Raw genomic sequence first — 144,179 nt, forward strand, 5'->3', positions numbered from 1 at the left:
GATTTCAATAAAAAATAAACAAAAATGTGTTTCATGAACCAATCGTTTTTTTTTTTTTACGCAATTATGCGAAAATATCTAAATCACCAAGTGTACAATAAGAAGATATAATAGGATGCATTTTTAAGTTAATGTTTAATTATTGTTTAAAAAAAATTTAAAGTTGCTCAAATATCAAATCATTATGTATGTCCAAGGTAATAACTAAAATAATATGAATTACCTAATTTATTTTTAATTGAGTGAAATTAATACTTTTCCCCACATTTACTTTAAAATTTTTAAATTGATTATAATGTTTGTTAGGTAACTATTAACTTATAATTTATAACTTAGCTAACTCAATTTAATAATTATTTTCTAAAAATTACAAGTCTTTACAAAATTGTAAATGTGACATTGAATGGTATATTGTCTATGATAACTATTGATTGGTAGGTATTTAATATAAATTTTATATATAATGTAGGTACATGTGATGTAATTAGTTTCACGTAGATTTATACACAAACACGGTCATTTATCATGTTCCTTAAAATATACGTTCTGTCATACTATTCAAACAGCTGTTCTATTCAAAATATACCTTTTACTAATGCCTTTGATGCTAACAAATTTCAAGATTCACAAAGATTTTGTCATGTACATATATATATTTATATACCTCATAGCTATATTATATTCTGTGTACGTTTTCAAAAGATTGACCGACCACATGTTATTAAATATTTATTTTCTACCTTCAATGTATTCGTAGGTTGTGTACTGTTGGCAAGAATAATCCGAATAAATATAATACCTACGCTTATACATTCAATATTTGATTTCAAGTACACAAAGTAATGCTTTTTAGACGTCTATTATTATTAGTGTATGATTATGTATGCATTATAAATAAAATAAACATGTGTGTATATATATATCATAGCCTAAAAGACTTATAATAGTAATATAAGTTTATTTATACTACGTGTTTTAAATATTTTATAATCAGACCGTTACATTTTTATTCATTATTATTAACGTTGTTTTATAGACTGGATATCCTGACGCACATCAAACGTCCAGGCCATCAACTTCCGGAAACGTCAGAAGAGAAGGATTATGTAACGGACAGGTTCACAGTAGCAGAGAGTATGAATCTTCCGAAAGTTCAGTTGCGTCAGATAGAGACCGACAAAGAAGTAAGATAATTTTGATGTTAAAATATTTTAAGTTTCTAATCTGATAGTAAGTCTACATTTTAAATAATTAAACACGTGTATTTTATGTTATTCAATGCAAATAATACAGGTAGGTATTATAAGTTTCTTACCATTCTCAATTCAAAGTTATTCTTGAGTGTATGCCACGAAATTAAGAATTTCGAAGTTCATAAGCACAAAAGACAAAACTCATTTATTATAATATGCAGATAAATGTATTTTCTACTAAACGAAAAAGTTTTTATGCCACGTACGTGTCTTACGCTATAATAGTTATGTATTGAAAATTCAATATTACTCTTAAAATTACAATATATAATGATCAAATAATATTTTTTGGAGATAAGACTTGGAATAAATATTAATATTTAAGTTATTAAAAATGGTTAGGTGATTACAAATTATTTGATATTTATATAACTATGCTTACCTAGTAAATTGTATTGGTAGGTAGATAATCCTAATTTATATCGAGTTATCAAAACATTTTGTACATATTAAAACTTACCAAAGTTTAATTTTTTTTTAACATTAAAATAATTTGTTCTTTGTGCACCATCAATATTATTATCAGATACCAAGTATTGTATATGTATCTAATTTTGAATAATTTATAAGTTTAATTTTTTTTTTTTTTTACTTGTTATTTTTTTATTGTTAATTACAATTTAAATTGGATTTGATTTTTGTATTCGTGACCTAGAGTATTTATTTCGATTAAAACTTGGTTATTCATCTGATATAATATATATTTTAGCAAACATACTCCTAGTTATATACTTGTTAGCTTCAATATAAATACGAAGGAAATATTTAAATCCAAAAACCTATATAATTGAGATCAATAGTCAGCATTAATCAAAATATTTGAATGATTATAAAATTAATTTATAAATCAAAAATAATTTTTTGTTAAATAATGTTTATTTAGGTACTTGTTTGTTTTTTGTGAGTATGACCTTTTATCCTGAAGTCTGATTAATTTAATATTCAAAGTGTAGCTCGAAAATATTAGTTTGTGAAAAAAGTTAAATTGTTTTTATAGTCTTATAATACATAACTTTTTTTTGGAAGGAGTGTATCAAAAATTTAATATCGACTTAATATACTGGTAAACCGATCAAAATTTAATATTTATTTATTTTGAGTTTTATTTAATATTGTATAATTTATGTACAATGTACAGTCTATAAAGATGTCACATAAAACTATTTAAACATTTTAAGCACTGATTTAACCTAGAATTGAGTACAAATGAAATTAAAAATCTGTAGAAGTCTTTGAAATTATGTTACCAATATTAACTATCCATTTTTTTTAAATTGTATTTATTTCAAATCGTTAAATATTTTGATGAAGTTTTATTTATTAATTATATATTTCTATTAAAGCTTGATGAACATTTTTTCTTTGTTTGTAAGTTACCTATACGATTTAATAAAAAAATATAATTCTAAAAGTAATAAAAAAGAGCTAAGTAACACGTTTTAATTTCAAAGGGTTATACTCATAATATGTTACAAGGTGTAAAAGCTTTAAAACCAAGATATTATTTGTTGATTTTATAGCAAATTTTGTTCTAAATCATCCTGTATGAAATACAGAGATAATGTAAAATAAAATAGGAAGAAAAATAATAAAAACAAAATTAATCAACTAAATCCTAAACAAAAACTTAAAATCATTTTGTTTTTATTTTCTAATAAATTGATTAATAATTGAAAGTAAAGCTTAAAAATGATTATTTTAGTATAATATATTGTATCTATATAGAGTAATAACATTTATGCTATATTTATATATAAACGATTATAAAACAACATATTTCTAAGTTTTTGAGTTAAGATTATAATAATAATGTAACTAATAAAAAAATTATCATTATTGAGTTACAAATGATTAATGTTTATAATCATAATAAGTAAATTTTTATTTTATAAACATGACGCGAGCCGCAAGTTTGTCACCCTTAATTTATATTGTGTTAAAAAAACTACTGTTTAAAATATTGTACGCATTCATTGCCTAGAATTTACAGATAACATACAATCGATTTGACTATTTAAGTTATAAAATATTTTACAACAGCTATTTTTTTTTTTTACTTGTAATCTGTAGTATCTACTTAGTAATACATTTTTAAAACTATAGATCGTAGATTTTATACTATTATTCTTATTCAACATTCCCTTTATTTCCCCGGCGAATTGATTATTTCAATATTCTACAATACCAACTAGAGTTGTCACTGTCAGTCGTACTAGAATGTCATTGAATAATTTAAGAATAGAACTGTACAATATTCTTAAATTAAATAACAATACCTAAACAACGTTTAAACTTTAAACTTTCTTATAATAGTAAATAGGTAACAGCGTTTATACTGTAGCTACATATTAAGAGATTTATTTATAGTTCATTAAGAATCTAAAATTAATACTCATTTTTAGACTCATGTTTTGCTTCAAACTATCATCATACAGTATTTATTTTTTAATGACCACAAAAAACGTGTTACAATTATTATATATTTGTTGCTCATTTTTGGTTTGTATATTCTGTATTAGGGATTTTTCTTTAGCTTGGACTTATTGGTATTAAATAATATTTTTAATTTTATGTTGTAATTATGTGAGTATACATATATTGCAAGAAATACCTATGTATAATTTTTCATATCCTTTCGTTGCATTTTCTTGATAAACCGATACTATTTCTTCAATAAAATACTAAGGAAGTTATATATATTATGCTTTATGTGTTTTAGATCCATTTGATCTAAAGTTATTTATATAATTGTACGTAGAAGTACGGTCAATAATTGAGTGTGTGCTTATAATATGGAACCAAAATCAAAAGGTCCTTGGTCTACGACCTGGAAACTATTTGTGGATATTTTTATACATTGTACACCAGCGTTTACGTCTTGTAAAAGAAAATATAATGTGAGATAATTGTTTAAACTACCATATATTTTTAACAAATTGAAATTTGAATCGTTTTAATCGTGATAATATTTAATATTCAAAGTTGAATACTACTTAGTCTTGCTTAAAAAACTGGTATTGTACTATATATTTTAAGTATATAATGGCTCTGCCACTTTGGTAAAGAACAATTAATAATGTTTTTTTGTTAAATTACTGTTAATATGCTATAACTTAAAATAGTGTGTCTATTAGATCAGATTTAACCAAAGTTCACACCAAAAATAGACAAAGAACTATTCAAGCTTATATTATACCATTTGTCGTACTAATTATTACAAAGAATTAAACCTTGTCTTTCTTTAATTTAAAGCAGCACTCTAATATAAGATTGCATAGTTCAATGTTAATTTTAACAATTAATAAGTAAAATAATTCAAGCTTTGTTAAGATGGTATTTGAAAAATAATAAATTAATATTGAAATACGCATATCTATATTTTTAAATTGTTAACAAATTTAGCTGACTGAGTGTAATTACCAATTATTATATAGGCATTACATAGGTATTTATTTTAACATCTTTAAGTTAATGTTATGATAAACTCTTTTAATTTTTAAAGTTTTAAAAATCTATGTATAATTTTTTACAATATTAACTAACTTTAAAGTAAAAATAGTAAAAGAAATTCATTAAATTGACTAGCTTATAAAAATTTACCATTAAATTTTTGTTCAGCCAATCGAAAAGTCATAGATACTTTTTATTATTTAATTATTATCTGCATTTTATATCAAATTCTTAACTAAAATGATTTAGATGTTGATCGCGTTATGGTAAAAGATTTATTATGGCAAAACAACAAACTGTATTATTATAACTTTTATTTAGTTATATATATAATGTGTGCATGTATGTGTATTATTTTTATTTACAGCTGTATATGAAATACAAGTTCGACCGTGTGCTGGCATTGTATTGGTAATAATTGGTTTTGTCGTGTTACTCATATGGATTGCTTTGCCGAGCTCGTCCGAGGCGCCTGGTAGTTTTTCATCTCACCGAGAAGAAACTTTTGAAGTGGTCCGGCGAATTCTTGAAGAAGTTCCATTAATAGATGGGTAAGTTTTGAATACCTACTACATATCTATTAAAATAAACTATAGTTCTATTCAATAAAACTGCTATCGTTACAATTCTTTAAAAACAAAAGCGTAGTATTTCAAAAAAAATATTTTTTATACAATAATTATTTTTAATTTCAACTAAAAAAAAAAAATAAAATATTTGGAATTTTTAAGGTATAGCTTTTAAATTCAATTTATTTCAATCACGAATCACTATATATTTATTGAATGTATAAATAATTGGAATAAATATGAATTAAAAACTGTCTTTTATTTTTTTATACGTATATAATAATATGTTAGTTATGTATTTCATATAATGAAATAATAATTATGTAATAGGTCAAGTGCGTTTTTAAAAATCTTTAATTTACTACAACAGTAAACAATTTAAGATGCATTAATATTATTGTATAGTTATTTTTTTAGGTGGTTAAATTGTACTAAATTTAATAGATTAAAGTATTTTTATTTTTTTTATAAGTTTTATATAATATGTATTTATCTAAAATTTGTAATTTCTTTAAAAAAAAAAATATCAATTTTATAATATAAATAATAGAACAGATCCGTTTTATAATTAGTATTTTACGTGGTTTATAAGAGGAAACATTTTGAAGTTTTCCTTTACTTATAAAAACTTAAGATATAATGAAAATAAATCATGAAAAATATAAGTTTTATCAGTCTTTAAAAGTTAATTACTCTCAAAGTTATTTTTGATACTTCACATTTATAAATTATTTAAATACCTTATAACATTATCTATAATCATACATTAAAATGCACTTATTATTTAATATTTTTACTCTTAGTAAATATTTTTTATTATTTCCGATGTAATATAATTTTTTTAACCACGAGTTAAATCATACCATTTGTAAATAAGGTACCTAAGTCAAAATAAATATATCTGAGTACTTGATTTTGTTTCTTGAAAAAAGTTTTGTCATTTTTTTGGCACCGAAAGTTTTTTCTTTTAAACTTCCGTATTTAATTAACCAAAAAAAAAAAAAAGTTTGAACGTTAAATTATCTGTAGAGGTAATATGATGGAAGACTGCACTTTGTTCAAACTTCTACTTCAAAACATTCAATGTTTCGTATAACACTTGGGTGATCTTTTTTGAATATATACTAAGTATTTATTATTTATCAACACAAAATAAGTATTATCATTGAGTATAAATATTTAATATAATATTATATAGAAATATCCATACTCAATGGTATTATTTAAAATAAAATACAATATATTTGAGAACAGTTAGCTTTATTTACATATTATAAATACCAAAGTACTTAACTAAAGTCTACTTTTACGTGTTTTTAACAAAATATGAAACTCAAACAGCACGTTTCGCTTCCAAGCGAAGTATATAAGCGTTTATATAAATAGTTATTATCTTAGACGAGAAATATATTATTTTATATTAAATTTAAAATATTAAAACATTATTAAATTAAGATTTCTTTTACTTTTAAATTTTTTTTTTCGAGACTTTGTTTTAGATTTATTTGGAGCAATAAATGTATTCATTTTACATTGATGTATGTTTTGTTTTTTATCAGCATCACTTTCGAGAGCAATAAAAATACTTTGATTTTAAAATTTAGGGATATTTTTTGATAACGAATTAGATATATTTGGGATATTAAAGAAATAAATTCCCAGTAATTTTTCAATAATCGAAAAAAAAATTTAAGGAAAAATCTAAATTTATACGCAAATCCAATTTTTTATAAAATTGATTTATTTATTTTATTTTTTTTTAAATCCAATAACTTTTATTTTTAAATGTGTTTAGATTATCATTTTCTATTATTATTTTCTATGTATAGCATAATTTTCAAAATATTTTAAAATAATAGCACCTCTATATACAGCAAAATGGTATTCACTGTTTCATCTTTTTTAAGACAATTTTTTTGTAAATACACTAACTTATTTTCTACTACAGTATTTTTATTTAAGTTTTGTTTTAAATGTCCAAAAAATATTTTTTCTGAATATCATGGCTTTCTTTTAAACACTGTTAAACTATTTTCAGGATGATAAATTTCACTTTTAAAACAAATTTATTATAATTTTTGATCTTAAAATACTCATTTTTTAAAAATAAATCGGGATAAATTCAATGAACCCCATTAGGCAAATCACGTGACAGAGAGTCATAAATTATTTGAACGTAATGTTATCTACCACATGTACTTGATACCTAAACACTGAAAATATATAATTTTTTAAAAACCATTCTGAATTTTCCAAGTATTGAAAAATCTTATATACTAGGTATTAAAGGTATCATAAAAATAAATATTAAATAATGTTTTCGTTATCAGGAAAAAAATATGTTGTGAGTAATATATTTACTTATAATTTGATCATTACATTATATTAAATTCGTTTAATTTTTATCTACAGTATCTACAGACCTCCAAATATTAAAATGTATTAATTTATAAGATAGATATATAAGTAAAAATATCTATATTCAAATTATTCAATATCAACTAAAAATACATAATATTTATTTATTTTTAGTAAATATATAGTAGAGTTAAATCAATTTTATCAGAAATATTACTAGACATCAAAACAAAACTAAGTGTCTAGCTATTTCTATCTGAAGTTATTTAAAAAGATATGATTTAGATAGATTTATATTATAAATTATTAATAACAATGAGTTAACTTCAGTTAAATTTAATTACAAATAAGTGGTTTTTGTTGAATTTCACCTAATTATTCATAAGATTTAATTATATATTTTATTTTTAATAAAAGCAATTTTTACCACTATCATTGGCTAAAAATGTATCAATCTTGATCCGAAAACATATATGGATGACCATTGGTCTTCTTAGATCTTCCATCTTGTTTATTACAAAGGGCTTCGTTGACAGGGGATAACCCATAAATCATGCGAAACTTTTTCGAATTTCGACGCCTTGAGACAATAGCGGAAACCATCGTATTAATATTTAAACCTTCTTTCTTTGGCCTATTATCAGATATCTTAAACGACTTTAACCCTACAAATTCTCTTCCACTCCGTAAAAATGATAAATATTTTCTACTGGAGGCACGCCTTCCATGTAACAGTACACCTTTTATACACAGAATATAGTATACGTTTATGTTAAACTATTTTTGAGTTATGTCATTTTTATAGAATATGATTAAAAAAAATAGATGTTAGATTTAAATAACATTTTTGCTTAAGTTTTAAGATTACAATGTTAATTCTATCAAGTGCATCAAATATTATACATATACAAAAAATAAACTTTGCATCTTTATTTTTATTAAAAATCGAAAACTGTTGTACAAATTGCTTATTAGGTATTTAATATTAACGAGTTTGCTTGTAATTTTTTAAGTAATATAATCGAAAAGTCTATAATGACTTTTTTAAGATTAAACTTACTGAAACGAATTGTAATTTAAATTTTTTTTTAAATATCAGTCATAGAAAAATATAAAAATTCGAATAAATTAATCGAATTTAAACCTATCTGATTCTAATTTTATTTATGCAAATTAAATGCGCTTAACACCTGAATGCAAAGGTAAAATTTATAAATATTAAGTTCATAAATTAACAGTAAATAAGCAAATTCATGTTTGTTTTTTAATTATTGAATGGAAATAATTATATTGTTAAAAACATTTACTACTTAACTTACAAAACAAACAAAACTGATACACTTATACTCTTGAGCAACTATAGTAGAACATTTTAATATCGAGTCACTAGAAAAGAGAAACAAATTTGGCTCTACAAATTATTCAATTCTCAAATGTATTAACTAAAAACGACTAAGTCAAAAACTTTTAAATGTTTCTTGTCTTAAGACTCATATAACCCAAACATTTTATACAAATACCTTCCGCGAAAATTACTGTCTTTTTTTCTCCAATTAATTAATTATTAAACTACAGAAAATTCTTTTTAAAAATATTGATTTTTTTTCAATAATATCCCAACCAGATTAAAATTCGTATTAAAATCTCTAAATAAATTAAACTATTACTAACTTTTAAATATTTAAACATTTTTACTTATCATATTATATTCTGTAGGTTAAATAGCTTTAACTCTTATATATGTTCTTAAATTGTATCAACTGTACTAAATTCAGTATAGTAATTTATTATCATTAAATAAATAAATAAATAATTGTATTATTACTATGTTATTCTTATAAGTAATCTGATATTATAAATTATAATTTATAACAGTATCCTATCTACGTAACATATAACCGAGATCCACTTAAAATCATTTACCGAATACAATGATTTATCATTTCTTTCAAATGTCCAATATATAATACAATAGTCTATCCTATGTTGAGGTGACCAATTTTGAACCACATTGTCCAACACCTGGTTTTGTGTCCTGTCCAGCTTTTTTATTTACAACTTTTAGATTGATTTTTCATTTGACAGTATTGTATTTTTTTATTTTCATTTTGCTGACACATTGTTCTTGTTGAAGAGCCTCAATGACTTTCGTATATAGAAGATGATTACAACTAAGAAAACAGTTTTCTTTTATTGATGACAAAGACGTTCTTATCTTAGTTTTTAAAGTTTTCAGTGATTGATTATGCACGGCATCATCCCATTTTGTCAGTAAATCTTTCGTGAATTATATAAACTATATATAGGTACACAACTTTTAAATTTAAAAGTGTTATTATTCTTTTTGCTTGAAATACCTACGTTGTTTTATTTAACGTGTTTTTCATTCACTTCGATCTGTATTGCTTTAAATATTCATTACAACGAACAAAATAAATGTTAAATATTTTTATTACTATTATAATTTTATAAAAACTTTATTATTTTGTAATGATTGTAAATTTAATGGATTTTGAGCAATTGCATGTATTAAAAATAAACATTTTATAGAAATAATACATCGTGTTCTTCTAATATTTATAAATTTCTATTGCAATACTGACAGATTATGATACACGTAAACATTATACACAGTAATTTGTTGCATTTTATGTTTAACTTTCTTTTATAATTTTTGTGTTATTTATGAAAAATAAAATAATTATTTTAAAAAGTTATTTAACTATGACTAAGAAGTCAATACTAGTAGTGTTTCGTGTCTTATTGTAACAAATTAATTAAATATTATATAACTATAATTATGTTTAATATTTAATTACATATGCTAAGTATTTAGATTGATTTTACAACAATCCTATTCCTGCCCTTATACGGATCATTAGTATTAACTTATACCTAAGTCAATTGTTCCGTGTCTTATTGAAACAAATTAATTAAATATTATATAACTATAATTATGTTTAATATTTAATTACATTTTCTAAGTATTTAGATTGATTTTACAACAATCCCATTCCTGCTCTTATACGGATCATTAGTATTAACTTATACCTAAGTCAATTGCAACTAGTAATATTGTAATAATAATTTTTATATATTATATAATATCTATATGCAATTTATTTTCGGAAAAAAATAGTTCAACGTACTGTTAATATTAAAAATATATATCATTGATAGTAATGTAATATAATATAATGTAAAATACGTATAACTAGATGTTTAAGCTGACAGATCGCTTCCACTCAAAATCGTTTTTGTCATACAATTATATATCATTGAATTCAAATTGAACACCCCGATTTCAGTGACCTATTTTTAATGACAAGGCACAATATGCACATATGAACAAGGGGAAAAAAACAAAACATTGTTGTGTGATAGAAAAAAATTTCAGTGTTCTAACCATAATGAACCTATAATATCATATTAAAACAAACTATAATCCTAGTACTTATAGTTATAGAAATATATATTAGATAGATGTATAAAATAAGTTCTAAACATTTAAAGCGTTAGTAATTAATTTTTATAGCTATTTTATATAGACACTTTGTAAATCAATTTAAAATCCTCTTAACATAAGGCAAAAGGTAACCAGTAATTACCTTAAATTATAAACACAACCCGTATGAAACCTACCCGTGGGTTACCACATGGAGAGAGGTCACTTTGAGCAGCCCACGTAATACTATGGCAAAGTGCTGAGGTACGAAAACCACTCTCCTCTATTTAACAAGTCTATTCTATAAGTGATTATATTTAGTCAATGTAATTCTATGAGTTCACCATAAAATCAATTTCTCAGATATTTTCCACCAAACTTTCCAAAAATATAATCATTTATTATACATATACGACATAAGCTACATTTCAATAAAGGATCCATACAAACTTTATTGAAAGTATATATGTTTTACATAATACGAATAATGTTTTATAAAATATTAAAATTAAAAATAAATCACTTCCAAACAAATATTGGAAATTATTTTAATGTTTTTAAGATAATGTTAATAAAAATAAATTATTATCTTATAGTTATTGTTATTTTAATTAAACTTGAAGAATACCTTTGAATATTACCTCTGAAAAAAAAAAGTTGCCTAGTTTTTTTCTCTCTATAAATCAACATTAAATTTATGGTGACTACAATACATTTAAAATCATAGAAATTGACTAAGTACCAATTTATAAATAATTATATTAATTTATAGTACAAAATTAGGTAGCTAACTTAAATTCATTGTTAAGATTTTATATTTATGTACTTTTATAGTTGTTTTGCTATTATAATGCAATTTAGTAAAAAAATAGCTTATTTATTAAACCACAGCATATTAAAAATACAAATTAATCAAACATGATACGAATAAATAACTTTAAAAAGTATGTAAAAAGAATGAAAACACTCCTCGTATGATTTAAATTAAATAAATATTTACAGACTTTATGTAACATCAAATATATATTTGAAGACGATAACATTTATCTTTACAGTGTAAATAATTATCAAAATTAATTATCGTTTAATCGTGTCATCATTGTTTTTTATTTAACAACTATCTTTTTACGTAATAAACGAAAGAGTAATGATGCATTATGCATTATATGCTTAAATTAAAATAGCAGATTTATAAAAAAAAAAAAAAAGTACTTATATTAATATTGTATTGAATTAATTTTCCATTACTATCGTTAAAATTAAAGTTATTAACATTGACATAAAATTAAGGAAAGATAAATGTGCTTTTGAAGTATGATAATCTATGAGTTTAAAATTATATAACAATTGAGTAGCTTCATGAGTGATTACAAGTATGAGTAAATATATTCGACATAACAATTTATTAATAACTTATGCTAGAACTGCAGTGAAATGTGCATAAAATCTACAAAAAATCTGCTAAAAATATAATGAACAAATTTAAGTAGTGTTATATTTTACGTTTTATTATTCGTCGTTGATAACGTAACGTTCAACATTTAAATTAAAAATTTTATTTATTAACATTAATGCAATTAACTTATGGGTGTAATGAATTTATAAAGTTTCTACCATTTAAATGTTATTTTATTTAAACAATTTAGGTTTAAATTAAAATGTTGAATAGATTTGAAATTCAATGTGCAACCTTGATACACGGTTTATGCCTTTTAGCTCCGAACATTAAGCACAATAAAGGCAATAAAAACAAATTCTCTAATATTAATTATTAAGTGGTGGGTGTCTATTTTAAATTATTATTTTACGTTTTCTCTCAAATGCATATTTTGTTGTAAATAAATTATAAAATAAAAACTAACTTCTTTTTTAAAAAGATCAAAGTCACATTTAAGATTTAGATTTCTTGTTACTGTAAAATAATAATAAGTATGAACCTGCCACAACATTAAAGTTAAAATTATTTTTTTGTATAATCCAATTAAATTAAAAACCTAACAAAAAAATTTATGATCCTATATTCCTATTACAGTTGAAAGTTAAATTTTAAAGTATATTTAAAATAAAATTTAATTTAATTATTCTTTCGTAAATGCTTGAGTTCATTTTAGCGCTATTAAAATCATTTACTGTTTCACATTTTAAAGAGTTTCAAAAATCCTCAATTAATTGGCAATATTGTAGTAAAATTATTGAAATAATAGCAATACTTAGTATTTATTAAAATAACGATTTCCAAACATTTTTGGTTCATGCATCCTTAAAAATAAAAAAATATAATCACATCGTCCTTGGTGAATGAAATAAAAAATTTTATTTGAGTATAGTACTATATATATTGTAAAATTACGACATCAATTTTTACCTCGTGCTTTCCCTGTTCAATGCTTGCGCCTCACAGTTTGAGAAACACTGCATTATATTATGTAGATATTTATGACTTATAATTTATAATTAATACATACCTATTCTTTGATTAGGTAATTTATTCACTTCATACAAATTTGTTACAATTACCAAAGGATTAAACCTTTGATAGGTACACCTTCTAATAATTTAAACAATAATTAAATGATTTTCATGTTTATCGCTATGGTTAAACTACTAAAATGTATGTGTCTTGAAGTAAAACCACTCGCGCTATACAGACTAAGTTTATCCAAACCATAATTTAATATTTAAATTATACTCTAATACGTCAAATATTGTTATAAGCCTATATAGTGAATACAAGCATTACAAACATATATATTTGCATTTTAGGATTGTTTGATATAATTAAACTTTGTATAAATGTATTGTTTTATTTATCTTTGATCACAATTTAAATAAAAATAAATTGTAAAATAATTTTTCAAACCAAAAAATTTTACTTCATGGATTAATTATAAATACTAAGATTCCGTCAGCATACCATACCAACAAATTTAAAATAATAAACATGTATATTTCTTATTTTTTATGTCACACAATTAATAATCTTTAAAATTAGAATCGACACAAATTCAAGTTTACCGAAAATCATCTGTAAATTTCTGTAATATATGTTTATACTTGAAATTCAATAAAAAGCCTTAGTCATTAAAAATAACAAAAATGTTAACATTTTTTAAGCAAATATAATAAAATATAAGAACTTCTATTTTAATTTTTATTAGTTACTACATAATAATTATAACATTTTACTTACACAGTTACGTATCACGCAATAGTAAAAATTGTAAAATTAAATTATAATTTCTATAATTTAAGTGATATTGTTTTTTTTAATAATAATATATACTGCCTAATCTATTGAGCTTTGTAGTACAAAATTTGATCTATTTTCAAGAATAAATTACACTTGAATAAGCTATATAATGTATTATTATAATAATTGAAAAATTACGGCACTTATAAATAAAAAGTTAGGATATGTAAATATAGTTATAAAAAGTAATAATAGATTTAAAAGTTGGTTAGAAAACATTTTTGGCGCTTTGAGGTATAACATTAGAATATAAATATAATATTTTATATTATTAATAATAATTTGAAAATTTTAAAGTTATACTCAATTAATTTTCTGATGCTACAAGGATGTAATTTTTTTTTTTAAGAATCATCCAACGAATAAATAAATTACAAACTTCAAAAACAAAAACATTAACCCGTGTGACAAGAAAAAAATGTATTTTAAAAAATCATATAACTAATTTATTTGGGTGCTCTTCTACTGAATTGTATATTGCTAAAAAATATGAAATGTAGTGTGTGTGTGTGTATGTTGTGTTATTAAGCAAATTATTATAATTTGTTACATAAGTTATTTATATATATATATATAGACAGACTTCAAGGATAGTTAATCCCAAAGGCTAGTGCAAAGTCTTCATAGCATGGAATATAAATTATTTATTATAAACTGTAAAAAATATTGTTGTAATAATGAAAAATTTTAACATGACATAGTAATATTGAATTATAAGTTATAAGTTATAACACATTTAGCAAAATCTAAATAATATATTTTTCAAATTTTTAAAAATAAATATATTTTTCAAATTTTTAAAAATAAATATATTTATATAAATTTTAATAAATATTTTTTGGTGCTCTTATTTTCTTTTTCTTTTAATGTTTACCGTTGTAATGATGTAACAAAAAAAATCTAACATAGGTGTACTCAAGTACACATAGTAAAACAATGAAACATAAACAATAGTTCGTTAAATGCTTAAGTCCAACTGAACATTAAAAAAAAATAATAATAGCTGAATAACTGTGTTCTGATATAAAATACACAACACACGAATGTATGGAAGGAAATTATACTTTTTTGCCTAAATAAATATTACAGCTATCATAAATAATCATTAAATATTCAGCCTATCTAATGTTATAAATAAAAACACTATAATGCTTTATGAATTTATGATAGGTAGTAAAGAAACATTCGATTTGTTTGTTTCAAATATTTTGATACATAACAAAACTTTCAATAAACTTTTTAAATATATTATAATGTTAAAAAAAAAAAATCGAAAAATGGCATTTTACTTTTGCTGACACTAAAAAATATAGTCTTCATTAAATAAAATAAACTATATAATTTAAAATCGAAGAAAGGTACGTTATTATTTCATCAGGCATGATTGTCTTACTTTTTAAACTTTTAAATATTGATAAAATCTAAAATTTAGGTTTATATATTGAATTAATAGTTTGTCGTTTATATTAGTATAATAGTATATCAATTATCATTAGATTATTCATCTGACATTGTATGCTATTTATGTTCTTTTATATTTTTTACACTACACTGAATCTTACCATAGATAGATTTATCAAAATTATCATTAACACGATTATATTATTTGTATAGTTTACTTCAAATCCAACAATATAATGACCGCAAAACTTTCTAATTTTTAATCGTTTTATTAGTCACATACCCAAATGACAACATGATTTATGTCCTTTCCATTTACAACCCTTTATAATATAAAACTATAACTTAAACGAATCAATATAAGCTCATACATTTTCAAAAATCATAAAAATATTCTACAAGTTACTGAATCAGAGTAACGGAAAGATTTAATGATATAAAAATTTGAATAAAGAGATTTTGTTTATTACTGTTCTCATAAAGATATTATCTAGTTGTATTAAAAATAATGCAAAAAAATGATTGGACTGCTTATGCTTTAATGCATTCAGGTATTAACGAGAGAATAAAAAAATGTTAAACCTACGGACTTAAACACTTCAATGATGTATTTATGACTAAAAGAAAACTAGGTCGTAAGTCATAACTCACGGCCATATACGGGATATAAAGAATACGCAATAAAAGAAACCTGCATAATGGGTAGAAATCTATTTTACAGACATTCAAATTCGATTTTATAAGTTATAACCAAATAAATAATGAGAAAGTTGCAAGTACTAACAATAATATGTTATCGAGTAATGTTTAAGATATATAAAAAAAAAAACTAACAGATATATTGATAAACGATTATTATTCTAGTACGTTACAGGATAATGAATTTAACGACATTATCCAACTATTGGAGTAAGCATTAAATATTTTAACTAACATTATGGATGGCATAAATGTCATCTAAAGAAAAAATATTGTCGTTTTGTTCATGATATATTTAATTAGAGGGTGGCAACCCGATTACCATGTTTGAAATTATTATATAATTTTATTTAATGATAAATAATAATTTCCTATGTAACTTTGTTTAATTTTGTTATTTATTTGTTTTTCATTCCATTTGATAGTATGAACTTAGAAGTTAAAATAATTATCGAGATTTTTTTCGGTGGAAAAATTCGTGAAACTGTTCACTTTAAGTTTTCATAAAATAATGCAATGCAAGAAAACAATTTATTGTATTGATAATACTCCTCCACGAGTACATAACTATTATCTGAATATTTTAATTTTTTAATTTTAAAGTTAAAAAGAAATTCTTAAAAAAAGTTTGAAAAAATAATATAATTTTAATTCTTACTTTTATTTTACACCGTTGTTTTCTATACTTATGTAATATGACGTACATTGAATGTATTTAACGATTTATTCTATTATTTTAATTAAAAAGGTTAAATTTAACTCATAAATAATTTTTACTTATTTAAGTTTTCTGAGTTTGAATAGTATTGTTATAAGTAAATAAGTTTTTGTTTTTTTAATAGTCAAAAAGTCTTTTTTTGAGCTCATATCTTCATATTGATTTCGATTATGGCGTTTATCGTGGACATATTTTTTTTAATTTCACCTAATAATAATCCCTAAAAATATCTACTGAAAGTGAATATACTTGTAATTAAAATAAATAACTATATTGTGATAGAAACTTATTCTTTTTTTAATGTAAAAAATTTACATCTCAAATTGAATGCAATTGAGTTATTCATTATCATGATTATTATGGGCATAATATTAAGTCATCAAATAAAACATAAATAATTTCTCTTTATAAAATATGTTACTATGATTTAATTGTAACGTGAATGGAAGAATCTTATTAAAATATTAATTACCCATAGAAGATTTTTTATTAATTATAAATAAGTTGTCCGTATTTGGAGATTAGAGCACTGTATATAAGAATTCTATCAATAATAAGACACGTCTGGTTTATAAATTTACAGAAATTATTATATTTAAAATAATACATTACTGTCTTGGAAGTGTATTGCTGAGTTCGGCAGTGTTGATGATTAGTGTCGAACTGACTCCGTGTGTTATTTTAATATATTAAGTAATAATTTTGACGTATTAAATAGTTTTTAGTGTGTATTTTTTATATTGATCAAGCATTGTTGTTAATAGTATAGTATGTATGTATATAATGTGTAACGAATATTACATTATAAAATGTACCTACCTACTATTTCAATTTAAACCTTGAATTTATTTATACAGCTAATATTCTATGAGATATTGTAAGATGTATATTGTATGTCAAATAGTCTTATTTATTTATAATACAAAACAAATGTTAAAAAATCTTTTTACAAATAGATTTCCATTCACGGTCAGTATGAAGGCTCAATAAAATATTATCTGTTAAAGTATTAAATAACTGTAAAAGCCATACTGAATGTACGGATGATAAACGGACGAATATCTACGCAGACTTATGGAGGTATAATATAACGATGCTTATCCCAATGACGAAGAACCCCTCAGTGACAAATGACTACAGGATTTTCCAACAAGAACGGTATTTAAAGTGATTGAATGATGGCATTTTTATAATAATAAATAATTATGTTTTACAAACGAACTAAAAAGCTGATTTTCCTGTTGATGATTTGTCAACGTGTTTGAAAAAATATAGCAATCCGTAATTTTGCATATTATACGTAATTGTCATATACATAATATATTATAAAATAATCATTATATAAACATGAAAAAAATAAATAAGTGGATACCAATCTGCTACACATTAGGTGTTAAGTGGGTCACTATTATAGATGTGTTAAATTTAAATTCAATGATATATCATTGTATACGAAAAACGATTTTGAGTCGATATTGTCTATCAACCTATATCATCAAATGATGTGTTTTTTTTTTCATATAGCTATTAAGTCATTTATTTTATATTTAATATCATAGTAGGTTAATATATTTTTCCGTAAATATTGCATTTATTGTGTTATTAGTGTTTAATTATTTAAATATCTATGCCCGATTATATCAACTTACATAACTTTAATTCAAAATTTTTATGAACGCCGTTAAACAATAAAAATAGATTCATAGTATCTAAAAATAGATAATATTTTAAAATAAACCAAAACATTATTGCATACAAATAAATTTTATTTAAATTCTAACTTTGAACACTTATAAAAAATATTATGAGAATAGATTTTTGATAAATTTTAATTGAGAAATTAATAACAATTTACAAAAGCGCTTTGCATTAATTTTTCAAGCATTTCTACCCAATAAATAATTAAAGCAAACTAAAAAAAAATTGAAAAATTGTTATGCCTATAAATACCTCAAAAATAGTTGAAATATATTATTTTAAATAGAAAACAATAATATAAATATTTGATATAAATTTCAAGTATCTCCGGTTATTTGTTTTTCAAATTACATCGAAAAAAATAAAATCGATTTTGTTAAAAATTGAATTTACATAAAAATTCCTGTTTTCCTTTTTTTTTTTTGTTTGTTTTTCCCAATTGTAAAAATAAGTACTGGGAATTTTTGAATTTATCCTGTTTGAAGAACAAAATAAATCTAATTTTATATCCAAAACCACACCCATTTTTGAAACTTCGAAGCATTTTATCAATAATAATTTATCGTGTACTCATCTACAATAATAATAATAAAAAAAAAAAAGGATCATAATAAAATCAATACATTCATCACTTTATTCGAATAAACTTTTCAGATTGTATTACGCTCGTCTGATATTTGCTAACCTACAGTCATAATTTTATATATTTAATACGTGTAAATAAATTAAAACTCACTTGCGTTATTAAGTATCCATCGTGTAGATGCATAACATAGGAAGATCATACTATCATTGTTAACCGCAAAATTGTCATCGTTCTCCACACAAACTAAAATGTTTATAATAAAAGAAACGAGATGAGTGTTTGATATTTTAGAACAATACGTTAAACAATAGTATTGCGTTAGGGTGATTGGATATCTGTCTATCGTCAGGGTACAGTTGTTTAAGGAAATACGTATAGTATTATAATATTTATTACACTGACTATATGCGTCGTGACTGGTGGTCTACTATTATAAGGTATTTTCGAATTTTAATATTCTCGCGTTGTATATACACAATTGCGATTCTCTGGCAATAAAATATGTTGAAGACAATTCATTTTATGTAAGCCGTGTATCCGGAAAATGTGGGATAAAGGAGCTTAGAGAGCTGTTGAGCATTAAGAGTAATGTCGACCGAAGACGGCGTATCTATATTTCTTAAATTATGATTTTGGTTTAATGGCTGTGATTTGTATATTTGGGACGATTATTAAGATTTAATACCTGACAGACTCCATAGTAGAGGTATAATATATAGCTGTTTTTTTTTTTTCATAGAATAATATGTATTTATATTTAATGCTTCGTTTTAAATGTGTTTATAATTGCGTAATTTTTGTGTTAATTTATTTCTATTCAACTTATTATTATAGCGAATTATGATTAATAGTGAGCATGAAATCTGATTACAAGAATTATTCGAATATCTTGATATTCAAATCCAGATTTGAATCAAATTTTTATCCATATTTATAGATTTGAATATTTTACATGACTAATAATTATTTTTAATTTGTTGTAATAAAAATTTAAAACAATGTGTTCACAATTAAATTTTATTGACTATAGTACTTAAGTATTTATCATACATTTTTCTCCAACAGTTATTTTTTATTTGTAACTACTAAGTTTAATATACAAATATGGTCCTCATCTGCACTAGCGTTAATAACGTATACAAGTATTACATGATTTATATGTATAACATCCATTTAGTAAGCAAACGCATTAATAATAACATAAAAAGGACTATAAGCCAATAAAATATCCTTTACTTAAGAGTAGGCGCAAATAATAATTATATTATTTTATATTTTTAACACTGTCGTTCAACACGATCTAGAATAGTATAGTTTTTCATTAGATTCGCGACAACGCGTAGAATGACCATGAAGGGATATCCGGTACATGCGTCCACGTACCATCAATATATATAGTATTAGAAATAGCCTGGGAATATATCCACCGACCATATAATATAGTTATTTATATTAATCATAGTAGGGATAAGCACTCTCTATAGTTTCTACTAAGGTAGCTGGTTCCCAGACCGACAGGGTTTTGTCAGTCGCAGTATCACAAAACTAGTATCAACTCTTAGCTATCACAATACTATTAATTGTTTTATTGTATTTAAACTTAAAAGTATTTTTTTTTAAATAAATACTTAAATATTCGCCAATACTATGTTAAAATTATTTAAACTCCCTTTACCGACCTGTATAATAGAGTGTTAACAACAGTAAAACATTTTTAGACATTTTAGATATTTTAGCTATAATACCATATGCACAATACAATACAATGTATTGGAAAAATGATTTTACGTATACTTAACAAATGTTTGTAGTTCCATTTTATCATGTATATTGCGATACAATTTTTTGTTTGTAATGCATTTTAGAGTCTGCAGAGTGATCAAGTCAAGCAAGAAATCTTTTGTTTCTAGTAATCAACATTGAAGTGCTTTTTTTGATACATACTTCCGTTAACACTTTTTTTAATGCAAATACTTGAAAAGTTTTATATGAAGTTGGATTTTAGTTACATATAACACATTTTTAAAAAAATATAAGGAACTTTGTGTTAAAAAATAATAAATTACTATGATCATAAAAAAAAAAAATAATGACAGCTTTAAGCTCACTACATATTAAAATATACATTTTTATTGTTTTAAATTAAAACTTACTATTATCAATTACAATTTTATGATAATACAATTTTTAGATTTGATTTTATTTCATGATATAATGATATCATATAAATAATAACAATATTAAATATTTATTAGTCAAGTTCGGTTGTTGAAGTACCGTATAAAATTAAAACAGCGATAATACACTGAAAATTCTTAAAAGATAAACACTTACGATGTACATGTTTATTCCCGAATTCCTTAACTAAATCAAGTACCCATAGGGAATAAAAACATTTTACTTTTAGCATTTTTCCAACAAACAAAATAAATAATAATGTCAAATTATATTTCATAAACTAAAAATTGTTAGCAATAGAATATAACGACTAAACAACAAAATACTTTTAAAAGGTATACCTACTAAATGTCTACAGCATGTATTTTCTTATCTGTATCAATTGTACCATATCGATAAATTAAACATTTCAAGGTAAAACTATTTTGAACCATTTCCGTAGACATGGTATCCTATAAAAGTAAATATTTACATTTCAAATACTACAAATAGGTAGATATGATGTATTCAATAAAACAAAATAGTATTATTGTAAATAATGTTTTTTTAAATGCATTTTAAAAATAAAAAATACCAAAAACACTAATAAAAATAAATAAAGTGTTGTGTATTAATCTTACATAGTATAAAGGAAATCCATGGTAGTTAATCTAGTTTCATATTGAATTATTAAGAAAAAATATAAATATCTTCCACATCGAAATTCTATTTATTTTTAAATTAAAAATAAAATGTATATTTGCGCTGAAATGAGAGAGGACCGTATACAAGAGTATATTCTTATAAACAAAAATAAATAATTAGTAAGTACCTACATAGTGTAGATTTTTGTATTAAATTTATAAGAATAGAATACTTTTCATTTTTTATCCTATATATATATATTTGTTTGGTAACATCTAAAAAAATAAATATATTATGGAAATTACTCGGTAATGGTCACGGTAATTAGTTGGAACTTGGGAAAAGGCTGCAATTCCTTAATTTTATTTAAATGTTTATTTAATTATAATAATAATAACTGAATATGTGTGATAATAATAAAAATTATTTATATAATTAGAACTATAAAAAATAATTTATATAATTTTAATTGTATTCGATTTAATGTAATTAAATAGGTTTATTACTAATATTCAATACAAACTGTTTTAATACAAACACTTTTTTATTGTATTGCTTAATTTTAACTTACATCTGATTTGAATAACCTTTATACAATGCAACATAACTATTTTGCTAATTCATGTGAAATATATTTTTATTTATAATTATTGCATAATAAATAATAATCATAAAGTTAATGATTTAAATAATGAAAAAAAATTAAAAATATTTTTGCTATAATTCGAATAAAATAACTAAATAATAGATCAACTTATGACATAATTTATAACCTTAAATAAAACTTTAAAATTATTCTTTTAATCACAATAAAAATATATATTTGCCTGATTCTTTTTATATATATATATATATATATATATATATAAATAGCATTAATGGATAAAAACAGCTTACGTCTATTTACATAACAAAATATTATATAAATTGTATATAAAAACTAGTAATAAAGAAAAATATGTTTTGACTCACTCAAATATACTTTTTATTATTCCGAAAAAATTAAGTTGAATACAATTTTTACATAAATGTTAGATGTAAAGTTATTTGAATAATAAATAACAATTACGCCTAATTGATACGTTACAATAATATATGCTCCAATGCGCTATATGATATTATATTTTCTATTCGTTGTCCCCTATACTATATTTAAGTATATTCGTAAGAGAAATTTATTACTAGTACTTCGGGTTGTATGAAAAATAAACTTCAAATGGTAAATGCACTCTACTAAAATGGCAATAACATAGAAATTTTTTACTCAAAATTTTTTAGAACACGTGGACTGCTTGATTTATGTCTTTTATAATTCTCCTTGTAAATTACATCCTACATATATTTACAATTGTAAATAATCGAATTTTATCACTTGTCTATTAAAGAAAAAAATACCTATTATTTTTTTTTTTTCTATAATGTATTTTGCATATAATTCCCGATAGATTCCGTAATAATTTGTCTAAAACAATTTAAAACTAAACTTTTAATTTAATTTATTCGGTATTTTATAAACCAGTTTCTTATTTTTAAAATAATATATTATATATTCTTATACATCTTTAGACCAGATGTCTTCGCTAGCTATAGAAAAACTTACTCTTTTTGTGTTTTCCATTAAAAGATCGTAAATCAAACGTATTACATTGAACTTTATTCTGTCCTTTGTGAAACAGATGCTAAGTTTCTTTTTCTACAAACCTCGAAATCACACAAAATTATAAGGTATAAAATAATAAAAAAAAGCATCCTATTTTTATAATTAAATTTACTTGAAATATTTTATAAAATTGTTTCATTAAGTGAAAGTAATTTGTATACTTAACACAGCGCATATTCGCATATTATTCATTTGCATTTCACTTATATTGAAGTTATGGAACTCAATTGAGAATGAGTGTCTGAGGAAACTCAATTATTTCTGGTAGGTACTTGCAATATCCAGTCTTCTCACAAATTAAATCATTCTTTTTTTTCTTTTTTTGTAAACTAGGACACGTCTACAATACAAAATGCTTTCTAATAGAGAATATTTAAGACTTTAAATTAAATAGATATGAACATTTAAATTAAATAGTTGCAAGGTATCAACTTCCTTTATCGTAAAAACTTAACACGTAAGTATATGTAGAATTTTGTAATTTAATAAGCCAACAAGGTTTGATTAAATAGCTTCCATATTACTATATGTATATTATATAATAATTGTAGGTACAAGATTTGATAATGCGTTGCAATAATTTAAAATAAATACATTTTAATCGTGTTAATCATTAGTAAAAATTATCGTAGCTATCTTGCTTGAATTAGATATTAAAATTATAGTCTAAAAAGTTATGTATTAGTAAATTGTATTCATTACAACTGTAAAATAATGTATACTAATATACCTATAACTATATCAGCATAGGCATGCGCACAAAACATATAGGTTGTGCCCAAGCACGCCCTGTGATATTTCATGGGCCGAAGTGTCCCACGTTTGAATAAAATTGCAATAAATTTACTTCGATTACTAAAATCAATTTTTGTTTAAATTTTTAAAGCAAATTTGAAAAATTATGATAATTCACTGAGTGCACTCTACTGTTGAATGTCTGTATACAGTTTAACGTATAGAGGTGCGTATAATGAATAGTATTATATTATATTAAATTTTATCATACGTTAAATATAATATCGTAATGAGAAACCAATTGTTCAATATTTTAATTGTAATTATCTATTATTTATAACATTACATACTACTTTTTCCTTGTTGATTGTATTTTAACTTTAATTTTAAACTGCTACAAATACTTTCTCGGAAACGATAAGTTGTTGTGTGCAACTCATATTTTTATTTTATATGTATATTAAAATCACATAAGTTTAAAAAAAGTCTAATAGTTAGAATATAGAGGGTCAATAATGATATGATATCAGCACTACCTAGTTTTGGAGTTTGCGCATGTCTATGTATACCAGGAATGTATTACCATAATTATTTTATAAATTTACAACGCACGTGCATAATTTAACCAATATTAAATGTAATAATATCTGTTTTTGTTTAAACAAAATTATACACAATAAGCGACTTACAAGTATTAAAACGTTAAATTCGTAATAGTTTTAAACAAATATATTCATTAGTTTTCTTCCATTCATACCTGATTTTACCTGAACTTCAGCTCTTGAACCTTTTAAGGGATTTTGAAAAAAGTTGATTGCATAACGAACATCTACTTTAAATGTGTTATTATGCCAAATATATATGCAGAAATTTAAAAAAAAATTGAATAAAAATCAACTTTTTGGACATTATTTAGTATCCTTTCTTTGCAATATACCCTCTCGTTTTCAGTTGATCGTCATTAGATAATATTTTAAGAGCAATAATTTTTTAGATACTTACTGTTTGGTTTTTGTTTTTTTTTTTTTTAATAAATCTTTGCTAAATTTCATGTTGTAATATATTATTTATGTTGTGTTTATTACTATAGATTATCTAACATCTTAAATCATATTAAATATAATCTATTTATATTGTCTGAAATCTTTGAGAAATCAATATTCATATTGGATTTAATATTATAGCAAAAATTTAAGTATCATACAAAACTACTTCGAATATAACACCATATTATTGTGTTTTCGTATACTCGAAAAAAAAATTAACTTTATTATTTAATATTTTAAAAATAGAGAAATTTTTCAATTTCCCAAATCTCTTTTAGTATATTTTTAAAAATTCACAGTAAAACTTAACGTGTTATGTTTACTAGTTAATAAACACGAAACGTAAAGGTTTAGCTAGGGCGTTAGGCTTTGAAGTTTGTGGATAATCTAGTGAAAATATTAAAAGTGTTTGCAGGGGTTTTTCAGTTGGTTACACGAATCCCGCTGAAGTTAAATAAAAACTACTTTTCTTTTGACCTGGAAACTAGATAGTAAAATCCATGACCAAATGGTTTATGTACCATATAAGAAATAGGAAAACTATAATTTTGAACATTATGAAAATGGTATACAATTATTTATATGATTATATGTAAATGTGAATTAAGTGTTTAATTTTGTTTTCTATTGTAAAATAGGTACCAAATAAACAATAATAATATATACTATACAACACATACTTATCCATTTTTATAAAATACAATAAAATGATAACATTTATCAAAGCTATTAGAAGTGTAAAAAAATTGATTTCGAATTTTGATTTCTCTCCTTTTGATTACTTTTGTATATTATTCACATCTACCCTCCTTAATTCTTTTGGATAATCTTTAAGTTTTCAAAAAAATGAATATATATTTTTTATGTATCAATCTAAATGACGCTGTCTAAATCAAACACTATTTGTATCTCTATGCTGAAACTTTTAAATTAAAATAAAAAACTAGTATACTTAATTTGTTCTCTTACTATATTTTTATGTAGGTACTACTTATTATATAATGTAATTGTACTACTACTAGTGTACAATTTATATGTAAATATCCCATTAACATTTAAAAAAAAAAACACAATGTATGTTAGTGAATGTCTTTTATTTTAAAAACAATGACAATTTCACATTGATTTACTACCCTTTATTTTCTTATATACTACATATGTATAATATAAAATACTTAACATAAAATGTTTTCATAATCTATGACCTTGAAATACCTGAAATACCTTGGAACTATTTTATTTATTTATATTTTATTTGAAAATACAATAATATGTACATTTATTTCTTTACCATTATAATTATATAAATATTATTATTGTAGTGTAAGTAATAGAGTATTTTTATCTATTTTTATATTGTTTTATTAAATAATTTCAGTTACTTTAAATTTCTTATCTAATTAATTTTTAATACTAATAATCAATTACCCGTCATCTAAAACTATTACTACTTTATAATATATGTAATTATATAGCTTATTAACTATTAATAAAAAACAAGAACTATTGTTATTTTTTAGATAATATAAAAACATATATTATTGATTTTTCTTGTTCATATATTAAGGAAATTAAAATTTTTTTCAAACCATTATATTTGAATATACATAATTACTCCTTCGTCAGTGATTAAATACATATTTAATATAGACTGATATACAGCAAACATTTCGAAACATTCATTATTAAATATTTGTTTTAATATTTATCTATTATATTTTGTTTATTATTATTTATTAAAAAAAAAGTCTTCAGGTACATTTATGGTCACAATTCCTATCAACTCGAACAATTTTTGAATGAGGCTATTGTCCTGCTCAAACCCCAATTTTCACAAAACTAAATTCTCGTTCTGAACAAACCGAGGTGGAAATGTATCCTCTCAATATTATATATGAATGTCCCGGTTCTAATCAATTTTTTATTTTTCTGTGGGATTTATTCAATCTGATGTCAGACAAAAGACATTTTCGATAAATTAATTCTTAAAAATTCGTTTGTTATTCACGAAAATGTAATATATCGATCGGATTAAAGCTTCAATATTCTATTTGGAGTACTATACTTCTCTTCCTCAAAAAACACAGTCTTATAAAATATTACAATTCATACACGTTTATATATATAATAATATTATGTCTGAAGAGTAAAACACACAATTATTACTTTATTCAAACCATGCTGTAACTCTAAATCAACTGTTGCATACTGTTATTTTTTAATCCCGACATATTTGTCATGATCAGTTTTTGATCTTGTACCTAACTTAATTATAAATTTTTCTTGCATTCAAAAAATATTCATGTGAAACAAATTAATTTATAATACATATGTTAATTTTTACATCAAAGACAACTGAAAACCATGTATACGTTTTTTAAATCATTATTTTTGATTATACATTTATCTTTATAATATTATAAAAATTAAAAATTATTATAAAATATAATTACACACTTATAAAAAATTGAAAAAATAATCCTATGTAGGATACGACTATTTTTTCATCACCAACCCGTTATTTAAATTTAAATAAGTACTTTGTTAAAAAAAAAAAAAAAAACAAAGAAAAAACCTTGCTGTATTTTAAGTTTTAAGTGCACCTCATTATTGAGTAGGTTATTGCAATGAGTACATTAAATTTGAAAATTATTGTATACATAAAAGAATTTTGAAAAGAGATGATGTGTTCACATCTACTTCTAAAGATATTTCATCGTTTATTTATATTATACTATAAAGTACAGATAATAGGGTAAGAGACATGGCTGAACTAATCTGCGAAAAAATGAGACATAAGATATAATATCACATTCAATTATTATTATTAGTTTATAAATCGATATTGACATACCCTATAGAATGATAAGAATAATCATGATTTAAATATTTTAACATAATATATATTTTTAAATATGTTGAAAATTGCATTGTGTATAAACGATAATAATAAACCTACATACTCGTAATAATAAAAAGTTTTAAGTCCCTATGATAAATAACATTTTAAGAATTACAATTACAGCACAATCGCTGAAATCGTTATATTTCGTTTAAATTATTACTTTGTTAAAATTTTAAACTTGAAATGTCTTTAAAAATTGTATTTCACAACTTTACTACTATAAAAAGTGATGACACACACAAAAAGTAAAAACAAATATCCAATACATCTATTGTTTTATTTAGAATCTATAATAAAAATATAATAGAGAATATAATAATAACCTTAACAGTTGATTCACAAAGGTTAGATTATCTCAAACATTGATGATATTAAATTCTGGATACCTATCTCGAAAAAAAATCTTTAAATTTTCATAACACTTATACTTTTCAATAACTTGAAATTATTAATTATTAAAATTATTTTATTCACTTTAAGCTTCTAGTGTAAATTATATTACGATCTTTAAAATAATCAGTCATAATGATGACATTTATACAATACAATATTATTGTGTAAATTATTAAAATATAAATACAGCAATTAAAATTTCATTATTTTTGTAATGGTTTCCTTTTCTATCGTGTGATGTTAATTTTCATTTCAATTTGACAGTACTTTTATTCGTCTAGAAGATAAATTACCCATTAGATCAGGCAATTAATTAACTAAGTAAAGATTTTATTATAGAAATAAATATTGAGTTTAACCAGGTATTTCATAATTATTGTACGTTTTATATTATTGAAAGTAATTTATTCAATGAATATAATACAATATTATATATTTTGAATTATTTATCTAACACTATAATATTCAATGTATTTAAATGAAACAATATGTAGGTTAGGTAAATAATTATACTCAGATATTGATGCCATATAAATATGTTTAATTTTTCAAAATAGCCGTACTATTACCTGTTTAATATTAATTTGATTGGTAAGTGTATCTTTAGTTATAGGTACACCAATCAGTTACCGCTGTATTAACAATAAACTAATAATTCATTATATAAATGGAAAACATCCACAATACAATTATCTGTATAATGAATATTTTATACAATTGAAACTGAAAAAAAAAAATGCGATTAATAATAATTACATTTTACAATATTACCTATTACATTATATACCTAACCCATAGACGATTTTCTGCACAATTTCATGTCTTTATGTAAACTACCTATTATGTTTCATAGACCACATAAAACTCTATGGAAATAAATTCATTTGGGGATTATTTAAGTCTACATTTATTGTTTAACTGAATAGTGTAAAACAATACCTAGGTCTTAAAATCAATACTTCTAAATGCCGATTCATGACCTTCACTAGATCTCGTTCTTCTTTGACCTGTACAATGGGATTATTATACTTCTGGTTCAAATATTCTTTGCTTTACTAATGTTATGGTCGCTCTTGGTTTCAAATAATCTAGAAGCCTTAGTCCGAGCCCGCACGTTTTAATTATTTCTAGTAAAACGATTTATGCTATTGGATCCTTATTATACTCCTTCTAACTCCACCCAACTTGAACGCGTTCAATAAACATTTTTTATGATAGTAGAGTAGGTAGTGGGAGTTATCTAGGTATTATAATGAAGGTGACATTTTTACAAAATGTTTATGAGTACTTAAATAGTTATAGGCATTATTTATAAAACCATTTAACTTCATCGTGTATTGTCATTAATTTTAAATTTGAATTCAATTTATAATTTGAGTTTTGAGACGTGAGGAGGCGCATTTGTTAATTTTCTTAGGGTTAAATTTTTAAGGTTTAAATTTCATCAATATTCAATTGTTTTCAAATTATCCCACAACTACAGTCTGTATTTCTATATTGTTTTAGTAGAGTTTTATGTATAAAAACTTTAATCTCCACGAAGTTGTATTTATTATTGTATAATAAACCTTTTAATATGAATAAGTAATTATTTAAAGCTATTCGTTAAATTCTAATAAAACGAGTCCAAGCTAATCTTTAATCAAGTGTTATACTAAGATATTTAACAGTGAAAGAGTAGGGAATGGGGATACCATGTAGAAAAACGTGTAACAATAATAAATAAATGTTAAATATTTGCGTATGTATTTTTTCTTTTGTAATAATAACAAATATTGAAATATGCAATTTACTTTATTAAATAAATAGCAACTATACTACAAATAAACATAATATTAATATAATGCGCTAAACCACGGATTTAAAATATTTTTATTTTAATACATTAATTCAAATAAATACTTTCATTTTTTTCGACCAAACAAATATACCTAGTTTTAATACGAAAATATAAAACTAATTCAAATAACAGTCATATATAACCTAACCTAAACATTGACCTATTTTTGAAATAATAATAATAAACTGACATAAACTGGTACTGAAATTTTTATTATTTCTGTATCTGTGTACATATCATACAAATTCATATAAACGTATAACATATACTTAGGTAACTCCTACTCTATATCACATAAAAATAATATATATACAGTTAAACATATGTATAAATTTACTTTACTGTTAGTAATATTATAATAGTAAAATAATTTTGTTTTAAATTTTTAATTGAAGGGTATCGCAAATTTATGATTATTTAGAATAACATATATTATAATAAAATTAAATAGAATATAAAGAATTTAAATCAAGTACTTATACATATTATTTAAAAATAAAGATGCTATTCATGTAGATATATTATGTCAGATATAATTATTTACAAATATGTTTTAACACTTACTAAAAGTAATTTTAGATAATTACAAGATTACTTATATAAATATATATTATATATATTACAACTTTTAACTTTAGAAAATCTAAAATAATACTACTTAATAGAAGCAGTCTGGAGTTTTGAAAAAATATTATTATAAAGAGGTTTATAGTTACTAGTTGTATTTTTTTATTTATTTCTTTTTTAAACGCTACTTGTCTTTTATTATTCAAAAGTTGAACGACCCTGTCCAAAACCTTATTCAGCGTATTTCTTTAGAACAGTCAAAACTCTGAAATTTATATTAGTACTCAAAATACTTTCATCATACTTGATATATTATACTAAGGTACTTAGTATATAAACAATAACATATTTTTTTATCTGACGTTTTTCTTTATTTATACGATCGTTCATATATTTTCGTCACTATCAATACAACGAGTAGTTCCGCATTAACTTCGGTAATTTTAATATTGATTGTAAACAGATTTAAACTTATTATAAATTATACATCGGTTATAGGAATAAATATATCAGCTATAGTGCGCCGGAATGAAATGCAAAACAGTAAAATATTATTAAATATATTATCTTTTTAGTTTTTTACTGATATATTTAGTGGAAATTTGTGAAATAATAAACTATCTACTCAAAATTATGATCATAAAAATATTTAATTAGTTTATAAATTGACTTGCAAATTAACCTGAAAACTTTACAACCTAACCCTAACCACGTGATCAGAATAAAATTTTCAATAACTAATCATCAAACATATGTAAAAAAAATACATATCGTTTAGTTTTTGGTAAAAAATAAAAAAAAATTATTATTATAGGCGTGACGTTTTAAAACATATTTTTACCGCCCTATGGGTGTGAAAAACAATATTTTAACTCGCGATTTTCGTTAAAAGTGCGTTTGTTTTATAGGCACAACGATCTTCCGTGGAATATTCGAAAGTTCGTACACAATCAGCTGATGTATTTCAATTTCTCTGCGGATTTGACGACCGTGGAACCGTGGTCGAAGAGTAATTGGTCGCAAACCGATTTACCACGGCTCAAGAAGGGCATGGTTGGCGCTCAAGTAAGTTTAAATAATATATGTATACGAAAAATCTCTATTGTGGATGAAGGGTTTACTTTAATATTTTCCGTCAAACTCAAGCTGAATACAAAGTTTACACGCGTGTTGCACTCTGAAAAAATTAACTCTCCAAACGAGTCGCTTATTACAAGCTGTCCATTATTAAGCTCGCTTATTGTGTTAAATGTTAAAACCGTTTTTATATTCTTTTCTGGATGCGAACAATGGTTTCCTTGCTCTTGTAATTTTTCGATTTTATTCTCAACTCGTCGTCTCTGTATTAGCAAAATTCATACACCCAACAATTTGCACAATTTTCAGGTATTCGTTATAATACGGGGTTTTGGTATTGTTTTATAAATTTACAATTTATTATTTTGAAAATCTCCAGAAGTAGACCTCTGTATTTATACATATACCCAGAAGTGCCTATAATTTCCATCTCAAATATATCAAAGACACGTATAAACTGCAAGCATTTTGTATTTAATCATTCCAATGGAAATCCATAATTTAGAATGCAATATATTGTTCAAGTGTCAACAAGCTCAGCAATATTGTAATTTTTTCCCGCCACTGCTATATGTTAGTATTATAATTTTACCGCAAATACAATATATATACAACGATCTCCGGCCTCTAGTAAATTTTCATTACATGATATTTGATATTCCATTCTTTAAGACAGTATAAATTATAATATAGCATATAATATTCATTAATACTAAATTACAATACTCGGAATACGACCGAATATACATACAAACTGATGCTTACTAATGGCGTGGGTTTTTGCGACGCACAGACCAGAAAATTATATTTTCCTAAATATCGTCCTTCCTTATCATGATATTACAGCAGAAACTTGTGCTATTTATGAATCTTAAAAATCCTCATCTCCAAACATAGAAAATTGCAACATCATGATCAATGACTCGTTGAACACCTTCTCATCAATTCCAAATCTATAAAATGAACTTGTCAACACATACAAGAATTTTTGTTATTAATATGTTGTACCTACTTATAACCAATACAGTGGAGCGTCGATTATCGACACGTCAATTATCTGACCAGTCAATTATTTGCACTACAAAATTGTTGAACACATTTATTTTTAGTTTAATATAATTTAATTTTGTCATTCGTTATGTTCGTTTTATTGTGTTATTTATGTGCAAATTATAAAATGCGATATTATTTTATTATCTACTACGGATCATTTTAATATAGAATGTATATTTAATTGGTTCGTAAACGTCCAAAAAAAATTGATTATTATTTTAAATAATTACAAAAATCTATAAATTTGTATTTTATATCATGTATGTCTATTATATTTTTCAATTTAAATTAATTATACTATGTACTTTTAACAATACGTACGAGTATACAATATCGTATTATACGTTATACATAGGTACAGTTCATTATTTTTAAAATTTTATTTTTAATCATTATTTAATTATCCACACTTCCTTTGGTCATAATTAGTGCTGATAATCGAGGCTTTATTGTATCTTTCATGTGGGACCCCTCACATGTCGGGATACTGAAAATTAAAATGTAGACTCGGCAGTCTACGAATCCACCTATCATCACATATAATTTACTTTCCACATAAATAACTACAACTTCATCTTAAACACTCAATATTATCCAAATAAAAGATAATGGAAGAATTGCAGAAACGTTGGATTAATATCTCTCTCTAGCAAACTTATAAATGTAAAATTTAACATAATAACTAAAGCAATCACTCGAATAAAAATTGATCACACCCACTTAACTCACGCCTACATTATTAGTTAAAAATCATTATCAGTATGTGATACATGAAATGCAATAAATCATATTATTATAGTGATAAACTCATTCAAATTCACTGAAATCCCCAAAATCCTAAATGACCCACCTTCACAATATTAAGCCATCAATGAAGAAAACACTACCTATAGCAGCACACTGTACATTTTTTCCATATGATGAACTTCAGTCAAAAATTATAAATTTTCCAAATATGTTGTAACCATATTTATAAATATGTAATTTATAATAATATATTTTTTTTTGGATATTAAGTTCATGTAGACTAAAAACCTTTGTAGTAAAATCTTCTCATGAATATAAAACATATAATATTATATAAACCTATTATACCTATTCAATAACTTCCATGACATTTAATTCATAATCTTTACATCTTACTACGCCATTTCTAAAGTTTTGAGCTTATTGGTTGAAGTCAATACAAAATATTTGTTTCATGTCAACACCATAAAAGAAAATATATACCACTTAAAAATAATAACCATTTGTTACATATACAAAGCTACCTTTAAAAATGTTCCCTTATTTATTTAAAATACTTATAAAATATAAAAAAGAAGATAACTACTGTGAATTCCTTATTTAAATTTTATATTAAAGGTAACATAAATAAACATGTTATATAAACTTATCATTAAAAAAAAACTTAGTTATTATTACTTTGAGTAGTGCGATATTTTGTTTATAACTGAAAACTAAACTCATATTCTTATTTAAACTATGTCAATGTTTTTTTTTTTTAAATTAAAATTTAAGTTTACGAAGCAGTCTTCAAAAATTACTAATTATCTATAAGATTAAAATCCTCAATTATCTTTCGATATAAAACTAAAAATATATCATAAATAGATTTTACAATGAAATAAGTATCTTTCCAAATTATATGTACAATAAGTATAATATATTATTCATATACCTATATTAATTTTAATAATTTAATTTTTTATAGAAATTAAAAATAATGAATTACACATATCATATTATATGCAGGAATATTTGTTTGCAGTTTTATAAATAATCCACGTGCTTTAAAATACATAATTTTACCAATCTCTGTAGGATCTATCATATTAACATTCACTTCTATAGTTTTGTACCTAATGGTGGGTAAAATGTATTCTAATAGTAACTGGCCCTATTTTATAGAATTGAGTACATTTAATATTCAAATTTAATATTGATATCAAGGTTGGTCAGCGTTTATGGCCCTCAAATATCGAAATACTATGCTTTGAATCTTATACAATATTTACGAGAGGAAAAATAGATCTCTAAGAAAATATTTTTTAAATGTTATTAAACTTTCACAATTTTTGAACAATAACAAAATAAAATTAATAATTTTTCATTTGTATAGTAGTGAACATATTATATACGAGTATATGAGTATTTTAATATTTTCATACATAGAAAAAAAAAATTATTTATATCGTAAATACCCTTAAAAAAAAAATGATCATCAATGTAAAAGTTCTAATTTTGAATTATTTTATTAAGAGAAAGAAGTTTATTTCAATTTATGAAAATTGTACTTCATATTTGAGCACAATTATTATTATAGGTATTCCGTATTATTTATTTAATCTAGATTCAAATAAAAACATTAATTTTTTTTGTTAATTTGTATGAATTCACTCAATATAATTAAAAACATATATTTTTTTAAATTTTGGAAAACAATATTAAATTTGGTATTTAGACGATAACAATAAAATTATAATATTATTTTAAACATTTAAATTCACGACCGTGATATCATTATAAATATTTTATGAACTTATATAATATTGTAGATTTAATGCATAGCTTTTTAAATGTAAAAGTCTTAGTCTAAAGAAATTATTTCAATAACTGATTGAAAAATAGCATTTAAAAAAAAAACACAGTTTACTAATATTTTAAGGTTTTAAATTAATAACAAGATATATCAACAAAAAAAATTAACCAGTTTTTCAAGTAAATACAATTTTCCTAAAATATCAGAGTTTAATTAATTCAGTTACAATATTCATTTATTATTATAACAATGATTAAAACCAGTTTAAAAATACATACAATTTTAATGTATAAATTAATTTATTTGCACTTGTAATTTATGTCAGCAATATTATTTAATTATGTTTTATTTTTTGTATAATTTTGTTATTATCAAAATTTTCATTCTCCCGTAAATTATAGAACTCTGAAATTAATTAACTGTTATTTTTTATTCTTCAAATCATTAAAAAAACTAAAAGAAAAACACTAAATATATGATTTAAAAAAAAAAAAAAGAATAATGTTGTTTAAAAGTCGTTAAAGAAAAAATCAGATCATATTTAAATTTATTAGTGCTAATCGTCTTAATGTGGAATAATTAAACTTGATACTCACCTATATAACATTTTTACATATTTACATTGTATATTTAGCTATATTGGTATTAATTTGTGCATTTTACATTTTCTAAAAAAACTTTATTTTAATTCTTTAAACTTAGTTAGTTCTAGCAAAAAAAAAAAAAAATGAAATTAGCACCTAAGCTCTCAACGCAAATTATATAAGGTTATTACTTTAGTAAAATACATCCGAAACAATAACTGTATAACATGATGATATAAGTTATTTTTGGCTTATTGAATATTAAGTACCTACCTACAATACTAGCGCAATTCTATTTGAAACCAACTACAAAATTATTTATTACTTTAATTAAGTACTTTATACAATATTTCAAGATAATGTAAATATTCTTTTTCTTTTTGTAAGCATAGATTTTTCAATTGTACGATTGAACCACAATACTACAATACTTTAGTGGGTTGATATAAAAGTATTTAAAATTATATTTTATTAAAAATAAAAATTATCATTATCATTTCTTATATGTGATATTGATTTGTTTATTTGATTGTTTTAATTTTTTAACTTATAAAATACTTCATAAATATGTATCATAATTGAAAGTAATATTGTTACTATACTCTGTTGTGGTGTATGCTCATAAACATTGAATTTAAGTAATTATATCAACATATAAAATAATGAAAAAAGTTCAAATATTTCAAAAACTTTTTTTATAAAAAATGTTTCAAATCACTAATATTTTAATCCAATTTTAAAATCACAAATCATATTCAAAATATAAAAATATCGTATAATATTTTCTACTTCGTGAAATTCCTGTTAAATCAGTAGAGCGAAAACTATTCAATGTTATAAAAATAATTTATAGACCTTAAAGTTAAATAGATTTGATACCGGATAAAATCTTACCTGCAAAAACATTTAAATATAATTTATCATTATATTTTATATTTATTAGCAATTATTGATTTATGTTTAAAATTGTCTTTTTATTTATTTATTTTTTTAGTATCTAACATAATATATTTCAAACATTTTTAACAAATCTATAGGGTAATAAGTATATATATTTTAATCAGAACTATTAAGTATTCTCACAAAAATACAATAATTTTTTTAATTTTATTGGTTTTTTATATTTATTATTTTAATTGCAAGTTCTATACTTTACAAAATAAAAAAAAAAAGTTATTAATTATACAATTATGTATATTATATTTAACTTTGCTAAAGTAGGAAACGTGTTCTGAAAATGATGTGTAACACATGTCATCAATTTTAACTTTTTAACTTGTAACTATGTAAAAAAGTTGGTATCTACTTTGAATTTGTTTAAGTTGGAATATTCTTATTATATTTTTTTGGAAAATTGAAATGTATTAAAACTAAATTAACCATAACCTTGCTGTAAATTTAGTTAGGTCAAATATTTAATTTACTTAATTTTCAAAAATATCCATTGAAGTTTACTACATTTGGACTGCAAAATGCATATTTTAATATATATTAAATTAAAATACGTATTTTGTATTTTATAACCATAATGAATAGTTAAAGATTGTGCAATAAAAGTGTTTTTAAATTTGTAAAGACAATTTCATATATTCAACATTCATATATGTATATTGTAAAGTGTACCTCTACTAACGAAGTTATACGATTTCATTTGTGTATAATAATTTACCTAATTTAAATAGGTCTAATAACATTATTTAACAAGTTTTTATCGAATGTATTTTTTTAAATGATATCAGTTTATTTTAACAAGTTATACTCTACATCAGTGTCGGTATAATTGAGCAATATATTTTTATTTTTATTAAACTAACAATATTTTATTTAAATAATAATCAGTTTTCTTTTTATCTATTTTGTGATTCCTGTTAAATATTTCAAGACAACAAAGAAATTTTTTTATTTTGGATTATTAAAAATGTCGTTTTATTAAAATTACTCGATTAGAATAATATCTTAATGCCCGACTCAGAGAAATAATTCATAAATACCTAACCAATTAAAAATAGATTATTTTACATAACAGTAGTTATGTAAAATATACAAAATTAAAATGTCATTTGTCATATTTACAAGTTATAGTATTATATTATATTATATACACAAATTGAATATCGATAGAAATGATAAATAATATATAATTTACTTTATACCGATTAATGATACAAATTATAAAATGCTTTGATTGAACCTGTGATAGTATTATTATAATTTAAAACGTATGTGTGTAAATTTGACACTATTACTTTGTTCTATAGATCTTAAACCTAGGCCTAATATTTTGCAAATAATTCGTTAAAATTAAAAAAAGCAACTTTCATAATTTGCATACTTACACATTAAAAGCACAAATGCTTATACCTTTTAAACAAAATGTTAACTATAACTCAATACTACGTTTTGTGTTAATAAGTACCTATAGATATTTTTTACTTTTTTTGGAATTAAGGCTCATAAATTCAAACGAAATATTCTTAAAATTCTAATTACACCAACAATAATCATTTTTAATAATTTTAATCATTTTAGATTTAAATACATGATATTAGGTTATAAGCTTCTATATTTAAGGTAGGTTTATAGAAAATGCTATAATTGTGCAGATTAGATACAACATTGTCCAGTGCATATAATATAAAGGAAAAACGTATCTATATTAATGACTATTTGCCTTTCACGGATTGAAATGTTGCAAAATAATTTATGGAACGAATAGCTTACGCGATATTCGTAAATATTCATCGGTTTTCAATCCTCTTGAATGAACTTGCCTACCTATATCTGTTTATTTGTGAAAATATATCGACAATTTCTTTACCTTTTGGAAAATAAATCGCTAAAGTATTTATTGCACATAGATTATATAACAATTATATTCGTCGAAAAGATGAATCTAAATTTTAAGTAAGCATTAGTATGTATTTACAGAATTGTATTTTAAAAGTATCATTTACTGTACAGTATAAATAATTAAATCCATTCAAATTTAAAAAACGTATTTATAAGAAATGTAAGAAAAATCAATTTTTCAGTTAAAAATTTGTTTAACATGGTTGCTTATATTTTTTTTTCTGATATATAATTTAAACTTCTCTTATCTAATAAGTCTTAATTACAGTCGTTGAAGTTTATAATTTAGGTATTTATTTATAAATATACCGAGCTTAATTAACTTGTTTTATTCGTTAAAGTATTCAAAGAATTATAATGTTTTAGCACAATATGGTTTTTGTAATCCTTATTTAGCGCTTTGAACAAATTATACCGGTAGGTATAACAGGAAACACCAGAAACAAAAAACAACTACTAAAAAGGAATGACAAATAATATTTTCTTATCATTCTTATTAGATGAAAGAATTATTTTCATTCCTAAAAATGTACGAGTTGTTGATATCTACTAAATCAGACGATGACAGTTACGAATTAAGTAAAAAAAAAAAAACATTTCCTTTATCGTCATACCCAGTTATGAATTGTTATCATACTACCAAATTAAATTTATGTTATAATGCTACACTACACATATAATTCAATTTTATTTTATTTATTGTTTTATTTGACATTACCTTATGATGTTAATATTATTTTTTAAATTATGTTTATTTCCACAATCAGAAACTAATTTAAATTTTTAAACTTGTTTTAAATTCCTATTGACTATTTCATTCTATATATTATATAACTTTTCTATTATTATTATAATTATCATTATCATTATTATTATGAAAAAATGATTATGTAAATTAAATATATATAATACCCACAAATAAGTAGGTATTGATTATATTATGTTTTAGAGTTTAATTACCTATCCGTTAAATACCTATATTAAGTATATCGTAAATGCAACTATTAATAGCACATACCTTGTATATTACACAGTATTTTAGTTGAATTATGCATATCTTTAATAATATGTCAATCATTTTAAAATGTATCCATAGTTAATCAAATCAATATATTTTAATGGAATCGATTAAATACATTGCTCTCGTAATCCCATCATATCGTGTTAACTAAATGATATTATTGAATTTGATTGACAATTTAGAAATGTTTAATACTGGTTATTAATGCATCCGTCGTATATACTATATATCTACGTTTCCAAACTTACTTAACATTCTGTGTACACTGTACAGTGTATAATACTATGAAGTATGATTGTTCAAAATTATTATTTATTAAATAAAAAAAAAGTATTTGTTCGATATATTTAAACATTTTTATATCGCTTATTATATAGATATATTTTATGTATTTTATACTTTATTAATTATACTAAAATGAATTAATCATATTTTTCATTTTCAAATACATTACCAATTCGCATACACTCAAAATTACACATTCAAAATAAACTTACTATTTTTGAATCTTCATTGAAATATTTAAAATTCATGTAGCCGTTTTATGAATTTGAATCAAAATAAATTTAAGTCATTTTTCATATTTTTAAAATCACAAAATCATGGATTTTTAAAATAATGAGAACAAATTGATTAAATATTAATATACATATAACTTAAAAATATTAACTTAAAAATTTGGTTTCTACCAGAAAAATAACTTAACACATTCCATTAAAATTCCAAAATAATAACCGTAGTATGATATACCAACATGACGTTTTAAAGATAATTATAACGTTTATCCATGATCGAGTACATGAAATAATGTTTTTTTTTTTTTTTTTAATTTATTGTGTACTTACGTTGTTGACAGTTTTGGTCAGCATATGTACCCTGTGGCAAAAAGCACCTGGATGGTGTCCAAACTACAATGGAACAAATTGACGTCATTAGGAGGTTGGCTGAAACCTATTCCAGTGATTTACAGCTTGTAACATCAGTAAAAGGTACGACGTAAATCATAAATATATTATATATCTTTTTCTAATTGCATATATCTATATCGCTTAATCAGGAATACGAGAAGCACACAAAGTAAGAAAAATTGCTAGTCTAATTGGCGTTGAAGGTGGTCATTCACTGGGTAATTCACTAGCAGTGCTCAGGATTTTTCATAGCCTTGGTGCCCGATATTTAACCTTAACGCATACTTGCGATACATTGTGGTAAGAATACAAAAAATTGTTGCCTATTTTTATGCTAATTAAAATCCTTAGAAAATATTAAGTTATTATAAACGCACGATACTTTATTACAATTTTGACAAACGCTAAATCAAAAAAGTCATAGACTAATTTAGCTATGTTTTTATATCATTAAATTTAGAATTAACTACTTAAAATTAACATACATATTTTTCATCTTGAACAATTTGAATATAATTAATTTTTAATTGAATGAACAGTTAAAGCGCAAATACATTCAAACATTTTATATTTAAATTTTTATCCTCATGTTGATAAACCTTTATCAATTTTGGATTTTTGAAAATAACCTATAAACCTTTATAATTTTAAGACCAAGCTTGTGAAAATTAGTTTTAAATACTGCTGATGTATAAAAAATATTGAACGAAAATTTATTTTCATTGATAATTATTTAAAGCTTATTTAAGCTAAAGAATAAATGCACCACAAATCGTTCAGAATGACCATTTGACTTCATTTATCTTAAACATTCTTTCAAATGAAATGCCAATAAATAAAAAACTATAAAATGAAAAATATAATTTATTAATTCATATTTTTGGTAGTCATTTTAAAAACAAAAATGTCACAGTATAGATTCACCAACAAAAATTAATGTAAAATAATAAAAATTAAATTAAAATGACAGAATTGTGCTTATATATTTTCAATTTTTCCAATTAGAAAATCAAAAATATAAATAAATCAAAGTTTATTAATTTCGACAATATAATGGTTATTAACTGTTAATACAACGTACTTTATTGTCAATTTAATATTTCCATATACGATTAATCTTCTATGGCACTTTATGACAAAATATTTGAAATATCTAATGACGTTTTACAGTAGTATACCTTACACGCCACGTCCCACAAATTACATAATAATATATGAAACAGAATCTGATTAAACCTCTCGGTCTTCTTAATTATTATGCCAATAAGTTATATTTGTGAAATCCACTTAATATATCAAACAACTTTCATAATTAACTTTATCAAATTTCGTTAATTTGAATAAAGCTAACTACGACAAATGTACGTGTTCAACTCAAATTATGACTTGTATGTTCTATATTAGTTGCTTGAAGTAAGCTTATATTGTATTCGCATATATAAATATATATATATATATAATATTATATTTATGTATGCAAATAATGAAACTCTTAAACAATAATATTATACTGTTTCATTTATTCGCGATCTTTTGTTCCTAGTTAATGGATGTAATAATAAGTGGTATTCTTTCAGAAAAACATCGATACAATCTTAGGGCTTTTTATTTCTGTTTAGTAACAAAATGAGGGCATGCGTTTTTAGCGAATGTTCGGAAAAAAAAAACACTAGAGACTGTGACACAATCTATAAATCTAAGAGCAGAAGATAAAAACAAGATAAATCACCTAGCCACTTTGAGAGTGTTTAGAAATAATAATACTTTTTTTTTTCTTAATTCGGCTCATTGGTTTCTTATCAATCCGCACACGCACACGAGCCAAACGTTTGGAAAGGATGCAAAAGAAACGGACACGGTGCGAGAGAATGAACAGCGGAGACAGAGGAAAAAAGGTCCGAATTGATTGAATTTCGTCACACACACAGTCGTTAAGTGTTCTGCAGCAAAGCACATTCGAGTGGTTTCAATGGTCTAATCGAATACGCGCGCGGGTCATGTCCTACATAAACTTTATTGACTCTGACCATGAAAGTAATATATTATTATGTTGTGTGTAAGGTATTGTCGCCGCGCACTACACGATGGCTGAACACAGTAGACGAAATTGAAAACAAATGCGCTGGTAATCGTAATAATAATATTAGCTGTATTTCTCTGCGACCGTTTTGGGTTTAATCGAGAACGAATATTTCTCGTTCAGTTTTTATTTACGATTTTATAACGGTCGGTAATAAAAGGTAGTACGCTCGCACTTTCTTGGCTGCGGATGCGGAAGGTTAGGTTAGCCTATATACCTTTAAAATATAATATAATACACGAGCTTTTGCCGTGTTTTTAAAAACGTTTCGCCGCGTCGTTGGCATACGCCTATTGTTGTTGCCCATTGACGTATTTAGACGATGTCATTCAATACAAAATATGATGTAAATTTATTATTTACCTAACCTTGTGGCGTCTGCACAAGTCTTTTCAAACTTTTTTTTCTTTTTAAATTGTTTATTAGTCGTTTTACTGCTATGCTGTACTAAAGAGTCTGCAGTTCATTTGTAGGTCTGAAAACAAAGTAGGTAAATATTTTTTGAACGGGTACCAAAACTGATTTTCTATGTCATAAATATATTTTTTGTATTATACACAGTTAAAATTAATCTACACGCGAATAAACCATTCTGTGTATTAAAAAATAACTACACGTATCTTTATATATAGGTAATGTAGGTATTAAAATATTATTGTTTTAATACGTTATTTCTATTTTCTTCCATTTTTCAAAAAAAAAAAAACTTTCACTTAATAAATATTATTTTTATAGATATAACATAATATGATATTATTTTTTGTTATTAATATTATACTAAAGTTTACCCATTTCATGTTGGAGTTCATTATTTTATATTCTGAACTATTTAATTATTTAAATACATTTATACAGCATAAGTATATTTCTTAAGTTAGATTGTATGTATATAAATATTTGGAGTACAACTATTTAGTTTGTTTAAGTAAGTATACATTAATATAATACTTAGTCAATGAGTGGGTTTTGTTTAGTAACAACAGTGTATGGATTCTCGAGTGCAAGTTTTTGTCGTTTAATTTTAATGAATATATTATCACAAGAAAGGCGATACATTGAGCTGGTTTTATATGTTTTTGTGCTTAATTATAGTTCTATATAACATGTTGTATCTTTTAAACTTAAAATCACTTAAATAACTACTGGTTGGCCAAGGATTCAATTTTTCATCATCACTATATACAGTCAATAACTGATTTGATTTAAAGGTATAAATAGTTATTGTATCATATTCATTTCAAACAAACGAGTGCTTCAATCATATCATGTTTATGTAAATAGTATATGGGTTTCACGCATACTAGTAATATTATTATATTGTATTTGATGCGTCTGATAGAATACCGGAAAAGGTCAATTTAAAGCTTTTACTTTTATTTTTTCATCTCATTTCATATTTTCATCGTAAAACGTACTTTTCAACAGTGTCTTACATGATTTCTAAGTATCAAAAACTAGTAACTATCTATACATCCAAGAATCGGTAAGACGATTTATTGATGAATAAATGTTTATTTAGTAACAGGTCATAGCATCAAACAATATGTATACTATCCTTGCCCACCTCTACGATTTTATATGTACTGCATCATTGACCCGACAATATATAAATTAGAATGCTTGTCAGTACGTTTGACAGTTTTGGTCTTTGGGAGTAAACTAATTTTGTATCTCAATAATTCTATAAATTATTATTTATGATATTACTTTTTTTATAACGTTAACAAAAAATGTCTGTTAGATAGGTAATGGAAGTAATAATTTACCTTATATATTATATTATTTTTAATAGGGCTGGCTGTTGTTCCGGCTTAGATTCGCCAGAGAATGAACATCAAGGGTTATCTCCATTTGGTTTGGTAAGTACACATAATGCATATTGTATATATATATATGTATGTATAACATATTATGTATTATATATTATAATATACATTAAAAACAAGAATATTTCGATATTAAACATAATATTGAACATAAAACAAACCGTATTCATACTATTATAATGTTTCTTTTAAATCTAAAGTATTGGTATATACTAGTTACAGACTTGATTCTCTCCATAACCTACTGGTCATTTGATCGGTGGTGTATTAACATTGATAATAAACAGATCTAACCTATATAAGTCACCGTAAAGAATATAACTTTATATATATTAGTATATTTTAATTTAACGTTGAAAACTGCAAAAACATACACGTATTCGAAAGTTTCATTATTCAAGTTGTATAAATTTTCACTACACAGTAAATGTTATAAACTTATAAAGTATCAAAGACACTAACCATATCATCAATTATTACGTTTAATTATTATTATTATTAATACTATATTATTATTTGAATTTAATTATTTAAACCATTAATGCTGTTTCTTCACTATCGTTTGATGTACAAGAAAATTTAACAGCGCAATTTTATAAAAGAAATATAATCAACTATTGTACTAAATTTCACTTAATACATACATATACCTTTCTACTTCTAATTAAAATCGATCATATAATTGTGCCACTGCGAGTTATACGCACTAATATTAATAGAGAGTACAATCCTATATTTATTTCACGTATTGAAATACTGCAATGCATCATATACATAATCTGTTAGTGAGCTAACGTGTCAATAAACACATACCAAGTATGTATTCATTGTACGCAACTATGTAAGTTCTTGTAAGTTCTTCAAATCGGATTTTTGGAACTAAGCAAACCAATTATAGGCCACTACAAATATGTTATATTTGCAAATATCATTTCATTTTATGGTTAAAATAAAAAGTTTACTTAATTCATAGTTGAAATAAATAATTATCAAGCTAATCAGGGACCTAATACAATATTAACTAAAAAAAATATTTCATACGAAATTGGAAAAATTTTAAACGGGACTATTTTTAAACATATATTCTATAATAATAAATGTATAACTTATAAATAGGTATATAAATAGCATCTATCCTATAGAATTTGAAAGCTAATACATGTATATTTTTAGTCTGTATAGATATTAAATAATATTTCGTTATAGTTTCCTAAAACTCGTCGTTTGAGTTAACGTCTTTCAGCGGAATAGATGACGTACAAATTCGTAACATTAATTATTCGTTTTTACGAATGACATAGATGTATTTTGATACGTTTAAAAGTGTCCAATAAACATATATAAGTAAAAAATTATCGTGAAAAGGGTTGACAGTAATTAAAGATAAGTGAACTATACTCTAGTAATATAACCGTTTAAGTTTAACTATAAATACATTTTATGATATTAAGTTTACAGTAAGTATAAACAACAAATATATGATATTTTATTTACTTTATATTGATAACTTAAAAATACATTTATTCTATTATAATGTAATTATTTGATTACAATTTTTTCGTAATACATAATAAATCCCAATGAAGTTTTCGACAAGTGTGGAAGGTTTTATTTACACAAAATTAACGAAGTGTTAAATTATTGTAACGGCTATTCATATTATAAAATATTACATATTTACAATTATTATAATATTACTCCTATCACCTAGCAAAGATATTTTAATCAATGTGCTATTATTTTTTAGCTAGTACTAAGAGAATTGAATCGACTTGGAATGATGGTTGACCTTAGTCATACGTCTGTCAAAACAATGGAAGACGCACTTAACTATACTTTAGCACCTGTAATTTTCTCACATTCATGTGCATACTCATTATGCACCTCGTTGAGAAATGTTCCTGATCACGTGCTCAAACTAGTGGTACATACCAATTTTATCATATTTTAAATTGAATAAGTACATATTATTAATATAATACTAAATATATTATTTTAATTTTAGGCCTTAAACGACGGTATAGTTATGGTGAGCTTCTATTCCTATTTTATAAGCTGTAATTCTACATCAACTTTGGAACAAGTTATTGGTATGCATTTAATATTATAGTATGCTAAATATTTGTTGCTAGTTTTAAATGTATTAAAATAAAATTGTATTGATTGTATTCTTTTCGTGCACATTTCAGCTCATATTAACCACATTAAAAACGTAGCTGGAGAGGACCATGTCGGCCTAGGTGCTGGTTTCGACGGAATTAATCAGTAAGAATAATGATTGATTAGAATTAATTTTAATACTAAAATATAAAACGATTTTTATAAAATACATTTTTAACATACATTTCTTAGCAATGGGTTAGAATTGTTATTTTTAAAATTATGTATATACAATAGTATAAAAGTAGGTACCTATTACACATATGTTAGTTGTCCTTAAATCAAAGAAACTTCGGTGGTTTTTTTTTCTACTGTTTTTTATGTTTACCTAAGTACGAATATTAAAATCGTTCGAAAATAAGTATGCAATAACTGTATAATGAAATATCAAAATGCTAAAACTAAACCTCTATTAACTATTTGTCTATTTATAGATAACTATTAGCATCCTTGCATTCAGCCGGTGCTTGGTTAAGTTACGTTGTTACATATTATATTACCTATGTTGTTATATTTAATATACGAGCGTGTATTGTGTGTGCAACGCGTATTCCTATATCATCATTCAAGTACTGAATTATAAATATTATCAGGCTATTCGTTACGTACCCATCACGATATTGCACTGTTGGTTATTAATATTTAATTAAACAAAATATAAAATTAATTTGTCAGCTATGTATGTTTAAACTGTAGCGTGCAATATGTTTCTAGTACAATAATATTATATAATCCAACACAGTATTTAGTTTGTTCAATCGTGAATTGTGGTGACAATATAATGTGTGTAGTTAATGCAGCAACTGTGGGATTATCAAGTTCAAATCTGTTGAACTGATTTATAATAATTTCAATAATTCAGACACTAAAATAGTAAAATGTAACATAATATAGGCAATAGGCTACACATAAATGTATTAAACTGCAGATATTACTAGGTACCTATACTTATAATTATTATGTCTCATGTGTTATCATCCAAGGCAAGACGGGGCACTTGCCCCCCCTAGAATTTTAAATTTGTTTTCTAATTGTAATAGTTTAATGTTATGCTGACCAAACATAATAATGTTCTATAAATAAAATGTATAATAATAATACCTATAATTGTAATAATGACAAAACATGGTAATGTACTATAAATAAAATGTATAAAAAAAATCTTTATTTATTTTTTCAATTAATTTTGCCCCCCCTCCCCTAAAAAAATGTCTGGGGACGCCCATGTTATCATCATTGATATTTGAAAAATATCATATTTTGTAATATATCTAACCGGTATACAATATTATAATACGATACTACAATGAATATTGTACGTTTAAATAATATATATAAATATGAAACTGGAATTAAGATTTTGGTGCTTATCTAAATGTAAATAGATAAGCTTTAAAAAAAATATACTTTTAAAAATATTGTTTGAAATCATATTTTTACTAGACGTCATCTTAATCATCTAACCTAACTTACCTAATCAAAGCCTAGTTAAATTACAAAATATAATTTTATTTTTTAATACATTATTACTATAAACATACATGGTAATTAATCAAAAAAAACAAACCAAATATTAAAATCATATAAAAAATATATTTTTTAAACATTATATCACAATTAATTAAAAACTACTTTTTAATAACAGTATGTTGTATTATACTACCAAAATTATTTCAGTACTACAAAAGGACTTGAAGACGTATCACATTATCCTCAACTATTAACATCGTTAATGAGTAACCATTCATGGACTGAGGATCAAATAAAAAAACTTGCTGGCAACAATTTACTAAGAGTCTTTTCCAAAGTAGAGAAGGTATTAATAATTAATTAATACACTATTATATAACTTACTAAACAGATTAACTTATTTTTTAGGTTAGAGACGAATGGAAAGAAGATGGAATGAAACCAGTTGAAGACATTTTGGTGCCATTGAACAAAGAACCTTTGTTACCCAATTGCACAGATGGATATAACATGACTTGATGTTATTAAATAAATATTTATTTTAGCAGTAGTACCTACGGTATAAAGTGAAAATTTTCCGTCGAATAAACGGAATCCAGAGCACAGTGGTGTCTAGAGCCCCAATTATATCATAGTTGGGAATCGTTTAGTTTCATTTGTATGCTTTTTTACATTGACACTAAAATTTAATAACAACATAGCTACTTCTAAATTTACATTTCTTTTTTTAAACACGTGAACTCATTTAAATCAAAAAGGGTTTCGCAATTATAATAAAATGTATCTCGGTAGGTAAGTAATTAATAAATAAAACGTATATGTATTCGTATGAAATATTAAATGACTAATGTAGGTGTCCGGAAACAGTTTTATAAACCAGCTGTTAATTTTGAAAATTTATGGAAACATCAACCAATTTTTCATCTTATCTCCTATGTATACGTGTTCCTAAGTTAAAAGTTTATAAAAAGTTAGAGAAAAATGTCATTACATCTTACAACGCTCATGCACACGCTATAGACTTATAATTATATTGTCACATATTATGTTGAATAGCAGTTATTCATTTATCAACTTATTCAACGCTCTATAGATCAGACAACTTAGTTAAATTTGTAAAATATTTGATTTAAACTCAATAATATAAATGACTATTATTGAGGCAATCATTAAAATTAGTCTTACACCACGAGAAGAACAATTGTTGAAATTAATTTTTTTATTTAAATAATTATTTACGTATATAAATATATATTATTATGTTAATTACAATTAAGTGTTTTAAAAAGTGTTCATTAGAGTTTAAAGTAAGTTAAACAATATTAATTATAATAACTTAGATAATATTGTGAGTTTAATATTTTATTAGGTATTAAATTTTAATAAATGAATACAATATTTAATGAATTGTTTTTGCTTAATATATTATTATCATTAAAAAAATACGAATATACTCATATTATAGGTGTGTGTGCGGTAGGTGCTAAGAACGCCTGAGCATCCCAACATGTATTTGTGGTCCTAAAATTTTAGTCCTGTAGCATATAATATATATACATTAGCCCATATTTTAACTGATGTCACTAAAATTAAAATATAATTTTTTTTTTTTTTTGTGGTAAAAAAAATAACAAAACGTAAAATATTTTAAATTTTTGTAGAAATAACTTATTATGATTATAACAGCTTTATTTTATTATTGGCTTCTAAAATACAAATAATAAATAAATATTGCAGTTATCTTAGAATATAATATATTAGATTCAAAGAAATATATAATTTGGTACTAGTAATTATATATCACTGACTAATATATTGTGATATAATCCTGTGATACGATTAAAGACTATTATTATATGGGTTATAAAGTTATTTTTCATTTTGTGTAGTGGAAAATAAACACAACAAAATGATATTTGTTATTTGTAATGATCATAAAAATGGAACTATTATAAGTTGGCTGTTTACTATTTTCCAAAATAATAATCACAAGTCATTCTACAACGACTACAACGTTCACTGAGCCAACATTGTTGAATTTTTTTTTTTTTTTCTTAATTAAAATCATGTCAACTAAAAACGGAAAGAAAAAGTTAAAAAACAATTTGCAATTGAAGCAAATAAGAAATTCTTTTGAAGAATTTACTCTAACCAAAACAACTCGTAATAAAGTAACGTTAAGTATAAAGTAATATAAATATTAAGTGATGAATATAAAAATAAAATAAAATATATTTATTGTTATTTCTCTCTACCATTTTACATTATTTATTATTATTAAATTTAAAAGTTACTTACATACTTAATTAAAAAAATGAATAAACAATCTAAATCATTTAAATCATGAACAAAATATATAATTTAAAAACAACACAAAAAAAAAACAGTATAATGATAATTAAAACAATAAATGATCAAGTAAAAACTAGTAGTTGCAATATACGTACTGTTAACACTACTAAGCACTGAGTCTTTATTTTATTATATTATTTTCTATTATACAAAACATAAATAAAAATCAATATAGATCATAATCTCAAATTAACGTTTTTAATATTATTATTATTATTATTATTAATGATATTATATTCTTGCTACAGTTGACAACGAAAAGAAAAATTTTAAGTGATGTTTATTCGTACATTAATGTGGGTACATGTCTTGCTAAGAGAAGGCTCAAAAATATTGTAGGCACCCCCCCTCCTTCCCGAAATTTCGATCTGCGAACATCTATGACTATATTAGATGTACTATTAAATACTGCTGAGAATTGTGTAACAGTTATAACTTATAAACATTATGGCTGCGTGCGTATTCAGTATCACAATATGGGTATAATTTTGTAGTAAAATCATTTTTTGACACGTAATATTTCGTTAACACTGTTCTTTACATTCGAATCAACAACATTTTTAGAAATCAATACACAGTCGAACACTTATATTTTTCGTTTTGTTGCGTTTGGGATGCAATCGGAATATATGCTCCATTTTACGGCCTAGCTGTTACAAACAGATAGCAATCGGCGGAGCATAAAGAAGGTAAAAAAAAGGTCGAAATGAGAAGAAATCGAAATACGGCCAGCGTAACTCTTTGATGTACGTACGTCTACACGTTCAATAGTTGGCCAAAAGGGAACAACCGTTTATCGCGCTCAATCTCTCGTTACGTAGAATACATTTTATATTGTGTGCCTTTTGACTTTTGACGGTCTTATCGTACAATGGTTTACGGCTATTTTCGAGTCATTGTTGAAACAAGTTGCGGAATATCAAAATTGGACATTAAATGCGGAGTTTTGGATTAAATTCACGAAATCCAGTGCACGTTCGACAACCCAAATCATATATATTTAATTAAATTTGTGATTAATTGTATGAATTCATAGTCAGGTTAAGGTTTTCCGTATCGCAATAGTACCAGGATCGCATGCTGTATACTGGCTACTAGCATAAAAATGTCATGAATCTACGCATTTGGATACCTGTACAAATTTCTTATGCGTTTACCGTCCGATCGTCTAAATATTTTTCGAAATTTATGTATCTTATATAATATCAATATATTATCATATTTTTAAGAGGCGCCATTTAAACAATATCACTGCAATGTTATAAGTAATCGTTTTTTTCATAAATAATAATTGAACAAAAGTCAAAAACTGTATAATATTGACATTTATGGAACTTATGTATCTGATCCTAATCAAATCAATGAAACTTAGATGCTTATTATTTATTGAAAAATTAGCGTTTTTTTTGTTTTGTTTTTTTTTTTTTTTTTTTTTAATATTTAAAATTTATTTATTTTATTAGGTATTTAAATCAATCTGGAGCGAATAATTCCGTTTACCTAACTGATAAAATAATTCTTCTTAAACTTTCAGTAAATTTAAATGACTTATTAGTTATTTTAAACTTCTTTATGGTTTCTTTCGACATTTATCATTCTCTGTAAAAATTGCAACAAACAACAACGATAAATATAATAAATACATGAGGTACACAATCAAATAAAAAAAAAAAATCATCAATCAACTTGGAATTGTTTGGAGTGTATCTGGTGAGTTTCAAGTTTTCTTCCTATTTGATAGAAGTTTATTGTGTTCTAGTCAGACCCATTGTTGAGTATGGTGCCGTCATTTGGGATACTCATACTGCTGAAGACGGTATACAAGTTAAGAAGGTCCAGCGAAAGTTCAAAAACTTTGCAAAATACGCTCTAAATATTGGCTCCTCTTCTCAAAATTTCACGCGTGTACCTACTACATATTTTTAATTTAGATTCGTAGCAAACTGTCAGCACGCCCGCCATAATTATTTCCTTAAATAAGCTCTTTTGTAGTTACATTGACTACCCTTTTCTAATTGCTAAAATTAATTTTAAGTTACCCGTTTGGCGCACTTAAAACTTACTTCAATTTTTATTCCAATTCGCTTGGCTAATTATATTCAAAACGAATCCACTGCCTGCATGAGAGACCAATCAATAAGGAACCTTCGTTCCATACTTGTCGATTTGTTAATATTAGTTGTTAATTTATTATATTAAATAACTCATCTAAATTATGTATTGTTATTATAAATATTTATATACCTATCCCTGTGTGCAAAATATGTTCTCATAGATATTACATAGTAGTCATATTGAGACATGTGAAGTTTATAATTTTGATTCAGATACTTCTCTGAGACATTACCGTGACGCTTAATGCCCGGTATTGTGAAGTTAGTGCATGCGATGTCGCAAAACAATGGTCTATGTTCCGTCACATTGTAACTTCCATGTTCGATCATTCATTTTCATCACATAGAGTTCACATAAAGTTCCCATAGAGAATTTTCCAGCAATAAAAAATCATTTTTTTTTTTTTATATCGTTTAAATAGTAATTCGTCGTCCACGATTTTTGAGAACCTGACACTCCTAATCTAAAGAACCCTACGCCTAACCTACTGGGACTACCTACCAATATATGAAACTACGTATTATATGGTTTATTTAGCTTCTTTATCAAATACTAACTAGTTTGGTAGACTGTATATCTATATATCATAACAAACGTGTTATAATGCAATCACAATGATGAAATTTCTGCTAAAAGTAAACTAATATGAATAAAAAAATGTTTTATTTACCTGTTTTGAAGACATTTTATAAATAATTTTCGGATTATTGTAGTAGAAAGAAGTAAAGGATTATCTGGACGTTAAAGTAGATACTCACTGTACAGAGTTCACTGTTTTAATGTTATTAGTTATTACTGGTGGTGTGTGTTTAAAACAACAAAACTCAACAGTAAAAAATTAAAAAATGAATAGCCAATAATGATTAAAATTAGAAATATTATATCAGTATCACGATAATCATTAGTATTTGATATTTGACTATTGTCTGTTCCCATCGTACAAAAATAAATACATTCAAAAGGCGACTGGGATAATAAAATATGATTATACTATATTAATAGAATAACGCTTTTATTATACTATATATTATATTAAATAATATATAATTTTTTTTTTTATTTATTTTTTTTAAATATTTTTATTACTTTATAGTATAGTATAGTATATAGTATGTATATACAATATTGATCAGTTTAATAATTAAACATTGCTGTATTTATATGTTATGTCTATGCAAAAACATTATCTATTGACTATTTAGTTTATATATCTAAAAATAGTTAAAACTATAATCGGGTGTATAATAATAATATATACTCTTTTTATTTACGTAATTTTGTAACATCTCTGTTATGTTACATACCATCAATCATTATAACTTCTCAAAAATAACTTCTATGTGATATTATTTAATGGTCATCTCATATACCACCACGGTAGGAAGTTACAGAGTGGTGTCGCAATTTAATTTTTTTTCTCTTACTTCCATTTGAAGGTTGTGCCGTCACTTTTGAAAGTAAAACCAGACGTCACATAGATGGTAACTTCATCTTTATGCATGCAGGGATTAAGCTCAAATTCGTTTATCCTTACTTCATGTCGTCGAGTTCGGTTCGTCAAAACCGTTGTGTCGGACCGGCTCGTTTTTCGTGTTCATTATTCTTTTTTCGCTTGTCGTTGCGGTTTGGAGGATCTCCGTCCATATTCATATTATTCATTGTGTGCAATAGAAAACCCCGTTGTCTATCGTGAATTGGTTGTTTGGTAAATATCGTTCGAACAAAATTGTTATTGTCAACGTTTCTCATATTTATTTCCCCAGTCTAGGGTGGTCATTATTGTTGCAATCATTGTGAGTCGAAGTTTTCATATTCGTCATTTACTGCTGTATACACGTCCGTACTGTTGTTGTTGAATTCATCGTTGGTGGCTGTGACCAGCTAATCGCGCACGCGGCTGTCATTTTTTATTGTATTAATTCATTATTAGGTAACCGGTGCTCGCATTACCTGACATAGCCACATGTGAGTATTGGTCGACCAAATATTTGTATTCTTTTTGTAGCACCAACGGGTTCATAGTCGTTATTATTATTGCATATATTATTATTCCACATATTATTATACATTATTACATATTATTACTATTACATATTATTATATTATTATTTCATTCATTGTGCATTTTTATAACACCTGAGCCATTGTGAGGCCTGAGATTATTATTATTATATTATATTAATTATTTTTTGGTTGACAGTGCAGCACTTTGGGTGGCCTGGCTTCCTGCCGTAAAGGCACCTTAATATAACGTTAAATATTAAAGTCGAGTGCGGCGACAATAACTAAAAATTAAAGAAAAAAATATATGTAATATAATATATACATGAACATGGTTTACATGAGACTATTAAAAAATCACTTTTTAAAGTGAAATTTTGTGCATTACTTAAATTCCCACTATAAATCTATGAACTATCGCAAATATAAATACTTGCTACATTAAAATGATTAAACATCATTTATTATTAGGTATCTATTATCATTTTTAATAAGTCTATAACGTCTGGCTTGTGTTTCAAACAATAATTCGATAAAAAGTAATTCACAAGGCTCAATAGAATAATAAAACTAATAAAGCAGTACACCTTACCACTTACCAACACATAAATATTATTTATTAACTATAAAACGAAGTCAAATTGACCAAATATTTGTTAAAACAACCACATCTTCTAAAATCGTCGCTTTGAACTTTTCAACAATTATGGGAAGAACTTCATCAACCAACCAACCTACTTTTCTCACTAGATGACGATTACGTATACATAATTTTGGTATTTTATTTAACTTTCAGCTCATAACTTTGGTTGCAACTATGTGATGTAGTTTACAACCATGTTCTCCTTTATCTCGTAACCATCAAATCACCGATTATATTACTATATTATTCGGTTATGAATTGGTACTTATGGCTACTAACAATATAAATATTTACCTAAAATTCTTATACTCATTAGCACATTGCAGCATGCAATTTCCAGTATTCGTTTTACTTCAGAATATATTAGGACTTACAAAATATTATTTATTTATTGATTCCAGAGAAAAACTTCAATAATTATTCAAATCTTATATAATTTAAATTTGAATACCTGTACAGAGTGATTTACTAAGTATTCTCACTCCAATTTTTTCCTTTAATAATAATGTATTTATTCAGATTCTAACTACTGAAATTTTTAAAGATACTTAAAGACCTAATTAATAAAATTCTTGACATTTTGTATACTACTTATGGATTATTCTGTTGTAATACAAACTTTTATTTTTCAAATAAAAACCAATTTTATTATAAACTATTGAGTGGATATATTTTTTTAAATTGTAATGTACTTAGTTCAAAATTCAAACGAGTAGTTATTTCTCAGTTATTGAAATATTTAAAATTAAAATAATAGTTTTTAAAAATTATTTAACAAAAATATAAAAATAAATGTAATGCCTATTGAATTTGATAATTTCATATTAAAATTATTTTTACAAATTATAAATGTTAATAGATTAATACTAATTACTAAAATATTCAAATCTGAAATCACCATGATATTATTATAAAATCTCAACCCATTATCATAACCTTATTATCCTTAGTACATAGAGTTAAATAACTCAAAATTAGTCATTTGAATTTAGAATTTTATGCATCAAAGTTTCCAGAAAAATTAACCGGTAAATAAATTATTGTTCATGTTGTTGCCATTTAAAAAACAGAAGTTTGTATCTCTACAGGACACTTCTTAATTCTTAATAATGTAAAACAAATTACAAGAATCTGAAATTATTAAAGAAAAGAAGAAGAGTATGCTTGATTAATCTCCTTGTGTATTATATATAAACGTTTTCGACATTTTTTTTTTTTAATTAACTTCATAGCGGACAAACTATAATTTGTAAACGTTTTTTTTCCTATATTTTCGTAATAACATTTTTATTTTAGTTTACAATAATCAATTATTTTTAATATTGATTTAGAAGGTTATTTTTCAAATTAAATAAGAAAAGTTATTACTGTTATTAGTTTTTACTTATTACAATGACAACTAGGTAAGTTATTAATTAAAAAATTAACTAACAACATATAAAATTGTATTTTAAAATTATAATTTTGTATTAGATCAACATTTTTTTTTTTTATTATTAATATTTGTCTGTACCCTTGGGCACAATAAGAATATGTGATATAATATTTATTTTATTTTTTTTTTTTTTAACATGAAAACGTGAGGGAAGAAGTCATCCAGTGAAAGCACTAACTATTTGTTTATTAATATTTTTTTATTTTTTTATTTTATATAATTTTAATTTATTCATTTAGTAAATCTAGAGACCATTTTCTTTTCAGTCGTCGTGTGGGATTGCCTGGAATTGTGCGAGAAGCTAAATTGGATATAGGGGGATTAGGATGATATGGAAGTCTGTTATGGAATCTTTTGTAATATATTATTACTTCATCGTGAACTGTTTTAATATTTAAATATGTATGCAGAGTGTAGTTGGAGACATATGGAGGGGCGTTAGTGATTAATCTTAAGATTTTATTTTGAACGGTTTGGATTTTATTTATATTAATTTATTTTTGCATTACCCCATAGCTGTAGGCCATAAGTCCACATGGACTTGATTAATGATTTATATATGAGAAATTTGGTGTTTAGTTTAGTATGCTTATTATATATTAGTGTTTTAATTGAGTGAAATCGTTCGTTTAGGGCGAGTTTTTTTGTTCTGATATGAAGTCCCCAGGTGAGGCAACGGTCAAAGGTTAGGCCTAAGTACTTAACCGATTGGGATGAAGGGATTGATATGTTACTAAGGGAGACTTCTAGGCAGGGAGGGAGACGAAGAGTGAACATAGTGTGAATGGATTTTGATTGGTTGACTTGAACTAGCCATTTTTCATACCAAACAGACATTAGGTCAAGGTGGTTTTGAAGATTTAGAGAAACAATGTGTGGGTCTTCGTGTACTGATATAATTGCCTTATCATCCACAAATTCAGCTACAGATGTTGTTGGAGAGGTAGGTTGGTCTGCTGCATCCTTTTTAATTTTATGGATGTTCGCCAGAGCAGAGAGCGCACTTGGGTAGGGCAGAGATCATCATAATAGTAAAAGAAACATCAATTCTTGTGAAGTTGATTTGAAAATATCATGAAAATAGACTTGTAAGCCTGTAAGTACAGTTGTATAATCTTATATTTTTAAATTTAATCATCTTTATTTTACTTAGAGAGTATGCTTTTTAAATTTGATTTTTCCCATAAGCTCATAATATTTCGTGCTGCTGTTTGCTTGGCTGCTGATCGTTTGTTACTGTGTCCTGTGAGTGAATATTATTTTCGATAAATTGATCAAATAATAATTTAGGAAAATTATCTTTAACTATATACCTATTGCAACTAAGTCCATTGCATTGCACTGGATTGAATAATGATTTACCAGTTTGTAATCATTTTTAGGTTGTGATAAAAGTGTATATATTGGTGTTTGATACAAATTTTTAACGCATTCATTATGCAATTCCTCCACATAGTTTGCTTTAAACTTAATTAAAGGACTGATGGCTTTTAATCTATACAGAAATGTATGTAATATGTACTTTCAAATGCACAACAAATATATTTAATATAATTTTTTTACTCTTTGTCGTTAAAAGCTCTTATATGCGAAGAAAGAGTTCGGTTTTTCTGTTTTCTTATAATTGAACGCAACATTTCAGCAGCTGTGTTTACTTTTGCCTCATACTTGCTAGTACCACTTCCTTCAACTTAAGATACTCTTTATAAAAACATAATTAATTACATTATTCACTTACCATACATCCCGAACAATGAACACGAGTAGTTGTAAATAAATTGTTGACCCGATGTATTTCTTCTAAGGAACCGATATGTTGGAGTGATCCCGTGATCTACAATTCTGTTTTTTAACAATTCCATTGGTGATCTCAAATCAGATAAAATGAGTTCGGTTTCTTTGAATTTAAATTTATGTTCCTTAACAACAGAAATAATAATTGTATTTAAACTAGGTAATTTGACAGTATTTTATTCATACTATTTCTTGTCTTTTTTTTTTAGACATATAATCTAATTTAAATGGTTTCGTTTGATTTTTTATTTCTGAATACAAATCGTCCATTGGAAGATTTAAAAATATTCTTATTTCATTATATCTTTTAACAGCTAAATCTATTGATTTCTCCATCCAATTTATTTTCATTTTTAATTCATTTAATTCTATAATAAAATACCTAATAATATTAATGCTGAAAACATTAATTATATCTACAGTAGAACCCCTCCCATCCGCCCTCGACTAGTCCGCCGCTCCGGTTGATCCAACCATAGTATAATCGATATGAATACTATGTAATTTAAAAATATAATTTGGATTTTCTACTTTATAGAAGATATTATATAAAATAAATTGCTAATTTAATATTTCTCTTATCGCTTGTCCGCTTTAGTACTCCGACCTCTCTCGTATCGTTTCTATCGGTGTGCGTATTTTGAAATATTGCAGTTAAGTCTAGAATGTAATTTGCTAAACAAAAATCTATAACTGACTTTTTTCTAAGTAATGTAAAATATAATTAATTTCTGATATAATCTTGTATGTAATATGTAAATAAAAAATGTTCTCTATATTCTGATAATACGACCTTTTTCGCGTTCCGACCACACCCCCAGTTCCGAAGGTGACGGATTAGAGAGATCTACTGTAATATTATTTATTCATTTTATGAATTTCAAAATATTTTTTGATATTAATAGTAGGTTATAAAATTAAAAGTAATATAATATGAATTTTTTTTCTTAGTTTTTGTTAAATCGGTAACATATACAGATCATATGTTATTAAGTTATTATATCATATAATATTATTTAATAAAAACATAAATTCATATTAATTAATTGTTTAAACAACATATTTTACATTTTTCATTTTGAAATAATTTGAGATGCTAATGTCATGGAAAATTATGTACCAAAATAATTTACTTTGTTTGTCTTTGGGTGTATTATTATTTGATATTAACCAAGCAGATTTTTCTATTTGTATCAAACCATTTAATTGATTAATAATGTCATGAACTGACTTTATGCGCTCATTAAAATCATCCAAAATCATCATTTCCTTGGAAACGGATCTGTAAACTTCTTAATATAATTATATGATTGTAATATTATTTTATTGATAGTATTAATTTTAAAAATGAGAATTTTTGTTACCTACTATACTTACTAGAATCATTCAAACGATCCTTATCAATTATGAGCTTAGTCATAAAATTATTAACTCTTGTAAACATTAATTTTTTTTCCTCTTCATATAGTTCAGACTGACACGAGTGTTTTGACTGACTTTTGACATTTATCCAGTTTTTAGTTTGTTTTTGTTTAAGATCATATCTAGCCAATCGCATTAGATCATTTAGCTATTACACAAATCAACATTATTTATTAGGTAAATAACTCATTTTATAAATTTCTTTTTACATCGTTTTCCATTGTGTTTGTGTTTGTTATTTCTTATATTTATCTACAATTTACAAAGCTAGATTAAAAAGTAGTGTAAATTTAATAATTTTAATTTACTGTTGATATTAGAAAGGAAGAAAATGTGTTGTTAAATTACTGTTATTGTTTAATCACATTTGAAACTATAGAAACCAAGCAAACACCTATCCATAATATAAGTCATAAGCTTAAATTTTTTAAATTAAATGCTTGAAATTATCATTTAAAAAAAATATATAATTTATATCATAATATCTAAATATACTGCATCATATAAACAAATTCGTTAAATATATTTCTTTGGATTCCTGTTGATGCAATTTGTAATTTTTTACACTTTATAGCAATATGTAGAAGATTGATCGTATGTACATATATGCATAAATATCATGAACTAAACAAAGTAAGGGGTTTTTATTTTATTTTAAAATAAGAAACTTACCATTACTACATAAAATCATAAATAAATAGTTCAATAAGTAAATGGGATATACTGTGATTCAAAACGGTCGCGGTGTAGAAAATATTGTTTACACACATTTACAACAATGTAGGTACTATACTTTTTTAAAGGTATTGTAAATTGTCCTCTCATATTGTGGTGTTCTTTGAACTAATGGGATTACGGGTAGCATAGAATTTTAATATTAATAATTTTTTAAAATAGAAATTTTGACTAAGTACATAAATTATATACATGTATAATTAATAATAATTTTAAAAAAAAAATCGTGCACAGATGTCACATACATTTTTACTTTAAAAATAAACGGCTCTCTAATAATTTTAATATTTATTATACCTATTATAATCATATTATAACCTAATAAATATAATTAAATCTCGTGTTTGACATCGAGTTGGAAATTTTTTGATGTATTTACGCTGGTGGTGGGCCGGAGGAGCGTAGGGGGAACTGAGCTCCTCAAATATTTAATTAACCTTCCCTCCACGAAAAAAAAAAGTTATTTATATAAACACCAAAAATGTTTGACCTCGCTCCCATTGACATCTTAATGAATTTCCGCCCATATTTATTTACCTATATAAATAGTTTATTAAACCCACCACTGTCCACTAATTCGAAATTATTTGCCGGGAAAATTTTTTATTTGTAGCTTGTAGCATATCAATTATACCACATGTACCGTATTTTATTACTTTTATATCTACTTACAGCGTTTTTGAATGCCGAGTGACCATAAGTTATCATAACATATCTGTGTCATATTGTTATAATATTATAACAAAAAATTATTCGACTAGAAAATTTACTAAATTTTGGTTGTTTTTACAATATCATTATTGTTATTAAATTTATTTATTTTTATTGCACTATACAAACAATGTCAGTTTGGCTACACTGTAATCATGTAATCTCCTTGTACAATGCTACAATGTCGTTATCGTATCAATATGAAGATGAATAGATAAAATGATTGTCATATGAATAGCAGGGTAATGTTCTATGGCAATAGTGTTTTATAAGTGTAGGTTTACTACTATAGTTTGTTTTTTTTCCTATGGTTTTCACGCGTTTCAGATATGTCCGTTTATTTTTCAATACCACAAGTGAAATAACTATTGATTCGCGTACTAACCTAACACTGTAAGTGTAATCAAACGTTATTATTCTTATAGAGTGTGCTCAAATTGGTTTTATTCGCCCGACGCTGGACATCCAAATTACTTATACTTACCTATTTGGACATGATCGTTCAAAGGACTGCAGTTCATGATTGACAACGAATCAAAAAAAAAACATCCAAAGTGCACGCGAGGTACTTACATGGTTTTAGCTTAATTTGTATATAATTAGACTTAATTAAAAAATGGACAACATTAGGAAGTTCGCCGCATCCTCGGTTGTTTCGTCTTGTAAATTTTTATTTGTTTTCTGACAACTCGTGTTCAATACCAAACAATTAATTTGGTTTGCATTGGTCCAGTTCTCATGTGTCTCATTACCGAAGACTTGATTAAATACACTCATGATTATTTGTTAACTTTACATGGCAGAAAACACCTCCATTTCCAATAACAGTGGTATTGTGGAATTTAACCACCATTTAGTCACTGATCAAGAAACAAGGATGAGTGGATCTGGTGGATCAAATAGTGGTGGAACATCAATTGGTAATCCAACTGCTAATGTTGGCACTGTCAGTGTTTTATTGCCAAGTGGTGGTGGGACAAAACGAAGAAGTGCTGTAGGTAATAATAGCTCTCACAATGGTGGATCTGCTTCAAATTCTGCATCTATATCTGCTGATTTAGCATCACTTTTTGAATGTCCTGTTTGTTTTGATTATGTGTTACCTCCAATATTGCAATGCCAAAGCGGACATTTAGTTTGTAGTACATGTCGACCAAAACTGAACTGTTGTCCAACATGCCGTGGTCCACTTGGAAACATACGCAATTTAGCCATGGAAAAAGTAGCATCAACAGTCATGTTTCCTTGTAAATATTCGTCATCAGGTTGCCCTGTATCATTATTACATTCTGAAAAAGTTGAGCATGAAGAATTATGTGAATGTCGCCCATACACTTGTCCATGTCCAGGTGCTTCCTGTAAATGGCAAGGTGGATTAGAGCAAGTCATGGAACACTTAATGGTTGCACATAAATCTATTACAACTTTACAAGGAGAAGATATTGTATTTTTAGCAACAGACATAAATCTTCCTGGTGCAGTAGATTGGGTCATGATGCAATCATGTTTTGGCCATCATTTTATGCTTGTACTTGAAAAGCAAGAAAAATATGAAGGGCACCAACAATTCTTTGCTATTGTGCAATTGATTGGTAGCCGAAAGCAATGTGAAAATTTTGCTTATAGGCTAGAACTTAATGGTCATCGAAGACGTTTAGCATGGGAAGCTACACCAAGAAGTATACATGAAGGAGTTTCAACAGCAATTTTGAATTCAGATTGTTTGGTATTTGATACAAGTACAGCACAACTCTTTGCAGATAATGGAAATTTAGGAATTAATGTAACAATATCAACAAATGTGTAAAGCACATACATTTTTGTGAATTAGTATCCATGAAAAATAATGAAATGTTTTTCTATTTATGACTTACTCCTAACAAACTAATTAAAATATGAATGTAAATAAAATAGAAATTAATCAACTGTGCATTCTGGAGAGATAACTAATGTGTGAATCGATTTATGGTGAGAATATATATATATGTATATGTATTTCTGATTATTTAAAAAAAAATCCAATACTTGTATCATTTAGTTGACAACATTTGTTAAGTAATCAGCCTGAAAATACAATTTAAAGATATTTATTTTTATTACTGAGTATCTTAGTTTTTTAATAAGACTTGAGTACATGCATATATCTCACATATTCTGTAAAATTATAACTATGAGAATAATATTTGTTTAATAATGAATTTTGTTTATATTTCTGTGAGTTTTAATATTCACTTACATTTGTTATTCATTTAAAATAACTATTTACATAAAAAAAAATATATATATATATATCTAGGTTTATTATTAATATTATTTATTGCTATACCTACGTTTAAAATTAATAAATAAATAAGTCAAAACTAAATAATTAAATCAGTTTAAATTTTAAAACATATTTAATTTTTTTCGCGTGTCTTTAATTTTTTATTCATTAACATAAAATATATCATTACTTTTCTACAGCATACTTAGACATGTGACTTTTGTTTGTCTGGATTTTTTTCATCACTTGTATACTCACCATACTATGACTTGTGATTTACAGAAAAAAATGTATAGGTATTTTAATAATGAATTAGTAATTTTGTATAATATTATAAATATGTACCTAAAGTAGGTATAATTGAATCTAAATATAATTTACAAATCATAAAAATAATAAATTGTCATTGTTTCATATATTTTCGAAATAACTTATGAAACATATCATTAAATAAGCTAAAAATGTTAAACTTAATTATTATTTTAATAATTCATGTGTCTCAAATGTACAATTCACTTTATGTTTAATATTATAGTTGATGTTAAATTGTGTTTCTCATTAATAAATATTTAAAAAATAACTTGAGATTTTTTTTTCTTTTAAATGAAGACAATTGTATTATTAATAAAGATATTATCTAAAAATGAATGCCTAGTAATGCTAGGTTACAATCATTAATTTTCACATAATGTAAATTAATTTTCTAAACTTGAATGTATTTAATAAATTATTAGGTACCATAGTAGGTTTTACTTTTCATTATTTTGTTGTTTTTTTTTTTTTTTTTGTTTATTACCCATTTGTGTTCATTTTATATGCTATTTTATCCAGGGGCAGATTTAATACAGCGGTGCCCAAAAGCATTTTAAGCTATCTCTCTAGACCTTAATATGGCCTTACTTATAATAAAGATATAGTGGTGGTATATAATATTTCAAAATATATGTTATACATAATTTTATATGTATTTATAATCCTTAAAATATTATGTGCATCCCAGGCAGTTGTCTAGTATGCCATGTATCTGCCCCTAAGTTCTTTTTTACTTATTATAGTTGTATGGTCATTAACAAAAGTGTCTTTTATAACTTAAAATTGTATGTACTAATTTATTATAATTTTATATGGTTAAAAATATTATTTTTTTTTTAATTATTATTATTATTATTGCAATATATGAAAAACAAACCTTTTAATAAAATTACTTTATGTAAGTGACTAAAATATAGTGTTTTGGTAAAATTAGATATTGTTTTTATTTACTTATTATGAAGGCATTATTATAAATTACGTGTTTACTACCTATACTTAATAAGTTATAATTTATACATTTCAATTATTTTTTTTATTATTTTAATATATACAGACAAGTGTTCAAGTTTGTGTTACTTGTAAGTACCTAGTATATGTCTTAATTATTGGATTTTTTTTTTACGAATTTAGTAATTTATTAATTTTTGTTTAAAATAATGACTTTTTATAACAAATCAATTTATAAAATATGTATTTATGTATTGTATATGTATACTTAGATTAAGGAAATAGTCTCGACAATAACTATGTTATTATAAATTCAAAAATTATGATTTGTTAAAGTGACACATCATTTAATTGTGCAATTTTATTGTTGCATAGTTGCAGTAACTTGGGATTATTTAATTAAACAAATACAATAACTGTTTCATTAAATATAAATTTATTAATATTTTAATAAAATTGTATGCTTTAAAAAAATTAATAATAAATATAGATTTTTTTTTTAATTACATATATTGATTTAATTATGGTGTTTATCAATGATTAATTATTTTATAAACTGTTCAAAAATCAATCTGAAAAGGTTAAATATTTTAACTAAATTCAAAAGCTTTTAGGTTTGGTACAATGTCATTGTTGTGGTAAAATGCAGCTTAACATAATTTACTTGCACCGCAAATAAAACATATTTTATCACCACCCTGGCAATGTGTGTGTGTGTCTTTTTGAGTATAAAACTTTGTACCAATAAAATAATGGAAAGCACTAAAAAAATTAAATATAATAATTATTAACAAATAAAGGATTTTTTAGAGTATGATTCTGGTTAAATATAAAATTTGAATAGCCTGGTTCGGTTTAGGTTTGAATAATCGGTGCAAGTTTGTTTAATTTGAATTTTTAAATCAATTTTTATTTCTTCATTAACTTTTTTATAGTCATAAACAATTATTATTAATTTTATTTTGAAACCTACTGAAATTTATAATATTATATAATAATTAAATAATTAAAACCTTTTTGATTTTTTAAATGTACAACTTACAAATATTTCAATAAAACAGTTTAATTATTTAATAAATTTACTATTTCTCAACATACATAATATATGAGTCGTATCTATGTAAATCAATCATAAGTGATTTATATTATAAGTTTTTTTTTTTAATATTACAAAAAATACATATTTTGTGATCTTTTGATTTTGTTTATTAAATAAATCTAAAAACACTTAATACATATATTTTGTTATAAAATCTAAACATACATCTTTCATCAAATTTTGTTTGTTATACTTTATTTTAATATTTAAAATAAGCAAATTGCAATACAAAAATTAGTTAAATTATGTCAACAAATTCTTTTGCAAGAAGATAGCGAAAAATATAATATTAGCTGTTAATTTAAAATAAAATTGCATTTAAATGTAATGATCAATGTATGTTTAACTAATTTAAAATATAAATGTTTTTGATTCAAATGTGTTTTTTATTATAACTTAAATACCTGGGAGATTTTAATATTTAGATCACATAACTTATAAATTATGATTTAAGGGTGAGACTTACTTATCTTAAATATTATTGTATTAAATAAAAAAATAACTAATGACCATGTTGTAATTATAAATAAATATAAACAAAATTTATAAAATAAAATTTTAATAATTGTATGGATTTATTATTTATAAATTATAATAATTTACTTTTGACTATTCATTTTTCCGAATTTTAGTTTACTCAAATAGACAATAATAATATATTATGTAATATTAAGTTTGAATTATTCAGTAGTTTTAAATTAATATAATAATATTCATGGCTATTAAAATCAAGGACTTAACATATAGCTTATATGTCTATACTTTATATTTAACATTTAGCAAAAATTTGTAATTTGATATTTTTCATACAGATAATTTTATTAAGTAATTTGGCACTGATAAAACAAGCCATTAAGCAGTTAGGTACTATTTATTACTTTTTAATTTACTATATATTCAAAAGTGTTAGCACCTTAAAACAAGAAAAATTTACAAAAATATATACCTAATAATTTGATCCAATCTTAACGTATTAAGTAAAATTTCTTATTTTCACTCAGCTAAAACTTTTATAAGTACTATTTACACTATTATAACCTATATTGAAACATATATAGTATCTTAATAGTAACATATTAATATCAGTAAAATTTTATTCAGTAAATCTATACATGAATAGATCTAATGTTAGACTAATACCAGCAATTTAATTCAAATTATTATAATAATTAACTTTTAAAAAATACATAATGATCAAATATTGTAACAAACCAAACTTATTGTATAGTTGATGCACAAAAAAATAATCACAGCTTTTACCCTAATAAATGTTAAGTCTTTGGTTTTGTTTCTTAGAATTATATGATACAAATCACAAATTAAATTAGGAAAATAACAATCGATCATACATACTACTAAAAACACAAATGTAAATCCCTTTCAAACCAATACTTAATGTACAATAGTTTAAAAACAATTTATAATCTCTTTACTCCGTTAACAATGCTGTCATGTAACTCTTGGGTGAGTGGCACAAACTTCCTTCCCTCTTTAAAATATATAGGATCCTCAGCAACTTTGGTAAGATCAAATCCATCATTTTGGATATCATTTTTTTTCATCTTGAACGTACCTACAAATTTATAAAATAGTACAATTAAATTTACTAAAAGGCTAAATAAAAAATAAGCTAACCCGTCAGCGACATAGGTGTCTTAATAATTCGTAAAAATAGCGGTTGTGCATAGGCTGGCAATGATTTGTTAATTCCAGCAGATAATTCATCCAAATCTAAGTCATTAGATTCATCTACAATAGCAACCATTCCAGCTTTTCCTTCTGTGTGTGGTATCTATACAAATTGGTAGTACAACAATTTAAATCAAAATATGGAGTATTTTTTTAATTTATTTAATTACCTCTACTCCATAAACTATGCAATCTTTTAATGTAGCTATATTACTAATAGCAGCTTCCACTTCTGACGTAGAAACATTTTCACCTTTCCACCTATTAATTTAATCTTAATCGATTAAATAATACTTAAAATTTTAAACTATTAAAAATTAAATACAAAAAGAACATAAGCAGTGATTAATTGTGTGAAAGATGGAGACAACACATGCAGGTTTAGCATCCTCTTAAGGCTGAGAAAGATCTATCATGAATAAATGTTGATATTGGAATAATGTAAACATTTTGACGACATATTAATAATAAGATAAGACTCTTTCTTTTTTTTTCTATTTAATTCCAGAATTTAGGAAAATATTGGTTGCAATTTATTTTGTTCTTTCACTTTAACGTGTATAATGAAATAGATAATTTGAAATAAAAGCATATTATCTATTAAAATTTTTCTACTAAATCTAAAATCACAATTTATTTAGATTGTTGAAATTTTTAAAACACATAAAAGGAGTAAAATTTTAACCATATTTTAATTAACCATTCTTAAAATATCATCGATCCTACATTATTTGAGCATGCACACATAACATATAGCATAGTACATAAATACATAATGGCAAAACTCAGAAACGTAGATCATGCATAGTATATACTTAAACTATTTTTATTTACCTATCAATAATTATATTTAGTTAATAAATCTTTCAATAAATGACAATATTTTGACACTGTGAATTATGATTTTTTTTTTTTTTTTCTAATCCCAATTTGGTCATCTAGAAGTTTTTTAACTAATTAATACCATTAAATTTACCTGAAAGTATCTCCTGTGCGGTCTTTAAAGTAAAAAAAATTATGTTCATCCCGTATAAGCACATCACCTATATTTTAAATAAATAAATACCTATTTAAATATATTGTTAACATGTTTTTAATTTTTTTAATTAATCTTTGTTTTTAATTAAAATGAGTACTAAAAAATTACCAGAATTGAATACTCTGTCTCCTTTACTAAAAACATCTTTGATGATTTTTTTCTCAGAAGCTGATTTTTCTACATAACCACTAAACGAATTCTCAGTTGTTCTTATTATTTTTCCAACCAATAATCCAGGCTCTCCTATATAGTTAAGTAAATTGTGTTCAAATATAGTTTAAATGCTTAAGTATATTGTAAGAAATATAATAAAACTATTTCTTATGCTTTTGATGATATACAATTAAATAAAATCAAAATCTTACCAATTTTACACTTAATACAAAGATTATTTTCTCCTCGAATAGGCTCATTAGTATCTGGGTCAACACGAATCAACGTGACAGGATAGAATGGTTCCCCGATAAATGGGATGAATCCTACAGCACCGACTTTATTTGTAGCGTTTACTAAAAAACAACAAATATTATATCTTATAAACTTTAATGTTGGAAACATTTATTAATTAGAAAAGATCTTTTCTTTACTAATCTAAGGCCAAAAATATTTTTGACAGACTATTTAAATTAATTTTTACTATTGAATTGACATTAAAATAAAAAAATAAAATAAAGCTATTATAGAAGTTGGAGAAAGAGGGTGCTTCATATAGGTATGTCACACCTTTGGATTGTAATAATACAATTAAAAACAATAAATTATTGGATTTTAATATCAATATTTACTGAAAAGAACTTAAATTTGAATTAAATTATTTAAATTAATATGTTCTGTAATTTCTGCTTATACTTAGGAGTTAGGGAAAGTAAATGTATCATTATATCTTAGTAGAAGGTATCTGTTAAAATTTTTAATATATACTATATGAAACTATGAGAAACTTTTGAAGTACTATGGTTTTTAGTCTATATATAGCACTGATAGCAGTATAACCCAAAAATATTATTAAAAAAATGAATTAAAGAAGAAAAACCATTAAAAAAATCAATAAATTCATAACAGCTCAGAATCTTAGAACCATAAAATTAATAATCCCTGAACCTTGTTTTCAGTTTAAAAATATGATGTCAAATTTTAAGATGAATTTTTATGTAGGTACCTATCTAAAATCATTATCATTAAAATTTAAAATAATATTATTTAGGTTAAAAATGACAAGTGATTGCTTATCAAGTAGGTACCTATCTACCTTCCCAATAGTAGTTTTTCAGACAATTCTTATATTTTTCAAATAAAAGCTCTAAGTTAAATATTGTATTTACTCATATTAGCATTTCCCTCTGTGGCTCCATAGAATTCTGCTACTTTTTTTATATTAAATCGTTTAACAAAATCGTTCCATATCTGAGGTCGTAGTCCATTTCCCAAAATCAATCTGACCTGATGAGTTTTGTCAGTCTCAGATGGAGGTGAAGCCAAACAATAACGACACATCTCACCAATATACTGTGCAACCTTTAATAAAATATTGAATTAGAATGTATACCGCTTGGATAATAATATTTATTGTAAAATATTAAAATTATAACATATTAAAAGTGTGATTGTTGAACACAAAAGTAATTGATTTAAGTGTACACACATTATTTCATTGAAATTCAACTTTAATTGACATTTTATTTCATAAGAATTAAAATTCAAATGTTTGAATAGTATACTGTCGTGTTCCAATGGCGGGAATTTGGCTATTTAAGTCGGGATCTAGGTATGTTTGTGACACAAGACTAAAATTGCCTTGCCACATAAAACCACTGCCACATTATTTATTTATTTTTTGTCACACCTCCGGAAATGTTAATCCATAATTAATTATTCTAGCCATTGTTGGTGTCTAGATTCTCTAAACAGTTTTATTGAACAGCACAGGAGTTATCCACACATTCGATTAGGTATATAGTATTTTATATACCTACCTACCGATACAGCGATACATGTATGTACCTACTTATAGTAGTAGGTACCTACCACATATTATAATATTTATTTGATTTGGCCAATAACTTAGTATTAATTTGATCCATTTATTGAAAATAATTAGTTAATAACAAAAATATGAATACGTAATAAATCTATACTTTCACAAGTACATCTAGACTCTCTAAATAACTACTAGCTACATAAAATATATCTATATAGGTAGATACCTACGTTATGCGTCTAAACATAGCTTGAACTAAAACAAACTAAATGGGTACTCGTTAGAAATTCAATTTTTTTAAATTGAAATATTCCCAAAAATATTCTATTTTGGAATACGAAATTAAAAAGATAAGCAGATACCTAAGATATGTACCCTACTACCTACCTACTTCTGTAATTTAGACATAAAATGGGTGATTATTATAGTTGTGTTAAATCTGAATTCAGAGATACATAATAATTGTACCTATATAGTATATGATATGTCCTATACAAAAAAGATTCTGAGCAGAAACAATCTATCAGCCTATATATAATTATCAAGTAGGTACCTAATATGTTTTTTTTATGTAGCTATTAAAATCATTTATTTTACTATTGGTTTTATAATAGGATAATATTATTTTTTTTCCAAAAATATTGCATTTATTATATTATTAGTGTTTATTTTTTTTTTAATAAAGCATATTTATAACATAATATTATATCAACTTATATAACTTAAAATGTGAAGACATCTTTGTGTAAATAAGTATCATAAAACAATAAAAATAGATTCATAATAGGTACACCTATAAATAATAGATAATAACATTTTTAATATTTGTAATCAAATATAAGAATAACTTTTATGGGATCTTGTATTATATTTCTAAGAATTTTGGTTCAATGAAAATGTTTATATTGACATTTATAAAAAAACAACATAAAAAAAATGTTATTCCTATAAATAATCCAAAACTAATTTAAATAAATTGAAAATGTTATGGTTAATAGATAACGAAAATTTAAATTAGGTAGGTACCTATCTATGGTTATTCGTTTTCGAGTTACAAAAAATAAAATAAAATCTATTTTGTCGAAAATTTATCTTTTTCCTTAATTTTTGTTTGTTTTCCCTGATATAAAAATAAGTACTTAAAATTTTCAAGTTTAACCTCTTTAAAATACAAACTAGATCCAATTTTACATACAAAACCAACCCCATTTTTTCGACAACTTATTCGTGTACTTGTCTACAAAAAAAATACATATCATTGTAAAATCAATACATTCAACCCTTCGCTCAGAATCTAAAATATATGATGTAAAAAAAGTAAAAAATGCATACAATTAAGATAAATAATATTTTTTTTAAAGTTTGAAATAATGAGTGTAGACACTTTAATAAATCAAAGTATATCTCTACTTACTGTACATTCATATTTAAAGCAATCAGTCCAATAGTTAGATGCTGAAAATTTGGACCTTATGACACACGTTGAACCTCCTAAAAGTACAGAACTAACACCCAGTATGCCGCCAGCAGTGTGATACAATGGTAACGGAGTATACACGACGTCATGTTCAGTTATTCCAGCTACGTATTTAGTGCCCATTGCCATGTAGATAGCTCTGATGAGTTTGGTAAAAATGAGATATTTTCAAGAGTAATAATATTAATATATAGTATTATTTAAATTAATAAAAGTTCATTTAACATTAAACTATAATTTATTTTTGGGTAGTTACCTTGATTGAGTCATAATAGCAGCCTTTGGCATACCCGTCGTTCCTGATGTATAAATGTATAGCATTTGATCTTTTGAACTACCTTCAGAAATATCTTTTTCAGGGGCACTTTTTGATACTTTCCTTAGTTTATAATCGAGATTAATAGCTTTACTTATTGGCGTGTTAATCAATGCAGTGTCTTCATTGTAATTTTTTATGTATACATTCGATTTAGTGAACAGTTCATTCAATTTATCATCTGTAGTTGTATTAATAATTTCTGCTAATGCTGTAAAAATAATAATAAATAATAATAAATATATTTCTTTCGGGGTATAGGAAGTTAGAAATAAACAAAAAAATCGATTTTATCCTATTTCTTAATGTATTTTAAAATTATTTATATTATATAATCATACTACTATACTATTTGGATACAAAGGCTATAAAATTCTCAAATACCTACTGAAATAGGTAACTACTACCTACCTAATAATAACAAATAGTCAAGTAAGCATTATAATAGTGAAACTTTTATTTTCAAATTTGTTTTTCAATAAACTAAAACTGAGCTCTTCAATTTATCGTGTTCCGCAAATAGCTAGGGGTGAATTTTGTTTGAAAAATGTTTGATCATTTTGATATCTATTATTGTTTGAACAAAAAAACAAAAATCGTATTCACACCAAAACTATACTGAAATATTGTATAACTGTTAATGTAAATATCCAATTATAAGGTTCGTCATTGTTAAATAATCTACTAAACATCTCATTAGTCAATTATAACTTATAAGTTATTACTATTAACTATAATGTCGTAACTATTTAAATATAACGTCGTTACATAATATATGATAACTATGGTCGAATATCGACAGAGGTTATTAGATGACAGTTTGACTAGTTCGAAACCGAGCACTTGAGTAGTGAGTAGTGACTTTTGATAGTGTAATGTAGTATTAAAGACCTCACTAGTCACTACTCACTACTTAACGTCTTGATTCTTAAATCTTGATGAGTGATGACTAGATGACTATAATAGTATAACATCGAAATTTTTTTATTTTTTTGATTTATTTTATCTTAGTTAACCTATATTCTATAACCATTTTTCTTATCAAAAATTAAGTATAAATGATAATAAATTGGCGCCATTCTTATATTCTGATATCACGTATTCATAATTTATTTACATGTGGTTTGATAGTACTGACGTCTGACACTGAGTAGTGAGTAGTGTAATAATGTAATCTAGTGAGTAGCGAGTACCGACCACAGTTTTGACCTGCCGAGTGCTGATCGTGCTGTGCATGTTAATTCATAGAGAACTTATTCACAAACTAAACTAAAATAAACTAAAAATAGTGTTGAAAATATCCATTCAATTTAATTTTATTTGTTTAGTTGCAAGTAAGGATTTTTATCATATACTAGATACCTTTTTACACTAAAAATTTGATTTCAATAATTATATTTAAAATTTGAACTCATACTTTTCTTGATATACAGACAGATTAATCTTAAAGTTATTTTTAATTTCTCATTCTTTTATTTTATTGCTTACCAACATAAAATATAGAAAATTATGACAATGTTTACTTACCATCGATTTGTGCCTTGCCGATTATGACTGCAGAACAATTTGACACTTTTATAGAATGTGCCAATGTGTCAGCACGTAGATTATTATTAATTAAAGCTACTATAACACCAATTTTAGACAAACCAAGCCAAATGCATACATATTCTGGACAACTTTCCATGTACAAAGCAACAATATCACCTCGCTTAAGTCCTTGCTCTTTGAAATAATTGGCAATTTGGTTGCTAAGCTCTTCTACCTAAAAAAAATTGTAAGTATTTAAACTTTAATTACATTTTATTTATAATTTTCTTTAAATACATATATTAATATTAAATTAATATTTATTTTGTAAATTATATATATTATTGTGTATTTAATGCATTACTATAAATTATAAAGGTATAAAAAAAAAAAGTTGTATATTTTGGGAAAGTGTATACCTATTGATAAAGGATTTCCCATCTATTTTAAATTTAACATATATATAACAAATAATATGGAACCTAATAAAGTTATAGTACCAAAAATAATCTTAAAATATTTTGATATATTGGTGACTGGTAGTTGGCAGAATTATAAAAATCCCATATTCTTTTGTGTATGAAAAAAAAAGTTCTGTACTAATCATATCAATTATTATTTATTTATTTATTAACTCATTTAGATCCAATCTAATAATTAATGTTAGGTAGGTATTTAAACTTTTTAAAATTTATTTTACTCCTGAAAGTTTAACTTGTAAATAAACATGAGTTTCACTAAGAGTAATTATAATATTTTAAAGAAGTATTAATCAATAGATATAGCAATAAGTTCTCTTTTATAATCTGAAATATTAAATACAAAAATACAAGCATGTACACAAGGAAATTTTAAGGATTTTAAGTAAAAAAATATAGATATGTAATATTGATAACTAGATTTTTTTTTTTGTGTAAGTAATTATCATTGGTTTATTTATCTATTAATCACTGATACAAAATATAATTTTCAAAAAATATTAGTCATTAAAATAATCAACTGTTATGTATAAATTAATATTTTAATTTTTTTTTAAACTAGAACATAGTGCATTATATTAAGACAAGTTAAGCCGGTTTAGTTCATTAAATAATAATAAAATGTGTTAGTGTTAATTCATATAAATTTCTTTAAATGAGCTATGATATTTATGAACAGTAAACAAATATTAAAAATAAAATTTAAACTACAGTTACAAACCCTATGACATATAGAAATCAATTAGTAACACAAATATTGTACTAAGAATGGCACATTTTATAAGTTAATTAATAACACAAGCAAGTTGAGGTCAGGACAAAGAGTATGAAAATTTTATTATTTTAATTTAATCATTAAAGTTTATTCACATGTCTCTTCTTGAAAAAGTTAAAACTCGATGTTCCATAGATAAGGATACATATTAACAAGACGTATACTAAATTATTTACAAGACTCTTCGTGCAGTAATTGCCAACGTTCAGAGGCAGGTCATAACACCACTCATGGTCTTAGATAATAATATTTTGGAGTTGGGTCTCAACAATGCTTACCATTTTGTGTTTTACGTATTGCATTTTTGTATTCCAAATTAACATTAAATAAAGGTTTTTCTACTCTTAATACATCATGTTTTTATTTCTGTATTGATGAATGAATTGACAATTTGGGACATAATACTACTTATTTCATGTGATTCATATTAGTTATTTTTTTTTTTAGTAGATTGGACTTGATATTTAATTACTTTAAATTAATGTTGGTCATATTACTAAATTAAAGAAAAAATTACATTTTATAATAGATACATCCAATTATATTTAATATTGGTATTTAATGGATTTAGTATTTATATCCATTACATATTATGCGATTAGTACTAAGTACACATATTATATACTAAAATACATAGATAGGCATTGTTATTTATTATAATTTACAAACTTAAATTTTTGTAATCATAATTATATTTACTTCAATATATCTCCACAAAGAATTTTCGTGTTTAAATGCTATTTTGTTAGGATGTTTTTCAACATTTCTTTTAAAAATTTTAGCATAAGTGTCACATCCCAATAAATTCCATATTCTTATTTTGATAAAATACATTGAATAATCTTTGATTAATCTGAAAAAAATAAAACATATTTTTATTCATATCTACTATAATACTATCCCTTAATTCAAAGGTTCTCAACCAGAGTGGGATAGGGAGGGGTTATAAAATTATTTCAAATGTAAAACAATCATACATATTTTTCACAATTAAAAAAAATGATTTTATGAAATTATACATGATTAATGCATTAATCAATTAATTTTTTTATAAATGTAAACATAATTACAGGATATACTATTATATGGTACTTTTGGATTTTTAGAAAATACTTTAGAGTGCAGCGAGTCAAAAAAGTTTGGAAACCTTTGCCTTATTATATTATAATAATATTATAATATTATTTATTCATTAGTTCATTATCGACTAAAATTGAAGACTTGTGTTTAGTTCTATCTTCTCACTAAATGAGACATAACATTATTAATAATCTAACTAGGTAAATTTTTTTAAAGTGTTATTAATTTTATTATAATAATCAGTTTAAATTCCTAGAAATTGTTTAATAATAAACACTATTAATATTTTCATAACTAGGTAAATTGAATTATGTTAAAAATTAATTTAAGTGACTATTTTGTCAAAATATATGAAATCTAATGGTCATTATTGTTATTAGTAATATTAATGAGATAGGTATAATATTTTATATTTATAAATTTATTTCTTTATAATTGATTTGCATTAATGATTTGTATAACTATGGATATATAATTGGCAAAAATTTAAAATAAATATTGTTCATTTCATATAAATAAAATTAACAAACACATCAAAATATAAATAGGAGTAGATACATAATTGATTAGGCGCATTTATTTTGCAGAAGTTCTTTTATGAATCTTGATATTTTAATTTATAGTTTCTACCTAAATATTTAAAATTAAATAAATAAATAATGAAACTATTATTTTTTTTTTTACCAAGTAAACCAAACTGAATATATGATCATAGTTTTGTATTTTTATGAAAACAATTGTTAAAATATAGCGAGTTATCTTTTAGCTCTATAATGGCATGTTTGTATTTATGACGTTTTATTTTATAATTATTCTATGTATCTATCGAGTTTGAATTTTTTCATTTAATATTTTGGATGTGTTTTGAATCACGATTATTTTCTTATTAGTTTCCAATTCTCAAAACATAAAGGAAAATTAACAACAAATTGCAAAAAACTACATTTAAATATAGGTATTAGGTTTAGGTACATAGTTATTTAATAGGTACCTAATATTATAGTCAACCAAGCTCAGCTTGTAATCGTTCTTTGAATAAAACAATTCACTATGGTATTAAAATATTTAAATAATTATGATATCAACATTTAAAATACATTTTATACCATTGACTGACCAATATTTCGTATCGATCTGAAGTTAACCATACAATATGAAAATCACATGTTTAAATGTATACGCGTAAATATTGGTTTTTTTTTTAATACAATTATTTGGAGTTTCAGTTCTTAATAATGTTGTATGTTAGATCTGTGTAGACATACAGTGTTTTTTACTTAGTTAAATGCATAGCTTCATGATAGATTATAATGATTATATTGCTTGACACTAACGTAGGTGACATCAGTTTTTATTCTCAAGAATTGTTTTTTTTACAAATTGATTTCAACATAGTTAGATTAGGCTAGGCATTTAGCCTAGGTGTCCAATCATACACTTCTCAGTATCTTCGCCTTCCTATATCGCCTTTTAGGATAGCCATATTATAAAGTTTACATTAACTTACTCACAATTTTATCTATTCAAACTACCTATCAATTTAAATATAGTTTAATGTGTATTGTTATAGTACTTTTAAATAATTAAGTGAAATAATCAGTTTCTACAACTATGTACTCAAATAAGTAATTATTACTGTATAAAAATTGTCAAAGCTTGATTTACTATTAGAATATAAACTATAAAGTAGCTTTTAAGAAGCAGCATTGTAATTATTATGAAGTGAGAAATTGTTATTGGCATATAAAATATAAATAAAACTCTTAAGTAGTGTTCTCGGCTCCCTTTCAAATGTAGTACAAATTTGGTTCAGACAAAGTCGCAGTCCAATATAAAATCATTCCATAATTAGAAATAAGTAGAATTTAGAACTTAAAAGTTTTAAAGGCCTTTAAAGTGGGTATGCACATTTTAAACTGCTGTTGTGTTCCCTAAATAAAACATGAAGGACTATCTATGATATTTTTACATAAAACATTTATTTTTTCTTCTGCAGTATTTCTATTCTAACGTAAAAAGTATATAATTAATCATGTAAGTTACAACTATTTTTATTGTCTAGAAGTAAAAATTAAAATATAACTTAAATAATTTACTTTGGTGAAATTAATTATATTAATTATTTACATATTATCTAATACATAAACGTAATAAATTATAATATACCTAGAAGTTTAGTGTACACTGTACTTGCCAATAAAAAGTATCATATTGAACTATAATTAGGTGTTTGACATTAGTTTTTTCTACATAAATTATTGATAAACAATCAAATCACTCTGTATAATTTACAGGTCACAGCCATATGAATTTAGTCCTTGATTGTTAAATAGACACATCATAACAAAATAAGGTAGCTACTTTAATAATTGAACAGTCCCTACAACGTAGTGCATCATTATGTTTAAATAAATATATTAGGTATTAAAATCCTTGCTATAGTATAAATATATGTTATTATTTTATAATTTAAAATTATTATCTTACGTAATTAAATAAATAATTCTAATTCAAAGAAATAATACTTATAATCTAGGTACATAATGTTAAAATGATATATATTACTATAAAATATTTTACTAATAAAATTATAGAATTTATCAACTGTTCAAAAATTTTCAGACATTTTGATATAATGAATTTATCATAAGCCAAATGCCTAGGAATTTATAAATAATTTGACAAGGACGATAATAATAATTTATTTATATACACTTCACCAAGCAATGAACATTATTTAATCTTCGTATTTTTTGCATGAAAAACTTAAGATTTCCGAAATATTATTCGACATCTAAATCAAAAAATCAAATGATGTAATTTAAAAACTAAAAAACAAAACTAAACGTCATCGTATCCCTTCGAAAGAGTACTTAAGAAATTCGATTATCGTGTACACGCTTAAACTAATATTTTTGTATATAGATTAAGATATAGTCATATAGGTATAGAAAATAAATGTAAAATAAACATTTCACGCTTAAAATTGAATATATAATATGAGATTTGATGTATCGTGTTTTCACTGATTTAAATATCTATATGCATATGTTGTGTATATATTGAGTGTATATGTGTATATAAGTACCGGATGATCCGTATCACGTAAGATATTCATTATTTAAAAAATTATTAACATTTATGAAAATATTTTTTGTATAATTTTTCTAAAAAATATGTTTTTACTATTTTTATTGTTATCATAAAAAAAAAAATAGGATAATATGCATTTTAGATTTCTTATTTCATAACTAAATATTTTTTGGAGTACTTCGATAAATAAAAATTGAATTTTGGGTGACTAGTTATGAGGTAAGTATTTAAAATTTTGACGAGTAAAGCGGTACAGAGACAATCCCGCTTAACGTTAATATATTACACTGCTCATAATAAATTTAAATTCTTAAAAATAATAAACAATTCGTTTTAAATTTGATTTTTGTTGATCAAAATATTCCAAGTAACATTTTATTTAGGAATATAACATTAAAAAAATAAATTGTGCCGCAAAAGATATATTGAACTTCAAACATGATAAGGGTTTAAAATTATGCAATAGAAATATTTACAAAATCGTGAATGTTTTCTAAAAATATAAAAATAATGAGTGTCTTAAATTAATTACCCCGTATAGAAATATTGCAATTTTTTTATTTTTTTTTTGAACGGAAGAAATTAGTAGGTACCTATATTTGTCTTATTTTATTGAAAATGTTTAATAGTTATTTTTATAACTACATATTTAAAAATATAGACTAAAATTTGCAAATAAAACAATTTCATGCATAGTGGTTATATGAAATGTTTTAACTTATTAAATATATGTATATATATTATGTTAGGTATATACATAATAAAATAGTAAGTAATAACTTCAACACATTAGCATTTAACATATACGTTTATATTTATGTAAATATCCAATATAGATCATAATATGCAGAATTCTAGAAATAATTATTTTTTAAAGAAAATTATAATAATAATAGTAAATTAAAATAGGTACCTACTACCTAGTCAATATACTCGTACTACATAGTAAATTTGTACAATGTAGATATGTATTATATATATGTGTGTTTATTATTATTTATATAAAAAGAGACTAAAACATTGGATGGTAAATTGCATCTTAAATTTATCAAAATATATTAATTACTTATGTTATGCGCATTGTATCAATGTATAATAAAACTATGATAAATTTATAAGATCATTTACATATAACTTAAAAAGTATGCCAATTCATAAACAATTGTGTGCTAAAAATTACAAAACATAATTAAATATTAATCTTATTTTAAATAAATTGAGAAGTTATAAATTAGTTATTTCCAATATTCAGTTGTATACAATTATATCTTATTATTTAGTCACAAATTTCACCTTTCTTACGTATTTAGTAACTACCTAATCATGTTTAAGGGTACAATAATTGTGTTTGTGCATTTAAAATTCATTAAAGAATAAAGACAATTTGAGTCTAATGTTTTTTTCGACTTCAAACTATAATATCTATAAGTATCTACATAATATGATAACCGTCAATTGGTTTTATCTCGCTTATTATATTTTTGAGAATATTACAAAAAAAATTTCGTTATTCACTTTGTCTATATATTTTTAAAAACAACTGATATCATGTAAGATTTATTTTATATCTCATCTACCCATTCATATTTCTTATCAACTGTTAAAAAACCTATTTAAAATATTTTTAGTTACCAAAACTTTCTCTTTATATTCCCACTTAATGATATGAATTATATTATACGTATACTTCTTAATGTAAACTAAACATAATTAAGTTTTTATTGTATTGTTTTTTAATTAAAAAAAATGTAAATAAATATTTTGAAAATTAAGGTCGTATTTAAGGTTAAAAATACTTAGTCTGTTTACAATAGTTTTTAAAAAATGATCATTAATTCAAAATTTGTAAGTGTGTGTACATAAATCCATAGTATATGAGTATGCATACAAGCGTTTCTTGAAAGGTTCATCAACAACATAAGTACATAGGTAATCTTTACATAATGTTACTAGTGATTTGATTTTGATTTCTAATACGATTATATTTCAAGGCCATTTCCCAATGGTAAGTATTTTTTAATACAATTCAAATAATATTATATATATATAAATATATATATTTATTTAAATGCAATTTAAATGTTGTTTCGTATTTTTAACAATTTTCTTGCGTATAAATTAAAAAAATGGTTTATACAATATGAGGTGATAGTAGAAAATACATGGATTAATTATGTAATATTTATTTACAAACTACAACAACTACGGTTTGTAGAAGGTAGGTGAAACGGTACGTGCTGTTAAACAACTATATAAAATAATGAATAATGATTTCAAGTGAAAGTGATCAAATGAAGATAGTTGTTATATACTATATAGCATACCATTGCATTTTACTTATTATTTAGAAAAACATAAGACATATATAAATTATACGTCATGGTAAATACTAAATAGTAATATTATTGTAATAATTCTTTAAAATATTCTTATAGAAAAATTTTTTTTTTTTAAATATTTAATGAATATACTATTATTTGATTGTAACCATCATTATTAAGACTCAATTGAAATTCCGCGATGTCATAATAATATTAGTTAGCCTTGACATTAAAACTTAGTTGGAAATTAGAATATTATTGTTGTATTTTATTATTTTTAATTTTTTATATTTATGGTAAAAAAAAAAAAAAAATTAAAATAATTAACGTTTATAAGCTTAGAGGTAATTTATTTTTGATTATTACTTCTAGTACTAAAGAAATAGCAAATTATAGAAAACCATTTATATTCTGAATTCTAATTATGAATTTAACTACTTAATTATACTCACGAAAAAAAAATACATCGAAAGACTGAGATTTTACCATAGAAAGAGAGTATCTTAAAGAACAATTTATAAGGAACTTTTTAAGCAATTTTTTATAATCCTTAGCTATTAAATTTTAAAATTGTATTATTTTTTACTACAATATAACATACGCAATTCGGAATTTTCAAGAATTTTGTCATACATTTTCAAATATTTCAAAAATATATTGTGCTTGTTTAAATTATTATAAAAACAACATATGTGGGATCTTATATAACATTTTAAAGCTTTTTTACTGACTTATTATTTTTATCAACACTTAAAATTAATCTAAATATTTAGATCATTTTATTGTGTTTAGAAAATGATAATTTAACTAATACGGTGTGGTTCAAGTTTCTACAGCTTATATTCTCTGAATATTGACAAAATCGATTTTGTTGTAAACTATTCTTGCGCTCTGGTTTTACTTTTAACTTCCTAAAGTACTAACTAGATCCAATTCGGTTTAGAAAACCTACCCAAATTATTAACTGTTCCAAAAAGTGTTGTCAAACTCAAAAATAAATAAATTAAGTACACACACTATTACAAAAGTGTAAAATCATTATATTCATCGCTCTTCACTCAAAATGCTTATTAAATAAATTGTAAGTAAATTAAAATTGTAATTTACATTTTTTTAAATTAAAAATATTGAATAAATTTAATGTAGAATTACAAAATACTAGATGGAATGATAGAAGGGGACGTTTAATGGTACTACTCCAGCTTAACTGATTATGTTGTATTAATATATATGTATAGGATATAACTATATTTTTAACTGTTAAGAGGTTGCGTGACATTCTAAAATTTTGTTTTAAGTGACGAGGAGGGTTATCCGGGAAATTAATAGAGAAAGATTAGATATTAGTGAATTAGGGTGATATATAATGTTAAAATGAAACTTTTCAAAGTAATTGAAACAAGTATAGATAGTTTGAGTTAATTATTTAGAGCAGACATATCAAATTAAAAATATTACTTGGTCTAAAACATCTATAAAAAACATTTTGCGGGCAGTAAAAAAAAAAATAAAATAATTCTATAAGCAATTAAATATTTTTACATTTTTTCAATGTGGCTGGGGCCACATACAAATAAGTAGTGGGCCGCGTGTTTGACATGTTTGATGTAGAAAATAGTGATTTTAAGGTCATTGTGAAGAGTGTAGTCCTTACGTAGTTAGGTATCATGAAGCTTTAATCAATATAAAATGAATGGAAGGATTGAAACAAATTTAGGTTTAAGGCTTCAGAATAATACCTAAAAGTTTAATATAACGTTAACTATCCTTAGAAATGGATGTTAATCCATTAGTTTCTTTCAGTCAAAATCTACCATAAATAATGATATACGTACACTTAATTCAGACTTAACACATAACATTAAATTTCAAATATACAACAAATAATACACCATTATTAACCAATAATGTTAAAGATGGCAGAAGAGTGTCCAGAAGATTATCGGCTTTTAATTTTGTCCCAGTTTTTGGTTTTGAATTTTATTAGAAAACTACTATTTTTTCTATTACGTGTTTCTTTGTGGTGATTTTATTTTTAAAATGGTACAACATAATTATCACAATATTAATTTACATAGTTAATTTTATTTAACAAAAAATACTGGGAATACTATTGTGTCTCCTTCTGATTTCAGCATTCATTGATCTAACATTATGTATTTATTTCGTAAACATATTGTAAATAGCTTTAGAAATTTTGACTTATGTAATAACTTTATAACCTTAAAATTGTAGGTCGGTATTAACGATTTATACAAATTAATAAAAAACTTGTTATAGTAATTTCGGACAAAACATTATTAATTTATTATCATTCATAAATTTATTAAAATAACTAAAAAATATTTCACCCTACGCCGAGGTTTGTTCTATTATAATTTATATTTTATATGCATATATTATGCATATATTGATTGGCTGTAACTCATAATTATTTATCAGCTATTATTTAAATTTTACTTTTTAAATACTACTAATTAAACACTTAAACAAGTTTTAAATTAAATCAATATGATTGATACATGTTGGATATTTGTATTATCGTACATTGTATTTATTAAAAACAAAATTTAAAGTTAATTGAGTACCTAATCAACATGATATATTAGTTTTAAACACATTAAATATTTAATAGTGTCTAATTTTTAACAGATAACTGATGTATTTTTTAAATGTAATCTTTTACCATTTTTCTTTCCAGTATATTTGTTATTTACGTATATAATTTTTTTGAAAATATACTTGTTTATTAAAATATACCATACCGTGAGTCATAAATCTTATCATATAGAAATTAATTATATTGTTTATTTAATAAAACGTGTTTATACATAATTGATATGATAATATATTATTATACGTTTACGTTATTTTTTTATTAATTATTATTAATTACCTATGTAATTATAATTATACTTCAAATTTTAAACTTTATTTTAACACTGATATTTTTTCAATTGAAATTGGCCACTTTTGAATGTTTTTAAAACCGTCATATATTATATATATATATCTTATCCATTGATTAAGAATTCGATATACATAAAGATTAATACAACTTATGATTATAAACATGTATGTAAATACACATGTAAATTGGCCAAAATGTTGATACAATTTGAATCATTTAGATGTTTCGTAATTCTGTATTTTTTTTTTGTTTACTTACATTGCGTCCCTTGGAAGTGTTTGCCAAACTCTGACCAATAAATTCCAGTAATTGATTATTAACCATGCTGCACTCAAAATTGGAACTATGCAAAGCATACAATAATTGAGGTTGACTAAAATAACAGCTACAGCAATAGCTGCTGCGAGAAAAACATATGACACACTTTGTTGATTATCTAAATTCATAATTAAGGATACTGTAATGAAAAGGTAAACAAAAATAATTTCCCCAATTATAACTCAACCCTAAGGTGCACGCCGTGATAACTGTGCAACGACTAACCACTAGTTGCCCGGTCACGGTGAATGGACTACCCAGCTCACAGCTGTCGGATGTAGTATTGCTATATCCCATACTTTATAGTTATATATTGTGTAATATAATCGCAACAGCGACATCTGGTGGCACATATGCTTGTTTAATATCAACTATAAAAAAAACGTTTTTAAACTAACCTTTGAAATCATTTTGAACTAAATATTAAACAGGTATTATGTAATACGTGTTATGTATTATGCTTTGTTCCGTACATTTATGATTATAGCTAAAATGGTTATATCGATAAACAATTTTTCCTTTATAAGTTAATACATTTATTTAATATTGAAATTCTTATAACGTATTTTTTAAGTTTTTGAAAAATGTATTTTATAAAAGCCACATAGAAATGAAAAATATAAAATTTAGATTTAATTATTTTGAGTATCAAAATAGAAAATATGTAAAAGCAAATTATTAAATTCATTTTTATCAATTACCATGTAGCTGTCCAAACATTTTGAACTCTATAATAGGTTAAATCATTTGATAATGTAAGTACCTACATTAAAATGTAAAGAATATGGGTAATAGGTAGTAAATGACACACTGTACTGTATTATAATCTATATTGCTCATTTCTGAAAATGTTATTTTTCAAAGCTATTTCTGTGCTTCAAAATCATATCAGTAATTTTAAGTGTATTTGATACTATGGAATCCAATAATAGGGTCATGAATGTAGGTACAAAGATTTTAAATTGTAAACTTTAACTGTTTTTTTCTCGAATGACTAATAGATAATAGGAATGTCTTATGTATAGGTACATTTATACAGTTCTTTAGATTATAATATAGTTTATATTACTGGTTTATGTATATGATTATGAACCACATGACTCATATTTAAACCATTTATATACGGTTACCTATACTGTATACTATACCTACACTTTGACGTGTATATTTTAAGCATATAGCTAAATTGTGATATGGTCATAGTATGCATATAGTGTTTTTATTATTTTTATAAGAACAATAATTGGTGTAACATTATAATAGTGTTTAAATTGTATGGATTGTCATCTGTAGATAAAATAATTCTTTTATGAAAAACGAACTAATCAATATTTTTTAAAACAATATGTGTATACTATAAAATTTAATAATATTTACTCATGTTAATATAAAATACATTGTAAAAGATTATATTTGATTAAATAAAAAGTTATATAGTTAATAAATGAAACTATGCACTTCATTGGAAACTTAGTATTTTGGCCAAGGTACAATATATATTTATTTGTGTAGATTATACGTTATAGTTAATGATATGCGTGTAATATTTATATTCATTGCCACACAAACATAGGTTATAAAAGTTCACGACATGTTTTAATCTACATACAGTTAGCATTTTATTAAATGCGAATAGTGTTTTTAGTTTAGCTTTATGCTGTAACTTTATTATGATATTTAAATAATTAGATATGAGTGTACGTGTTCTATTAAATTAACCAAAAATAATATATATATATATATTTATAATGTTAGCTTTGCAAATAGTATTTTTTCATGGTAGAATTAGAGTAAAATTATAATGATTTTATGGATACCTAAATTTTATGGATTTTTTTTTTATAATATTTTATTAGTATTGAAATATAAATATAATTTGAATACAATAGTTCTAATTTCTAAGAGTACACGTAACGGATAATGTATTTTAATTTAATTTAACTTTTTTATTCAATAAAACAAAATCAGTTTTTAAAGTTTCAACCTATGAAAAGTAGTTTTTCGATCATACATCACTTTAGATGTCTTTCAAAAGTTAACTTCCTTTTAATTCGATAAAACCATATAAGCTTTTAATGACCTATATATAAAGAAGGCAACGGTGAATGAGAGTTTGAACTATAAATTACTTTCGTCACTTGTTGTGAAATTAATTTAATTACATAGTGCAAAATATATATTTTGATGAACTTAGATGTATAAAAAGATAGAAAAAATGTATTCGATGTATTTTTTAGCCTGTCTTATAACATATTTTCATTGCTTATTTAGTTCATGTTTACTGCATTGAAAAATTTTGTACGTCACAATAGTCACTATCATACTTTTTCAGAATTATATTGTCTTCTGTAGGTAGATATCTAGTTTGTGATTATGTGATTATAATTTATAATATTCAATGCTACTTGATTGCAGTACATCACAAGCTATTTAATTATTTTAACTCATTATGGTATAATTGACCTTATGTAGGTTCTTACTTAAGCCACTTAAGGTATTCAGTTTTTTTTTAATAACGCCTAAACACAGTATGATGATATGAGTTGTTATGTCTTTTTAAATAATATCACAGTTTTACACCTGATTCATTTACATTTTATGATCAATGAAAAAGTTACAGGCAAGTATATAAATTTCGTCATGAAAAACATAATAGAATAAATTTATAAATAAATAATTTGTTTACATTTTATATTACTAAGCATAATATAATGCATCATATGCATTTATAAATACAATAGAATTTGTTTTAATAATTGTACTGATAATAGTAATATATACTGGGTTAATGTCATAAAATTAAAGGTCCAGGAAAAATTTTTATGTTTTATATTATAAGATTTTTATAATTTACTATGATATTCTTATGATGACCATATAGATGTAATGACATTTATTTTTGGTGAATTTAGACAAATATTTAATTTATAAAAACCACGCAATAAAAATATACATAATAACATTAATAATATTACACAGAATTACATAAATCAAAATATCAAATATTTATGACTAGAACAAATTTCAAAATAAGAAAAAATATTAAATAATCAATGACAAATTATATGTTATTAATGATATAAGTTTCAAATTAAACTTTGAAAAAGTAAAAACAAAAAAATAACAGAGTTTTGAATGAATTACTACAATTAATAATTGTATGTAGATAATAAATTAAGATGCTGTGTCCTCTAGTCATTTCATTTTCAACTTTCAATTATTTTTTTTTTTTTTTTGTAAGCCGAACGATTATAACTCTAATATAAAAAATCTGAATGAAAAATTATACAAACACATTTTAATTATTATCATTTTTAATAAAATATTACACGCACAATATCTCGCTTAATAGTTTAATACAATAGCTTTAATTTATTTCTCATAAAATTTGTACTCAATCCTAACTCCCCTGAAGCTTTTACAGTCATTTTTCTATCATATCACTGATATCTAAATACTTAGGTATTTTTGGTTTTATTTTTCCTTTAATTTTAGTTACTTTGATTTTTTATCATGATATTTTTCATGTTTTAGGTTATTATTTCCTCTTGATATTTTTTTCGTACTACACAAACTTCATCTGATACTTGAATCTTTTGTATATCCATCTTAAATTGTATAAAAAAGACTATAATAATGGTTGTCATAGTAATTATTTGACGAGACCATTTTTTTAAAACGGTTTTGTATAATAAAGAGATAATTATAGTATTTAAGTGCCCAATAAAAATACATTTTTATTAATAATATATTTTATAAAAATTATCACAATAACATTATGCAACAGTAAAATATATTTACTATTTTGGAAATAACATTTTATGATTATCACTAGGTATCAGTTATTAACAATACCTATATTTCTTTGATCCTCGAAGTTATTATAAACAATTTCTACTGTAGATTGAAATTAGTGTTGTAATGTATAATAAATATATATTTATAATGTACAACTTTTTTTAACCTGTTTTAAATAATGAATATATCTTATATCATTTATATAGTAGGTACATAGGTTTCCAAACTATTTGCTGCACGATTCTCTTTTGAAAATGTTAAAATTTGATGATCTACAACCCGCAACTTACCAATGGCCTATTTTTATAATTCATGTTATTCGCGATCTTTGCGATAACTTTTAATCTGGCAGCATCATAGTGACACATGTCACTGGTACACGTCAAAGATAATAATCAATGATACAAATCAATTCAAACATTTATATACAATACGCTTACACAAAAATACTGTATTATATACTCGTATGTATATATGTATACATATATATAAAATATATATTTTATATTTTTAAAATAAAGAAATTTATAAATATTTAAAAAATTATTAACACGACTCGCAATTTGGAAACAATTAATACAGCGTTTTAATAAACATTTTATATAACATAGAAATATTTAGCAATAGTTACCTATTGAAGACTCCAAAAAATAATTTATACATTTTTCTTTAATATCTAATAATATTGTTTAATGTGTTTATGCTTATAGGAAAAGAAATGGAAAAACTAAAGCATTCGTCTTTTAAGCCGTTAGAAGTTATTTGGAACAGAAATACCAGTAATCATAATCCAAAATTATTACCAGAATTAAAAGGAATTAATATAGAAGATAGCGTTAAAAAAATTAAAAAATCGGTTAAATCTCTGGATGTTAAAATCAATGAAAATAAAATAGAAAATGTTCACAAACGAGTAAAAAGAAGTTTATTCCAAGAAAATAAAAAAGAAAAAAATGACCATTCAAACTCAGTAGAATTAAATAAGGAACTTTGTGAAACTTCTAATTGTGCAAATAACTTTAGAAAAAGAACTTATAGCATAAACAAAACATCTGAATTAAATTTACCTGACCTATCTCTTAAAATTATATCAAATCGCAAAAAAATAAGAAGAAATCAAGATGCTTTAATTCATAAATCAAAAAAATATTTGATTCAAACAAAAAGTGCAAAAAGTGAATCTTCGTCGTCACATACGGTTAATGATGCATCGGTTATTAAATCATCGCGTAATATGGATCAAAAAAATTTACACTTTACAGTTTTTAATCATCTTAAATCTCCAGAGATTATGTCAAATCGAAAACGGTTTGTTATGTACAATAATTTGGATACGACAAATATTTCTAGTAACGATAGTTATAAGCGTTTGTTACCAATTGTCCAAACACCAGAAAAGTTAAATAAAAAATATAAAAATATAAATACGCACATAAGTAAAATTAACTCTATACATTCTGAAGATATTATTGAATCATCCGAAAAAATTATCTCACCTATAAAGAAAAAACAAAAAAAATGTATAAACTGGATTCATAGTAAAAAAACTAAGAAAAAAATATATACTAATGAAAGTAAAGTATCAGAATGTAAGACATTTAACAATGGAAAAAGTGAAATAAATTTACCAAAAAATGAAATTCATAAAAGTACTGAAATATCAACAATCGTCAAAAATGAATTTTGTAATAAAATCAATTCTGATTCTATAGATATTATCAATACAGAAAATATTTCGGAGTATCCTGTAACTGAATTTAAAAGTCAGTGCAAAAAACTTAAAAAATCAATAATTGCACCACAAAAACAACAAAATCGAAGACCAGCCGAAACGTGTATAATTAATAATGATAATCAAATATATTATTCTGACACTTCTTTAACACAATCATCTTTTAACACAAAAGAATTTGTCAAAAATACAGTTAAAGAATATTCAAAAATTTCTATACCACATGGAGCAAAACTTTTCAATCAGAATGAAAACAATACTATATCGTTTATACATTCTTCCAAAATAAATGTAATTCCTGCCACTCCTGAACATGAATCAATTAATGTAGACGATTCGGCAGTCCAATATTCTCCTGAAACCATTTTAAGTCCGTACGTTCCATTGATTGAAGTCGATCAATCGCCTACAACTCCAAATGAAAAAAATTGTCAGGTACTCATTCAGTCTGTACAAACTCCACCGAATGTTGACAACACAACATCGCCAAGTTTATTTGAACCTATAACTTCTCCAACACCATCTTTAGTCAATGAACTGCCATTTAAAGTATGTATTTGAAGTTATAGTATAATAATATGGTTATTATGAACGCATAATTTACTACATTTTTTTGTAGATTGACGCTGTAGAATCACCAAGAGCTGTTCATGAAAATGATGATATATTTTCACCTGAAATAATTAGGAAAAAATCAGACAATAGTCCATCATCACCGAATTGTTTTAACTCTGGTAAAAAACGTAAAAAAATGTGGTAAGTTTCTTAATTTTTTTTTTTAAACATTATTAATTATTAAAAGGTTAAATATTATTTACAGTAAGGATGGATTGAGAGGAAAATTTCGAGATCTTATTAACCGTAAAAAATCCGAAGCCTGTATTCGAGAATATGAAAAAAGCTTATCTAAAAGTTATAAGCCAAAGCAAGGTGAAAGTGCACTATTAAATGTCATTGAAGCATGGATGGAATTTAGAACCATTGTCCTACTTTGTTATTACATGAAATCTGGTAAAAAAGTTAAAATAATAATTGTTATTAAATTAAATCAATAAATATTACTACTATAATATGTTACAGATGAAGAAGTACAAAAAGTGTTAGTTACTCTAAACAATTGTTCTATAAATGCTGCGAAGAATAGTATAATACGTATATACTCTCCATGGTTGACAATTAAATCTGAAATTACTGAAGTATTGTTGTTTGTTGGCATCATTCACGCTGAAGTTATTGCATTTTCAGAATCCATTACTAAACCTCTTAAAGAAAAATTTATTGATATCAATGGATTGTTGACAACTGTATTTCAGAATAAAGTTTTATGGGAATGTAATTGTTCCAAAGGTATAAAATTACAATCCTATTATTTTTGTTTATTAAGAACTAATTAATCTATATTTAATAAAACGAAAATTTAAAATATTCTTATTCATGCTTAAACTAAACATATTTTATATTAAAATTAATCAAAACTGGGTCAGATTTAAAAAAGAGCTGAGTAGGCTGTAGCACAGGGGTTCTCACAGTTTTGTAATTATTTAACAAAACTTGTTTTGTATATAAAATGTGTTTAATTTAAATGTAGATACACGTGTTTAAAAAATATATGATATAGAATTAAAACTACTGGTATGTAGTTTTGCAAGTAAAGAATTGAAAATATTGAATGTCATTTAATAATCAAATAATGTTATGACTTGTTTATAGTTAATTTGGGCCCCCCACAATAAGTATATACTGTTCAAATACCACCACATAACTAAATCCTCCCCTGAATTAAATAGTCTTCATATTAATGTTTTTTATAAATGTTCAAATGTAAATAGTTTTTTATTTAAATTATTAAATTTTTAATTAAATAATTTATAAAACAATAATAGTAAGTAATTACAGTGATAAAGTTTATCTACTTTTATTCTAAACTTAAGGCACCCTTCAAGTAAATCAATATTTCTATAGTAAAACTATAATAATAATTAATAACTAACTAACTAATACCTATATGCTTATTGATATTCAATTACTAATTTAATATAGAAATTGAATCACTGTCATTTCATAATCAATAAGAAAAACATTTTTATCTTGGTTTCTAAAAATTATTTTTTATAATTGCTAATTGTATACATTAATCAGTGGCATATTTACGAGAAGGGAGTGTCCAATGATACCCCTCCCCCCATACCAAAGAAAAAACAGATATTTAAGTATTCATTAAAGAAATTAAGCATTTATATTAATGCTATTCTGACACGATTTCCATGTCACAACTAAATATTAAGTACGGTAAAGACAATAGGTGTTAGGTACCTTTGTGATAAAGACTTAATTGCATGGAAAAACTATTATAAACTATCATAGTTAATATAAATAATTACGAATAAATTGTCGACCCCCTTTCCCCCAGAAAAAAATTAAAAATATACCACTGTGTAATATAAAGACTACTGCCTAGAAATTTACTAATAATTTATCTTTTTTAGATGCTGGTTGTCGATGTTTGGGAGAATTAAGTGTTTACAATTATTTACAATACATGATCCCTCAATAATATGCACTTATTTTAATGTTTAAAGGTTACTTAAACTATTTTTATTATTATTAATTAATTTTACAATCAAATAATTAGATACTAATATATATTTTTATGATACCGTTATTTGTGTTTAGAATTTAATTTCATTATTATTGTTATATTTATTATATGAATTTATCTATGGAATATTTTATTAGCAACTGTTACTTAGTTTTCTAGATTATAAAATTGTAATTTTTTTACTTATACATATTTAATTATGATTATCTTCTAATCTATGTATTGATATTTTATTGTGAAAATAATATGTATTTTAAATAATATGTAATAGGAAATTTATAATACGCAACACAACACACACTCAAAAAATTTTTTTTATCTATCTGTTTCGCCGTATTTATACTTAATTATAATAAATGATATATTTATTTTTTACTTGTTACTAAGAAATATATTTTTTACTATAATTTTATAATTCATAAAATATAATGCAACTATTAATGTTACACAAGTAAAATCTGATAAAATATTCATATCTTAGAACAATATTGTAGGTGTTTCTGTAAGCATAAGGTCAAAATAAATAAATAATAATACAATATGCAATATCAATCAAATATGTCAAATTTCGTAATAAATTATTTATTTACACATTAAAATGAATAATAATCATTTAATCAAATATAATGGCTGTTTAATGTATACCTATCTTGAATAACGTTTGTAATTTATTTAGTTTTATTAATTTGTAGTGTCTAAGCGCATGTTTTGATTTCGAGTTAAAAATAATTATTGATTTACATTTTTATTACTAAACAACAGTAATCTAAACATTTTATTTAATTTAAAATTATATTCATTAATATTTAATTAAAAAGAACTCTTTTTCATATTCCTATATTCTATATATTATCTTATTTAATTATGTATTAGTCGTTTTATTTATGAAATAATAATATTCTCTGAGTATTCATTATACTATTTACCTTCGGGCTACAACCATACATAAAAATAGTATCTGAATAGAATAAGAACCAGCTGTTATAGTTGATTATAATTTATAACATTTAACATAATAAATTATTTATTTTAAATGCATTAATATTTTTAATATTATATTTTAATTTTTAATTTTTACTAGAGGTGCCAAGAAATTTTTTAGGTTTTTAAAATTAAAAACAAAAAATGTCTATATTATTTGAGAAGGTATCCTTTGTCCACATGTTTTGTTTCCATCTCACAAACAATATATAACACAAAATTTCAGTTTATTAGAATGAATTGTGTGTTATTAGATTATTAAAGCAAAATGTCCTATTTTATAAAATTTAAAAGTAAAAAAAAATATCCATGTTTGAATGTTATAGCCTCTCATAATCATTTTTAAATTACAATATTTTACATAGTTATAAGTCTACTTAAAACTGCAAGTATCATAAAGAACAAACATAGAAACAAGTGATCTTACCTTTTTGTTGATGTCATATCACTCGTACCCACATGTATTCTCTCTATCTTATTAATATGAATAATATGGTAAATGTCATGCTCAGAAGAATTCATTTTACTCTGTTATATTTAGTATAGAATGAAATTACTATTATTATTTATTGTGTTTAAATATATAAATATTATCTGGGGTCCAATTTAGCCTTTTTTTTTTTTTTGACATTTTAACTTTGAAGCAAATTATGAGTGTTTTAAAATTGTAAGTTTTTGTAAATTAATTTTAATATTAAAAAAAATCACAGTAAAATTATTCCTAACATAAAATATAATAGTATGCATTTATAAAACGAAAATAAAACTTGCAGGTAAGATGTCTCTTAAGAAAAAATCGTTTACTATTTTAAATAGGTAGTTGAAACAATATTTTGTTTAAAACTAACAAAATATTATTTAAATATTACACATACATAAATCATTTATCTATAGGCTTATAATCAAACTCCATATAGTCTAAATAGGCTCTAGATTCTTTAACAGATTAGACTTTTAATAACCTTCAAGTAGTTATAATTATAATTAATATAATAATATTTATTATTTATTATCTCTTTATGACTGTATCTATTATCTATAGAAGGTCCAAAAACTTCAGATAACAAATATTCAATATACGAATTATTAAAGGAAGCATAGTAAAAAAAAAAAAAAAAGAAGAAGAAAAAGAAAAATATGAAACAATTCGTAGACAATTTAATAAGCTAATTAATTACAAAAAATCAGCATTAAATATTTTGTATATGTTAGGTATGTATTGTTCTAGTAAATAAAAATATAATTTACATATAAATGGTTGTGAGATAATTCAAAGCACTCAATAATTAAGAAAAGCTGAGGAGATCTCAAGGTTAGATAAAATAAAAATGGTTTTCAAGTTGATAATAAAATTAGTACCTACCTAATAAATAACGTTTAATTAAGAAATGTATGGTAAATAGTTTATAAGTACCTATTATAACAATTTTAGGAAATTACATTAATTACTTATGCCATCCGTGATAGGTTTTGCCATATCTATCTAGGTATCTATTTCATATCGAATCGTGGTTCCTCTACGTTTTTGGGGCTAATATGTAAAGTAATATATTTGCTTAGTACCTTTACTGATAGCGTGTGGAGTTTCATAATTTACCGTAATGGTAGTTGTAGCTGATTGTTATGTGCGATTGCGAAACACGTAGAAAGCCGATATGCCTACGACAGCCACCCCTTGCAAAATAGACGTAAAAAGTCTTTGTGATTACGGTAAAGATCTTTTTAGAAAGTACACGGAGCAATATTATTATAATGGCATAATAATTGGGGTCTTGGTTTTTTTATTTATTTTTTTTTTTTTTGTTCGAAGGGGTTGAACGAAACTCCTAGTCGTAATTTATCTTATGCGTTGGCACGTGGCTCGTTTCGTCTCCTTCCCAACATTGCTTATTTACAACTGCAGTCTGTTATGTTTATCTTGCGTATTGGTTGTTACTGTATAATACACAAACCTCTATCATCAATCATTTCATAGTAGCGTATTTGAATAACTTAACACTCATGGGTGACATTTAAATACAAATTTCAAATATCTTGAATTATTTTGATGTTTATTCGAGTGAGTTTCATGAAGTGATTGTATGATTAGTATGAATATAATATTCAAAATGCAATTTTTATAGGCAGTTAGATAAGTGATACATATAAAGTCATTTTAGCCTGTGTAGATTGTAAATAAATAGGTTATTAATTTTATGAGATTTTTATTCGTACAAATGGTGCAAGTTAAAAGTTCATAGGTCTTTTTTTTACATAAAATTAAATTGTTACTATAGTTAAATTGTTTTCAAAATAAAATAATATTTTTTTAAAAATTTGAATGTTTTTTTTTTATCATATACTAGTTAGAAATCTTACCTATATTATAACTGAATTTTTCCTAAATTCATTGCAAAAAAAGAATAGATAATAATTTATAGAATTGAAGATTTTTATAGGTAATAGAATTTTAGTTTATATTGCGTAATTTATAACAAATATTATAATCATTTTTTTTCATTTTTTTTTAACAGAAAAAACCTCAACACCTCAACTATTAGCCGACAATTGTTTACTTATAAATTATTTTACATTAACAGGATAGGTACATATGTACATGTTTGTTGTTTTTTATACTAATTTCTTTCGTATGGTCTTAGTAATAATTGATAAATGAATAATTAGGGGATATTATTTATTTATTTTTATGATATAGGTATATAAACATATTTATGTGATTATGAGTAAATTAATCATAGTTTTTTTTTGCGCATTAAGCTTATAATAAAAGATAAGCAGATAAGTTCCTACACGTCTGTACTACGCTACTTTTAAATAATATTATCACGAAGAGTACATAATATAAATAATAATCTCGTATTATGTATTATATATTTACATGATATTCGTTTGTCGTATAGCGACATATATTTACGCACAATCATAGTTTATAAACATCCGTGTTTTCATGTGTGTACGTATAGGGTTGTGGCTATAAGATACGGCGATAGCTAAGAAACTGAGGCGCATTGAAGATCTTTAGCCCTTCGTTAATTGTTAAAGATTGTTGATTTTAATTTTTGTTGGTATAGAAAATTATTATAAAAAAATCGATGATTATCGGACACCTAAATAATAATTTAGTGATACAGTTTTTCTATTTTAGCACACATTTTGTTTATGATAATTTATTGTTATTCACATTCGGCACCAGAAAAAAAGTACTTACATCGATGTATATAATCTCCATCCTAAGTGTAAAACTGTTTTTATTTCTGCGACTTTTAAATCTATTAATTTTATTATTTTTTTTTAATTCTTAATGTTCTTACTTATATTTTTAATTTATGATTTAGGAAATTATCATGGTTTTTATTATTTTTTTAGATTATCTAACATTTAAACTAAGCCCAAGATAAAAAATAAAACGAATACGTTAGTGCATTAACGAGTGTAGTGTGTACAACAATAAAATTGTTACTTATATGCGTCATTACCTATGTAGGTACCTGTAATTGGGATTTTATATATTTTATCAAGTTTGATGTTTGTAAATGTTAAAATTACAAATGCCGTTTAAAGTATTCAAATACATGATATTATTTACATACGCTTAAAAAACATTGCAATAATACTATTTGATCGTCAATTATGTTATTGCAATTTTCCTATCTATAATAAAACTATGACGAGTATAAAACTCTCAGAACGCCGATTCCACCTGAAGGACTCGAGGAAACCGGCGAATCATGAGCACGCGTTCGCAAAAACGACAACTACTGTAATAGCGGGTACCATGTGCGCGCTTTTCCATTTGACGACAACTACATGCACCCACGCATACACACACACACACACACACACACACACATACACACACCATACAAGCACACACACATACACACACCATACAAGCACACACACAAAATGTGTGTGAAAATCATCATTGGCTTTATTTAACGAATTTTTTTTTTTTTTATCTCTGCAACACCCGCCGCACGTGCGCGACCACGTTCGTAAACTTGAATGAATTATTAAACACTAAACATCAAACGAGTGGAAAAAAAAAAAAACCACTGCCTAACATAATGATAAATATTATAATATTATTATTCAGTAATAATAATTGTAACCGCCGATGACGATAAGACCGTTGTAAATAATAATACATATTATGCGATCGAATATACGACCGCGCGGTATACACGACGTGCAGGAGGCCACAGTGGCTACAACAGACCATCGTAATGGCATAATAATTTGTTAAAATTATATAATTATTATTATCATATTATGATATAACGATGGCGAGTTTAATAATAATAATAATAATAATAATAATTAATGAGACGAAAACGAAATAAAAAGTGGAAAGAACTCGTATGGAAAGACGAAACGAAAAAAATAAAAATACGATTTTTATCATTGTTGTTATTGTTGTTGTTGTCGAACACGAGAGAGCGAGCGAGAGCGGCGAGAGAAAGAGAGAGAGATAGAGCGATCGGCGAGGACGTTGTACACGATGGACGGAGGAGGAAGAAGAGAAGGGGTGAGCATATAGCGATTTGGCATCGTCGGCGCGGCGGGGAGAGGGGGAAATCGAGCATCGCCTCCGAGGAGAAAGAGGAGGAGGCGATAGCGTGGCGGCGGCGACTATTCAATCGGCGCGTATGCCAACGCCGCGAACGCGTCGCCGTCGTACTACTACAACAACCAATACTATTACTACTACTACTACTACAACAATACTTACGTATAATTTACTCTGTGCAACTGGTGCCGAATCTGCGCCGGGGTAGTCGCACGCTGAACACGCGTCTGGTAGGTGCGAATACGCTCTCGTGATATTGTACAGTCGTCGGCCGATCCGTTCCGTTTTTCTATATCATTCAATAATAATATTATTTCGCGTACGCGCTGTAATATGATAATATAATAAAATTATTGTTATTATTATTATTATTATTATTATCATATTATTACCATATTATTGAAATATATTATTTTAAATCTGTGCGTCTCGCGTCTTCACGAGGTATTTACCGAGCGTTTATTTTTTTTCACCACACGTCGATGTGGAAATCTAAAAATATAAAATAAATATACATAGAAAATAATTCGCATTTTCTCTACCGCGTGTCGCGTACTTAACGATATCACATTGCACATTATCGTTGTTATTAACATTTGTATAAAACCGTCGTCCGAGTGCTGGTGCCGTCCGTAGAACTCAATAATATTGTCATCACCGTTGCCCGAAAACGAGCGCGCATGACTACCGAACATCATCACAGTTCGCGCACACGATGAACACGATGGTCACGCCGTTTTCTTCTGCAGCCATCGCCGTCGCCGTCTGTCATTCGACCGCCGTGAGCGCATCGTTCTACCGGTGACACGAGAACCATTTGCACATCGCCGAAGTAGGTTCAGAGGTAGGTGGTCGTCGACAACCATACGCCAAGTAGTTCTCGTCGACACCGAATTTCCGGGACAGTGTTACGCGTCGTTCGGAGCGCCGCACCGTGCACGCCGCTCAGCTCGCGCTCCGGTCTCGTTAGTGCGTGCGCCTGCACACCGTTGCACGCTGCACCGGCACACATATCGTCCCGTGCACACGCGTAGAGACGCAATTCGCCTACACCGCAGTACACTATGAACTCGCCACAAATGTACGACACGGCACCGCAGCCGCACGCCCATCAGCCGCATCATCAGCTCAGCCAACAAGAATTGACGATGGCCGCCAAGAAAGCACAGCTCGGACAGCTCAAAAACAGGTACGACATATCGGAACTGTCCACGCCCGAGATATCGCTCGACCTGCAGAACCTCATTGACGACAGCCAGTTCAGCGAAGGGTTGTTTACGGAGATCCTGCAACAGGGCCAGGTCAAGTTGCCCAACGGCACCGGCGGCGGCCGGAACGGCGTCAACCAGAACGGTTTCAACTCGCGCACCACGCTAGCGTACATGCCGCAGCCCGTGCACTACGAGAGCACGCCGGCTTCCGCGGGCGGCCCCATCAAGGAGGAACCGCCGGAGTCCGTCGAGTTCCGGAACCAGCAGCAACAGCAACAGCAGCAACAACAGCAGCAACAGCAACAACAGTACCTTAGCAACGGCCAGGGGGGCGCGTTCCAGACGTCTCCCGTGTCCAGCAACGGCAGTAGCTCGCATCTCAAGGCCCATCACCACAACCACCACCGGAAGTCGAGTTCCGGCAGCAACAAGTCGGTGGACAAGAACACAGACGAGTACAAGAGAAGGCGCGAACGGAACAATATAGCAGTTCGCAAGAGCCGGGAAAAGGCGAAGATCCGCAGTCGTGAGACCGAAGAGAAGGTCAAACTGTTGGTCAAAGAGAACGAGCGGCTACAGAAGAGGATAGAGCTGCTTAGCGAGGAACTCAACGTTCTCAGGTCGCTATTCACCAACGTGGGCGTCCTGCCCGAACACCTTCACCGGGAGCTCAACAAACATTTCGACGCTTATCCACACTTACAGTGAACCATCGTATGCGTGGTAAATATTATTGTTATTATTTTTATTATTATTGTTAATGTTATTTGATATACTAGAGTATAATATGATTGTTATGTTATCGTCGATCACAGTAAATAAAATAAGTAATTTAAACTCGTGACTAATTCCACAACGCCCACCCATACCTCACGTTCAACACTCACCTCATAATTCTGCCTTAAAGATTTTCAAGGATTTGAAAATTGACCAAAGTCTAGTAGCGTGTGCTACTGTCTCTGTGTATACTATAACGCAGAAGACGTTTTTCATCAGTGATCTGCCAATAATATAAATTATAGGTGTTCATTATAATATGTAATATGTGATCATAAGAAATTAAAAATTTTGGCTTGAGGACGATGTTTTGCGGGTGCAAAAAAAGGTGACGCTTTGTATAATTACACAGTTGCACGTAACATGATATAACACTTGACTGATTTTCACGGTTAGGCGCGGGCGCATGTAATAATTGTGCGTTTGTTTCCTGCGTTTGAACTCGGGAGTAGGTCAACTCAGAAACATCGGTAAATCATTTCCATTAAATTGCAAAGGCTCGAATTTCTTTTCTCTAAGAACTGACGGGTCCAACGATCATTTTTGTGACGATAGCACTACTGCACGCAATTTTAGTAGGTACAAAGTAAATGTTTGTGTCTTAAACCAGTGACGTATCGTCACTCAAACAGGCCCATAAGAGAATATGTTGTATCAGAAAGTGATAGTAAATTGACGAGAATTTTGTTGAAAAATACCATGTGCACAGGTGTATACATCGCGATCACTATAAACACGGTATACATGGGTACAGCGCACTTCGATTACAGCGCGTGTTATCAGCAGAAGTTGAGTGAATATAATAAAATACTCGTATTATCGATTCAATAATGAGTTACGTCAAGATCTGCCTTGACCTATAACTCTAACCAAACACTAAAATCAACAATAATTATTTATTTTTTTATATTAAACGAAAACCGCCTGCACTGGGCGAATCCAACAATAGCCATACAAGCGTCCGTACAACATAAAAACCGCGGCCTATACCTGTTTCACGAGAAAGAGTGATCGTTTATTCGCGGTAGAATCCGGAAGCACGTTTAATGAAAAACAATCTACCGGCAAAAATCTCCATAAATCGTCAGCAATAATGAATTGATTATCATAAAAACAAAATACACTTAATATTATAATGAATTGGGGTACCAGAGGCTTGGCGCCGCCTCCATCGTTCGTGGTGGTAATAACCGATAGCGAAAAATCACTCGGCACTTGTTCGGTATTACTATACAATACTACAATAACCGTAATACCGTAGTACTGTAGTAAACAACTACCGTTCTGACAATTGCCGACCTTTGACCGTTACGTATTCTTAAAACACGACACAATAATAATATCGCGTAAAGGTTTATAAATTAATTACTCGGTCGATCTCCCGGGCCAACACAATACATTATACACGTACCTACCTACACCTCACACACGCATATATTATATTATATTATACATAATGTTATAATGATAAATTATTATTATTATTATTTTTATTATTATTATATCGTAGAAATGACCACCGCCGCACGTATACACACATTGTTTTCACTCTGCGGTGTGCGTGTGGGTTTCTGGGTCGAGTGTATATTATTATTATATATTATGTGCGCGCGAGATGGAAAACGGCGTTGTCGCGTTACATAATGATAATAATAATAATAATAATAATGATAATAGTACAAAATAACGCTGTTCCCAGCGTGCGTTGCGAAACAAAAATATAATATAGGCACACTCGAAAATTCGCCGGGTTTCCACCACCGCGCTGCCGTTGGTCAGACAAAACGATAAATAATAATAATATTCGTCCGTCTATAATACTACGTCATACTATTACTATTATTATTATTACACGGCAATATCGATGTAATAAAATATGATGTTGTATAACACTCACAAGAAGTTATATCCTAATAATAATAATATTTTATACGTAGTGTCCGGCAAAAAAATAAACGGGTGACAAAAGCCACGACGTTTATACAGAGGAAATCGTTGTCGTTCGAGTCCCTTCTAAACGATAGAGATTATACGCTTTTCGAAATAATTATTTGTACTAAAATATATTATAATATTAAATCAGGTGCTCGAAACCGCCCCCTCTCCACCATCACTCATCATCAGAATAATAATAATAATAATACAATCGTAGTGCGGTATACTATTATTATATAATGTATATAGGCATTATAATAGTACTTATATATAAGTACTAACCATGTACCTACCGACCTAGTTGAGCGATTTCTTTGTGTACACCTTAACCTGTTACTATTATATTATATAATATATATATATATATTGTGTTTGCGCATGCATAATCATTTACACTTTTGTGTTGTAGCCCCTTGTTTTTTTTTTCATGTTTTGTTTTTTACGTCTGAAATTCCCATGGACCCCCTAGACCGCTCGTGGGTTTCTGTGTGCGTGTGTTTGCGGTGCAGTGTGCGTATTTGTGTGAGCGCACGCGCGAGTGTGTGTGTTATGTGTTATAAACTCGCACCCCTCGCGGGCAGGTTATCAATCTTTGAATATTTTCCCACACACTAGCCACCACTAACACCACCCCTGCGTACTGCAGGGGCGCTACTGCTGCAGCTTATTCGCATATTAAAAATCGTAAAAGCACACACAAGAGCAGTTTTGTCGTCCGATACCACCCCGATTCGTCAATAGAAACCGGGATAACATTTATATTTCACTGCTTCTGTATAATAAAATAATGGAACACGTAAAAGAACACTGCGAGCGTAAATACTCATAAAACGAGTAATAATAACATATTATGTAAGAAATGTGTGTGAGCAAAACTGACGGGAGTGATAATATTATAATAGTGTACGGTCGTTCCTGCACGACGATTTGTTGAGCATTTTTTTCCCTTTGCGCGTGTACGTATGAGCTATGCGAACGCTATCGCGCGACGTCCCCCCCAAATCAAACATGATGATTTCGATTCACTGATGATGATGTTGTATTTTGTGACCGTGCGATCATGTTACGACGAGACTTTCGATTTTCGATCGCGTCCATTGTATCGTTTTACTTATTATGGTTGACGCGTTAATATCAATATGAAACAATGCTTGCAACGATATGCGATAATTAAAGTTCTTGTTTGATTTATTTTCAGGTTTCAAGAAATTGGCATCGATGAATCCGATTCAATATCATCTCCTCTCACACTTTTTGGTATTAAACAGGAATATTTTCTGACCTGTTTTTTTTTTATTATTATTATTATTATTATTATTTCTATTATGATTATTACTAGTTAGAATAATAGAATGTTATAATTGTTATTGTTAATAAAAATCGTTTATTTAAAAGTTTCTCCGAGACTTCAAACAAAAAAATAAAATGATATGTTATGTATTAATGTAATAATCCTATAATTCTGTACAACTGCAGAGCATCAATACATGCGCTAAAATACAAACGGAAATATATTGACGGCGGTGCTCAAACGCTGAGCTACTTAACTAATATAATATAATAATATCAGTAATGATAACGTTTAATATTGTTTTTGTTTACGTATAAAAAATTTAATGCATACACTCCCTTTAAAAAAAATATTACGAATTTTACTGAAACCTTTCGATATTGAGTACCTTTATTTTTATATGAATGTATCGAAGACATAGATTATTATAATGATATAAACTATTTATTTATTTTTCTATCCATACAAAACCCCAATGCAAATATATTATTATTGTTTGGAAACTCTACAACATTATTCACTCCTCCTTATAGGTTTGTATAAATGTGCATACGCCACGAGTGTTCAATTTTTATTACCTATCGTTTCGGAGATTATTGCTTGTCTTCTTGTATTTCTCTTATAATTATTATTTTACTTACCTATTTTTTTTTTTTTTTTTTTGTACATATTATACAAAAACAAATTAACGTGAGAGGATCGGAGTAATGAATCGACCAAATTGTGTATAATATTATTGTATACATATGTTATACGTACTATGTTATATGTAAAGTCCCTAACGTCATTTTCTTGCTACTATTAACGACGTCAATGGAGATGTGTAATATGTTTATAGATCGTCTTAAGTGTTATATGATAACAGTATCGTAATTCGGAAGTGTTATCATTGGCGGATATTCGTGAATATTACCAAAATTAAAAAAAAAAACGAATATCCGATTTACCAAGACATGCGACATTTGGAAACGATAATAATTTAAAAATGTTTCAACACTGTCATTAAAATATTATTCGATTTCCAAAATATGTTGAATGGGTTGTTATAAGTATGTTTTAAACTACTAGTGATAATACCTATACATCTGTACAAAATATACATATTATTTACCATGTACGTTGTATACGAATGTCCTTCGCCCGCGTGTTTGGGGTGCAATTGTCAGTACGAATTTAAATCTGCATTCTTTACAACTGGGGAAGAACCATATTTTGTTCACAACCAGAAATCCTAGTACTTAACTATAAGTAGGAACGCAGAATGTGCATATTTTCATTATAATTTTTGCATTGTACAAACAGAGGAAGTATTGAATGAAAGTATCGATTCGTTCGGTTTGAAAGCATCTTGTCGTTATTCATTTTTTCTCTAGAACCCTCGAGCGTTGGAAACACGTTAGAGTATTCATTGGTCACCTACTACTCCTCCGATCCGTAAAATAAATAATAAAAATAAATAAATGTATTATATTGGGTTATAAAGTTATAATAACAACTGCCAAAATTGGTTAGGTTTTTTTCTTATTCTTTTCTAGTGTTTTTCTTCTTTTTTTACAATTATATTCTAAAAATTCTTTCAATATTGTGAAACACTGTGATGTCAAAGTGCCTATATAATTAATAATAATTATCGTTATTTTCATACCTGAAAAAAATAAACCAAGAACAACAAATGAGTTACCTGTGTACAGCATACTGGGTTTTAGAGCCAGATGTGAACCACACCATGCCAAAACGTTTATTATAAATGAAAGGAAAAAATAGTTACCTAACGAAATTCCTAATTTATTATATCGGTATAATGTTACCCGTTATGTAAAAGTAGATTTTAAATATATCTATCTATACGTATATAATAATGTTTAATGTTTATATACACTAAAATAATATTATATATTACCGTTTTCTTTATTCTTTTCGGCCTTTCGTGAAAATATATATTTTACGTCTAAACACTATTTTTTTAATCTATTTTTTTTACTATTAATAAAAAGTTACATATTGTATAAGATTTATGAAAAACTGCCTTTGGCTCAACAGAATTTAAAATTGTTGTAAATAACTTTTTTTACATATGTTGTACAATAATAAACATTTTGTACTTTTTGTTTGTTTTCTTTTTTTTTTTTTAATTTTAATTTAAAGTATAATTTTTTTTTTACCTATTTAGTAGTTTTTTCTAGTCTAAAATTAAATTTTTATAATTTGTAAGATATCATATTTTTAGTTATTTAAAATAGTACCGTATAATACATATTTTTTATTTTTTATTATTTAAACATAATTTATTTGTATAGGTTACATACATTATATTATATAAAATATTCTGCAGTTTTAGTGTTAGTATATTTTTAAAATATTATTATGTTATGGTTTTAATATTATATTTTTCTCTTTGTTTTACATTTTTTTCGTTATTGATTAATAAAAAAACTTTTAAAAAACTTTGATTAATATGTTTTGTAGGTACCTACCTGAAATCCAATATTTTAATTGTGTTTTATTATAATATATATACTATAATATATGTATTCACCCTTATAATACCTCTTTTAACACTACTGATCTTATGTGTAAGAACCATAATAATAATAATAATAATAATAACAATAATTATTACACATAATACATATATATATATATATATATATATAATATACACATATATAACTACAAGTACAATACATGATTGTTTTACTCCCAGTATGAAAGTGACGTATCCCGGAGTACGTAATAATATTAAAATACTCGACAGAGGAAATCATGCGGGATGAAGAGAACTCGACTGCGATTGTTAAAATTTTTTGTTTAAAATCATTTATTAAACCACTTCACACGGTAACGTAATAGTCTACTTCTTAGGCATATTACGTATTACACGTTATGTAGCGTTAAAGTCGATTAATGTTTTATAGCTCAGAGTCGTATAATTCACGTATACCATAAGAACATGATATACTCAGTACTCTACAAATAGTTTATTTTTTTCATTTGAACATTGACATAGTGCAAATCGTGACATAATAATAAATAATATGTATATAAGTTATCTATATAGTTTATATACTTATTTAACAGGTCCGTTAATTGAACCAGAAAATAAAATTCGATTTTATTTAAAGCCCTAAATGAAGAATAGTTTTACAATTTCTTACACAATATTACGTTATAATGATGTCATATAATTTTTTTTCAAATGAGAACTGTTAACCTCCCCCATTCAGTGCAGGTAAATACCGCTAAGCGTATTTATTATTTTTCAATTTCGCATAACCGTAATACTCGTATGATAATTATAATAATATATTGTTATTGTACTTCATTCAAATACAATGATTACCATAACGAATATCAAAACTCTTTAATATATTAATATATGTAACTATATTGTATATTTCCATCGTGGTTGATGAAAATTTTGTTCTTGAGAGACTATACATAGCAAAGTAGATGTATAGGTACTTCCATAATATATCTTAAGCATACAACATAAAATGTTGTCATTAAAATCTGATTTTCTTGGACTTTCTTCCGTGAAATTACACTTTTAACCTGTCCATAAGTATCTAAGTGACTATGTAATTATGAATTAGATTCAAAATTGTGTTTAACATTAAATTATTTAACACGCGGTAAATGAGCTATCGCTGTAGAACTGTCATGTATAAAATATATACAAATATTTGATGTAAATACGACCTACAATTATAATTTTAAAGGAAAAAGAAATTATTATACGATTTTAATGTTATTATACTAATAATATTACATAAGGATCACTATATTATTATTATCGTCGATAAAACAAACGGAATAATATAATGAATAATCTCTAAATATATCGCTAATCTCTATCACAGTATATTCAACGAATGTTTTTCCTCGTTTGAGTGTTATAACTTCATAAGTTACAACGAAAACATTGATATTATACAACATTGCGCCGAATTGTCATTATCCATAAGGCTCTACAACATAATCATAATAATAATAAACAAATTGTAAACATGAGCTATTATTATTTACATATTATATGTGTACGTACATAACCAGACACCTACCATTTATACCTACGTTTTACGTAATGGATAAGGTGCAAAGTAAATGTGCGTGTTGTTACAGAGGACTCAGAGGAGGCGTCCAAGTTCGTATAATGCATTGCTGGTGTCGTAGTGCAGAGAATGGCAAGTATATAACCTATACATATTAAACATATTAAAATATTTTTACAAGTATCTACCTATTGGCTATATCAGTTATATATAATAATATGTATATTATACATTTTGTACCTACGCGTATAAATAATAATAATAATATATAGGTAGGTAGAGAAACGTAGTTGTCCGTCACTTCTTTAAAAATCGGAAATAGTTATATAATAATACTTTAATATTAAATAATAAATATGTACATTATTTTCAAACTACGTTAATTACTATTTACTACACACTATACGCATTCACTACATACATAGTATATAAGCAGACAGTATATTAAGGGCTTATATTGTTCATTACAATGCATATTTGTACCTATATAATGTTATATTTCTATAATTTTATCGAATTTTCGTGTATCTATATAATATACCTATTTTAATATAAAACAGCTAGGGGCAAATATGGTCGGATGATGTTGGGATTTGCTCCTTCCCCCGTTCCTTTTTTTAAATAAATCTTTTAAGAATGCCGTTAAAATAATCGTGAATTTCAGAAAACCATCAGATAAATTTAAATCTACCCACATAATAATGATAGTATAAAAACATTTATTTAATTATTATGTTCTCTATGAAAAGTTAAGAAATTATTTCTAAAACTCTTTAAAACAAAAAATAAAATAAATTAGCCCTGAAAATAAGTCGAATAAGTTCTAAAAACTATTAAACTAATTCAATAAGACTTGTACACGGTCATATATTTCAAATTTTAAAAGGGTGAAATTTTTTTAGAAAAACTTAAAGCATTAATATTATTGTCCATAATCACATAATAACAAAAATGTAATTATTTTATTATAGAAAATACATATTTCATAAATATAAAGTATAATGACAAATGGAAATGTACGAATTTTATATAATACAAGTGTACCACTTTGGATACTCCATAATATTGTATATGCAATATGCATAAAGTAAATTAAACAAAAAATATAGACTTAATATATATTATAATCGTCGATCTCAACATTACTTGATTAGCGCACGATGATAGTGAAACGCGATAGTTAGTAATAGTTTGATGAAACAGTCACAGCGAAGACAATATGATATAGTTTTTGTTACTATATTATGTCATGCGATAAAGTTGACGCATTCTTAAATGTACTCGATAGTTCATTTTTCATACATTTAAAATTTTTTTTTCTTTAAGCATTTCAAAATCCTATTTTTTTTTTTTTTACATATTGTTATAGAGTATTATTCCTATCTCTCCCCACACATTGAATACAAAACATATGTTTCGCTATTGAACATGATAGGTACGTTGTGTGCGATAAAATTTTGTCTTACACGCTCGAGTTGAAGCGACCATTTAATAAAATATTTTGGTATTTCATGAAGTATGAAAAAATCATCGTTTAAACAACTTTTCATAAAACAATTTTTACTATAAAGATTTACGTCAATATGATACATATTTGTTTATCACGTAACATAAGTAATATAAATTTTTACGTGGTGCAGCTTATAAGTACTAAATTTTTTTTAACAAAAATTTATCTATAAGCATTCTTATAGAATGAAATAGTATTTTAGTATTATTATTTATTTATTATTAAACTTTATTGCATGAATATCAAATGTTTGAGTTACAAAATTTTATAAAAACACCTAACTTTCGTCGAATAAAAAGAAAATAGGTCTACTTTGTATGACTTACAAAACGATTTCCATACGTTAGAGTTGTCAGTACACCAGTACAACGTCAAACAGCGATATAAAATAGACCTTCCCCTCCCCAACAATCTGCAACACATCTGTCTGTAACGACATACTTTTCGTGTACTACATTTTTATTGTTAACAATTTTAAGTATATAATACATATTTAATAGGTATCGTTTTTTACTAATTTAAATTTTATTAAAAAGCTCAAGTTTAAATTGTTTTAAATTTAAATTTGAGATAAAGAACCTATTAAATTATTATTGGGCGTTGGGTCATCTATAAATGGTCATGTGTCATACAATCTCATATTGTAAACATAACTAATAAGTATGATATAAATCTAATAATGGCTTACATGTTTAGTAATATAGCTTCCTATACTTATTGTTTTTAAACTATTTTATGAAACTGTTTTACCTAATTACAATTAAACCTCATTTTATCTGAGTGACAAAAGACAACTGCAGTATGTGCTAATAACTATTATACCATTAAATCCTAAATAAATGCAAATGCACACGAATCTTGTGGTGCAATTATGCGGGAATGGGACTTTTCGGCGCTGCCATTTCGGCTCTGCCGTTTCGGCGATAGATATTTTCGGCGCTGCTGTTTCGGCGATAATGACAATACGTATTATAATGAAAATTATTTTTAATATAAAAAAAAATTAAAAATTGCACTATAAAAATGCATTTAAATTATATTAATTATTATATAGTCAAATTTTTAGATATAAAATAATAAAGATTAAAAAATTATGTAGGTACATTAGTAAAAAAATAATAATATAGTCAATTAATGTTTATAAAATTATTATAGTCAACATTTTATTTCAACGCTATATTATTTGATATTCCCCTGATAAATGTTTGAATGTCATTTTTATCGTATCTATCAACTAGTTTATAAATACGATTGTCTGTGTCTCTAAATTTTTTTAACTTTTTCCGTGGACTATTACCCGTTACCAAATGCTCATACTGTGTATCCGTTCCTGCTTGTATTTTACGTAATGTATTTATGAAAGCCCAAATTGTAGGTTTGTTTGCCATTAACTGATTTAATCTTCTATTCGCCGCTTCAGCATGGTTATTTGTACGGTTTTTATTTGTTAATACACGTTCGTATAAATTCCACATTGCCGGAGAAAATCGCGCAGGCCGTCTACCTTCACGACTACGATTTTTCCGACCAATATAAAAGTCTTCGAACCAATCTAATAAATCTATAAGTTCTTCGGGTAAACTTTCTGATAAAATGTCTAGCGCATCATCAAGATCTGATATAGGAACGAAAGCTAATGCGATAATACTTTTTACGTGTATGCAAAATTCTGGTTCATTTTTATAACGAGATATTAAATGTAGCTCACCTAATTTAGACCGAAAGTTTTGACATAAGTGAAAATAACACCCAAATATTTGTACATTAGGGAATGCATATTTTATAGCTGTAAAAGCAGCAAGTTCAAAATCGCAAGAGATTGAGTCTGGATTCAAATCTGGTTCAAGCGTTTTTAACATGTTTAATAGTTTTTCATAAATATTAGCTTTTTTGCTTGGAAGTAGTGCATATATTATCGGGTGTACACCTCCTAATGCTTCCGCCAAAATAACATAAACCTGGGAAAATAATAATGGAGCAATTCTAAAAGTGCCGTCACAGTACCAGGTTCGGGAATTTTTTAATATTTTTAGTCCACTAAGTCGGCCAAATATTAAGACCCTATCTGTTTGCTGCCCACTATCTGCTAATAAGAATTGTTCACTTATTCCATCATTTGGCGAGTAAGTTTTGTATATTTCGGGTAACTGTAGAGTTTTTAAATCTATTGGTGCCGCTGGAGCTGAATTTACTTCATTTCGTTTTCTCCTAATCATTTTTCGTAACGCTTCATTATTTTGAAGGATTCCCTAAAAATATACAACTCTTAAATACGAGGCTAAAATTGTACGTGTGTGCACTCAATGCGAACAGTGACTAAACTACGTAGTAGAATCGGCCTATATTTATGCTGCAAGGCATAAACAATTTTCACGATAACACAGTATGTAATGTTTGTGCATTATATTTGAGTTATAAATAATAATTTTTTTTTCTTATATGTAATTATTAATTTTTATACATACTAATGCCTTTCAAATCTCAATTCTCATTCAATGTTATAAAAATATGCCACAATATTCCAATACATTTTTATTATTTTTTATGTGATAATAAACCTATTAAACGTTATCTTAAACGGGATGTGCTTGGATATCTCTAAAATTGTAGTTAAGACTAAATAAAGTTAAATCTAAAAACAATTTTAAACAAAATGCTTTCATATTTATGACTGTAATTGTTATAGTTTTTAATATTTAATAATCAATATGTATGTTTTATATATTACTCGAGTATTTGTTTAATGAAAAATATGTAAGTCCATGTATAATATATATATATGATTACTGATAAGTTATAATAGATACACGTTTGTGTTATATACGCTTATTAAAATAATGGTATTTGAACTAAATTGCCACACAAGATAATAGTGTACCTTTATAAATATATATTTTAATAACCACAGATTATTAAAATAATTACTATTTAATACTATAATGGCAAAATCAAATCGTCATAAAAAAAAAAAAAATGAAATACAATCTTGGAGTACCTAAAATAACTGCTTTACTACCACAATATTTGATTGATAAACGAATGTAAAAATTTAGTACCTTCTATTAATGTTGATCGTAAAATAATGTATATTAATTATTATGTGTCGATGATATATATAATGAAGTACACGAATCTGCACAAGCACAACTATAAAGCGTGTATAATGTTCGTAATTCTATATAGATAAATTATAGATATATTATCATACATCATATGCTCGTATCTATAATTACAGTGAACTTCTTGTAGATATGAATTAATAAAACCATTTTTTATATTTTCATAGAATATATTGTATAATGTTGTTCAAATAATAATACGAATTGTTTATGACAAAATGATACACAACATCGATTCTAACTAATAAGTTTGTTTTACTAAATATGTTATTTATTCAATGAAAAAATTGTAAGTTTACTGTTTGTTTTTTCAATGAAAATAAAAATATTGATTACAATTATTCGGATAATTTAAAAATAAAATAATTAATTTCAAAACACAAAAGAAAAAAGAGGGACAGTAGGTGATCACTCTGCTGAACAGTGGGTTTCGGGTGTTACTCATCATTGATTAAGTCACTGTAATGAGTGTGTTAAATTTGAATTTAATGATAAACCGTTACAAACAAAAAACAATAAAATTCTGAGCGAAGACGGTCTATTAGTCCATATATTATTAAGTATATTTTATGTTACTATTACAGAAATTTATTTTACTATTTTAATAATATAATAGATTAAACTATTTTTTTTTCAAAACAATTGCATTTGCATCATTAATATTTAATTGTTATAATAATACATATTTATAACATACTATTAACTGGTTTTTCATGCTGTTTACTGTAAAAAATTAAACATCCATGGATTTATCCCGTCTTAAATTTAATTAAATATATATGAATTAAATAGTTTTTTTAATTACATAGTTATAATTACTCATATGGTGATTTTAATTAAATATACACTGCAGATATAAAATTAAATCCAATTATGAAAATAATTTTATTTTTTGTAACTAATGGTAAGCCTATATACATAAAAATATATTAATTTTTTTCTGAACTGACAATTCCTTGCGAGTGTATCTTAAAAATGCAAATTTTAGAAAATTCTCTGTTATTTCATCCTTTCACTATTGATGATATTACTAATATTTAAAGTTTCTTGGTTTAACAATTTAGAATTCCGTAAATATTTTTAATACTATTTTTGTTTTATCATTATAAAAACAATTTATATGCGATTTGTATTACTATTTTAAGTTTTTTATCAAGTTTAAAGATTTTTATCGACATTTTTTAAAAATCGAAAATTTAAAGACATAGATACCTCCTGTACATAGATTAATAATTTGAAAATTGTATTCAATATAGAAAATAATAATGATTTAAGTGACAATGGAATGTTTTGAGTTTCTACGATTAATACTTTTTGAGTAACAATAAAAATCTAAAAATCGTTAGATAATTTATCATTAATTTAGCGTTAATAACCAATTTATTTAAAATTTAAATTTCAAATGCTCTTAAAAAATATTTATGGGATTGTGTTCATTTTTTTTTAATTTTGATGAAATTACTTAGAAGCTTATGTTAAATTTTCTAACTTAAGCTCTGAGATATTAATATGATAAATAACTATTTTCAATCCACTCATTATCTAAAATGTGTGCTGTCATTTCAAAGTGTAAAAACTTTAAAAAAATAATTGTGATATACTGATATATAATGTGCTAATGTTTTTTTTTTTTTTTTTTTGTGATGATTTTTAATGTAAAAAATAATTTTCAAAAACGATATAACTTTTAAATAATACTTGTTTACTGTTGAAATAATCACCCAAAATACTGGACTATTTTTAATATGATTAACATAACTAGCAAAATTTGAAAACAAAATGTATTTGTTTCAAATTTATAAAGTGTCAACCTATATTGTGTACTATCATATACGAAGGTTTGAAAGTATAAAATAGTCGTATCAGCAATATAATATATATCTACTCTATCGTATTAGTTACTACTCACTACTCAATTTACGTTCGATATCGATTTAAAAATTTCAATGTGTTATATTATTAAACTGAAATACGATATAATAATATTGTATTGTACGATATTTTATTCACAATAATTTTATTATTTTAAACAAAAACACATACAATAATATTATAATAATATATTTTATTTTGTGTCTGTATCGACATTTGTGTATTAATTGTACGAGTATGTAATAATATAAAAAAATATTCTAGGATTATATTTTATAGTTGTTTGTAGTTAATCAATTGTCAAAGATTCCAGATTCGTTTATAGTCTTAATATTCTTATATAGAAAAAAAAATCAAACCATATTTAGTTTTCGTTATTGATGTATGCATGTGTGTGTGTGTGTGTGTGAAGTACGTCATTTTACGATCTACACGTGGTTGTCATATAAGAGGAGACCTCATTATTTCCAGCTTTATCAGTAACTTTATTATTTTAATTTTTTTTTTTGTCTGTAAGGAATTGGAACAAACCTATTCAAATCTATAAGAGCTATTATACTATATTATAATATGATAGGACAAATCAACGAAAAAAACACATGTAGATATATGACTATACAGTATTCATATAGACAATTTAAATCATTAACACTCTACACAGTGTTTAATTATTTAAAAATATTTAAATATATACAACTAAATAAGTGTTTTAAATGTTAAATATTATATACTTCACGCACAATTATGATTAAAATGATCAAAACTAAACAATATGAAAGTTTCCGAAAATAAAATTTTAAAAACATGCATTAAATTAAACATCTTTATTAATCAAATATATGTAGACTAGGTACTGACTGAGTAGGTTAACCTACTTACAAGTTAACATATTTCATATATCTTATTTGTTTTTATGTGTAGTGTTTTTTTTTTTTTTAGTTAATAAAATAACGCTTAAATTTCTTTATGTATATTAAATAATTATAAATTATTTATTTAAATGTTAAACGGATCAACACCATGTTAATATTTTGATGCCAATGATTATTATTACATAATTAATTGATCTTTAATAACATTTATTAGACTAAAATAATTAATATTCAAAACACAAAAAATTGATACTTATATAAGATTCATAGGAGTTTCCATGTAGTTACATAGAACATAATATTATCAGTTTATATCCTTTTGGTTATTAAATATAGGTAGGTATCTATAGCTTATACTTTATAGGCTATGGTCGCTATAGGTAAATACTATTTACGCTGTAATACTACGCATACTAAGCTAATATTCAAAATAGACGAAACATTGAATGTGTAGTAAATTACGAATTAAATTTATTGATAAATTATATGGATATGTATCTTAAAAAATAAGTAATTGAAACACATTTTGTATTTTGTATAATTATGCACGTAATAATTTCATAAGGGAGAATAAAAGTAAAAATATTTTTAAAATAATTAATAATTTATTCTTACATAACTGTCGTTACATTTTTTTTTGTTATTGTTGTTGTTGAATACATTTGTTCAGGTAGGATTGAACCTCCTAACAACCCGTTCCCTTTTTGCGCCTTTATACGTTCCCGATTATATAATGATATACAGGCACACTTAAATGTTATTACTCTGTGAATTCAACCATTTCAATCAAATGGACCACTTTCAAAATACTTATTTATTAAAAAGATAAACGTTAATAACCTCACAGTAAGTATACTGATTAATTATTTTAACCTTAAAAATATGCTGAGAGATAACAAGACGAATGGGTTTCTATTTTTATTTTATTTTTATTTCAATATTATATTTTAAAGGGCATATCAATAATATTATTTTAATTTTAATTTATTCGTTTCATTTTACTATGACCGATAAAGAAGTATACCTAGTTTAATATTAAATAAAACTTAATATAAATGTTACCATTGATCTAAAAAGATCGATCCAATTAAAACTATATTTTTAAATAAAAATAAACAATATTAATTGAAAATAAGCTAACGTTGTTCCACGTTAATTATAATGTTATATATGTATATAACATAAACGCGTTCTACTTGATATTTACAATATTTATTCCTATATTAAATTATATAGATTATATATACTATGTAGTATACATGCAAGTACAATATTAGATATATACAGTGTGTTCAATAATAAAGGTAGCACAAAATATATCAAACGTATATAATGATCCTAATTTTTATTTTTTTTATTGCATAATAAACTTATTATTACTACACTTATTTTTGATAAACTTAAATTTTGAAAAATCGCTGATACACATAAACAGCGAAATATTTTTTTTTTGTATTTTATCCTCTCTTTTTAATAATATTGATTTTAAATTTGAATTAAATTATTTTTTTAAACAATTTTAACTTAAAAAAATTTGTTTTTGTATTGAAAATTAATTTATTGAGAGTGAGTTAAATTTTCAATTTATGCATATTGTAATCTACAATTTTACAAAGTTTCATGTAATTTCGTAAAATTGTTTTAAAAACTTAACGTCAAAAGTGTGAAAATACATGAAAATTGTAGATAGAATGTTAAAAAATACAATGAATACAACATGCACAAATACAAATTTTTATTCATTTTCAAAAAACCGATTTTAAAAATAAGAAAAACTTCTTAAATTAAAGATCTTGAAAAAAGTTCAATTTAAATTTAAAAACAAAAAGAAAGGTACTATTAAAAAAAAAAATATTTTTTTTTGCGTGGACATTTTTTTAAATTTAAAATTTTTCTAAGATAAGTGTGATATTAAGTTCTTTATGCAGTTGAAAAACCCCGAGTAAAATTCAGTCCAAAATATTTTGTGTTACCTTTATCATTAAACACACGCTCCAATTATGATAAAATTGGCATAATTTTATATAATACTATACGTCTATAGGTACTATAATAATATGCGTTAGTTTATTATACTAAAGTCATGACGTTTTAAGTTTTTTTTTAATTTTTAATTTGCCACGATGTAAAATAATATGTACTTGGTGCATTTTTTTTTTTTTTTTTGCAACTTGTTTTCCGGCTCAAATCAACATTTTACAAAAAATATCGGTCCATTAATTAACCAATCGTGCCATTTAAAGTGTTTCTACTAGTTCCTAGCTTATTCCACTATCACATCCGAAACGATCATTAGACCCGCTGTAACCCACCATCGTAAGAGGTTCTAAAAATGATGTACATAATAAAAAGGTACCTGTGAATTGTGATTCATTATGGAACACAGTTCATAAAGCGATAGAATGGTGCGTGTGCGCGCGCACGCGTGCTCTCGATCCCAGAAAAGGCCTCTGAATTATAACAATAATACAATGTTATCAAATCGTTTATATATATGTAGGCCTAAGTCGGTGTCAATTGATGAGAACGTGTGACCTACATAGTTCCGTGGTGGGTCTAAGGAAGTCAGGAAGACGGAGAATTTTTTTTCAAGAAGGCATGGTAGGCGGGGACATGGCTCTGAAGAGCTGGTAATCTGGGTCTTAATTGTTTGTTTTGCGATAGTCTGATAGCTTGTGTAGTTTGTGTATATGTGTGTGTGTGTTAAAACAAGCGCGCGAGCGCGTGTGTAGGTTTTTGACAGTATGTGCTGATTAAGGATTTTTTTTCCAAATTTACCATGGCTTAACATATTAAAATAGTTTAGGTGTTATTTTTACCTTTTTTACCTTCACATATTTTTGAAAAAAAAAATTGTCTTAACAAAAAACAATTTCAATAATACGCTGAACACATCAATCGTTTCAAGTTACAAATTAGTAACAATAATTTTTTTTTGTCTTGCTTATTTCCGGACCATTTTTGTTCCGTTCAAACATATATTTTTCTAAAGCCATTATTGTTTGCTATAATACAAATAAGTTATTGTAAGGTGTATAAACATAAAACATGTAAAAAAATCAACCTAATTATTCAGTATTTATAAGATGTATTCATAGAAAGAAAATTATTAGATATAATCTTAAAAAAATTTGTTGGCTCCCAAAAAAAGAATACAATTTCATTTTTTTCAAAATTTTCTTTTTTACTTTGTTAATGGTAATTTTTTATTCTTCATCGTTTATTCCTAGAATTACATAAATTGCATTAAAATCTATAAATTACGTTATATAATAATTTTTACTGAATGTGTTCCATCAAGTTTCGGGTATTCTTGTCTCAGCAATTACATAAAACTAAAATAAATATAATATTATCTGTCTATTTTTGTTTTCTGTTTTTACATAATATTATTTATTTATTTATTTGTTATATGTTCAACGGGCATATGCCTTTCGACAAAATGTTATGTATACAATATAAATGACAGCCAAAGATACATATACATGAATAACAATAATAATTACAACAATATTTAACAACATAAAAGTATACAACTAACATAAACTATAAAAATAGTGACATCTAAACAAATAAAAATTCTTTAAAAATACAGTATTAGTTTTGAGATTAGTGTGAATAAAATTCATGATATAAAGCGAAAAGGATATTTTATCGGCTATTCGAAAAGCTCTAGGAAGAAACGTATAAAGTATAGGATATACTATGGAATAATAAATAGATAAGTCTAAACTTTTTCAAAACTAATATTTCACGACAGACAGCATAATTATTAAAAATATTAAAAAGAAATATTATCAGTTAAGATACGTTATAATGGAGACAATCATAACTTATAGTTTCCTATAAATAATTAATAAATCCTAATGAAAAAATAAAATTTGATATAAGTACAAGATTTTACTTTTAAAAACTCATTCTGAAAATACTATACATAGAAAAGTTATGAGACCAAAATAACTAAAATAAGAATTTCAAATTCAACGTTGGATTTAACTAACAAATTATTAAGGCTTCCACGTAAGTAATAATAATCTCAATAATTTCAAAAAAGATTTTGTTAAAAAATAATAATTATGATAAAGATTTTTAAACTCTTTAATATTTCTATTTATAAAACTTAACATCATAAAGAATTTGTTCACGATTATTTTATAATAAATATTGAAGCTCAGATTTTTTTAAATAAATCATCAAATATTTAAATGAGTTAATTCTTGATAATATATAATCATAGATTCAATATATTTTAGATTAGTATTTATTTAATGTCTAAAAAATATTATATGATCAATAATACAATATAATAATAACCTATGGACAAAATTGCATATAATTCTATAATTAAATTGCAATTAAGTTTACGGATGAGATTAATAAGTTCAATAAGTATTTAAAATGTGTTTAATAATTTAATAACTATGTGAATTATTTAAAAACGAAACGACAGAAACCTATATATATATATATATATATATTACTTTTTCAATACAATTTAAAATTGACATATTCATGAAACCTTCCGTGTAAGCTATTATTATGTGTATATATATTTACTATTTAGATCGTAGAGCTGACGATGACTGTTGAAATCGATATTGCAGATATATCATATTTATACTCAGCAATACGGAATCGATTTTCATACAGGTGTTAAGCGGTTTATCGGTGTGACGATTTTATACATGGTATATTAAAATAATAATGATGTTATGGTATTTACTATTTACAAATATTAGATACGGTATAGGTATAGGTATACCAAAAATAAATAATGTCAATTCTAGTTTTTAACAAAAGTTTTCACGAAAGAATTAAAGAGAGAGGGCTATATATATATATATATATAATATTATATATAGGTATAGAGAGAAAGAGAGAGTCAGAGAGTTATGGATAAATGGGAGGAACAAATACTTAAACATAATACTATATTATGCTTACAACTTAACATACGTAACATTATTCTTGTAATAAGTATAAAACCGCAGTAGATTTATTCTAATTTTTTAGTCGCCGACTTTGAGTAGTTAATATGATATCATACGAACGATTAAACGGTTACCGCAATGAAATTAGTGTATATTTATACAATGTTACTGGCCGTTAATGGGGGGAGGGGGCCAATAAAGTTATCAAATTTTTAATACAATGGTATTGGTAAAGGAAAAAACTACTTACATCAATATTAATTTAAAAATAAAATTAATATTCTTCAGCAGTTATATAACTTAACATCTGACAGGTGTAAGTATAAGTAAACTATAGAACTATAATACGTATAATTGTAATTTTATAGAATAAAAATATTAAAATGATAGTTAAATTATGATTTGTGGTGATAGATATACATTATACGTATATTATTATATAGTCAACTTGTCTGTCTATATATTATATAACATTATAATGTATCACTTGGTAGTTATTTTATAGTTTGTGATTATTTATTTTTTGATTAACACTAGAATTAACAGAATTATGTTACGTAAATATTTGTTTATAACTGTATGTAATGATAAATATATAAACGTACGGTAGTTAAACCACAATGCAACGTTGAACCGTCTAAATTATAAAGTATCTATGAGGATTGAAGTGATTAAAAATTGCGAATAATGTAAAGGGGGTCTCCATTTTTATAATTCGCCCACAAAATGCGTACATAAAAATCAGTGGCGCTGACCCTTAAGTCTAGGTGGAGCGATTTGTCAATTCCCACTGATTTAAAGGGGGGTTGGGTATTTATAAGCTAGAAAGCTTAGAATCTATATGATTAATAAAAGTATGTATATTTATAATTTATTGTTTAGAGCGTGTGATGTTAATTGTTAATACTCTCAGTTCACATGAAAAACGAAAAAAAATACGAACAACAGTAATCGGTATATCACATCGTGCAAGGTTATAAATTAATAATGTGTAGGTATGACATTATTAAAATATAATTACTATAATAATATTATATGTATAATAAATAGTCTGGTGAAGTGAAATCTGCGCTATGGCTAACGATAACCAAGTAAAAATAAAGACGGCATCGTGTCCAGTGGGCAAAGCAGACATCCCTCACTTTTGGAAATGATAAAAATCTCAAAGCAGCGTAAAAAAAAAATGTAATTAACTCGGAGTCAATTACCATATACGTGACTCTATATAGCCGAGTTCACTACTACACAGTTTGTAGTGGCGTGTGCTTTTTATCGTTAATTGGCTGTTGTAATCATACATCACAGATCATTCACTAGCCACGATCTACCCGGAAATTTTCAGAGTTGAAATGATTTAATATCATTGCATACCTACCTACAAAAAATGATTTTGAACGGAAACTATCTGTCAGCCTATAATGTCGACTAAGTATATTTCGTGATGTGTTATTTTTGCTAAAACTATTTAAAGCCATTTATTTTACTTTTAGTATTACTATAGGTTGATATAATTTCTTCTTGAATAATTTAGTATTTAATTATTATAATAATATATATTCAAAATTTTAAAAAAAAAATGCAAATAAAAAAACTACGCCTAATATTTTTCAATATCTTTTTACAGATCTAAGAAAAACGTAAATCTTGTATTAAATTTTCAAGAATTTTGACTCAGCAAATAATGTTTTATCAACATTTATAAAAAAAAAATAAAAATTTAGCATGCCTATAAATAGCTCAAAATAAGTTATAACATTTTAAAAATTTTATCATATAATGAAAATAATAACACGAACATTTTATAAAAATATTATGTATCAAAAGTTATTCGTTTTTAAATAACAACATGAAACAAAAATCGTTTAGAAAAAATAGTTAATATATGGGTATAATAACCAATAATATTACATCCAATATAAATATTTTACTTCAAATGTTTATAAAAAATTAATATAGCTATAAATATAATTTTTTTTCTTATATAGTCATATAGGTTGAAAAACTTAAAAATAACCAAGTATTACATTTTCAAGCATTTTTATTTAACAATTATAAAAAAAAAAATTAAAAAAAATTGAAAATTTTATTTGTCTATAAAAAATTCAAATTTTGAAAGTTATACTTTATAAAGAAAATGATAATATAAATACGTGGTGAAAATTTCAAGTTATTGTGATTATTTGTTTTTTAAATTTGACCTCTTGAAATTACAAACTAGATCCAATTTCATATCTAAAACTATCCTCATGATTGAAATTCATAACATTTTATCGAAAACTTATTATGTATGAATACACAAAAAACACATCATTGTAAAATCAATACATTTATCGCTCCGTTCGGAATCTAAAACGACAAAGATTTACATTTAATAAAAATATAAAAAGTGTATTTAATTAAGTTAAAATTAAATTTAGTTACAAACAACGAATAGTTCAATAGTTTAATAAGTTATAAATCTTAATGTATAGATAGTTACATTATTTTCAATTTTATTTGTATTTTTTGTATAGTCACTATTAGTAGACTTTAATAAAAATACATATTATTTGTAAATTCATACCATATAATATGATAATAAATTATTCAGATAAGCGTATATATAATTACACTTTTTCTAACGGTTGAGAATATTTTATTCGTTTATGTAACTAAGAGTACATAACATATAATAATATTCTAAGATTTTTCGATTGATTTCAATGATATAGACACACTGGTAATATAGTTAGGTACTCAAAATCGAATACAAATTATTGTAATTTTTTGTCTGGTGTGCGTTGGTATTTCATATAATATTAGGCATAAATACTAGATATGCGTTCACATTCGAGTGTGTTGTGTATCTATTAGTTTTATTTTCCATCCATTCTATTCTATCTACTATTTATATTTACTTTTTTAATACTGAGACAACTTGTTGTATATAACAAAGTATAATAGGTAAGTTAATTTTGAGAACTTGATGTATGTTATATCTACAGCCTACACGAATTTAAAGGGTGCAAAGTTAAAATAAAGTTTAAAAAAATACTTAGATAAGAAAAGCATTCTAGACAATCTCTCTTAATTATTTTTCCATGTATTTGAAAAACTATTAAGAAAATTGAAAAATTACACACCTGCATGTATTAATAATTTATCATACGTAAAGATTCGATTTTTGTTTTTTTAATATATACTCCATGAAAATTATTTAAGCAGTCTTATTTAGAAAATTGTACACATTAAAAACATAATAATAAATAAAATTTGTGTAAAACTAATACAAATTATATTCATCGCATCGCCAAGAATACAAAACGTTTTGGTTTTTGATAAACGCAAAGAATATATTATTTAGGTACTTACATACTAAAACAAGAATTTAAAATGCATTTAACATCGATGCAGATAAGGGAATTAGATAAATAATTATATAAGCTACCATAAAATATTAAATATAATATAGGTAATTCGAATAATATAAATATAATTATTTAAATAATTAATTCAGCTATAAATTATAAGTTTATAGCTTATAAACATTATTCATTACATTTTATGAATTTTATTTTTTTCAGAAGACATGAACTAGTATGAGTTAAATCTAATATATATTAATTTAGTCACATACTAGAACTACTTTAAATAAGATGTAATCATAATGAAAAAATTAAATCCTATTACATGTACTTTTTGTGCACCTATTACCTATTTATTACTTCTTATGTTTATTAAACGTTTGTATATTATATAATTAATGATATTAAGTGATAATTAATTAAAACTTATAAAATAACTTAGAAATTTTAATTTCTAAAAATGTTAACAATTAATTTCACTATATGACCTAATAGTCCTAATATATAGAATTTTCATCCCAAGTAGTAAATTTTGTTATTATATTGTCATTGTTCTAATATTTTCCAACTTTCAATTTATAATGACGTTAATTTGCATTTTGTGTTGCCTTAACATTCGATACTAAAATTATAAAAAAAAATGTTGTCATAATTATTAATATTATCTATAATACGATTTTTTTTAGCGTTTTAAAAAGCCGCTATTCTTCTATAATTCTAGTTAAGATGTAATGTAAACATATATACACCGTCTATATATCATATTTTTTTTTTATACATAGAACAATGTTGTCGTCTTTATGATAACATAGATACTATTCTTGGTAATTTTTTTTTTAATTATACTAAAACACATTCAAATCCTCACATACAATGATTGTTTGATAAATTTGTATTTTTTTTTTCTGTGACACATATTTAAATCATCTTCGAACCATGAAATAAACATATAATCATATATCAGTAAGTATATCACTTATACTTTATACATACTATACATTAGTTAGATTCATACTAATATTTAAATAAAATAGTTAAAAAATTTACATTTTAAGTATCCTAAAATATAATAGTAAAATTATTTTAAGTTTAAATATTTAATATAATTATAATTGCTGTTTTTTTTTTTTTTTTTTAGGTTTATTAATTAATAATGTAGTAAGAATGTAGTATACAAGTGTATATTATGTAAAATATTATAGTTCATATCATCGTGGAAGATGGTAATTTGATTTATTTTATTCCTTCATTCCTTATTGCATTTCTATTATATTATTATTTATTTATTCATTCATTTCTTTAGATTAATTCACCTATACCGGCTATACCTATTCATTAATGTTGACTGTTAACTGTTGTCATATTTATGTTTCAAACTTGTTTGTATATTATTTAAAGATTAAGATAAGACTCTACATTTTTAACTATAGAATTAAGTGGATATCAACATTTTATAATATGATAAATATATATATATATATAATATGTATATTTATTTGTAGATATAAATAAAATAATGCAAGTTTTGAAATTTAAAAGAAAAAATTAGTCAAGTGCAATATTACGTTGGCACTTAGTTACCAAATTGATGAGTGGATTATCGTTATGGTTGTTAAATCAAATGTTCTAACTATGCGCTCTAATGCTTGTAGTTAATAACGTATCAGTCAAGGCCTGATTATGTCAGGTGGGTCAATTTTATAAATATATGAGTTCAGAGAGTTTTATTAAAAATTAATTTCTAGATGATAAGATAAATTGACAAATTAAATAAAACAATAATAAATTTAGTATACATTTCAAATTTATGATGATTTTAAAATAAGCTATATAATAATAATCAATGTTTTATGGATTATTGTTTTACAATTTAACTGTTATTGTTTGATAACTTTATCTAATAACGAGAAAACATTATGAACTAGTATAAAAAAAATATATATAACTATAATTTTTAATTGATATTTAAACATTATTATAAATTAAACATAAGAAGTCATAGGTTAGATATATAATAATACATATAAGTAAAGAAAACTTATATTATACAGCTCATAAGACTTAAATTATTCAAAAAAAAGTTATTTAAATAAAAATGCATTGCATCAAGATATTTTTTTAACTCATAAAATTTTGAATTATAAATAAATGTTCTAAAGAACCATACTCATTCAAGTATTAACATGTAATCGAAGATTCAGTAAAGCCAAGCTATTAGAGCTATAATAAATTATGGTAAATTACCTTATAATAATATAAGTAGCACGTCTACAATTATTAACTATTATAGAAGTCGACTTGAGAGGGGTGTCAACGAGCTAATTATATTTTATATAATTCGATCGAAGTCCACCCTGTAAACTATCTATTACATTATACAAAAATTTAATACATTATGCTCATTATGATATACAATATACATTGCTTATAATTTGAAATAGGCAAACATTACAATATCGTTATCATAAGTATATACGTATATATCACCGTATTTTCCTCATCACAGTTCGTGTCTAGATTTTGATGGCAACTAGTGATTTAAATTTTAGAATATTTACATAAAAAAACTATATAAATTAGCTATCTCATATTTGAAAAATAGTAAAATAATAATTACTGCTCGTTTTACAGTCGTAGTGTTTTTTTAAAACCATAGGTATTTAATTAGGTTACACTCTTGTAGATATCTATCATCTATGTAATAGAGTGTGAGATCGAATCGTCGTTGTTAGACCGTTAACTGGCAGAGCCGGTTATACTTGGCTTTGGAATCTAATACGCACCCCCATTTACTGTCGGGTTAATATTTAAAAAGCTCGATTAAATGTTTTAGTAGTATAACTATTATTTTGCCATGCCGCTATACTCGCACTCGCGGAGGCGATAACGAAAAACTACTGTAGCATGTGAAATAAAATCGTAAAATTCGCCAAACACACACACACAGGTCTATTGACACACGACACTGCATGATAGACGGAAGGTAGGCGGTTTTTACTCTATATAAACAGCATAAGTCTGCAGTATACTTATTATTATTATTATTATTATTATCGTGTGCATAATATTGTTAGCGATCGTTGGCATTCTCGGCGTGGCCCAGATAATCGCGGGCAGAACGCCGCACGCCGCGGCGTGACGGTAATCATACGCACGCGAAACGCGCCCGAGCGGCGGGAAAACCGTGCGGGCGCGCCGAAACGCTTGGCGGCGGGTGGGAACGAACGCGATGGAAGCGTGGCGGCTGGTGGGTGACTGGTCGTCGTGGTCGTCATCGCCAGCCGACACCGATTATGTATTATTAAAATATAATATTATGTAGGTACGCCGCCACGCCGGTTAGATAACGCGCGGCCCGGTTGGGCGCTGGACACGCGCGCGGCAGAGACGCGGTGAGCGAGCGGGCCCGCGGGAATAGTGGATAAGAAGAAAAAAAAAAAATAGTGAAAACGACGACGACGACGAAGACGAAGACAGCGACGACGAATCGCACGGCGCAGGCGGCGAACGGAAAGACAATTATTGTTATGATGTTGTCTGCGGCGCGCCGGCCTGCGTACGCGTATTGCGCAACGCTATATAATATTAAATATTATTATCGTATTATATTATACGGTACCGCCGCGGTCGGTATAATATAGGTACTCGCGCACCGCATTTTTTTCTTCCTCCTCTCAAAATAATAATAGTAATAATAATAATATTATATTATTATGTACACACCGACGTCGTCTTCTGGTCGGCGGCCGACGTATGTGCGCGAATGTGTGTGTGTGTGTGTGTGTGTGTGTGTGTGTGTGTGTGTATAAATATGAGTAAGTATATACATTATAATAGAGTAGGTAAGCAGCGTTATAACGGCCGGGTAACAGGTCGCGACGCGGAGGGAACTGCACCGTGTTGGTTGGGCGGCGGAGCGTCGTGTGAGATGGGTTCGCGAACGCGGCGGAGAACTTCACCGGCCGCCGCCGTGTCGTAGTATGTCAAGGACCAAACGCCTCCGGGTTATGGATCTCTCTCGACGCCGCGCGGGTCTTTCCGGTCGTGTCCGATCATGTCCCATGTGCATACATTTTATATAGGTAATAAATAATAATAATTATACACACACTGTCGCGATGCAAACACATAACCGAATCGAGTTACTGTGTGTGTGTGTGTGTGTGTGTCACGAAAAAATCTCTCGACCGACCCGACTGCAAATTCTATTTTTTTTTTTTTTTTTTTTTATATCTTTTGAACATTTTCTTTTTGAGTAGCCTACGCGCGTTTAACTCTTTTGTAGCATTCCGTACGGAGCAATACAGTATTTAATCCGCTACCGTTTTGATGTTCCTCATAATTATTATTGTTATTGTTATTATTATTGTCGTTTTCATTGTGTGCGCACGTTTCGTAATAACTTTCGTTTTAAATTCCCGATCGGTTAATTTAAAAATATCGTATTTTAACAATATAATAATGCGTATAACACATATGCGATTATATAACACGACCGAATTATCGCGACGCTCGGCAGATTTTCGTTGTACTACTGTAAGAATTGATGTAAGAATTGAAAACTATAACGATATGTATATACGTAATCGACATAACACCCCTCCCCCCACCGTTGTATATATCACATGTCCCATTGTACCTACGAATTACTATTAACATTATTGTTAATTCGACTCGCTCGTACAAACAGTATGATACATTATTGGTTATTAGTTATTAGTTTATTACTTATTGATACTATATCATTAATTTAATCGATAAAATAGTAAATAATGTTTTTTTTTTATTTTGATAATGAATTGGCTTTCGCCCAAATACAATAGTATACGATTATGTTTAATACATAATAAATAGTAAGGTAAGATACCTATATAGATATTGGAGTATTGACATTGTGACTGTACATAATATGTGATACAGTGTTCTAAAATAAATTGTTCTAATATTCTTAGGAATAAAATAAAATACATTTTATAACTTTTGAACAATGATGCAGAGTTAAGTAATTGGGAACATATACGTGAAACTTAAAATTATGAGTTGATAATTTTCATAGTATTTGCTACATTCATTGTGTCAACTATTAAATAAGCAGTTATCAAATGTAAAATCCTTTATCAAACATTTTTTTTTCAACAATTATCAGTTATTTACTATCGTTTAAATACAAATTAATGCTAACATATAGTGGGTCATATAATATACCATCATGTAATATTATATTATGTAGTTCATAGTATTATTGACGAAGTGAATTAGTTTATGTATCAAAAATAAAATGCGTGAACTTTTTGATTTCCGTCTATTATCTTTAAACTATATTTCATAAAAATACGTTTATGTTAATGATAAAATTTTTGTTTCTTTGTCATAAATCGTGACAATGTAATAAAAAAAATCCTCAATATTTGTTTAAACAGCTTTTTAAAGATATTGAAAATGCATAAGCAGAATATTTTTTATAAGGGCTTAAAAGTTACATTTAAAAAAATGTTGATAAGTACTTAGACGAAAAATATTAGTTTTTTCTTTTAATGTTTTAAGTTACTTAAAATAATTTAAAAAAGATAAATCATAGAGACTTGAAACTTTTTGGTATTTAAATACTCGTATATTATTATTTTCAACGCAAAATTAAATTTTTAAAATATTTTGACTAATTTTAAGTTAATTATACAAGGACTACGAAATTAAGCATATCGAGTTAAGAAATTACCAATAATAATATAACATTAACTATCTTTAGAAATAGATATAGATTTCAATCGTCTCTTTCACTTAAATCAATATTTTGTATTCAATAATTTACCATACCCAACTTAAAACTTAACACATCTATTACACGATTACAGTGACTATTAACCTAACTAGGTAACTCAATGACGTGTACACTCGAAACCTATAAAACAGAGAGAGTTCTCTAGAATTTTTATTTTTTAATAATTATAATTTGAGTCATTTGCTTTGAAATATAATAAAGTATTTATATTTTATTTTAAAATGCAGATGCATTTTCTCTAGAAATATTATAAAAATGTCTTATAATATAATAGAATTAAAATAGAGCTATGCAAGAATATTAGACATATTTAAATATTATCTCTTGGATAAAAAATTTGGTATTAATTTGAGTTGTAAAACAAAAAAATATTTGAATTTTTGATTCGTAAAATGAAAGTGCTTTTACTACCTATTTGAAGTTTTTCGTCATACAGGTAGTATTTACACAGGACAAGGCCAAGGCCCAATCGTTTGAACTCCCAAGGTAGGGTTGATGATAGTTTATAATACAATTTTTTTGGATAGAAACTAATTACAAACATTATTATATTTTTTAATATTAGTAATTTTTCAATACTGCTAGTTTTATTAATAACATACAATAATTAATTCTGTCAGATAAAGAAAAGTATTAAGGTATATTAATTAAAATAATAAACATGAATGGATATTTTGTAGGTTTATTGAATATATTATTATTGTGTAGAACTAAAGGAAATTAAATCGAAAACCAAATTCAGAAGTATAATTAAAACTATGAGAGTAGCGTTAGATAATTCAGTTTGAAAAAATATTAAAAATTAAATATATCGTATATAGGTTAGGCAACGATGATAATAAATTGATGAGTATATAACTGGTAATATTTTTGTACATAATATGTTTTATAATATGTATTTAAGTTGAAAAATTTTAAAACGTGTATTTAGCGAAAACATGTTTTATTGGTAGGTTCCTCCTCATAAGATTTGCGAATGGTTTTCATAATGCAAGAACTAGTATAAACTGGTTAAATAAAGGTTGACCTATTTTATACCATAATATAAACATTTAAAGATTTCCGGAAACATAAATAATATATACTTGTACATTTTTTGTTTGTAATTGTATAATAATACTTATAACTTGCATTTAAGTTTAATTTTACTATATTTCATTTGATTTTATTTTTTTTTTTTTTTGTGACATTCAGTGAGTGTTATTTTACCTGTAATAAATTAGAAGTGTTATAGCTTAGCACTAAATCAGAAATTTATATGCCTAAATATTTTATTAAATACAGTTATAGGTACCCAAAAACTTTCAAAATATTCCTCAAATAAGCATATATTTTTTAACATGTTACATTTTATGCTAGTTATTTACTCTTATTTTTTAATAAATAATAATGAATCAGTTGTTTTAATAATTTAATATTTTTTGCTATAAAAAGTGCATTTTAATTTTATACATTTAAAAGATCTAAAATAGGTAACCTTTAAATATGTATAAATTCTACTTTATTTATATATTGTTTCATCAAAAATATAGTTGTCTTTTATTAAGATGAGTTTCATGATTTAAAAATTCAGTGTATAAAATTGTATTTTGTTCTTCAGCTATTTAGAGGGGTAAATTTAATTTTTTGGGAAAATAATTGTAACCATTATAGCTATTAGCTATTTTTTTTTATTTTTTTTTTGCCTAACGTCCATTAACGTGTTTTGTTAGTAAAATTATTTGACTAGTAAACGTGCGCTGTTTGAAGTCTTGTGTGCGGTCGTCCTTGAACAACACTTTCACTCGTTTGGTCCGGGCTTGGCAGCCCATAAAAATGGCCGGGGTGACGTAATTTTGTTTGTACCGTTGGACCTGGCAGTCATGATTTTCACTTTCTATTAGCCTACTGACCGACTTGCTCCTTTCTCAGTTACGAATCGTTTGGTCGCACAGAAAAAGTAAGTGAGAAGGAGAGTGTATAAGAGAGAGAAATAAAACCGAATGTTATTAACTGAACAATCCAATTCGTCGTTGAGAATAACTTGTTGCTGTGGGAATTCTAATAGATATAACACCGTTATATTATGTAGGCACTAGGCGATAATAAATATTGGTTAAAAAGATCACCCACTTCAAAAACGTTAAATTTGAATCAATATTGAATAAAGTTCTTGCACTCATATTTTCTAAACATGTAACTTTTTTCATTTCAAATATATTCAATAATTTAGCTTAAAAAATACATATTTTTGTTTCTTATTATGGTAAAGAATACTTAAAATATAATAAGTATGTCGTTAAAAAATTAATATCAGTAAATTAATAAAAAGACTAGTATTCTTCTAAAAACCTACGTATTATGTATACTTAGTAAGTGAACAGGACAAATATATAATTTCGTAAGAGTGAATTATATATAATCCACAAACCTCCGGGCATGTGGTTTTTATGATACCTTACTCGATAATCATTAACACTTTTATTTTATACTTCCTGAATTCCAAAAATAGCTATGGATTTTTTTTCAATCAACATTTGAAACGTAATATGAATGTATTAACATAGCTAGGCACTAAATTTGTTTGAACACATTTTGTAAAAATTTTTAATTTTTTAACATTAAATTTGAAAATTTTTAAATAATGTTTATTAAAAGTAAATTAGTTATTCCAATTGCTTTATAAAATACATTTTCCGTCAATAAATACCAAAGTGCCAAAAAATATATTTATTTTATCTGTTGTTACCACTTAAGACAAATCAACTATTACTAATTAAATTAAAGTAATAAATATAATTGAGCTAAAATTTTAATTAAAATAACTTTAATGATAAATATTATACTTATTATAGGTTTAATTATTGTAAAATTATTTGTCTATGTTCTAACTTAAGTAAGCTTATTCTTGTATAACACATAATGCGCTGAAATATTTTAAGAATAATAAATAAAAAAAACTTAAGTAAATCTATATAGCATAATATCGTCAATAAAATTACACATTAAAAAAAAAAAAATAATAAAAATGTTTAAATATTGATGCTTTCTATAATTGTAGCAGTGTTAAAATAAAATAATATGTATTTTTCTTTTAAAACACTATTTAGTCTATCCACACTCGATATTAATAAGTGTATAAATAATATTTTTGTTGCTGTCTTCTATTATTGTAAATGCTACATAATTTTTTTAAACTTGTTCTTTTTTAATTTATCTATTTTGTATTTAATTACTAAATATAGCCACAATATTTTTATTTTACCTTAGAAAAACTTTAAATTTTGAGTTATTGAACATTATTGGTTCATATACAAGAAAAATATTCATTACTGAATTATGTATGATTCTTTGTTGTTAGAAGTATATGAATACAAATGTCACTTATCCATAACAACAAAGAACACTTACATAAAACTCAGCCGATAGAACACACAATGACTTTAAATAACTTAAATTTGTGTTTTAATTTAATATACTAGCTTGATATGAATAAACTACATAAAATTAAATTAAAACAACTAATGACAATATTTTCAAATCTTCGTCTATATGAACCCTCCATTTATGTGACTTGGTTTTCATTATTTACCTTTATTGACGGTATTATTTATATTATCGTTTTTTTTACAAAAATATATTTCAGTATATCTATATTAATAATAATATATTTTATCCAAAAATAATTACTATTCGAACATGTATACCAATATATACCATTAAAACCTAAAATTAGATTGAATAATATATAACCTGATTGATTTAAATTACATTAATGGCACTTAGTAAGAAAACGGACTTAAACTTGTACCCGCGTGGTTTCAAATATATTCATAATATATATTACCTGTTAAAAAACCCTCTTGTTCTCCATTTGACCTTGTAATTCATTAAAGGTTTCGGGTGTACAGAACATTTCTTTACATATTTTATTATTGAATTTTTCATTGTGAATTTATTTATTTTCTACACAAAAGCGACCATTGTTTGGCACGTACTATTCACTTCACCATCCCTTCTTTGAAAGTGTTACAAAATCTCCAGAAACAGCTGCACGAATGACTCACGAGCTACACTTAGTCTTATTGTTGTTATTTTTTTCCCCGTTGTACATAATATATATGATATAAATATATACTGTACATTTGTTATATATACATACATTTTATACATAAATATACATTAACTTTTATTCTTTACGTGTAATTATATAGAAGGAGTGAGAAAGAAAATGTCTTATAAAAAATGCTAAAAGGGTGAATCCCCTCGAGGTTCGAGGTACATGGGATGAATATTGGCGTGTGCTAAATAAAAGCCGAGTGTTGCTCAACTCAGTGAATTTATTTGTACGAATGATTATCAAATTTTCATACACAACCCCTAGTGTTTCGAAAGACCTTTGTACCTGCTAGGCAAGAGAGGCAAGTGCAGACAACCAGCGCCCTTTTTGCGTAACCCTTTATTATGAGACTTTTGCAAAGGTTTCACTCTCACGGTATCTGAACAAAAGGGGAACACTGACCCCTACTATTGGTCACATAAAGGATTTACTACAGGTATTTCAGCTTATCTCACGCTATTATCCAGACATCCAGTACCAGTTAAAATCGAAATTATATTCTCTTTTATTCCCAAACTGTAGGTACTGATTATATTATACAATATACGTAGCTGATTTGTCCGATAAATGAAAAAATAAATATTTTTGCTTTTTTTGGAAAACTATTTTATTTTTTACGAGAAAGTGCGACAATAACAGAATCACATATTTTCTAGAAATTATTATTCTCTACCAGATGACCACAACTAATTGTTAATTTTTTTTTTATGCGTCTATAACACAGTATGTTGCTATGATTAAATTGTCGGAAGTCCACATAAATGCCGTTTACATTTCAGCAATTATAATTAACAATTTTGCATGGATGTCTACAAATATAATATTATGTAGGTATTAGATATATAAATACACAATAAAAACATATTGTATATGTTTTTTTAGTAAGAAGGTATAGCATATCATTTTTACATACTTGTAATAAATAAACCTTACGCCGTATTATATTATCATACCGTCTAACCAATAACCATTGTATTATGTATATATATTTCATATAGATACTATATAACCGGTGTCAACTTATTGTTATACTATATTTAAATTTCGATTTGTATTTTTTTAAGGATGGCTATAGAAATCAAGAATATTAATTCTCTTAGAAAATTTTTGTTATATGCTTAATAAGACATATTCTAATATATCAATAAAATTATATAAAAGCTATAATATTATATTCAAGAAATAAAAATCTGTATCTATTTTGCTTGTAAAATCAAAACTATAATAATATTTAAGCCAATTTTTATTATTAAGTTAAGATAAAATCTAAATTTTAGATAATTCTAATTCTAGACATTTTTTAAATTTTTAAATTTTAAAAATAATTAAATTATACATGATATAAAAACATAACAATAGTTGTTATAAGTTATAACCTTCATTTCAAATTTTCAAATTGAATATGTTCTATAATAATAATTTGTTAATTGAGTATTTTGTTTTTACTAATAAATAATGAAAATTTACACAAACATGTTAAAATAAGATTAAGTTAATAAATAAACTTAAAAATAAATTAAGATACTTACTAGTTTAAATATATAAAATTTGTATGATAAATAAATCATATGTTATAATATATTACTTTATTATACACCTATTGAGTATACATTTATATTCAAATTAATTTGCTTATTTATTGTTATTTAAATTAATAAAATTCACGACTTTATAAATAATAGGTATACTAATAATTAAAAAAAATGTATAATTTTTTTAAATAATAAGTACTCGTTCTAATTTTTAGTGTTTAGATAAAGGAAAAAACATTTTATGATTATTTTCTAAAAACAATAAATCATTGTAACTTTAAATTAGTAAATAAAATTAGTTATAAAAAAAAAAAAAAATAATAATAATAACAAATTTTATCAAAAATATCAAACATAATATTATTGTAATAAAATTATAGGTATCGATATAAATGAGTAGGTAATGTAATAATATTTTTATTCACGTCCGTATACTGGCTATCAACCAATCAGGCATCGAATGAGGTTAGGGAAAGTGGGCAGTGGGTGATCATGTAATAGCCAAACCTGAAAATATCCGTATAGTGTGTATATTGTTTGTTGATAATAATAATAATCAGTCGTGATTTTGCGGTTAGTTATCCATTGTTAAATAATATCATTTATTTTTTTACGTGATGTATGATAATCAAGTTGATGATCTAAAATCAAACATTTGAACGTGACATAAATAACATATAATAACACTAAACTAGATAATTTATCAAATGTGATAATATTAATAAAGTATTTAAAAATAATAAAAGAAATAAACAGTTTTAATAATTAAAGATTGGTTAAGTAAATAAAGCATTGTGTATTTTATAATATTTTTAAGGTTTTTAAGGAAAGCTTAGACACAATTCTTATTTTTGATTATATCATCCATACTGTACTGTTGGCTACTAGTAAGTTGGTAGGAATAGTAGGATATTACAACCAAATTAATATACTCAAGTTATATAAGATTCTTTAGTACCTACTTTTATGCTATCGTGAGAATGAAACTCATGATCAACTATCTCACGTGAAATAAATTATTAAAAGTATGTTGAACTACTAGAAAATTAAATAATTATAATTAATCTTATACATAATACATATTTCATATATATATATTACTTATATCAATTCAATGACTGTCGTGTATTATAAATTATGATTATTAACTCTAAGTAAGTAGGTAAGTATATTTTATAAATATATAAATGAATGTACGTTGATATGAAACTTATAAATTTGGAAACTAAAATTGGGATAGGTTTGGTATCAATTTTTGTACACATATTTCTTAAGACTCGATAGTATTTAAAGCACCATTTTTTTCAATCCCTATAGGTTTCTATAGGGTTGCTCACAAATGCATTTCATTTTTACACTAAATTGAATATTTCTTTGATTATATAAGGCTATTATTGGTCTGTACTATTTATATGTTTATAGACTCAAAAAATATACAAAACCAAATTTCGAAAATTGTTCTTATCAGGAAGTTTAGACCGTTTAAAATATAACTTACAAAAAAAAAAAAATTAACACATACAAAATACACCGATTACCATACCCGAAACAAACGAATTACCATCTTAGTCGAATTAATTTACAAAACGAGATACAGAGACACCGAATCTCCCGTGAACTAAAGTACTTACATTTAAACCGAAAGACTTACAACGGTATAACGCTGTATTTTATACTTGCGTCCATTTTTCAGCTAGTATTATTATATTATAATCAAATTATTAATTTGTAATAATTCTTGTTGTTGTATACTTAAACACTAAAATAACTATACATAATATAGTTTAATAGAAATATTAGAATATTTATAATTGATTTATCTAATAGATAAATATAATATATTCACATTTCACAAATAACTGTAAAAACATATGGATTATCGAATTTAAATTTAATAAATTAGTTCCTGTTATTTAAAAAAAAAAATTGCTCGATTATTATTTAAAATGGAATCATGTTTATAAGTTTAGAGTTATAATAATTTTATATATAGTCTTTCATTCGTCTCAATTTTTATTTTAGTAAAATAATGGTGTCTTAACTATTTTAATCTCTAAATTGGTAAATAACAAGATTAATGAACAAACTTTATTTAACTAGATCAATTTTAAAATTAATATTCTTAATTCTAGCAATATTAATTTATTCTATATTCCTCATTTTTTCTCAAAATTATGTATTAATATTTTGATGTCTTTTGGTAAAAATCAAGCTTTGAATAAACTATTGAAGTATCAAGCAATCTCTGTTTCAATAAATATAAATTATTATTTCCATTTTATTTAATATTAATTTTATATTATATAAATTCCACTCTTTATCCTACTTTTAGATTTATATAAATGTAATTAATAATGATAATTTTTACTATTAATTCATTTTCATTTTCATTATTTAAAAACGTTTATAGTTGCCACATTTTATTATTTTTTCTATCATCAATTTAACTATATTGTTAATTAAACATTATCTGTTGGAATTATAAATAAATAAATATTGGTGTATTTTCTGCTACCCCTCCCCCCCAGTCAGAGTTTCCACATTGGTGAGTCTTCGTCCTCACGTTATTCATATTGTTTATTTTTTATTATCAAATTATTTTCTTTTTATACATAAATTTAATATTACAAGGTGTAAATATAATTATAGTATTAATTATTATATTTATACAAAATAAATCTGTACATAAATGATTTTTGTATTTATTATCAACATAATATTAATTTACCTACTAAAAATGGGACAAAGAGTGTCCCGTTTGAAATTTTCCGGGACAAGGAGACATGTTTTAAAAAAAAAGAGACAATCCTGTTTTATACAAGACGTATACCTAATCACCCCAAAGTAGAATAATTAGTGCATTTTATAACTTGCATATAAACATACTACTTATACACTTATATACTTACATAAATATCATATATTTAACAGCTATTACTTGTTATACATTTAACCATAATATATATAACTAAAAGTTAAAAATCTATTAATTTTGTTTATATTTATAATATATTTCTAAAGTAAGTATTATTTAATTATTAAACTATAATGTACAAGAAAAATAAAACATTTCATGTATAAAATGATATTTATAATTGTTTTCTGTCTATAAAGTATTTCTCAGGGTGACTAAATTTTAATAGCACATTTCATACAGCTAATAACATTCAAAAAGTAAAAACCCAACTTTTTTAACTTGTATAATACATCGATAGTAAAAAAATTAAATAATTTAAACTTTTTAAATTTTAATATAGATTACCTACTAGTAGTACTAGTAGAACACTCCAGATTCTGCGATAGATACGTAATTATATAATTATTGACTAAAAGACATTCTTTTAAAAATCTAGAGCATCACTCACGTTAGTGAAAATAAATTTCTACCTACATATATTAAATGTATTTATTACTATATAATATAAATACGATTAATTATCAGTACTTAAGAAGTAAATGTTTGACTAAAGTTTAAGATTTTTTTGTTTGAATCATAATAAAAATAATATTATGTTACTGTTAATATTATGCATTATTCAAATAATCTATAAAAAACAAATATATTAAGAATAATATCAAAATTTAAGCTTAAATATAATATAATGAGTTTTCAATATTTTCAGCAATTTTCTTGAAAAATAAGAAAATATGTACATTAATGAGTAATGACCTTTTCGAGGTATCATTTGTATTCACTTTCAATAGATAAAAGGGATTTATAATACTGTTTTGTACAATTTTTGAATCACTTTCACTCCTTTAATAAACTTGTTTTCCGAGAGTTAAAAAAATATTTTATTGCTCTGCTCAGAATCTAAAAAACATAACTAAATATACTAAGTGACTAAATATCAGAGTAAAGTCAATAAATGAATAAGTTTTAAATAAATTAAATATGTATGTATATTTTTACTTATCTAGTTATTGTTGGTGTATATTTCACTATCTTATTTAATTATATAAAGTTCTTTATTAATTCTTATTTCATAGATTATTTCTTATTAAACGTATAATATAAATTAATATCGTTATGCTAGTTTTATAATTTTCATTTATTTTTAAATAAAAATAAATTGTTTTCAAAATTATATAAATCATTTCATAAATTCGTAAATTTAATAAATGAAACAAACTGTTGGGTATTTCAGTTTTAAAAATATAGTATGACAAATTGATATGCATAAAGAATATTATCATATAGCAATCATTGAGTAATGAAATTAAAAAAAATAAATAATTATTTACTTTTAACTCTAAAATGCATACGACTGTTCAAACGTTGACAAAAAAGATAAATCTATTTTTTTCATAAAGCATATTATATTTCATTTTTATAGTAATTCTAATTTAGTAAGTATCTACTGCATGTACGTACCTATACGTACTTTTAGTAATTTAACTATTACTATTTTTTATTTTTATTTTTATCTTGTGTATTAATCTATTGTTTATTAACATTTTCCATTAACTCTAGTGCGTCACCTAATTATGTCGATTATAGTTTTTACCAATAAAAAATAGTTGTTTAATAATCAAGTATTTTGAATTTTTATATTTTATATTATGTATATATTAATTTTTATTCTGCCATATTATGATCGTGTATAAAAACCTTTTATCCTAGTTAAAGCCCATCTGTAATATGTTAAAAAACATGTGGTTGACCTTCGAAACATACTAGTTCCAGGATTCCAGAAGTCAAAAAATCGACGCAGCTCGTTCGCTCGTTCTCGGTTAGACGACTAGGAGTAAATAAGCTGTATAGATTATACCCCTCCCCCCTAAATAAACCGATGAGTTGTATATATTCCAGTGCATTATATTCAGTTTTATTTTCTCTATCTTTAATATATATACACAATATACATGTACTTTAAGGATTTAGATTAATGGCGGCCACCGCGCCTGTTTACCTATGTATACGTATCTACCTGTTGGGCTCGGGTTGACGTCCTCCAACACACGTGGCCCCGGGTCGGCCCGCGGATGCACGTGTGCTCACTGGACACGTGAACGCGCGCGTTTAAGGGGAGTAATTAATGATCCAATGGAAATTTGTCAACGTTATAAAATATTCAAAATAATGTTTTTCAATTATAAACATTTCTGATAATTATATTTTGAATAAAAATGTTGTTCTGTTTACCCTTGTAAAATATGTCAAACTTATAAAAATTATTGAAATTATTAAATGAATTAATAACATAATATATTTAACTTATATAAAAATACTAATAACTTTCTTAAGGCATATATGATTTTATAAGCGTATTCTAAATTTATTCTATTAAAAAATGATGGTAATTTTTTTTTCAAATAATTTTTATTGCATTGAAATACTTATTTATTTTATTTAGTTCAATTATTTTTTGGTACCTAATACAAGTATATGTAGCTTAATGTCAATACATTTCTAAAAAAAACTATTAATTTTTAAAAATTGTATTATATTATTTTTACTGAAAACTTGTTCGACAATTTTCAAAAAATTGTATTCTTGGTTTTTTATTGAAAAAGTAATATTTATATTTTTATTACTTTTTATTTTTCTTTGGTATCTGCTCAAGTTTTGTAAAATTATTATTGATAAAATTTATTGTACCAGCTAAGGATGTATTTGATTTTTTTTAAATTTTTGATAGTTATAATAATTTGATGAAAATTAGTTTTAGTAAAATATAAATAATTTTTACAAGCTATAGTTGTAATATGTATGTTTTTCTATTTTTAATACTAGCCGACAATTTTTCTTATTTAACTTGTCTAAAAACCGCATGTGCTATTGCTATTGATAAAGAATATTGAATGATTAATTTATATGTTTATGAAGAACCCAGAAGTATATAAAAATAACTCGCAGAGTGAATATTGTACTTGTTGTCTGTTGATCAATATTATCAAAATGATTATATATGTAAATAGAGGTACATACAAATAATATACAATACACTTATTATTTTTTTTTTTTTTTGAAAAATATATATATAAAAATAAATATTTATTTTTTTATTATAAAGTATTCTTTAATGTACCTATTGAATATTCTTTAACTCTTAGAATACTCGGATGCTATTTTATGCAAAATAACATTTATTTTTCTATGATTTTTTGTTAAATGAATTGTGAATACATTATACTCTAATTTAACTGCATACACTAAAAACAAACATGTAAAATCATAAAAATCCTACCTCTTACCATCGCCAATAAATTTATTAATGTAGATGAAATACTCAAGTTTAAATTTGATGATAAATAATTTTAAAACTGCTGAGTGCCTTTTTTTTTTTTTTTTTTAAATATTAGGTACTATACAACAAAAATTCATTGATGAGTTGTATTCTGAGATTATTTTATTAATAACTCATTAAGTTTTAAAAACTTGAATTAATTTTTTGACATTTATTGTAATTCTTGGTTAGTTTCAACAATTGATAATAAATCAAAATTATATTTAGTATTTTTATTTATAACCATTAAAACAATCTATTTATAATTTAAACCCATATGTTAATATTCAATATTTTAATAAATGTTTTAATTAATTATGTAATATAGTATCGAATTATATTTAAATGGTTTGTTAACAATGTAAACAGATTTTTTTTCAAAATAATATTTTTACAATAGAAATTTAACTTTAATATTACAGTAATTTTATTTAAAAAAATGTATATTATATAATTTTTATACAAATAATATATTTTTAAGCAAATATATTGTCAGTATTATAGTTAAATAAAATATCATACAATTTGTATTTAAAGATTAAATCATAGTAAGTAGTGACACAGAATCATATTATAAATAAAACATATCATTATACATTTTTACCCACATGTATACATAATATTATTATGAAGGTACATAGCATACTATGAAAAATCTTAATATTTTATCAAACTTTTAAATCAAGATTATGTAAGAAACATTGCTTTTTTTCAAAATGTATTTTTTAATTTAAAACGTTACCTGCTTATTTGAATAATATTATTTATAATATTGAATTTAAGGAAATTGAATGCACTAGGTACAAGTTTCTACTAGTTTTAATGTAGATAAGAGTAAAAGTAATTTTTAGATAATATCAAATGACAGATATTCGTTGAATATAAATTATTACTGCATTTAATAGATTTAGTAATTTTTAACTCTTATTTATATTTTATATTTAATTAATTGTTTTTTACAGTTAAAAATTTTAAAATAATTCAGACAAGATACAATAACCCAGTATTAAATGGGTAATAATTTTGTTTTGCTTACCTCTGCGCAGTATATTTTAACAATATTTTATTTATAATATATTTTCAACCTGAAAGATGGTTTTTAATAAAACTGAATTAATATCATACTTAATTTATTTACTTCTCTGAATATTTTTAAAGATAATACTGAAAAAAAATTTGAAAAAATTCCTAAAAATCTAATTCATAAGTTCTAATAGATAGATAAATCTTACTTAAAACTATTGAAACTTTTTCATTGGCCTAAAAATATATTATCTTCTTGAAAAAAAAAAGCAAACAATATCATAAAACTAATATACTTCATGACTCACTTCATGAATTCCACATCTCTATCATTTCATTCATATTTCCTCCATAAAAATATTAAAGTTATTATATTATATAATATATATATCATAGGAATTATAACGATTTTATGTTATTCACTCAATATTTATGACTTAAAATGTAATTATTATTTTGATTTGAATAGATTACTTAGATAGTTAGATATATTATATACCCATTCCTATTATTTATTATACAAAACTGTAAAATAATATGATACTCTTTTCATTAAACGACTAAAATAAGAATTAGCTTCTGAAACAATATTAATAATATTATTAATAAAACGTAATTTAAAATATGTATTAACATATTTCAGTTTATAATAATTACGTCATTTTTTTTCATAGTTTATATACTTAAACATTATTTATGAGCTCACATTCTGAGTAAACTAGTAAATATATATATTTTTAAGAAGAAAATATCCATGTGATTATGAATTCTTCTTGCTTTTTAAATAATTCATGTACATAATTTATCACTGAAACATATTTTAATGTACTTATATCACAAGAAGTCTTAAACATGTATGTTTAATAATAAAACTGTTATTAACTCTCGAAATTCTGAATTATCCAGTATCTAAAAGATCTTAAATCGATCTCAAAATATTGAAATACCGACATTTTCTCAACTAAATCATAATACTATTAAATGATTTGGTATTTATAAAACTGGAATGTACTTATCTATGTATACATAAATTAAACATACGAAAAATTGATCATATTTTAATTTGCCTAATGTAATACTTTCACTAAAATAGTCTTGTCACTAAAATCTAATGTAATAAATATAGTATAATATTAAATT

At 24.9% G+C, this 144,179-nt stretch overlaps 7 protein-coding genes across 7 annotated transcripts; 4 read left to right on the forward strand and 3 right to left on the reverse strand.

Annotated features, from left to right (window-relative positions):
* Nucleotides 1-1,036: 1,036 nt before the first annotated feature.
* On the forward strand, nt 1,037-49,658 carry LOC112601046 (dipeptidase 1-like; the record flags this gene model as incomplete). The annotated part of the gene is made up of 11 exons (XM_025348451.1): nt 1,037-1,184; nt 5,071-5,254; nt 32,284-32,440; nt 41,359-41,491; nt 41,560-41,710; nt 45,283-45,349; nt 47,064-47,240; nt 47,322-47,406; nt 47,506-47,581; nt 49,154-49,292; nt 49,355-49,658. Coding segments are annotated over 11 exons (1,428 nt in total), but the record flags the coding sequence as incomplete, so codon positions are not given.
* An 8,857-nt stretch (nt 49,659-58,515) lies between these two features.
* Nucleotides 58,516-60,929, reverse strand: LOC112601121. The gene is made up of 9 exons (XM_025348560.1): nt 60,918-60,929; nt 60,664-60,856; nt 60,420-60,578; nt 59,473-59,654; nt 59,231-59,411; nt 59,056-59,182; nt 58,806-58,987; nt 58,655-58,735; nt 58,516-58,586 (listed from the first exon to the last, which is right to left on the reverse strand). Exons 1-9 carry the CDS (start codon nt 60,927-60,929, stop codon nt 58,516-58,518), a joined length of 1,188 nt encoding a protein of 395 aa, XP_025204345.1.
* A 1,444-nt stretch (nt 60,930-62,373) lies between these two features.
* On the forward strand, nt 62,374-64,323 carry LOC112601041 (E3 ubiquitin-protein ligase Siah1). The gene has a single exon (XM_025348442.1). The coding sequence runs from the start codon at nt 62,951-62,953 to the stop codon at nt 63,959-63,961; it is 1,011 nt and encodes a 336-aa protein (XP_025204227.1). The 5' UTR covers nt 62,374-62,950; the 3' UTR covers nt 63,962-64,323.
* Nucleotides 64,324-67,777: 3,454 nt separating this feature from the next.
* LOC112601032 (long-chain fatty acid transport protein 4-like) lies at nt 67,778-86,050 on the reverse strand. The gene is made up of 12 exons (XM_025348427.1): nt 85,723-86,050; nt 76,759-76,912; nt 74,803-75,040; nt 73,216-73,486; nt 72,897-73,098; nt 70,827-71,019; nt 69,870-70,013; nt 69,613-69,747; nt 69,442-69,508; nt 68,636-68,726; nt 68,412-68,568; nt 67,778-68,349 (listed from the first exon to the last, which is right to left on the reverse strand). Exons 1-12 carry the CDS (start codon nt 85,908-85,910, stop codon nt 68,195-68,197), a joined length of 1,995 nt encoding a protein of 664 aa, XP_025204212.1. The 5' UTR covers nt 85,911-86,050; the 3' UTR covers nt 67,778-68,194.
* On the forward strand, nt 74,420-93,932 carry LOC112601031. The gene is made up of 7 exons (XM_025348425.1): nt 74,420-74,609; nt 74,920-75,052; nt 90,291-91,861; nt 91,932-92,068; nt 92,133-92,323; nt 92,393-92,659; nt 93,799-93,932. The coding sequence occupies exons 3-7, from the start codon at nt 90,299-90,301 to the stop codon at nt 93,864-93,866; spliced, it is 2,226 nt and encodes a 741-aa protein (XP_025204210.1). The 5' UTR covers nt 74,420-74,609; nt 74,920-75,052; nt 90,291-90,298; the 3' UTR covers nt 93,867-93,932.
* A 5,630-nt stretch (nt 93,933-99,562) lies between these two features.
* Nucleotides 99,563-104,718, forward strand: LOC112601098 (CCAAT/enhancer-binding protein). Its single transcript, XM_025348526.1, has 2 exons — nt 99,563-101,396; nt 104,584-104,718. The coding sequence occupies exon 1, from the start codon at nt 100,527-100,529 to the stop codon at nt 101,379-101,381; it is 855 nt and encodes a 284-aa protein (XP_025204311.1). The 5' UTR covers nt 99,563-100,526; the 3' UTR covers nt 101,382-101,396; nt 104,584-104,718.
* A 6,125-nt stretch (nt 104,719-110,843) lies between these two features.
* Nucleotides 110,844-113,507, reverse strand: LOC112601018. Its single transcript, XM_025348415.1, has 3 exons — nt 113,472-113,507; nt 111,412-112,487; nt 110,844-110,847 (listed from the first exon to the last, which is right to left on the reverse strand). The coding sequence occupies exons 1-3, from the start codon at nt 113,505-113,507 to the stop codon at nt 110,844-110,846; spliced, it is 1,116 nt and encodes a 371-aa protein (XP_025204200.1).
* Nucleotides 113,508-144,179: the final 30,672 nt, after the last annotated feature.

This window comes from Melanaphis sacchari, unplaced genomic scaffold (assembly GCF_002803265.2).
Source record: "Melanaphis sacchari strain LSU unplaced genomic scaffold, SCAv2.0 Contig74_pilon_pilon, whole genome shotgun sequence".
Classification (NCBI taxonomy): domain Eukaryota; kingdom Metazoa; phylum Arthropoda; class Insecta; order Hemiptera; family Aphididae; genus Melanaphis; species Melanaphis sacchari.

What these genes read in the sequence shown, in the direction of transcription:
- LOC112601121 (XM_025348560.1), bottom strand. An exon ending in TTCATTGTTCGGGATGTATG is followed by an intron (nt 59,183 to 59,230) that starts GTAAGTGAATAA and finishes GAGTATCTTAAG; the next exon opens with TTGAAGGAAGTGGTACTAGC. An exon ending in AGAGCTTTTAACGACAAAGA is followed by an intron (nt 58,988 to 59,055) that starts GTAAAAAAATTA and finishes ATTTCTGTATAG; the next exon opens with ATTAAAAGCCATCAGTCCTT.
- LOC112601041 (XM_025348442.1), top strand. Translation starts at nt 62,951, where the DNA reads ATGGCAGAAAACACCTCCATTTCCAATAACAGTGGTATTGTGGAATTT.
- LOC112601032 (XM_025348427.1), bottom strand. Translation starts at nt 85,910, where the DNA reads ATGAATTTAGATAATCAACAAAGTGTGTCATATGTTTTTCTCGCAGCA. An exon ending in CTTTGTGGAGATATATTGAA is followed by an intron (nt 75,041 to 76,758) that starts GTAAATATAATT and finishes AATTTTTTTTAG; the next exon opens with GTAGAAGAGCTTAGCAACCA. An exon ending in TTGTATTAAGTGTAAAATTG is followed by an intron (nt 69,748 to 69,869) that starts GTAAGATTTTGA and finishes TTAACTATATAG; the next exon opens with GAGAGCCTGGATTATTGGTT.
- LOC112601031 (XM_025348425.1), top strand. Translation starts at nt 90,299, where the DNA reads ATGGAAAAACTAAAGCATTCGTCTTTTAAGCCGTTAGAAGTTATTTGG. An exon ending in TCAATGAACTGCCATTTAAA is followed by an intron (nt 91,862 to 91,931) that starts GTATGTATTTGA and finishes ATTTTTTTGTAG; the next exon opens with ATTGACGCTGTAGAATCACC. An exon ending in GGAATGTAATTGTTCCAAAG is followed by an intron (nt 92,660 to 93,798) that starts GTATAAAATTAC and finishes TATCTTTTTTAG; the next exon opens with ATGCTGGTTGTCGATGTTTG.
- LOC112601098 (XM_025348526.1), top strand. Translation starts at nt 100,527, where the DNA reads ATGAACTCGCCACAAATGTACGACACGGCACCGCAGCCGCACGCCCAT.
- LOC112601018 (XM_025348415.1), bottom strand. Translation starts at nt 113,507, where the DNA reads ATGGTTTTATTAATTCATATCTACAAGAAGTTCACT. An exon ending in ATATCTACAAGAAGTTCACT is followed by an intron (nt 112,488 to 113,471) that starts GTAATTATAGAT and finishes GTATATTTTTAG; the next exon opens with GGAATCCTTCAAAATAATGA.